The 136369-nt window shown below is 38.1% G+C and overlaps 1 long non-coding RNA gene across 1 annotated transcript; it reads left to right on the forward strand.

Annotated features, from left to right (window-relative positions):
* The first annotated feature begins 15297 nt into the window (after positions 1–15297).
* LOC139674478 (uncharacterized) lies at positions 15298–110943 on the forward strand. Its single transcript, XR_011698300.1, has 6 exons — positions 15298–15373; positions 45939–46043; positions 67646–67716; positions 70630–70748; positions 82912–83010; positions 110650–110943. It is a non-coding gene; the product is annotated as an uncharacterized lncRNA (long non-coding RNA).
* The last annotated feature ends 25426 nt before the right edge of the window (positions 110944–136369 follow it).

Genomic DNA, 136369 nt, shown 5'->3' on the forward strand with positions numbered 1-136369 from the left:
AGTTGCTTCATGGCTGGAGCAGTTACCCAATTTGTCAGGGAACAAGGTAGCTAGGCTCCTGCTGCAATGCTGCACAGTAGCTGAAGTCACTAAGAGGATGTACAAAGGACAAATATACTTCAGAATTGCTGCCAGGGCTCTTAACTACTGTACAGACAGTGCAGGAAGATCTGTAGTGCTAAGTACTGCACACACCACAGGGCCTAGAGCCAACTGTAAGCTCCTAGACCAGACTTGTCTGACTGGTGACTCCCTTTTATGAAATAGCCTTGTGGTTCTAGTACAAGCTTTCTGCCAGGACTTGACTGGCAGCAGGAAGGACTGTATTCAAGTGTGGAGCATTGCAACAAGCACACCACTTGAGCTTCCACCCAGGAACTTGGAATAACAAATCTGAATTGATGTTCAAAATGAGCTGACTTCCCTGCTTGCAAACACAGATCACCTAACATTGTTATTTAAAAAGAAAATTCCAACAAGTTGGTTAAACAGGAGGGTTTATAACACCTAATGCCTAAAGCAAATACAAAGCTATTTTAGAATCTGTTTTCCTCTGATGTGGCAACTGCTGGGTCAATTCTTGTCCACTTTGAAATATCATTTAAGTAGCAGCCTTCAATTGATAAAATCTGTCGGATAACAGGACCCAATTTGAACAGCTACTAAGTTGCTTATCTGCTTTTTGTAGCTTTGCCACACTTCTTTGCTACTGTTCTTTCCAACTTGTCACTGCTCTCTGTTCCTTGCTTTGCCAGCTGCTCTCTTTACTGTGGCACATTGTTAGTGGTTCCGCTACAGCAGCTCAAAGCGCTGGAAATAACGCAGACATCTAATGTACATGTTTATGTGTGGTAGCTTAAATAGCTTTTCTTACTTTGTAGCATAAAGGGAATTTCTGAATAATAGCTCTTCAGCTTTAGAGAAGAGGTTGATTTTATTTTTTTTTTTAGGCCTTGACCATCTATCCCACAGCAGCACTAGCAAGAAGAATACCTGGCTTGGGACTGTACGTTGTCATCATTGTTCCTCCTCTGCCCCCAGCATGCTGGGAGCAGGGAGCTTTCCCCAGTACCAGACTCAAATAATAGTTCAGCTCTCTCTTTGCCAGTCACTTCTGAGTCATATCTTCCCTCCAAGCAATCTTTCTCAACTTTTTGGCCTGTCAGTCTTCATGCAGCCCTGAGTCAATTCCTCTGCCAAGGAGGAATGAGGCTGCTTCCAGCAGGGAGAGGTAGGTAGTAATTTTCTGGCTGAGCTATTCAGCCAGGTATTGCAGCCCATTCATGTTCATTCATCACTCCTCATGTTAGAGGAATAGAACTTGTACATACTTCTTCCACCCATTGCATCTTTGAAACTTTTTATAACTTCCTCGTTGTAAACCAAAATTTGAGAAACACTTCTTTAAAAATTGCATGCAACAAATGATGAAGGAATGTCCTTCCATCCCTCAGGAGCCAGTATCTGACCTTTCATTTGCCACACTATAGTGGTATAATTTCAGATACAATTATCTACTCTCAACTTCTTAAATCATACACAAAATGCTTTTTCTGAGCCACATTAACAACTAGCTGTTCAGCTTGCTGGAATAAGAAACCAGATATGTTGTTTTATTTACAATATAAAATCAGACTGTGGTTTTGGTGTGGATTGCTATAATAAAGAGGAAAGGTCCCTCTGGTGTTCTTTAATTTATGACACACTGTAAAATGTCCAGGCACATTTTGTCTAGTAGCAGAAGGAGAAAATATAGTAACTCTTGGCTGGAGATTAAAAAAGTCTCACCCATCATGAATGTATTTTGAGATCCTACACATTTGGGAGCAAATCAGCATCTTATCTTCTTCTGGGATCATACTCATGTGTAACCACAGCACAGATTCTGTGGCTTCTAAGATTTTTTTTTTGTTAGTCTGCCTAAATAAAGTCATTTACATCAGATGACTGTCAGTACAGTGCCATGAAGATTATGTTAGGGGGATCTTTAGGCTAGCATTTTTGGCCTTGCATGATAAATTGCATCCTGTTCTTATTCTTCTGATTCTTATAGTTTCAAAGCCTGTTTAAAGGGACACTAGAAACTAAAAATAGTCAAGTGCTTTGAATTATAGCTATACTGTGCTCAAACTCTTGTCATCAGTCTTCTGAGTGTTTCCTGGGGAGCTGCATAAACAACCTATGACCTATTTTTTCTATAGCTTGTGATCAGGCTGTTTAAATGCTGTGTATCAGTGAGGAACCTTCAAAATGCTTATTTCACAGCAGAGCCTTTAGTAGAAGTACAGCACCTGATTAACTTTATTCAACTGCATCAGTAAACAGAAACATTACTAGTGAATCAGAATGATGCCAAGACTTCTTACATCATCTCTTTCTCACTGACAGAACAGGATTGTTCGTTGCTGTATAAAAGCTTCATCTGTCTGACTAGGGCAACTGTGGTACCTCCTATTCACTCAAAAGCCCAGTAGGCCTGTATGAGATCTCCCTGGGAGAAAGATTTCTCTTCATTTATCCTGTCTTTTTCTGCTCTTCATTGCTTCCTTCTAGTCTCTTTATGTAGTTATTTCAAGGTACTGCCTTCCAATCAGCCATACAACAAAATATTTATTGACTATTACCCTTAGTCAATTTAAACAATATATATTCAGGGACTGAAATTTCCATACACCATGATATAAAATAATTGGTATAAACAAGGAAAAATACAAGTAAAAAGAAATAGACTGATCCAGCAGAAGTGGCAGGTGACCAGTTACTCTTTGTTTGTTACAGGACAGTTTTTCAATAAAAATCCTCAAGGTTTTTGCGTGTAATACAAGCCTGTTTTTATTACTGTATTTTCAACAGCCTTTTGCTTCATCAAGCTGTTTGTTTTTTTGTTTCTGTTGTTGTTTGGGGGGGGGGGAGGTTTTTTGTTTTGTTTTTTTTTCTGAAAGTCAATGCAGTCCATTATGTCAGTACTGGGAAAGAGGCATTAGCTGAATTGACTGTTCATCATATTAGAGGCATATAAACAGGGGGAAATCTCTTGCCTCCTTCTTTGGGTGAGCAAATTCCTTATGCATGCAAGATTTGTATTGGTTTGGTTTGCATTATGTGGCAAATTCATGTCAAGTGCCTATCCAGTGTCTCCTTCTTCATCACTAAGAATTCCTTGTTTTCTTCATACTCTGAAAGAGGTGACGGTCTGCAAATAATCAAGATAAAAAGGTGAGGGAGAACTGTTCTGACAGAGGAGGAAGCAGCAGGGAGCTGTTAAATAGAACTGTGAGAAAAAGATAAAACACAATAATAAGGAAGCTCAGGGAGTAATAGGACATCCAATGATGGTCCCTTGGGGATTAGTTAGATGCCATTGTGTAGGACACTCAGACCTAGACTGAGCTAGCTTGTACTCTGGGAACAATTTGTATGACTTAATGGGTTTCTCCCATCTTTTATTCATGACTCTGCTTAGTCCATGACTGGGGCCTTCCATTCTGTGGAAAAAAACATGTATGCACAGCCCAAGAGTGGATTCTTGCCTGTGTGTTTTTAAAAGGGTCATAGTTGCCTGCCACATTGCTTTATCTTTTTGATTCCATATGTTTTTGAAGACCATACAAAACATTTGGAAATGACTCACACAAACATTTCAAAATCCATCCAGAAAAATGGATAGGGAAGGTGTTTACTCCCTAGTTGACAGCCTTTGTGTGTCATATCTCAGCCTGCAGCAGGTGTTCTCAGCTATTATCAAGATGCTTTAGAGTATCTGAACATATATCTTCCTTTGCTCCTGATATTACTTTACCTCACTGAATTGGACAAATTGCAGCACAAGTTATCTGAGATTCTTTACAAAAATTACATGTAAATCCTCCATTTGCCAGTTTGAAATATTTCCAAAATTGTCTTGTGGAATCCTTTTGGCCAATAGGAAAAAAACCCAAACAAACAAAAAGATGAGCCTAGATTAACCACTGACTTTCTGTCTTCCCCTTTATCCCTGCTGGTGTCTGTACCCTGACTGTTCTTCCTCACCTGGAGGCCCAGTCACAGTGGATTTAGTTCAGCCTGCAAAGTAAAAAAATTACCTTGTTTAAAGCTGACAGGTGAGTTTAGAAGTGGACTATTTTATTTAGGAACTATATGCCTCAGGGAAGAGATCACTTCTGCCTGCTCATGTAGAAAAATACAGAACATATTTGTGGAAATAACTGTACTGTCCACATACATCTAAAACATTTCTGGCAGTCTCTGGCTCCTAATGTCACCTCTGGGTCTCCTAAGTTTGCTCCCATCCCAGCAGTAATGATTACTGCCTCTGAAGATGGAGTTGATTGTCATTCATGTAAAACAGAGGAAAGTTCTTACAACCATTTAAAAATGAGTATATATATAGCTTGGAAAACACTGACTGTGGTCTTTCTTTAACCTTAATTTTCTGATCTCTGCTACAACTGTTGCAGCATCAAAGAAGGGAAGATAGAAAATAATGACAATAAAGAAAAACTGGGCTCTTTCCACATTTCAGTCCTGCCACTACCTGTGTAAAAGATGATATAGTATTTGAAAAAGTTGAGGCAATAGAATACCTTTCTAAACACCTTTGGAAGATTAGCTTTTCTACAGATGGAGAAATCAGCTTTTGTGTTGTCCCTCCTTTCTGTTTTTTTCCTCAGCAACTCAGTCTCTCTCAGCATCTGTGTAGTTTCAAAGAATGTAATCTCTGCCTTTCACTGAGAAATTGAAGCCTTTGCAATCTTCTGACACAGCAATTAGCAATCTACTGACACAATCATACTGGTATGCATTTTTCTTTCTTGCCCAGCGATAATGTCATCATCCATTTTGCTCTTAACTCTGAGGAATGAAAAGTGACTATTTGAAATACTTCACTGTTGCAAAGAGAAAGGATCTGTAACCAGATGTAATGCCGATGTAACTCTCTTCTGTATTTTACAGAATATCAAGAGCAAGACTAAGGTATAAGATCAAGATCAGCTGTTTAACTACTTAGGGTATACAGTTAGTGGTCACACAAATAAATCTTGAAATTCTGAGCTTGTAAATTCACTCTCCTACACACATAAATGAATGACACACTGGAAGATGTTCAGGGACATAAATAGAGACATCTAGTGCCATTTTAGCTATAGGCTGTCCAGAGTACCTACATAAGCAATTCCACAATCTTTTGCAGCAGTAGCTGGTACGCCAGGAGAGATTGGTGCCTATTTCAGGTATATGAATCACTGCCGTGTTGTGGCATCCCCACATTGTTGAGGAGTACCTAGGAGGAAAAAACTTAATAAATAATTATATCTCTCTTACATTCTGACATGATTAACATGTAGATTTATTTAACATGTCATTAGGCAATCAGTTTGATGTAGGTACCATCTCACAGAATGAAAATCAGGAGGGCAAAACTGAATTTTGTAACGTCTTATGTTTTAAATCCTCCAGGTCACAGTCCTTTTGTGCTCATAACTGGTCTATGTTGTACTGATAAAACTTTTTCAAATTTAAAAAAGATAATTGTATCACCAGAGCATCTGGAATGCAAAAGTAACATATATTTTTATGTGCAAAAACTGACAATCTCATCTCACTGAAGAAAACATAGTCTATATGTCCAAATGTGACCCCCTGATAGCACATCAGTTTGGGCCTCTGGTGCTCACCTTTCAATATAAAACCATTCTATCAATTATCCAACACATTCAGCTAGGCTGCATCCTACTTCTAAGTGTTCTGTGAGCAAAAGACCTTGGGAATCATCCATTTTTTGCTGTCAGTGGCACCTTGCCTGTTCCTCTCTCTGTGACAGGGCATAAAAAAGTTGACCAGAACCTTTTACAGTGAGAGGGTGCAGGCTGTCTGCCAGTACCAGTGGGTGTTGCAGCTATCGGTCCAGGCTGCCTTAGGCAAGAACAAAAGCCAGATACAATGAGCCCAACACTTCAGCTCTGCTGAAACTGTTGGCACTCAGCTTAGTTTTCTATGCTAACTCTTTTTTCTCCAGGTCTGTGGCCTGGTGAGGAGGTACATTTCTGGAAATATATCTTTGAAGCAAAGTTTTTCAAAGCTCATTGTGAGCCCTCAAGCATATGCCTTGCATGTTTCTGGGTAGCATCAGCTAGCTGGAGCAGTGCTGGTTATTTTTCATAGATGGTGCATACACTTCTCCAATAGAAGGTCTGCCATAACTGCTCCCCTCTTATCTCCTATTTCTCATTCTGAAGAGTCTTTCTGTTTGCAGATGAGATAATTGGCTAAAGACAAGCTTGCTGACCAGGCCAAAAATTCTGTGGGCAATTTTTCAGTTTTACAAACTGGCTTATCTGTGACTCAAAACATTCAGAGAACTGTGTGGAAGGACTCACCTGGGACACGTGCACAATGTAAGCTCTCATATTAGCTGTTGCGAGTGATTAAATAATTCAGAATATCCCAGAGAAGATTTTACTCCAAATGCAGTTAAAATATGAGCAGAGAGGTTCTGGGCAGTGTACTGCTGAGAATCTGCATCTTCCCTGTGAAGTGAATAAGACTGAGAACTCATGTCATTCACCAAGGGAATCAGGCAGTTATATATATATAAATTCAAAACAAAACAAAAAGATTGTATTTTACAGAGATCTAATCTTTAAAAAACCCTCCTACCACTTCTGCCAATAAATCTTTCCTTTTATAGATTTCCTCCTGGCCAAATGTCTGTATTGTCAATAAAAGATATTTTATTTTCAAAATACATGCAATTTACTTGATGCTTTAAATAGCCTTTGAGAAAATTTGGCTTCAAAGAAGTGCATAACAATTATCCCACACCCATGAAGTGAATAATAACTTCACTTTCTCTGAAAAGCAGTGGTACAGCATTTTTCTTTGGCTTTATGCCAAATGTAGAGGCATTCATTAAGGTTTTACTGCATTTTTTTTAAAGCACTGTCTGATTTACCTGAAATACCAACATGGTCTTTACCAGAAAGGTCATTTACTTAAGGGTTTTTTTTGAACAACACATTTTGCTTGGGGATGACTGTCCTTTGAAGTCATAGAACCCCTGACCACTTCTGCCAGACTCTGAACATTGCAGATATATTCTGACATCTGGGTCCCAACAGATGCCAGGTAGGGTCAGATCTTCAGGATCTTTTGTGTTTAATGTCAAGATAATAATATTTTTCTTTATCCCCTTGACCCATTTAGTGGTCTTTCGCTATTGCTTTGATTAGTTTTGTGAAAACCTCCTCTCCTATTTGAATCTATGTTTCATCATTATTTCATTATCTTGCTGTATGCTGAGAGCCAATGAATTACATTGAGGAAGAAACGAATATATACAATGCCACATCAGACAAAGTGATTTAGCATCTAGCATGATTTATTGTCCTTTCATAGTCATTTTTTACGCTGCAAGAAAAATAACTAGAACGTATGATTGCTTTCTCTGACTATTGCAGGGAGAGAAGTGTACTTTGTCCACAAACAGGAAAAATGAAGGCTTAGGGTATAACATGATCTTTTATGGGCTCCTTTCAACTTGATATGCTCTATGATTTGATGATCTCCTACATCAAAATAATTTTCAGTCCCAGGCTAAAAATAAAATGCAAATAAATGAAAAAGTAAGTGTAAAGTAGTTTGGGGTCCTATTACCTATATTGCTTTTATTGCTAGACATTTCCTGGTTTTTCTGTCTTCACAAATATGTCAAAATAGGTTCAAAGAAATTTAGCTTATTTGATGTACTCACAGAAGAGCTCCAGTCCTTTCTTTTCTGACAGAGTTAGGTGCAGTCATAGAAGCTGCTAGAGATGCACCTTTTTGGCTTGAACAGAGAGAATGAGTGGACTCCCATGGAAAAGGTTTCTCTTGTTTTTCTTTATTGCCTTTGCAGCAGCAGATTTCATTCCAAAGTGAGCTGTTTGTCTTCTCTCATAAGTATGGCTAGGTCTTGATGGAAATGGGGAATCTGCACTCCTGGTTGCTCACTTGTGAAGCACTGAGTCATGTAGTGGGGCTGACCCAAAGCATGGGAGATTATCCCAACAACAAAATGTAACTACTCTTTAGAACCCCACTTAAACTTGAGGCTTTTTAAATTAATTAAACTTGAGTAAAAGAAATGTTTCCATATTTCATGTATGCAGCCCTCAGCATATGAGACCATTTTGCTGAGCATCTGAAACTTCTTTTGATTCACAGATTCATGGATGAATCAGAACAATCTGTGCCAGCAAGTCTGCAAGGCCATACTTAGTGCTGTCTTGACTCATACAGTTGAAAAGTGCAACAGAAACAATAGAGTGAAAGGGTGGGGAGTCCTCAGTGGCCTAATTTTAGAATGTACATGTGGAGCTTGATGTCAGTACTTCAATTATTATTGTCAATAAAGATCTCGGACCAATAGTCAAGTGAAGTCTGGAAAGTGATTCAGATACTGGAGTCTGGTCTAGGGTAAACAAAAAGGCTCTCCAAAATCAGTTGAGAAGGACTTCTAGATCATCAGAACTAGACCTTCAGTGTTAAATATTATGGTCATACCATCCCATACACAAAGTTACCAAGCATTGTTGAATTTTTCTGATGGCTAGGACAAATTTTCTAATCACTGGCCCAACTATGGTTGATCAATGACTATTTATCCTCCAAAGCAGGGGAATTCAGGTCATGCGGTGATAGAACAACAGGGCCTAAGGGCTTGCTCCTCAAATCATGCAGTCACTTAAGTTCAGCTCACTATGTTTTGCCTACTACTGCAGGTTCAGGCTCCTATATGACAATTTGTTCTGGAAGAATTGCTGCTGTAATACTGTTGCCTTGCACTACATAGAGCAAGCATACTTTCCTCATCAAAGTCATGGAAAACTGTTCTGTTGACTGCATTTGCTTTCACCTCTTTACCTCATCCTTTGAACTTTCTTTGTGCTGGCTGATGACCATAATAACCACATATGTCACTCTATGCTGTAGATAATGTCTGCACAATGATAAGCTCGTGTAACATTATGCTCATCATCACATCTATGTTGCTATTCTGAAAGTTCCACATAGATTCGCTTCTGCATCAAAACAGGTTATTGACTTCTTTTGCAAAATACTTGTATGCACTGTGCTTTGTGTTTGTTTTGGGGTTTTTATTTTTTTTAAGCCAGCTATTTGTATAGCCTAGAAATGGTTTTTGCTTTAATCTATTCTTGAAAATCTGAAGTTCAAATTTCTTCCTTACTGTTTTAAGTAATAACTTTCTTGTAAAAAACCCTGCACTTCTCATGTTGCAGAAGATCAATATCTTTTCTAAATATAATACAGTATCTCTAAAACAGGAACAAAGTGAAAGCTTTGAATCAAATTCTTCAGTGACAGATGAAGATAACTATCAAAATGGACAATAAAATAAATAGGAGATGGCCAAGACCATTCCAAAACATGCTTTCAAAGTGCATTTTTGCAGTTATTTTGTTTGTTTCTCTTTATGTTTTCATACCTTGAAATATTACACTAGTTGTTATATTCTTAAAGAAGTTATTTGAAGAATGGTTCACAGTCCATTTATTGTTAGTCTGCACAGAGATGTGGTGAAATCAATGTACTCTGCACCACAGGCGTAATGGAAAGCAGATGGTTTTTCCTCAAGCAATGAGTACATTAAAATCAAAACTATAATACAATGTATAGAGTGCTTCTAGATTAAAGCTCTTGCACGCCAGATTTGTAGCTTTGATTCGTTCTGATTTTAGCGCTTAGTGGGATTTATCCCAGTGCTTCTGCCCTTGGGCCAAAGTGAATCAGCTTTTATCTAGGATGATCACATATTGGCTAAGCCTTGTAGCTTTTCTTTTAATAAACACGTAACTTTAACCTACCATTACAATTCAAGCTTGCACACAACATTATAGCAAAACCAGAATCCATTAGAGTTCAAAACGCAGTTCATTTGCAGCAAGAACAGTTCTAATGTATGTCCTTTTAATTTCTTTGATTGCCTTCTAGTCAACTTTCTTATAGTCAAACTCATGCTTATCCCAGGTTAGCTTTATTTGTGTGTGCCATAGAAAAGCATGTTCAGGCTCCTGCCTTCAGAGTGAAAAGTCTTCATTGAGCTGCAGTTTTTTGCTAGAAAATGACATTGTAATGTGTGTAAAGTGACAATCTTTCTTATCTTTCTTGGTAGCATGAGCAGCAACTTTGAAGAAATGTTTATGTATTTATTAGGCTTATTTTCTTAAACTTCTTTTTCAAGACTTTCAGGGCTTTTCTCCTACTCCAAAAGATTAAATTTTTTGAATCTGGAGTTACTGTTATTCTTTCCCAACTCTTCAAAAATACATTTTGAACTTTAAAAATAGTCAAGTAGGTCCTCTTGTCCAACATATTCTTTTACTATTGTTCAAGAGCAAAAGCCAAAATCTATCACGAAGGCTTCTGCCTGTGGCACCTGTAAGTTACATACATATCAATTACAGAGTTAGCTTCAGAGGCTCCCCTTTTTTTGGTCATCAGTGTACATGCTGTGATAGGGACATAAAAGCCAGAGGGCAAGTTTCCAGTCTGCTCTAGAACATTTGATTTTCTCAGTACATGGGAAAATCCTGCAGGGTCATATTTCGGCTGAAGCTGGAAGGCAGAGTCACAAACAGTCTTTGCCACCAGTAATGTTTACAGTGATTCTTTGAAAGCATCCTGAGATCTCTGGGAATATGGACTGATTTTGATTGGAAAGTTATTTACAGAATCTGAAACTAGAAGAGAAAAAATTAGTATCAGTCAAGCAGTCCAAAAATGTAACCGATTAGTTCCAGGACAATTAGAAAACAATTCCCTCTCATCCCAAACTGATTTTACATATCTGTCCAGACCTGCTCAAAGAGGCAGGATGAGTCTGACCTGAGCTATCTCTGTGGCATTAACTATATGCTCCTGTTTCACAAATTTAGCTCATTAACTCCGCTGAGTTGCCTGAGCAGTCCCACAGAGAAGCTCTCAGTAGGAGGAATAACATCTAAACAGGGCTGGGCGATTCAAGACCAGGTGAAAAAATCGCTTCAGTCACTCTGCCACCATGTTGAAAGCTCTCTTTTACTCAGGCAGGATGTGTGCTGCTTCTGCCCTCCCATCAGCCATCTCTCTTTTTGTCTCAAGTTTTGTACATATGCTTAGATTCACTACAGGGTGTCATTTCCAAAACAGGAACAACACCTCCTCAACGAGACTACCTCAAGCACTGTGCAAAAGAGAAACACTATCATTCATATAAATAAATTAGAGGGTTTTTCCCTCCTGTCTTTTTCTCCTACATGCAAAGTAGAGGTCGACTCATCATTTCCCATAAGTCTGACAGCTCTGGAGGTGGTATTGACTTGAAGCAAAATCATTTACACTAATTAAGAAAGAAGGCAAGTCTTTTGGTCTAAATTTAATATAGACATTTTCCTGACTGGTTAAAATTCAGAAACAAACAGTACAAAGTTCTCACTGAGTGTTAATATAATTCCTTTACAACAGACCAACCAACAGAAATAGTGCAGAATGTGCAGATAAAGCAGAATCTGCCTATGTTCTGCAGATCATGTACCAGGTGACTTAGAGTACATTTCCCGCAGCCTCTGAAGATGCTTAGTAGATCTGTAGCAGGTCTTAACATGTCAAATAAAAAAGTATAATTATTTGAAATAATTTGTATATTTTACATGTTAATTTAGCATGTGTGACTTTAATACTGTCTGTCCTGCAGACATTCCCACCGCAAGCTCTCCCAACCTGTCATCCAGGGGAATATTCCTAGGGGTGAGATGTAAATGCACAGTCCCGAATGGTGAACTCCTGCCAGTGTGCTGAGGTAGCCTACAAAGCCCCTGACAACAGTGAGAGGTTTACTGGTATGTGTAACTGAAAGTGCTTCTTCATTTCACCAAGAAAACAGACTTCAGAAGGTCTTTATTCAGGACAATAAAAACTTCTGCTTACTACTGACCTGGGCTGCTTCCAGCTAGTTAGATAAAGATGAAAGATGTTGTCTTAGAGTACTTATCCACTGAAAACTTCCAGTCTCTTTTAGCTCTGGACTGAAATATGATCAGTTTTAAGGACCATATTGTTAGAACTTGTTCACCCTGACACAATTAAAGCACTGAGAATACATCTGCACAGCAAATTGTCTGATCATTATTTTATTTTGAATGGGGGATATAAAATTACTGTAGTGAAGAAAATCCCATTTTTTAATTGAAGAACTCATTGTTCTCAGTGAGATTAACTATGACTCTCCCATATTCTGACAGCCAGTTGGAACAGCAGCATTTTCAGTGACTGGTAGGAATTCTATTAATCTACATTGAGCATTTGGCTTTAAAGGAGTAAATGTAGGAAAAATGACTGATATCCGCCCACACTAATAAATCCCACGTTTAATACTCTTTTAGCTCGAAAAGTATAGTCTGTCTAATGTATGGAGTTCACTGCTTCACAGGAAGACTTTTTTTTTATATAATTTTGGAATCTCAGGTGAGATGTGGTATCATCTATTCTGATGTTGTTTGGGTTTGGGGGTTTTTTTTGAGCCATATCCTGTTTGTTTCCAAGTAATTCTGAAATCAGACTTTTGGACAAAATTATCTGTGTAGTTCAAAGCTATATTACAATAAATGATTTTCTACTTTTGAAAATTTCAACAGCTGTTGAAATTAGTTCAGTCATACTTCCCAAAAAAAGAATAACTTAAAAAAATCACAGCAGAGGTAAATACCAAGTACAGCTTTCAATATGAGAAGGGGGAAAAATAATGGTAAAATGCTTGTTATACAGGTTACATTTCAGAATACATTTGCTGAAAAACGTTCATGGAGGTAATTTTCCTTTTATCCCACCACACAGGCAGTGTAATGATTCTGTGTGGTTTCATTTGGAAATATGCTGTGGTTTAGTGCCGAGTTCACTTACTTTTTTCTTAAATTTGCTTTTCATTTTTCCGCTATGTAGTTAAACATGTATTTGAATTACAACACAGTTTAGTTGTGGCTTCTATATTCAGGGAAAAACAAGGATAAATAAAGCTCAAAATAAAATAAAACCATATGCCAAGTATGAATGCTTTGAACCTTTGCAACAACAGAAGTGAAATGTGAATTCTTTCCTGTGAAAACATTTGGGGAAAGTATGAAATCTGGGAACTGGCTGAGTTCTGCACCCTGTTTGTTTACCAGAGCAAACACATAATTGCACCAAGTTACACAATGCACTGTTGTGGGTTACCTGTGGTCTCCTTCACAGAGAAGGATTTCAGAAAGGGAAACAGTAAAACAAAAAAATAATCCAAAACAATCTACAGTTCCCACATAAAGTCAGCCCTTTCATCTGGAAACTAATGCTCACTCCCTGAATAGCAGCTGTTTCGCTGGGGCTGCAAGATCGTGGAGGGATCCTGACTGCAGCCTTAGAGAAAATTGGGAGACATTTGGGGAAATAATTTGAGGCAGACCAGCCACAAGTGTGGTTCCTGGCCAGAGCCAGGAAAGACCCTGGGGAGGAAGACTGGGAGAGAAAGATTAGTTTGTACAAAGTACTGGTAGGGTGGACTGGGACCTGCCAGGGTGGGACCTGGCCTATAAGTCAGGAGAGGAGGTCAACTGTAGGGGCCAGAGAAAGCCATGGAGTCAACAAGAGGTGAAATAAAGGAATAGAAGCAAAGAAGTGAAGACCCATTGCCAGTTAATGCATTCCAAGTGGGGTGGATCCAGGTCCTGAATTTACACTGTGGGTCTCAAGCAGAATTCAGGTGGTGAACTGAGCCCCTGAATACCAGCACACAGCTGCTGCAGAAACCTGCTGGCACTTAAACACCAGAGGCTCTTACCTCTTTCCCCGCATTTCACTGGTGCCAGGGTGCACATCTCAGCACATCACCAGAGCAGGCCCTTTTCTGACAGGGCTAAGCAGCTGGGAACTGGAGAAACAGGCATTCCTCAGCCTAAATCCCTGACCGGCCATGGTCGGAGAGGTATTTGCAAAGCATGCTGAACACACTCGTGACTGCCACGTTCTTTAAACATTGCCCTAGAGGAGGGGCCCCTTGGCAGTGCCCACTTGCTCACTGGCAGGGCTAAAACACTTGCCCAGGCTGCAGAAAAGCACCTCTGTTTCCCCAGCAGCTATCTTCAGGATCTGGGAACCCAGCCTAGACCTACACTTATCTTTCCTAGTTGGGCCAGCAGGGAAAATATGGTCCCTGGAAAAGGTGTTGGAAATAAGTTTGCATCCAGTTCGTAGGAGTATTTGGGTCCCACCTGGGCCAGTATGTAGTACTGGTCTGGGGGAATCATGTGTCTGTACCATGGCGGAGACAGGGAGAAGGACACTCTTGTGAAGGAGGGAGTGGAGCAGCCTGACAACATGGCCTGCAAGCACTGCTGGAAGATCATCTTCTCTGCAGCCTGCCAGCCTTGCTGGCCCCCACCACCAGGTGTCTGCTGGCCCCCACGCACAGTCAGGGACCCCCGGAGCAGATGCCAGAGAGCTGGTAGATAAATAAGCATAAAGAAAGGTGACGCTTAGTAAGTCAGAGCACAGTTGTGTTGGCAGGGGCAGAGCTTGGCAGCAAAGGTAAAGGTGCAGTTGTGTGCCCTACTTGCCATTCTATCCCACACAAGCCAATTTCTACTGCTTTGTATTTTTTGCAGTAAAGGCACAAAATAAATCTGACTGGAACTTTACATGATATTGATTTATAACTTCATTCTCTAAGATTCATTTCCTCTTTTATCTCTTTATTGATTTTACTCCCCTCAGTGGCATGCCATAAATGAGAGCATCCTAATATTTATTACACCCATATATCTTTGTTGTATGTCAATGCATGGTTACAATAACAGAAGGCAATAGCAAAGAAATAGTGTGAGAACAATCACTGTGTGTGGAGTCACTGAGGTTTCTGCTTGATTATGTTATTAAATATGTGCTTAACCACATATAAAATGTAGTCTGTATTCCCCACCTGTTGTGGTCTTTAAAAGCCTGTATCCTCAGGCTGATTACTCGAGCCCTGAATTTCTGTACACATCTCCACTGCCCTTTGACCGGGTTTTTCTTCACGGCCAGGCTCCACTCCATGTACTGTGTGCCTGCAGGTGTGGCCCTAGGCACACCTGGAACCCATAATCTGGGGAGCTTGCCCCAGCATGCTTGGGGTTGAATGCTGCCAGGCACAGACATGGCTGTGGTGGGAGGAGGCTGGCACCCGGACACTGCTTAGCTCCTGCCCACTCTCATGACTATGCTGGAGACAGTATTTTTCCACTAGAAAAATATTTCCCCATTTCCTCTCCACTCGCACATTGAACGATGCAATGGAGCCTATTTTCTTTGACAAGAGCTTTAATAAGTAAGTAATTTATTTCCTTATACTTCTAGCAGTCTTTCTGTCCTGAGATAAAAGTGAACAAACAAAGAACTTTTTTATGCCTTTTAAAAACTGTCAGTTATTTCATGCTCAAGCTACTGTACCACTGACAGTGATAAAAAAGTGGAAGAAAAAATGTATGAAAAAGACACTGAGATGGATTTAAACAGCAGTTTGCTATTTTGTCTGTAAAAGGGAGGAAACACAGAAATCTCTGAAATATTCCCCAAACTAAATTTATGTATCCCAGGTTAGGAATTACTCCTGTGACCATGCTAGGAAAAGAAGAGGTCTGGCCCGTGGAGACCTGACAGCATTTGCATCTCTGTTATAAGCTTTGGGCAGAAACACCCTAATTTTTACCCTAATAATTCTTGAAATCTCAACACACTTTGATTAATTTTGAGCAAATTAGACAGGGAGTCTTCCCATCACTATGCAGCACAGTGAGTGCAAGATAAATCCTGATTTAAAGACACGAGAATAATTACAACACAACTGTAAGACCCGAAAGTACTGATGAGAACAAAGTGTACAATCCATTAGTACTCCAGTGGTAGCCTCAGGCCACCTTCTAGGTCTCCAGGCAAAGTGGAATGCTGGGACAACTCTGAAGGCCCAGTGCCCCTATATGTGAAGCTACTCAACAGCCTTCCCAAACCAAGTAAGGGGTAAGCACCACCTCCATCCTGATACTACCCCTCTGTATATTCAGTGTCCTGAAAAAATAACCTAAGCCATAGATACTGAGATCCTTTATCAGTATTAAACCTGTTTCTGTTGTTGTTGTTGCAATCTTGTTGAATCAGCATCCACAGTAGACCCCTGATGTCATTTCCCTTCAAATTACTTTGCTGTATTCACCTCTCTCACTACTTCTGTATGTCTTGGCATCAGACAGTACACACAATAAAAAAAAAGATTGTTGAATTTCATTCTTTATTATTTATTCAATAAGTCTCAGAAAAGAATATATTTTTATAAGTTGAAAACCTTTCAGAAAAGGTGAGATTTACTTAGCAAGTAAGAAATCAAAACTTTCTACAATAATCCATAAAGTAACTGTGCCTGAGGTGGTATAATACATCATTATTATATTTATTATTGTATAATACATAACTTTTAATATCATAGGAGTGACTCAAATTAAACCAACTGAGAGTCCACCTACATTTTTAAGGGGCTTTAAAAAGGGCCATAAAAGTCTAACTGTATGAGATGTCTGTGATCCATTGACAAAACAAAAATACAGTGAAAGTGTATGCCAGTGAGAAACACTGTACATGCTCTGCAAACAGCTTCCAAACCACAAGCTTTCATTTTCCAAAACAAAAGGCAATAAACTTTATAATGCAATGCTACACTGCCAAAATATTTTTTAAATTATTATGGTTAGATAAGAACAAATACATCCAAAATGGATAAGGCTTAGGACTTTTTCTGCATGTACGTACTTTAGAGCAACCATATTAAATTTTGTCTTATCCAGGAGAAATTGCTAACACTAAAGGACACCACAAGTAGGGTTTACAGCCAAAAACTTAGTCCATTGTATTGCAAATAAACTAGTTCTCTTTTGGCTATTGGGTTCTGGTTTGTGGGGGGTTTTCATCTCCAGAAATGTAATAGGACTAGCCAGTTTCTCATTTGCAGCATGTCAGAGATTTATTACTTGTTTTAAAGTAAATGGGAAGAGAGAGGTGTCAGTTCAATTTGAAACATAATCTGAAGTGAGTGTGTATGTTAACCATTCTGGGTTTTGCCATGAGTGATCTAAATGAATGACTGAAAGACGGGTGATGCCTATTTGTTCTTTCAGTCAGTAACATAGACCAGACCAGATCATAAGATGCTACTGCTAGCAGATCTTTGTCATCTGAACCACAACTCCAAGTTAAAGCTCCGTAATTATTAGTTGCAGCTAAAAAATTCCCTTGTTATGAGATATTGTGGCCTGAATAATCCCATAAATTTACATATGACATCTTATTGAACCTGACCACTAAAATCAATGCAATAAGCAATGCATTGCACAGCTTGTCCACCTCAGAAAATTTTGTACTATACAGCAGTGGGAATTCTCATCATGCACTCCTGCCTCCCATCAGCATAGTTATTCTCCCATGGAAGTAATTTTCTCCCTTTGCTTCAGATCACTATATTTGATTGAAATGTTGCCTGACCTTGAACTTCCCCAAGCAGTTGCTCTGCTTGACTACCCAGGATTCATGGGAACAGTTGAAAGAGTTACTCAGTATTTTTACTCTTATTCATTCCCCTGCACTGGTAGCAGTCACCAAGTTCCAAGCTAACACTTTAGCTGACCTTACAGGTCCCATGGCCCTGGCCAGCACAGGTGAGGAGAATGGTGTTTTAGACCTGTGAATGGTACCACAAACTGGTGTGCAGAATGCTGTTGCAGACAGTAAAACAGTATAATAGAAGACAGAAGCAAAACAGATTGATTTTATAAAACTGTTTAAAATTGACATTAAGAAACTACTTCTTTTTTGCTATATATATATATATCCAAAATACAACATTTTCATCTCGTACTGAGGTTTTGTTGAGGCAGGTTTTGGGGGATGGAAGAAACATCAATAACAAGTTCTAATAGCTGAGATTACAACATTACTGAGGTGGCAGAAGCTGATGTGCACCATTAGCTTCAGTTTTCATCTTTTCTGGTGTCCTTTTTCTGTTAACACCCATGATCTATTCAGAAAGCAAGAAAACAAGGAGCTTTTCCCTGGCACAGGTTACTTCTTCACACTGCCATGCCTGGAATTTTTGTCAATGGGTTGTGGCTGGAAATCCCAGAAAGACGATGCTACATATGGGTCATGTACTTCTCACATTCCTGCCTACAACAGAGCTCTCTGGGAAAAACTTAAATAATAGTCAGCATAACACTTCTGTAAGGAGGTAACTGTAACAGAACATCTTTTAGTCATAATATAAACAGAATTTAGGAGTTTTAGGTGTCTACATTCCACTGGAAGCTGGATCTTTAATTCCACTAAATTCTTCAAAAATCCCAGGCTTTGTGCAATAATGAACATCATCACTGTCCTTCAAAAATTCGCAACTAACTAAGCCACATTAATGCTGGAATAAGCCCTCAATAATGCAAACAAAGAGACTAGGGAACATGATAAAATTTAAATTTGGGCCATGTGATAAGTTCACAAATTAATTTTTATCAAAAGTTTGCTCCTGATTTCTTAGAAATTTAATCCAGTTATTAGTAGCAAGCACTAATTTCCCACAAAAATTATCTGAGCTTAAAAGCCAAAATTTTGGGTTTTAAGAACAAGCAAAACATGGTTCCAATAAATTTTATATTCTTTTAAATTGCTTGATCTCAGACTTGGTATTGCAAGTCCTAGAAATAACTACACATTTGAAGCTCTTTCTTCAAAGATTAAAGTTTGGGAAAATTCAAAGTACACTTATTCATCAGTATTTATTTAATCCTTCTATTTTCTTAAAAACAAGAAATGGTATTTATGGCCCAAAGAAATCAGTACATATTGCATACCTACAGAAAAGTGAACTACATTAACATGTTATGAATTTCTAATATAGATAAAAAAGTGTAAATATTGACATTTAGCAGCTGGACAAGCTGAAACATTGCCTTCCTTTATTTTACAGTAAAAACCTGTAAGCATACACTCACAATGTGGAGTCCAAAGAAGAATTTCAGAAAGTGATAATTGACAGTCTGGCAATCTAGTTCACTTATTCTGAGCAAATCCATAAATTTCTTGGGAAAACACCTGGCAAAATGTCTAAAACTAGTTACCTATTGCATTTAGAATGGAATTCTCAATGCCACATAATAGAAATATTTGTAGCCTTGTACTCACTCAGTCACAGGGTTTTGGTGTGGGACCCCTTTCTTATGGTCTTCCTACCACATGTCAAATCATGAATCAATGGGGAAAAGCTGCCCTTCTATGGATGTGGCAGAATTTCTCATATCTTTGGCAGACTAGGAAAGTTTTCTTATTCTAGAAAAGCTGATGCAAGAGAAAGAATACAATCATAAAGGATGGAGAATTGTTTGCATAAAGGAACTGGGAAGATTAAGAAAAAAAATCCATTGTTTTTACAGGCTTCCACATGATGGCACTTTAAAGACAAGGGGAAAACCTGTTAGTGATCAGGGCAGGTTTAATATTGTTTTTCTGGTCTGGAAGAGAGCAAAGCTGATCTGTTACAGGAGTTTGACTCTCTGAACATGGAAGCAAATTCCAAATTTCTGAATGATTTACCACAGATAGCTTTGACTCTACAGAGACTCCACTGTCTCTGTTGGGTAGCAAACACTACAATATGTACAAATAAAATTGAATAGACATAAAGATCTTGAAAACAATGCAAACAAACACAGACAGTATGTTATTGTTCCTAAGGCTCTCGATGACAAAAACATTGAAACATTTGTTTCAAAAGAATTAAAATTATAATGAATTCTGCTCAAGCATCAACCTGCACCATGTTTCTGTTGTAAGCATAACAGAGTCAGGGAGAGGTCACAGTCACTGCTTATTTATTTACTTGTATATTTTTGGAGGTAAGAAGGAGGATGGGAAAGAGATTGAAAAAAAAAGTAGCAAAGAATGATATACATTCTTTGGAGCAACTTGCCATTAAAGGGAAGAGAGAATGGGTTTAGAGAAAGACTGTAAAGGCAGCATGGGCAAGAGGAATTTTGAAGTTCCTGAAATTTGTGTGATTTCCTCCTTGAGTTCTGCCTCTTCCCATGGACTGCTGGCAGTTTTGTGCAATTAGCTGCAATTTCTTCCTCTTCACATCTGGTACAGTTTCTAAATCCCAACTCAAGAGTGTCAGTTTTTTTAGCCTTTCTGATAGATCATGACTGAATTTCTGCTTCATCCCACATAAATTAATTAGACTTCAGAGAGCCCACAGGCTCTCATGGAGTGCAACTGGGCAAGAAGATAAACAGATGTGCAGCAGATAACAAGGAAGAGTTTGTTACATAGATCAAAGTACTCAGCAGTGGCAGCACTAACTCCAAATTACTATGACCCTTTGTTATGAAAGAGGGAGGCTTTAACAAGGGTTTGAGGCACCATTTTGCAAAGATTTTGTGTGTTTAACTTACAATGATGAAGTCACATTTGAATCAGTAAGATGTAAGTGTAACTCTTGGCATATGCATTGTGCGTTGTGTTGTGAATATTTTGCAAACACTGATGGTTCTGTGCCTGTATAAAGGCTAACAAAGGTGAAAGTATATTCCAGCTATACACAATATAGTTATCCTTGGAAGTTTCTTGTTTGAAATTTGCTTTCATGGACAGAGACATCAAACACATAACCAAGCATAGCTATAAGAACACAAGATAAAACTTTATGCAAATGGAAATGAAACATGATCTCTTATAAATACTGTGCTTTTGGAAAAGATCTCTATACTGTGTGAAAAGTGCCACAGGCTAGTTTTTTATTCCTACACTACAAACTTTTATTTTCTAGAGGCAGTCATTAACTGAAGGTCTATAGAGAAAGGTTTTTTCCATGCTTTCAGATAGGTTAAATATTTTCCTTGTGGAAACTTCTGGGCACTGTAATGTCTCAGAAAAGTCTCTTAAAAATTATTTTCTACTTGGTGTCAAATACATCATGAGATCTCTGTCACCAGCTGACAGTGATCCTGCTGATGCTGAAGAGGAACAGCTGGACGTTGCACAGACGATCTGACCCCAGTTTAAATAAGCATGTTGCAGACAGGCATTCCTGTGCAAAAGAAATACAGACTATCCATACTAGAAGGACTTGAGATGGTGTGGGCATGCCTCAAGCAAAACTCAAGTCCCTACTTCACATCTGCACTACTGATGCATTTCCAATCTCCCCAAGTTCTGTCTACTCCCCATCCCAAGTCCCCCTTCCTGAAACCCTTTCAGTCATACATTAACTGGTCGCTGTTTATACATCTGTGACATAATCTTACTTATCTGTGTCCTACCACAATCTTCAAGCACATTTTGAGATGCAAAACTGTGCAATTACAGGCTCAAAAGTTGTTTTCATGACCAGGTTATGACAGAGGAATTTGTTAGGAGGAGAACGGGATGAGACAGACTAAATAATCCAGGAGCACTCAAACACATGGGACCTAAGCAGCCATTTAAACTGGTTGAGCTTTAGCACAGCTTTGTATCAGCATTTCAGTTTTATCCAGAACAGATGCTTGTTGTATCTTCCATACTCTCTCAATATTGAGCATTTCACAATTAACTCCATCCATTACAAATAAACTCTGACAAAATTCAATGCATGGGAGACAGATGACCAGGTGTATCTGGCTGAATCTCAGCAGCGAGCTGTCTGTCAAACTCTGCCATTAAAACACAAACCCCTCACATCTTCTGAGTGTGTGTGTGTGTGTGTGTGTGTGTGTGTGTGTGTGTGTGTGTGTGTGTGTGTCTGTCTCTGTGTGTGTGTGTGTCTCTGTGTGTGTGTCTGTGTCTGAGTGTGTCTGTGTGCCTCTGTGTGCCTCTGTGTGTCTCTGTGTGTGCGCACTGCAGGCCCGAGATAGAATAGCAATCATGCTCACTGGGGAAGGAGAGAGCCTGCGATGGAGCAGCTGCTGCAACTCAGCACAGCTTCATTTAGCTTTTTCCCCTCCCACAGCAAATGATAAATCTATCCTGCTAAAGAGGGGTTCAAACCATGAAGATATTCTCCACAGAAGAGGATTATAAAACCCTGTGAGGAGCCTAGAATGAAATTAAATATAGCCTGTGAAATGGATGTACTTTCCTTAGTCTGTTCTGGGGGGTTTCATAAAGGAGATTTTGTCTCTCAAAGCAGTAAGTGTAATCTCTCATGGATAGATCCCAAGTTGTCTGCTGTGTGACAAATGTAGATGGCTGTTTCAAAGGAATGTGGTCACCTTCTCTGGGATCTTTTTTTTGTGCTGTTGGGGCAAGGGGAGCATGTGTGTGTATGTGAGTATGTATGTAGGAAAAAGAGGGCTCAGCCAGTTGATCAGATTTCATTGGGTTTCTAACTGCCAGCTTTAGGCTGGTTGGTTTGGAATATTACTTGGGATCATTTCAAGTATTTTCAGCTTTGAATAGCAAGTTATTGTAATTTTTAATTAAAAGAGAGGGAAAAAAGGCCCCTTTGTCAGTTAATAAATAATGGTCATTGATGCTTTAGTTCAAGAAAACAGGAAACTCTGGAGCTTTCCTTTCTCCCATCTCAGTTAAGGGCTCTTGGCAAGAGACAGTGTCCCCAGCAGAGGACCACCTGCAGCTCAGGAGCAGCCAAGTTCTCCAGCTAAGATAGAGGAATCTTTTATATGACCATGATGTCCATTTCCACTCCAGGCCATCTTGAGACCAGATGCATCAAGATACAAAAGTGAAGGGTGCCAGATTTATAGTATGAAACACCTTCTTTTAGCATTACTCAGTCTGTGGGATCCCTGGCTGCTTATTTTATCCCTCATAATATTCAAAAAGCATATGGATCCTGCCAAGTTTGGTAGTTTCATGTAAAGCACTGACAAATAAACTGAGATGGCAAATTCTCTGGGAGCTCTTTTATGTCTGCAAAGTACCATGAACACTCCTGCTGAAGTATACATATGCATATATATATATATAAATATATATATATATATATATATAAATCATCTCAGGAGATAGGGAGAAGATATACTTAACATTTCTGCTTGCCTCATTCATGTCACTTATTCCACCATATTGCAAATCATGCTAGCCATTATCTGATGCCAATAAGAAGGATGTTTTTTCAAGTATATCCAAGCACAGACTCCCTTGCTGTGTGACAACATCATTACTATGGCGATATTTTAGTGTGTCTACCACAATTTTACTCCCAAAAATGTGGCAGCTATGTAAGATCCAAAGGCTCCTGAGGACTATTAAGTCAAGTGAGATAAATTGCCCCACAGATGTTCTCATCTCTTTCTAGTGCCTGCAGAAAAAGCCTAGGCAATCAGCTTATACACTGCCACTATTACTTGCATGCCTAAGTCATATGAGATGAATCCAGCTCCTCACTCTAAGTCACCATGGAAAATTCCTATCCTTGTGTAATAGCATCAAAATTATTTCATGTAGCTATTTTAGTATCTTCAGAAGGTTTTGAAAACTGTAAGACCTTCATATCTACTCCAGAGTTTGAGATCATACATGCTTGACACTGCTCAACTGGAACTACAGATGCAACTCATCCTTAGACTAATCAAAATAGAAAGTTGATAGGACTTGTATCTGTTATGCTTGTGCAATACAATGTCCTAGAAGTCATTATATGTAGGCATCTGGAAGTTTTATGTGTAAAGATCTGCAGTTACTATAGGTGAAATTAAAACCTAGCAGTAAAATTTATCATGGTGTGGTAGTTTAGGTCTTAGTTTTAGTTAGCCCTAGATCTAAGCCTTGATTCTAGTAGGCCCTGATAGTGCTACGTAGATTAGGAGGAACAGGTGTCACCTGACTTAAGCAACCAAAGCAGTATTTCATACCAGGTGACACCAACTGGAATATAAATACAGTGGAGGAGGAGGTTGCTCCTTCTCCTGATGGCTGTTGTGTAGGGGGATGTGCTCTGTGCTGCTCTGCTGGTTTGGCCCAGCACCACCTCACCACTATGTTATCTACAGGAAAGGAAAACTTTTATTCTTAGTCTTCTCTCTGCTTGGGTCTGTCTTGCGGGGGATTGAGTTCTCTTGGGTGATTTGTAGCCAAAATGGTGGGATTTGTGTTCAGTGGGAAGTGGGGAGTTATTGTTTGTTATTTCTAACTTTTTTGGGGGTGTGTTATATTGTAGTCTACATTTAATTTTCCCTTTTTTGTGTAAATATATATCTAGTTAAGTTCAAGTTTAAGTGTTCAGTTTTTTTCCCCTTTTCTGGGAGGGGGGAGGGAGCTTTGTCCTTTGGTTTATACTTGACATTTTGAAAAGGTATTCAAACCAAAACACATGGCTAGAGAACACCACAGTAACTGGGATTTTTGTTGCTCATGTAGGTGTAAGGAGTGTCAGGAACAGCAAAGCTGAACCACATACCCCAATATGAAAGAGGTAGTTTGGTAAAAATTCCTCTGGCCTTTCAGAAATTTTCTTCTCTATTCCATTGCTGTGATAATGATCCAGAAAATTTGAAAGGCTCCCTCCATAGAAGTTTTATATGACATCAGCTTTTACTATCACCAACTCAAAAAAACAACTATAATAGGTATATATGGAAACAATAAAGACCTACTGTTTTTATGGAAGTGTAATGCCATCCAAATAAAATCTACCATCTAAGAAAACCTTCATTAAAAATGTAATTCTGAATGGTTCATTACTAGTAATTCAACAAAAAGAGCCTTTGTTTTCTAATGTAACTGAGAGACCTGTAATATAGGGTTAAGGCAGATACAAAAAAGCTATTCACAAACACATAGAGAGATGTCTGCATGTGGAGGTATTGAAGGGCAGATGTTATTCAGGGTAGATGCTGATCTTAAGATTTTTTGCAATGAAGTCTCAAGAATAGGTGTTTTATGCATCACATGCCACTGTAAAGATATGCATTTTTCTAAACTTTATTTAGTAATATGCCTGTACTTTACAGGGGGCACAGAATTCCTTGGGCAAGAACAAACTCTTCATCATCTGCTGATAATGTGATAAATGGTCCCTTCCCTTTTTGTTGTCTGAATACCTTTCGGTTGCCTGTACCCAATCCTCTGCCAGTCCCAGAGAACATATGTAGGGATTAAGAGAGGGCACAGTAATTCTTTTTAACTCTTTGACAGGGGGGAAAAAGGAAGGTTTCAAGGTGTTCCTGAAGGCAAACGGAAACTCTTTGCACACCACGCCCAGGCTCACCTATGTGAAGAAATACTGACAGAATTTAGTCCTGATTCTAAGGGGTTACAAATGCCAGTGGAAGAGGCTCTGACAACTCCTAGCAGAACTGAAAAGTAATTTTACAAGACCTTTGCACACCTGATGGCTGTCCACTATGGTTAAACAACCCTTTTGTTTCTTAAACACATGGAAAATTGAGCTCAATTTATCAGAATTATCTCAGTGTATGTACAAAAATTTGATTGCTGAATAAGTGGCTGATAGAAATCATGGAAAAGCCTATAAATAATTAGAAGCTGTTTGAGAGATATACTTATTTTTTAAGGTAATGAGTTAATATTTATTCAATAAAGGGCAATAGCACATATGGTAAAGTTCTGTCATGTGTAAGGATTTGGCTATAAAGCAAGAGTAAGTAATCAGTTTTCAACAGGGAAAGTGATTATTAACGTCTATTTTTAATGAGCTGAAAAAAACAGTTCAAAAAAAATTAGATGTTTCAGAGTAATTTAGAATTAAATGTACTTCTCCTAGAACTGTCAGACTGAGGATCAAAGATGGATTGCATTCATTTCAGATGACTAATTTGTTTATTTTTTTTCTGATGTTTTTAATTTTGTTGTTAAAGCAAAGGTTTTTGGTTTAGTTACACTGAATAATAGAATGCCCACTGTGCTTATAAGTGAAGAATTAGTTTGGGTCTCATAAACTATTATTTTGGATGCTTTTCAGTGCCCTGTCTTGGTAAAAACACAGCTGCTATGTATCATCTACAGACATTACTAATTTTTATTTTTTTTTATACTTGTGGAGAACGCTGTGAAAATGTCTTTGAAACATTTAGCAGGAGTTTAGATAACTAAGTTACAGCACATGGCAGTCATGTAAGCACTCATTGCTCACATGGTAAGTACACAGGGTTTGATAGGTAATACTTTGTACCTACTGTAATTGCTTGTTCTTGCAGATCACAGAGTAATCCAGAAAGAATTCTATAGTCACTCTACATTAACAGAAAACAGGAGAGGCTGCAATGTGTACATTCCTTCTCTGATAATGCAGGCATAACAAAAAAAATTAAGTAGGTGTGCCACAGAGCTGTTTATTTCCCACAATACAGACTGGTTGTTTCAAAGCAAAGAAATCAGACATATCAATGTGGAAAGAAGCCCTGGAGTAGCAAGTACAGCAAGTTCAGACAGGTACAGATAATAACTAATTATTACTGCATTTCAGGTGCACCAGCTAAAAGCTGAATGTTGACACTACACAGTCCTTTTCAAGGCTGTTACAGAATAGAGCTGAAATATATTATGGCCTGAAAAAGATATTTCAGTTTTAGTAGTTTGGAGGGGTGGATGTGAGGTATGCGTTTTATCTCTATTTCTTTAACATACGTTCATTTATCAGTTCATTTGTTTAATTTGTGTGTGGCATTCTATCAAACACTAATTTTTTGCATAAATAATTTCTCTTAGTTATTATATAAGCAAAGTCCTTACATTTGCCTATGGAAGAGACACAGTATTTATTTAAAAAGCATGAATAATTGTTAGCTTTATTTACCACTGAACATTTATCAACTTAAAAAGTTCCAAGTTTGATTCTCAGAAAGGTTAAGTGTAGCCCACTATTGATTCTTAATCTATTAATTGGAAAATGTTAATTTCATTTATCCCTAGGCAATAACCTTCCTGTGATATATTTACAGGTCATAAAGCAAACATAGAGCAGGAAGCAAAATATAAAAGTCTGTGTAATATATAAGCACAGATGAAATCCCACAAGCAACTCAGCTGCAAAAAATAAGTCAATTAATTGCATGCTTAAAATATACTCCATCTCAAAATATTCTAATACTTTGAAGGATGACTGACACTTGTATTCAAAGAAAAATCTTTGCCAGCCCTTATTTTGCTTATAGTCACCACAAAAGATGCAAAACACACTACCATAACTGATGTGTCAGTAAAATATTTAGCTGTATTGGTTCAACTGAGCTGCTGGCTTTCTGCCGTACTATGGTGAGGAGATTCCCCGGGGTGAGACACATTCCTCTCACTCTTCAAACAGAGGGAATCAAAAACTTCCTCTCACTCTTCAAACAAATGGAGCAGGGACATAATATTCTGACAGAGTTTACCTGGGGTCAGCTGAAGGTTTGGCTTGGTAAATGGCTTAGAAGATCACAGTTTCTTATGAATATGAAGGGATGGGGGAACAGAAGAGGAAAATGTGAATAAAAGTTTTGAGGAATCCAAACTATTTTCTTTGGATTTATCAAGTGCAATAAGTGTTGGAAGTCTCACTGTATTCTATTTCTTAAAATTGGGCCTTTTAAAATTAAAATACTGCAAGTGTAGCATTCTGATACTGGTTAATCATAGCCTTGCTACCAATTACCTCTTACCTCAAATCTTGGCAGAGGGTTTCTATTTACACAAAAAAAGGCTAGCAGTACCCACAGCCTTTGCTTCAGGCAAAGCCTCTCAGGTTGTTCTCCATATATTTCATCTTTCTAAATGCAGTCTTTTGATGAAGTTCCCTGATTTCATTCTTTCCATATGTTTTCTACTTGGCTTTTGCACAACTGCCTGAATTTTCAGGGCTGTGTTCTGCCCCAGGTGCTGTCAGAGAGAGGGGTGGGCTGTGCCCCACCTGCTGCCACCCCCTGACCTTGGGCTTCCAGTACTTTCTCCCTCCAGGCACTCTACCCCACTAAGGAGGCAGTGCCACCATTTCTGTCCCTCCAGCCTCCAAAGAGGCCTTAGAGCCATCACCCTGCCTCCCATCTGGCCTGAGCACATATGGGGAGCCGAGTCCCAGTTGCACAAATGGGCAATTCTTAACAGCTAAATTAGTGCCAGGCAACTGATAAGAGTACATTTAAATATCTGAAGCCAGGAGCCAGAAGATAGACAGATGCATGGGAGGCAACCTAAGTTGGCCAACAGGGAATTCCCAGACAACAGCAGGATTTGGCTTTTTTTAAAAAGGTAGTTCATCTGTGGATTCTGGAGTAGAGTAACAGAGGATTCTGTTAATGTATACTTCACAGCTACAAATCAAGTCCAGAAGTAGGGTCGTCGCAAAAGTGATATTACAAAAGCCAAAAGAGGGAGGCTGTCATCCTAGCTGAATTCAAAGCAATGAATCCTAATGTTCAAGTCCTCCTTACATCTGATTACAGCAAGGCCTTGAAATAAAATTGCTTTCCCCCAAGAGAGCTCCCTTACACTTAGAATAAGCTGAGCAAAGTCTGTGTTTGTTGAAGGTGATCCACTTTGCGCACACATTAGTAGCTGTATGAGCAGAGATTGTGATCTAAATATCGTAAATTTCATACTCTGTCCAAGATCAATGCATCTTTAAGAATTTTTGCACAGTAGGACAAGAGAGACTGAGGCAATATCAGAACTGAAATCTCTAGATTTGCTTTGCAGTGGTGAGAGGACCTAGGTTTAAATCCTACACACAGATTAGGCAGATGGAAGAGCTGCAGTTTGGTCTCCCACCCTCCTAAGCCCTCCCAACACTGATTTCCTAGTGATGAATTATAGGAGGAGACATGGGTTATAATCAGTGTGTTTTTCTTGAAATTATCAAATAGGGTCCTAAAAGAAGTTGAGAGGGAAGACACACTAAGATATTTCTGCAACATGCTAGGGCTTAGTCGTGAATTACACATATGTTATATGATGTCAGGATTCAGAAAGAAATATGCAGAAAATTAGACCCTAGATTTTGTAAGCATCAAAGGCAAGTCAGAAAGGAGTATTAAGTGAACGAACAGAAGGGTAAGTTTAATCAATCTCTCCAAACTTTCCTGACTTGAATATTTAGCAGAAGAAAGATGCCTTGGTTTAAAGTCATGTGCTCATGTGAGAAATTAACACTGAAACAAAAATCCATTTCATCTATGGAAAGAACTCTTCTGCTTTTCAAGGAAGAAAAAAATTATCAGCAGGTTTGTAGAAAGCGTAATGTACTCATTTGAATTCTTTGACTGCCTTATGTTAACATTATACACATACAGACTATCCAAAAAACCACAATATTAAAAGCCAGAAAATTCAGAAGTTAGGAAATAGTAGGCTTAAGGGCTCTTTGTGAAAATAATTCAGCTGTTTTGTGCATATGCACTGAGGGAGGATGCCAGACCACCCTTGTCTTGTCTTATGCTCACCATGGATGGGGTATCCCTAATAAGTAGGTATATAGCAATTAGTTTTCACTTTGTGTTTAGTGTGTGGCCTCCAGGCATTTTTACTGCAAACTGTTAAATGTTAGTCAAAACACAATTGTTTTTTTCCCTTGTTTTTTTCCTGTGTTCCTCAGGACTGTAGTGCCTATGTGGGATAGCATCTGTATATTTCCCAGCTCAGTGGAAGTGGGAGCACACAGCAGGCTCTGTGCCTCTGAGTCTCAACTGACAGGATATTGGAGGACCTGGACTTCTTCAGCAGTTCTGTTTCATCACCATCCTGTATACTTACCAAGTCAGCAGGTCCTGGAAGCAATTAAATTTGTTAGTTGAGATCCCTATTGCCATATATACATGGAGTGGAGGGGGGTTTAAATTACTCTTTTTCATGATTCATTTGGCAGCTTTAATAACTTCAAAACTCAGTAATTTTCTAGCTTGCTTATTTTTCAGGACAAAACTTTGAGATACAATAACCACATGCAGTGCTACAGGCTGAGGGCAGAGTGACTGGAAAGCAGCCCAGTGGAAAAGGAGCTAAGGGTCCTGCTTGACAGCTGCTGAACACAAGCCAGTGGAGTGCCCAGGTGGCCAAGGAGTCTAGTGGGATCCTGGCCTGTATCAGAAATAGTGTGGCCTGCAGGACCAAGGAACTGATTCTTCCCCTGTACTTGGCACTGGTGAGGCCACACCTTGAGTAGTGTGACCAGTTCTGGGCCCCTCAGTTCAGGAAGGAAATTGAGGTGCTGGAGAGTGTCCAGAGAAGGGCAACGGAGATGGTGAAGGGACTAGAACCCAAGTCTTACGAGGAGCAGAGAGCTGGAGTTCTTCAGGCATGATCTTATCATTCTCTACTACTACGTGAAAGGAGGTTGCAGCCAGGTGAGGGCTGGTCTTTTCTCCCAAACAAGCAGTGAAAGGATGAGAGTACATAGTCTTGAGCTGCACCAGGGGAAGTTTAGGTAGAACATAGGAAGAAATTCTTCACAGAAAGGGTGATTAGACATTGGAATGGGCTGCTTAAGGAGGTGGTGGAGTCACTGTCACTGCAAGTGCTTAAGAAGTGGCTGGATATGGCACTTTGTGCCATGGTCTAGTTGACAAGGTAGGGTTTGGTCATATGTTGGACTTGATGATCTCAGAGGTCTTTTCCAACCTAACTGATTCAGTGATTCTGTGACATAGCAGGTTCAAGACTGTGCCTTCTTTTAGCTATTAGAAGATCCTTTTGGGATTATTTTGGAACAACACCAAGATCCCTCAAAGGGTGTGGTCTCCATATCTTCCCATGGATAATAATGGTTTTACAGTTGGCTCTTCCCAATAGCAATGGGGACAGACTATCTTAGAATCCTACAACGGTTTTGGCTGAAAGGAAACCTTCTAGTTCCAACCCCCTTGCCTTGGACAGGGACACATTCAAACAGACCAAGTTGCTTGGAGCCCTATCTAGCTGGGTCTTGAACACTCCCAGGGATGTGGCATCCATCACTTTCCTGGGCAACCTGTTCCTGTGCCTCACCACCCTCACAGTGAAGATTTTTTTCATAATATCTAATCTAAACCTACTCTCTTTTCATTATTATCTCATAGTCACCACTCATAGTGCTTTCTCTCATCTTCAGCAAAGAAATTGTCATCATTATGTAAAATACACATCAGGCAGCAATTTAAAATCCCAGCAAAATTAATTTTCTTGTCTTTTCGTGCTGCATCAGATCAGCCATGCCCATTTCAGTTATTTGATTCTTGTGAAATATTTTTATGATTCTTGAGCACACAATAAGAATAAATTCTATGGTTTATTTTTTTGTCTAATACATCTTTTCATGTTTGCCCAAAGGACCAGATACATCCTATAAATTTTCCCCAGTACTTTCCTTGACAAATGATGAGTGGACTTCAAAAAGCAAATAGATTTTGCATCTTTAAGCATCAATTCAAAGTGGAGATGCTCTGAAAAGCCCACAGTTTCTTTCTGAAATCTCTCTATGAATACATTTGGGTTTACAAAGTTTTAAAAAAGAACAGCTAAATCAGATTTTGCATCTCATTTAAAAACAGAAGTCTGTTCATTTTTCTTTAGAGTTCTTTCAAAAAAAGCATGTAAAGAGTTGTTTCCTCGGAGTAGCTGAGCTCAGAGTACAGCTGGAGTGGTAGCGTTGGTTTTGGTATCTCCTCTGTTCCTGTTTTTAATACATGGACAAAATTAAGGCAAAGGCACAGTGGATATTCCCTTATAATAACCTTAGCCGGTGGGGTCACAATTTTGTCTGAAAAAGGGATGGCAGCAGAGCCTAACCCGAGATGGCTTCTAATTGTATTTCTATCTGTCTTCTGGCCTGAACTCAGGAATCACAGGGTTGCATATGAGTTATTAGGTTGGTGTTGGAAGGCTTCAGTGTTATTTTCTTCAGGTCAAGGGATTCACCTATAAAATTCAACTTCTCCTCTGGAAAATCTTGTGCCAGTGGTTTGCAAAACAGAGAGTAAGTGAAGGGACAGATTGAAAGAAATAGGTCAACTGTTTGTTATGTACCTATGCTATCCTTTATCACTATAATTAATTCTCTTGTAATGAAAATGATGGTCAGAACTCACATAGGAGAACTTCAGTTCCCTGCTTTTATGTAAAAAGAAAGTAGAGGTTATAAGAACTGTCTGTTGCCTGACTCAAATCTCAGCTCTACACTGGTCGGTTTATTGGTTTCCATTTATTATTCATTCCCTGTTCTGTGTCCTAAATGTAACAGACAGACCAGTCTAAGGTACTGATGATTGCAACCAGGTGGTCTCAGCATCTGACTGAAGTTGTTCTGAGGACTCAGTTCTTCCTTCCATCCCTTTGCTGGAGCCCTGAGCTCTTGGAGGAGGTTCACCACTCTTACAGACACTCTTTCCTGAGAGCTGCCATGAAGGGAAACAACATCTACTGAGGATGTGAACTGTCAAACCTTATTAGTTATTCTCTTTGTACAGCATACATCACATGTAAGTGCTGCAAATTACTAACAATTAAAACTAGAACCCTGTGCAATCGTACATCTTGCTATTAAGATCTAATGAAAAGTGAAGCCCTGTTTTCTTGAAAATGGACAGGGAATGCAAAACTGAGCCAGAGTGTGGGACTGAAACAATTGTGTGTGTTACAACAATTTCAGAAAGCTGGGCTTAATCTGCATTTTTCACCACAGTAATTCAAATTATTTTTCTAGGTGACTTCAGTGACCTTTTTGTGGCAACCCTCATGTTGCTATGGCAAGGTTTATATTAATATTAAAAGGTGCTGTCAAACCACATGCCTCCACTGAGACATACAAACACTTGAGAGTGGGAAATCTGCCAAGATATTCTTTCTACAGTTAGGAAAAGGAATGTATGGTTAATCATTGTTTTACTCAGAAACAAGCAATGTGAGATACATCAGTATGTATGCACACATTCTTCAGGCATCAGAAGAAAGTAAGGCCCAAAACTGCAGTTGTTTGCAAATATTATAAAAACATTTGAAAATGCAATTGGTTTGTCAGGATTTTTTCATAATCATAGGTATTCATGTTTACTCTCAAAACTCAGAAAGATGTATTTTCAGTCTCGGTTGTACCTAAGAAACTTCACTGACTTCACTGGGTTTTCAGAACTTTTGGAAATGTGTCAAAAAGTTATGAAAGCAGAAAAAAAAAAGCCCTCAATTTTGATAATTATTCTGTAATGTTCTTTACAATGTTTGAGGGTCAAATAATGTTTTCTTAAATCTTTGTCTTCCCACATGTGGGAAGAAACAATTTTTAACACTACAGCTCTTTAATCTGAATATTTTCTACACCCTACTTTAAGTTTACATGACCATCAGCCAGTATATGTGGTTGATTTATATATTTCATGTAAGATCCATAAGTAAGAAAGAGTTAAACAAATATCTGGTTCAGTTAATTGTTTTTGAGAGCCACAAAACCTGATTTTGACTTTGGCCTGGAGGCATAACTCTGGGTACTGCCCAGATCAGTGATGTGATAGATGGCAAACACTTCTATGTTTACAGTGGCACAATGCCAAGCCTTTATACTGCCTTCTTCCTCCTCTTCACTGCTCATGAGGTCTTCAGTTATTTTTCAGAATTGCAGCCCTCAAATTATACTGGAATTCCAGGCTATAGCTGAGACATACATGACTCTAGCATACCCTCTTATTTTATGAAAAATGTCAATCTCTACATAATGAGTCCAAATAAGCTCTAATTAGCAGAAAGCCTAGTTATATCCCTAATAACAGAATGGTCAATTGTAAATCAGTGGATGAGGTAATTATTTTCAATCAGACTTTTCTGTCAAATGCCAAAACTTCATAGCTAAGAAAGCAGAGGCCTCTTACAAACCACTAATTCTCATTGATTTCGTAAGTAGCTTAGCAGAGTTCACAAGAACATATGAATCACTCTGTTTATCTTTTTTCATTAATTTATTTTATAGCTGCTCCAAAGAAAACTCTTTTAAAACAACTATTTATAGTGTAATAAACTTTCCAGTATGCTATTATTGTTGCAAAATGAAGATTTTTTTTTCCTTTCGTTCTTACTGTTTTTGAGGAAGTGAATATTTGGATTGTGAATAACTATTTCAGTCCCATTAGCAATAAAGTTAAGAATCCTGTTGGCTAATTCAATGAACAATTCAGCAACTTTATTAACAAGCAATTCAACAACTTTATGCATTTTTGGGCGGCAACAGGGATGCAGATAAAGATAACAAACCTATTTGATGTTTACGTAAAAAAATTTAGTCACTTTTAACACTGAGCAGTGAAGCTTTTTTCTTTAGTTATACACTACTGGATGAGAATGGATTTCCTCAAAAATTCACTCAAAAGCTGTACCATCTAGAGCACACTGAAGACTGAAACCCTTTTCAAAAGCCGAAAAAAAGATGCAACAGAGCCATTGACTGGTGTGATTCAGCTGTAGTTTGCAGACAGCGAAACAGGTACTGCTCTTCCCACACTTACCCTATGCTTGAGATTTTGAAGAGGCAGGCCTACTGGCATCATCTGCTGCATTGATTTCTGTTATGCCTTGCCAGGAATTGAAAGGAGATAATGAAAATAGACATTTTAAAGTTAATGGGAGTCAATATCAATGAAAGAGAACGGAAGGCGAAATCTGTCAGAAGTTTATGCCTGGAGACTGCATGTCTGCACACAAAACAACTCTTCCTGTAACAATGTTGATATCAGAATTTAAGCCACTTATGAAATTTGTAGATAAACAATACCTTTGATTAGCTACAGACTGTGAGAAATGCAAAGACATTTTGTAACTCACAAGCAGATTCAGTATGAGATAAATGCTTCTAATATGGAGTTGGAGGGGCAATTCTGAATCAGGATATTGCTTTGATGGTTAATAAAAGTGCTACTCAATGAAGTTCATGAAAGTGACTTGCTCTCTGGGAAACTCTGCTATAATGACATGAAGTTCACTGTGCATTTCTGCTTCTGTAATGGTGGAGGAAGAAAACTTACAAATTATTTGCTATAAATAAGAACAACAATAAAAGTAATATGCAGCAGCACTTTAAACTTTCACTTAAGAACTATTTTAAAATTATACACAAAACATCTGTTATAGATATTAAAATATGTGGGACTGTCTTCCAGATGTGAAATAGTGTTTATCAAAGGATGGAACAAAAAGCAGTTATCACTGAAGTAGGTCAAGAGGGAGGTCTCCGATTTACACAGATCTACCAGCGCTTCACAATAGGCAAGGGGTTATGAAACAAACATGTGATCATGGTCAATATAACTTTATTTGCCTTATGAATAGGGTACTTAACAGGACACATCACTAACTGAGACAAGCTGGGATTCAGTGAAGTGCACTGTAAATAACCAGCAGCCTTAACCACACAATTTGTGTTGTGAGCACATTGAACTTAAAAAGTATCTGTCACATTAACAGAGAAATTAATTATGGTATTTAGGTGCAGCTCCATCTTGTGTTGCACCTTCCCTGAAGGAGTTTGGAGAGATTAAAATATTTCCCAGGACTCTGGAGCTTGTAGTGTGTACTTGGTGTGTGTACCAGCTACAAGCCTGTTCTTTGTCTCTCTCTATGGGCTGGTCCCTTCTCACTGAGACCATCAACACCTCCTGTGAGCAGAAACCAGTAGACCCCAAGACTGAACGCAGCTCCTACTTTATAGCCATGTTAACAAATGTCACCCTTTCTACAAAGGCTTTTTCCTTATAATTTGGGCTTCCAGCTATGGCTCTAAACTGCTTGTGTATCCTCTCCTCTGGACCTAGCTGTCGCCCTTTGTTTTCTGATTCAGTGATGCATCTATTTTTGCTGTGCTGCTTTTATGAAGTTTAAAGTCACCCAGTATATGTAATTTTTTCATACTGTGTGTGCAGACATTTATTTTATTGCCATTATTATGGAGTTAATTTCTCCCAATAAATGGATGTCAGAATTTTAAGAGGGCCACATCATCAGAGACATTCTAGTATTCTGACATCATTCTGATTTGGTGTTTTCCCGTTCAGAAGATAGTGCAGAGCAGGACTGACAACTGACCCATTGAAGCTCACAAACATTTCATAAGGTACTAGTGGTCCCAAAAGTCACGTGGAGCTGTAAATATGTCATGTTTTCAATGTAAATTTTGCTGATCTTGAAATTAAACATGAAAGCTCAATGAAAATATCAGGACTGATGAGGTGAAGGCTTCTTTCACCAAAGGTAAAGCACTTGTAGCACTGTGAAAGGAAAACTTCTGATCATGCACTGTTTAGCATTGTGGCAAAACAACAAAATATGGCAGAATTTTGCATTCCAAACAAAAAAGCTTTGATCTTTGTTTTCAAGCAGAGGTATTCTGTATCCAGACACATAATGATAAGGAAGTACTAGAATTCCTATCATGCTTCTCCAGAATTTCTCAGTCTGCATTGCAACAATTTAAATGATAGGGTCAGCCTCCTGCAATTGCTCACCATTTCACAGCTTCATATAAAATCAATATTTAAATGTCTCTTCTTTTCAGTAAGATATTTTACAACTGAGTATCTAATTGATATCAATCAGACAAATATGAGAAAAATAGTTATGAACTGTCCTTTTGATAGTTTAATAGATAACACATGCATTTTTCCAATTTGTGATTTCAAGCTCTACCACTTTCCCCTGTGTTGCCACATGATTCTTAATTTCAAGTCTCTGTATTTTCTTACATTCAGCCCATTTCTAAATCAACATGGTCTCTTCAGTCCTACTTTCTGTAGTACTTCAGTAAATCTAATCTATGATTTGGCAGAGCAGGATGACTAGGTATTGCTGGTATATTGCAGCAGCAAATAGAGCTGGTTTTGATGTCTGAACAAGTCTGCTTTGGCAGAAGGCCAGAAAGAAGGGCAGGAAACAAGCTCATGACCTCCAGGCAACTGCTGGCAGCTCTTTCAGGAGGCTGCTGGGTCATACAGTAAAAAAGTCATCACTGTAGGTTGTGGTATCTCATCTCTGAGAAAAAAAAAATATATTTTCAATTTTTTTAAACTGTTTTACTTGTAACAAAGACTCTGTTACACTTCTAAACAGAATTATAAACCAAATTAAAGTCTTGATATATAAAGCAGATATCATCTATATGCCAATGCTTCCCATGCAGTGATCCTGCTATCTGAATACAAATACAGGGTTTGCTTCAGATGAAAATGTGCTGCTTTTTTCTTATACAACTGTTGACCTTTTAAAGATGACTGCTAGACTGTGAAAATACATCCTTGCAGAACAGAATCTGTGTACCTTTGCCTATAATTAAATAAGCCAAAGTTTTGTTTACCCAAGGAGAAAGAAGAAACAGTTCGCAAAAATGCCCTTCCTCCCCAGTTCAAATGAGTCATATGATTTCTACAACATCCTGGTTTTATTCAATGTTCCATCTGTGTTGACTAAGGCACCGAGAGGTCAAGTGACTTCAAGGGTGGCTTTCCCATAAAGGCAGATCCAGCAGCTGTCTAATGGAGAAAATATAAAAGCAGTATAATATTGGTTGACACTAGAGCATTTAAATAACTGTGGGCTGGGAGGAGATGGCATTTTCCCCCTTCCTTAGAGCAGCTAAATCTTCAGAGAAGTTGTTAGTGAGATGGCTACAAGCAGTGGGCTTTTCACTGAGCTGTCAGCAGTAGTTTTGCATTTCCTAGCACAGATGTCTGATATCTATGCAATGCAGTTATGTCCATAAACATTTACCTGCTCTGTACCTATCCTCCTGATGCCAAAAGAACTTTGAAATCCCTTTTAAGAGCAGAGGATAAGCCTGTCATTCATTAGAAAATGTATAAATCACACATAAAATGTAAAAAAATCCCAAGATGGTGTTAAAACCTTTTATTTAGACTTATTTTCTTTTTGATTCTTAAAAATAGGGCTAGAAATAAAAAACCAATTATTTGCTACCACACTTGGTGGCAGAGGCTGGGGTAAAAAGTAATAATTTCAACCTGAACAGAGGCATAATCTCTGTGTGGGTGTTAATATGAAGAAAGTGTTGGATCAGTCCAGTGCTTAACTCATGGTTGGAGGGCAAAGGCTCTTGGTGAGTACAGACAGACACTGGTGATGCTGCTCTATTGCCTTCCCTTAGGGTTTTCTACTTAAACAATGTCCTGCATTGTACAGTGCTTTTGTCAATGTCACTGAGCTACTCACCACCTGAGTGAGAGCTAGGAGACACACTGTTACTCATTTATGTTGGTCTGAATATGCTTTTTTCTTATGACCACCAGTTGTGGGTCACATTCTGCCATGCAGCCAAGATGTGACTGGGAAGCCTAGAAAATCCTGACCAATGCTCTCCTGAGTTATACAACAATTTTGAACAAAGTCAGGAAGGATAAAATCAACTGTTAGTATCTCTTGCAAAGTTGATTGGTACTGTCAAGCAAGATGTTCCTTTCCCCCTCTTGCAGGAGAGGCATCACATCAGAGTTCAGCTCAACTCCTCTCTTCCCTGGCTGAACCAGATGCACTTCTGTCAACTCTGTGAAAACAAAATTTCACTAACAATTTCACTTACAGTGGATTTCTAGAGAGACTGGGAGTTTTTTTGTTGGTTTGTTTTCTTTTTATTTTGGCCTTCAGTGCATTCCATGCCCAGGCCTCTATCCAGCAACAATATCCAAAGTAGCAGTATGAGGTAAGCAAGAATTCAAATACTGGTGAAAGAAATTTCCCTTTGTAAAACAAAGCTAATAATGTAAATTTATTCAATGGCAATAATACTTAGAAATTCCCATTAATTCCTGCAATTACCAACAATATTCACAGGCAGCAGTCCAAGAGTAATACTTTTGATCTGGACAGTTTCAGTCTAAAGGGTCAGGAAGGAAAAAATATTAGGCAGGACAAAGGGGATCTTTGAAGCAATGTGTGAGAAAGAAACTACATTATGTTCCTTGGTGTTTCTATTACTTGTTCCCTGGCTGCTCTGTTCTGAGCCCATTTGTATGATTAAGATAAAGAACAACTTTCTGATAAAACAAATTAATGCCGCTGACTTGTCTGTTGGAAATGTATCTTTATATAGCTGTTATCTTAGGACAAAAGTTTTTTTGGGTCAACAGACTCCTCTAGCAATATGGATTGAATAAAGACAGAGAAAGAGCACTCAAAAACATTGTAGGAATTTTGTATAGTTAAAGAGGGATATGTCTAAGTAGAAAAGGACTTAAATTTTTAAAGGAGTCATGGCTAGAGATTCAGGATCTACACCCAAGATGGCAACATAGAAACTTCCTGATAAACTTACTCTAAGTCCAAGAATCCTTTACTTTGTAATTTTAACATTCTTCAGGTACCCGAAATCCAAGCTTGCTGTCTTTTGAAGAGAGTTTTGTCTAATTTCTCCCAAAACTAATTACAAAAAGACATTTTTCTGTTTAAAGCCCTTTGAGAGGAATAATTTCCCAGCCCTCCTTCACTGTCTGGGCCAGACTTCACAAAAATAGTGGGGATGTTGTCTACTATTAGTTTAGAATATTTCCCTAAGAAATGGAAAGAAAGTCAAATTTTTCCTCAAATTGAGGAATGCTAAATCTGTAACTTCTGCCTCTTACAAAAAGGCTGCCTATCCACTTCAGGAGGGTTTAGGACAATACATTCAGGTAAAGTGGATTCATGGTTTGTTTATATTTACATTAGACTGAAAAGTGACATTTTTAGTAGATATGGTTAAATATTCTAATGAAGGACATTGAAAGAAAATATTCAGTTTTGACTCCAATGTTTATAATATTTGGTCCAAAGATAATCATTTCTGAAACATAATCCTGGAAACAAAGAATGTTTATGCACATATGCACCTTGGAAAATGCAGATGGATGGGACCCAAGCACAAGATTCAGTACAAGATTCAGTACTGTTCTGTTTCCATGAAACAACAATCCTTTCCTGACATTACCAGTGCATACAATAAGAAGACTGGAAAGTTCTGTTACCTAGAATATCCCATATCTGTTTGCAAAGTTGCTTTTCTGATAGGTGGTTTTGAAATCTTTCATCCAGATGAAAGATCTGATTTACTTCAGCTCTTAGTTCCAGTTTGTAGGCTTTAGCTACAGGGTCATTTAACAGGTCATACATACCCATTCACCTCTAAAAGAGTACTTTCCCTGCCATGTTTTTGGTATCTGCATCCTTTATTAGACTGAGTACAACATTTTTAACATGGAAGTCAGCTACTGTTGTTGCAGCTTTCCTTCTACCATTTCTATTACTCACTCTAACAGAATTTTCTTGCTCTGTCTGTTAACAATTCTACTAAAAATAGATCCTTTAGGCTGAGCCAGGCAGATGTTTACAATGTGACATATTGTGAGCAAGAACTATGGGAAAACGGTGATTTTCCTTAAAATGTTCCTGTTTCAATCTTTTCATATCTACCAAATTAATAAAAAATCTGGTAAGCAATATGGAAATATTTAAGTTCACATATAGAAGTATAAGATATTAAGACTAATAAGCATATTAGTCTAAGATAGACACTGGAGTTAAACACCTAAAATGTCCATGAACACATTTTATGCTATCACAGATGTACAGACAGTTTGGGCACTGAGAATAAGTTTTACTAGTTTCCTCCTGCATTCTTTTGCTGTTTGTGTCTTCTCTTGGACACTACAGAGGAAGCTTTCCCTCATTTATAGTTTAATATATATGAGATTGACATACAGTAACCAAGTATTATTTAAACAGAAAAACTTGGGGAGCTGGGGTGGGTTTCTCAATTTACACTTTGCTGGAAATTTTTTTGGTGGTTTTATTTATTCTGGTTTGGTTTTGTAACTAAAATCACTGACTGAGAAATATTCAGTGAGTAAAATTTCATGATTCCATGACCATCCTTCCTTATTCTGAACATATCTGTTTCTCAGAGGGGTTGAAAAGTGAAAGTCTCTTTAATTTTTAGAGATTTTGGGAATGGCTTTCTTCAAAATACTGGTAAGCTCGAAGACTGGTGAATAGAAGTGGTGTTAACAGTTGTGATTGTTACAAGACATGCAGTGTGTCAGTCATCATGGAAAGAGTTAAATGATATTTTAAATCAAAATTTTATTGTTTTCTGGCCTGGTTAAATTACCATAATACCCACATTTGACAGCATCATGAGACAATGAGATCTCAGTATCAGTTGCTGTTTGCGCTTCACCTTCCAGATGATGCAAATACATCCCAGAAAACGTTTTAGAGCAAACTGCATATGGAGTGCCAGAAGTGACATGGGGTTACAATTATAGTAAAATGAACCATATGTCTAATTAAATATGTATGTTTTCTATTGATCTCCCCACTAATTGCTGAAAACAGTTGCACATGTTTCATCTAAACAGCAATTAGCTATGGGTAGCTATAATCTGTGATTCTCCTCCAATTCATCTTTTTCTCACCTGCTGTTCATCTTACCTGTTGTGGAAATATTTTTTTAGGCTATAGGTTTCTTTTAACTTGGAATATGCATGAGGTCTCGTGTTTTTCATATGTCACATATAATTAGCTTTCCTTGAATGAAAAAAGCAAATATTTTGGAAAGTAGTGATATGATATTTCTCCAGTTTTATGGAGGACATCTTAAAGATTTCCTGAGGGTGGTGCTCAGCACATTATGAAAATGACCCCTGCAAGAACTGCCAAATTAGGAATACACAGAAATGGTGCAGATGTTTGAATGGAATTAATTTTCTTGCTTTTCTTGCTGAGGAAGATTTCTATAAAATTATTTCCTTCAAACTGTACAGAAGTAGGAGCAACAAAAGTTTTCAATGTGTTTCCACTTTTAACAAAACATAGATAAAATTATCATCTAAATAAACTGACTTTTTTCAAGCAAAATAAAAATAAAAACAGCAATTCTTTCCATTATACTAACATAAGAAAATTTATATCTCATAGTTAGACACAGCCAATGAAAAAATGAAGAAATTCCTGAAGTAAGGATGCAATTTACAAATTTTTATGCAGTTGAAATGAACACTGAGACCCTCCTGCCCAACTGCAGTCTTAAATGTATTCAGTTTTGTAAACAGAAACTTAACAACTAAATTGCATTCTGAACAGGATAGCATCTTTAGCTACAGAATTCCAACTTGAAGCAAAGATAACTTGTCAAAATTCTTTGCTTTTAAATATGACTACATATTAATGATTTGTCATATAAAATTTTTCCCCATTTTTTAAATTATGCTCTTGAATATGCTTATTCTCCATAAGCATTTGGAAAGATATACAGCATAAATAAGTAAATTATTTTAAAAGTTTTCCATTAAATATTCAGTGAGATCTTCTTATGAGAAAAAAAAAATCATGCCTAGAAACATTCCCCCACTAGAAGATTTTCTTTTGATGGACTATGAGAGAAGTTTGCCGATTCTTAGTGTGTATTTTTCCAAAGGGATTGCTCTGCATTGTTTCTACACTGGGTTACACACAAATGGGCATTTTCATCATCTTCATTGTCTTATTTTAGGTGTACAGCTCAGCTGTGTTTCATCAAACTGGAAAGCTTATCTTTTCCTCATAGTCAGATGGAGAAGGGTGGAAGTCTTCAAAGGATGGGGAGAGGAAAATAGGAAGGAAGAGAAGTGGTACCTAAATGAAAGGGTCTGAAATGGTCTGAAATGGTTTAATCATTGGTGTTCAACATGGCATCAGCTGCAAATACTCCAAGCAGGAAATACTAAAGTTGAAACACAGATTGAGAGCCAGTGTAACTTTATTATGAGAATAGTGTGATCAACAAAAAGCAGTTCATTAAAACCTGCAAATTTGCAGGTGATTTGCTGAGAAGGTTTCTTTCAAAAGAGATCAGAACATCAAGGAATGATTCACAGAGTAATGACTTCACTTGGTGGCTGACCTACATAACCAGGGATTTGTTTGGTTATAACTTTGTATCTCTTTCAAAATTGACAATTTGTTTTCCCTGATGTAGGCAGAGGTGAACCCAACTGGTTTAGCCTTTCTTTGAATGCAATCTTTCATGAAGTTCATCTGCCATTGTGTTTTGGACTTTGCTTTGGTCTGCTTTTTTGGAATTAGCATATTCAAATAATCTCTGTCAGTTATTGCTGCAAAAAACCAAAAGCCCACAAAACATCCCTTCCACCTCACGCAGCCATTCCCCTTTGATTAGGTAATTAGTTGCTGCACTTCAATTCATGGGTTTTTTTCCTGAAAAATTAGTTTCTTGCTTCACATTATGTAATGGTTTAGGGGATGTGTTTCAGAACCATTTAATTCTCTTTTGCCTAACTCTTAAAGAGAAATTTCCAAAATGAAAATAGTTCGGATTATTTTGTTATTGTACTCTGATGAAGACTTCATTTTCCAAAACAATCAACTCCCTTTTGTTCTACTTACATTCATGGGTCATACTGTCATCTGCTGACAGGAATATGGATGAGTTGTAAAATACAAAAGCTAGAGCAGAAGATAAGAAGTACTCACATTAAAAAAGACTAAAGGCCAAAGAGTCTGCCTCTGTCAAAGGTCTGAAGCTATTTAGGAAAAGAATGCATTAAAACTGTAAGAATACATGTCTTAGCTATCTGCAATGTGAAATTCTTATTAGTAGTTAATAGTCCTTAAAGGATTTTTCTTTCCAAATTCTTCTGTAGGATAAAGCTTTTTGATTTAGATAAACCTGGTAGCAATTTAGGATTCAGTACCAAGTGCATCTTAGGTTACTGAGTACCACACATGGGCTTGAAAAGTAATGTCTTTAGCTCTTTTTAGATTTGTTATCTTTTCTTTGAGTGCCCCTGCCCCATCCTTTCTTATGAGAAGCTGTTAATGATTTATTACTCAAACCTACATGAATTTCCGGAACATACATAAAACTTTTCACCAAGTAGAATTTATATTCATACTTGGGAAAATCTCCCAGGTCCTTCTGAATAATAGTAACTGTTAAGACTACAGATTCAGTGCTGATCAAAACTGCCCTTTTGCCTTATGCTAAATGAAAATCCTACTCACCTCTCTGCTTATGGATGAGGCAGCAATAGTGTGAGAAAGATGAGGTAAAAACAAGTTCAGTAAAATGAAAATACTTTTTTCCCAGTCTTTATGAAAATTCATTAGCATAAATACAGAGTTTTTTCAGCAGTGGTTGCCTTATCTCTAACTGGATGTGCAGTCTTGCATAAGTGAAACAGCAGAGTTTTGTTTGATAACATCTGACCTTAAAAGAGTGGTTGGGGCTTTTATTGATTTTTCTGCCTAGACTGCATTTACAGTTGGGATGATTAATTAATGAATTTCTAGCTTCAGAAAGAGATTATTGCTCCTTAAACTGATTAGCTAGCACATAAGTATTTTATGGCTTTCCAGCAATTAATCTTTACAGCTAAACTGATGTAAGAGTACCTTTTTCACTCTAGCATTTCTAGTTTGTACAGAAAACAGTACAGAAACAGTAGCTGACTGTTACTCATATCAACAAAACAAAACTACAGTTATAACAGAAATGCAATGTAGAGAACGTCATGGGACTTTTGTATAGTTTATTAATAGAAGAACATATTAATGGCAGTGTGAGTTACATATGAACCTCTTTGTCGTATCCTGTACAGATACAACTGTGTGCACATTGTTGTGTAGATAGTATGGTCACTTGCTGCCACAATGGACTCATTTAGACAGTGAAAAAGTACTTAACTGAAGTCAAACAGACAATCTCCTAATGGCTGAGAAAAATTCCATGGATTGCTGGTAGCAACAGATAACAAGACTATTTACAAGAAAAATAAGTTCTTTGGGTCCTGAAAAATAAGAGGAAAAAGGAAAATGGGAGAGAGAAATTGACATTGAAATGTTGCCAGGTTTAGTTTGAGTAATCGTGACTTGATGTGGTGCTGTGTTATATATACAGATTAAATGTACATTACACAACATTGTTTGTAGGAACCATGCTATATAGGATAACATCTCTGCATTTAAGAAAGAACAAAAAATTCTAAAAGGCTGTGCCCTTGGGAAACTGCCTCACACTGACCTAATTACTTTATTAAGCTTGGATTGAATAGTTGATCCCAAAGTAGATAAAGCTGGAAGCAGGAAAACAGAAAATTCTCCCTCTCTCCCTCTGTCTCCCTCTGGGAAGAAATGTCATTAGGATGATGCTTTGTATCATAAAAAACCCCCGCCTTGCTGTGTGTCTCTGTTCAGGAAATTGGCCTAGGTAGTAAATGCATTACTGTGAAGAGCTGCTATAATTCATGGAAAAAAAAGAAATAGCCTTAATCTTCACTTTGGAGAAGGGGCTGCAAACAGGACCTTAGATTTAAATTCCACTGGGAAGAAAGTCACACAATCCTGACTTTTTCTGGTTTTCAAATAATTGTAACACTCCTTTCAGTTGATAGGACCTTCCAGAGAAATGTGGAACATTTTAGGGTAAGGGCTTTCTAGAACCTGAACTGAAATTTTACTGGTAGCTGGAGAGTCCACTGAAGTAACAGCTTGTACATAGCCTTGAAGAAAACTCTCAAATGTGTAGAAAAAATGGACAGTAAAAGAAAAAGAGGCTGGGTCAGTGGCTGAATTTTCAACTATAATCCTCAAGTTGGACAAAGCTACCTTGACTGAATTTTCTCCTTAAGCATGATACTTTCAGAATATACAGGAAAAGAAAAAAATAATTAAGTTCCACAGGTGAAGGCTAAGCTTCAGTTTTGCTTCCAAGTAAAATTAACATTTTGAACACAGGCTGTATTTAGAAAAGTCCGTGGGGTTAAAAGTTTAGGATTTTCAAAATACCTTCAAACTATTGCTGTGCTAGCCAACTTTTTACTGTATTTAATATAGCTAATGAGAACACAACTCAAGGTTAAACAAACTTCAAATCACATTACTTAAATCTCAGATAGAAGTAAAGAGGAATAATACTATGCTTTAATCTTTTTATTCAGCAGTTTGCTTAGGGATCTGCTTAAGAATAACCAGTCACCAGACTCCAGCCTGGCTGGGTGTAATATTGTTGCAAAGGGCTGATGGCTGAAAATGCTCCGGAAAATGTGAGTAAACAACCATGTTAATTCAACTTGTATAACTGCATATTCAGGATCCAGATGCTTGGGAGTGAACTATTAATGGCTGACTTGACTTCTATATTCAATTGTATGTTGAATGTTTCATTCTCTGTACTCTGCTATCCATTTGGACTTGCACAAAAAAATGGGGTAGTTATTCTAACATAATAAATGGAGACAATGAATAACAAACATGCTGTGGTCCAGCTTCCCCACTGTTTTCCAAGAATAGAAATCTCAGAGTAGGACACTTTTCCCTAAATTTCTAATCAGCCACATTTGTGGTTAGTTGACCTGTTTCCATTTGCTGCAATTGATTTTTATAACCCTTGTCCCTGCATAAAAGAAGGAGTAAAGTAAGGAATTTAGCTCAACTGACAAATGAAAAGCTTTCCACTGTGACAAGCATTAATATTTCCTTGAAGTATACCCATTCTTTCCAATGCTATTTCACAAGATAAAGGTAGTGCAAATGACACAAGATTTCAAAAGTCAAAGAACCACCTTAAAATCTATTTTTAAAATATGCCTTGCAAGATTTAGCCCCAAAAAGAACATTTATTTGCACTACTTAAGTACAAAAAGACATCAGCCAACAGACTTTCCAGCACTGTGCAGACATGGAAATTGCAACTGTAACATTTGACTTTTGTAGAAGTGAGCAAGCTAAGGATGATCCTTGTGTAATTACTTTTGTATTCTGTAGGTAGAGAACACCAGAAATAAACAGCTGTGGAAAAGTGGTTGGATTCAGGCTGCAATTGAGTAATTTGGAGTGAAAGTCACTGTACAACTGCTTCCTCTAAAACTTAATGTTCATTTTTTCTGTAAAGTTATTTTTGGAATGAGAAGTTGTCATGATTACATGCTTACAGAAGTTCTCATGCCAGAGGTATGCAGTGGTCATTAGGAGCGCTTCTGTGGGTTTGGGAGCCATCCAGCAGGGACCAATAGGTAACTTACAAAGAGAAAACAGATACATTTGCTGAGTCAATTGAGCACTAAGAATAGCTCTCCCTGCTCTAGTGGCTTATCCCTTGCTTTGCACGTATTGCAGGCTAGGCTTGGTAACATGTAAACACAAATGTCATGACGCATGTATAGAATTATAGCATTTGAGAAGATACCACCATATTGAATTTCTAGTCAAGGAGTAGTGTCCAAATTAATTGGGAATTACTGACAAAAAGGTCATAAATAAGTAGATGGTTGACAGTTTGACTGATCGGACCTGATACATCAGATTACCCAGAAGAAAATCACACATACCCACTGTATTTGCATATAAGTCTGATCATGAGCTCTCTGAGGCAGCAAACTTGTTTTAGTTAGCAAGAAAAGGATGCATAACCTGGGGGAGTTTGGGAGGGCAAGACTAACAATGAATTAATAAATTGTCCTCAAAGAACATCAGACGCAATTGATACAACACAAATAGTGCCATCTCACGTTGTAAGACACACAATACTCACCTTGGTATAAAAATAGTGTACTGGCAGGTTACAAGAAAATCTCAAGAGTATAAATGCAGATCTAAAGAACATTTACTATAGCTCTTACATCTTAGGAGTGTGTTGAACTAAGGCAGATGTTGATGGGGAATAGGACTGTAGTGTCTGAGAGACAAATGTTTAACTATATTCAGCTGATTACTGTTATTACATCATTACTGTTTTCTTTCCAGCTACTACTATGCAGACTGTTGTGAAGAGTTTATTAAACAGTTTTCCAAGTCAGTCCAAATGTATTAGTGTAAATGACTTCATTTTCATTCCATTAGCTTTCTTATGGTTCAAAGCAAAACTTTTTGTTCTGAAAAAAGCAACAGTTCTCAGACTGTCAGAACTTCCATCATGGGCATTTTAAATGAACAGTAGTTCTCAATAATGATTTTTTTTTCTTTCTGAAGGCAGAGGGGACATTGTATAAGCTCTTACACTGTTTTATGCCATCCTGCTTTTTAAAAAATATACTACTGGCAAAAGAGATGTCTTTGACACTCCCACAGTGACTTCATGCATAGCAAAGGTATCAGAATACTATCAGGAGTCAAGCTGGCTCTTTAAGAGATCTTCTGTGTAACCCTGTGTACATCATTTCACCCCACTGATTTTTTTTTCTTCTGGTAAGAGTTTTTTCACAAGTGTATTTAGATTGAAGGTACTGACACAGGAATTGTTTAATCATGAGATCCTAATTTCTACTCAAACTCCAGGAATTACTAACACCATATAGAAATGTCTCTGCACTCAGTACAACTTAGCTGACAAAAAAGGACCACTGGGAAGGGAGATAAATTAGATTTTAATATATTTAGCTTCTCATACTGTATATTTAAAGAACTCTATTATATATAGTGTGCATGTTAACTATCGTTCCGCCATTTTCTAAAGACAGGATAAGGAGGTTGGTACATTGTATAGGTATGACTTTTTCTTTACAGATCTTAACCTTGTAACTTCAGACAAGTGCTGAGGTAGCATGAAATTTTGAGCCGTCCACATTTGGTGGAAAACTACAAAATGTTTTCATAGGTAATAAGATCACAAGAAACTCTTTGGATTATCTAAAATGTATGATGAGTCCCCAGATTTTATTCAATAGTTCTTCCCAACATTATATTGCTGTATCTCTGTTGTTTGTATGAAACTGTATTAAATAAAATATTTAGTGTTTGGAGTATGTAAAAATCCTTTAACAGTCATGCAGTTTTGTCTTAAAGAAAGAAAAGTGTGGCTAATTTATCATATTGTAGGGTAAATGAATCCAGAAATGTAATGATGGTCCACAGGAAACAGGAAAGGCATTATTTTAAATTCAGGCTGGTGTTCTGTGTGTTTCCATTCCTACTTGATGGTGGAACAGCTTTCCTAAAGCACCTAAATGACAATGGAAGTATCTGAGGTATTCTTTGTTCTTACCTATATGCATAATTCCTTCTACTGTGCTGTAGCCTAACTGTCTAATGTACAGTTTTTATCATGTACTGGTACTCATTATTTATTTATCTGTGCTTCTTTAATGTGAAATGCTTCAGCAAAACTCAGACTTCTACATCGTAAATGTACTCAGATAGCTGACTAAAATGGAAGTAATTCTTTCTGTAAAAGTTATGAATTTATGGTTTTTTCTACATGAGTTCAAGTGAAATTACAATCTTGTAATGGGCTTATTGACTATGCCAACATTAGGAAATAGCACAGGTCAGTAGAAGTGGATCTGCTGAGTAATTGATCCCTTTGTGTGGTGATAAGGACCTGATGCCTACATTACATGTCTTGGGATCTTTTATTTCAGGCCATCTCTTGCTTGTTTCCATGGACTGAATGCCCAGCAATGGCTGGACTACATCAGCTCTGCTTCTGGGGCATATTATTGTTTAGTTTCATCCAAAAAGGGTCCAGTTTCAGAAGTCCTGGAAACATTGCTAACCAAAGTACAGCAAGAGGGGACAATCAGGAGACTGGCTTTGATACTCTGAATGAAAAATTACTGTGTAGATGCCACAGTTTTCAGGTACTGAAAAAAAATAACAAACCCCAAAGCAAACCACCCTACTTTTTGAAAACCTGTGGTGGTAACAGAAATGCTGAGAGAATTTCCATAAATCAATTCTCAATAGCTAACAAACAAAATAACCTTTTCTCATATCAGAGAAGGGAGACAGCTTTCTATGTTACTTACTTGTTAGCTTTGAAGAAGACACAAACAAAACATTAAAGCAGACTACCAGCTTTCCCAAAAGGTCATACCTGCCAGCAACATTTCTCAGGGGGATGAGTTTCACAGTAGATCATGAGCAAACTTGTGCTGTAAACATCAAGGTCCCTTCAGATGTTAAAACCAAAAATTGTTGTGGATTTTGTGGAATTATGAACGCCTGATAATAAAATGCATTTTCTGCCTGGCAGGTTAACAATGCATTATGCTAGTGAGTCCCAGTAATGTTGTTCTATTTGTTCTCTCTCTAGTCTACCCCTAAAATTCCAAAGATTTTAAGCTAAGCCCACTCCACCCTGGTCTGCAGGCTGCTTACGTAGGCTACTTGAGAATAGCCATACCACCATTCCCCCATGACTGTGATACATTAAGAAGCAGCATCTGGAAAAGCTTCAAGAAAAATGTAAAAATGAATGGATGGTTTGATGCTGGAGGCCCCTGACAGCACTTAACAAACTTGGTTTCATCCTTTTGCTCTGCCACAGGGTTTCGTGTGGATCCTGGATCCAAAACCTTAAAGATTAAACATTTCTTTCGTCTTCACATTAGAGTTTTCCTCTCTTTTTGAAGAAAAGACCTCACCTACTGTCCTAGTTCAGCAGGAGGGACCAGTTAACACTGTGTGTGGGGTGATCAAAGCTGTGTATTCTACCCCCTCTATTCATTCCCTAAGGACAATGGACCATTAGCAGCAGCTGTCCAGGGAGTCATTATCACCTTCACACCCAGCCTGAGGGGGCGGAGCTGCTAATGGGCCATCCACAGTTCAACAATACCCACTGGCTCCCAGAGTTAATCACCCATTGTGTGAGTCCCCGCCCAGGGGGAGGGACTGGGTGCTCCCTGAGGGTACATAAGTGGTGGGTAAGAAGACTGTGGAAACTTCTTGTTGGATCCAGAGGAGCAGCAGGACCTCGACAGGAGGAGATCACCACTCTCTACCAGACCACAGCCCTCACTTGCACCAACAGGTTTTTCATTTCCTTTTGCTCTGGACTTGGGGGAGCCACAGGGGTCTCAGCACAAGGGCAAACAAATCCCCCTTGGGTTTGTGCCCCAAAAACTGCTGGGTTTTTGTGAGTTGAAAGCAATTTCCCTTTTGTGTCAGTGTAGTTATTGTAATATTATTTTTAAATTTTAGCTCTGACTTATGATTTCTCTCGTGGTGAGCTCATTTCCCCTGTTGGTTTGCCTTTAAACCAGCACACCTACATTATCCATCTCTGTTAGAAATAGGAAAGAATAAAAGACACCCTGCAAAATGCATTTTAAAGGACTACTTAGTATCGCCACTGTTTAATTCCTTTGTATCTTTATAACTTATGTTTGATATTGTTCATTTTCAGGGGAGATTTTAAGCTGTCTCTCTAATAGCTCTTCATTTTAGAAATTTTATTAATTTTTTTCAGAGAACCAGAGGTGCAGTTTGCTCATTTGGATTCTCTACAGCTCTGCAGTGCTGCACAAAATGGTGGTTAAGTCATCAGATGACATTTACAGCTCCTTGAGGAAATTCTCTTTCATAGGGCCAGTAAGGGCAACAAGGAGGAAGAATGGAAAAGATATACTGAGTCGTCAAAAATTTTAGAGACATGCAGAATATAAACCCATGAAAGGAAGAGATGTATCAGTTGAACTACCCCTTTCTGAGCTAAGATTGGTGGTTTCACCTTGACCAGCAGATAAATAGTTATTTTATACAAAGACTGTCTTCTTGTTAGGCTCAGAAAATTAGTGTTTTGTTTATTTGTCCATCCAAAATTCTCATAAGATGTTACTTTTTTCAGCTGTATTGGGTTGCTCAAAGACATATGGACAATCAACCTTTTTCTTAGTGTTTCAAGGATATGTGCAGTTTGCTAGGCATTTGGTGAAAGAACCTATGGAAAAATGTTATTATAAAGCTAGAGAAGTGGCTCTTCTAGCCTGAGTGGCTATCAAATATTTGGTTTTCCTGGGATATTTCAAGTAGGATAAAAAATAGTACTAGATTTGAAGAAGTGTTAGCATCTTCTAAGGAGCTTTAGTCAGAATAAAAACAATACTACTAAATTCTAGCAGTGTAAAAGACAAATGCAATAGAAATAAAATGGCCTTCTAATGTGGTTGGAACAGAAGAAAAAGTCCTTGCCTCCCAGCAGGTTCTGAGGCTGACACATACCTCAAAAATGTACAAAATCTTTCTCTCGGAGATACAACGAAACAAACACTTAGCCTTCAGCCAACACCTCTACCTCAAAGCCTACTGTCTCCAAGGCAGGATTTTGCGAGCTTTGGTGAAAGATCCTTTTTTTCTCTACTTCTCTGTTCTCCAACTGAGAAGCTTCTTTTCTGCATACACAGTTTTGTAAAATAACATTAAGCAACATCTTTCCACCTAGATCATCTGAATGGGTATTAAACTTGGGTTTTTACTTGTGGAAGCACAGCCTTAGCTCTCACTTTCAGCTACCTTCAAAAGAAGGATGTAAAAGCAGCATCTCTGGCGAATGATAAACCCAGAATAGCTACATTTTTTTTTATTCCAGTACATCTAAAACAGATCTTGTCAAAATTTAGTTCCTGTTTAAATCACTTTTTTGAGTGTGCTCTGAGCCTTATAGTAGTTCTTCTTTCAGTTACTGAGGAAGGGCCATGTTCAGCACAGCCCTGGAGAGACATCCATAATGTATTGTTATAACCATGACTACAGCTTCTGTAAAATATGCACACTTAAACATATTCTGTCCCTACTATTCACTATTTTATGGCACATTACTAGAAAATAAAGCAGCAATACTTTCAAATTTCAGTGGAGGAAAGGTAAAAAAAGAGATGTCAAATGTCGCATCCTACAAGATCCTTGAATTTCAGATTTTTTTTTCTGGAGGTGTTCTAGAAGGAAAAAGAAGACATTTTTATCATATGCCCAAATGTAAATGCTGGACTATATTTCATATATCATAGGCCTGTTATCTATCTAGGAAAAAGTAGCAAAACACTTAACAGGCAGTGAAAACTCTGTGATTACAACTGTTTCCACTATTTGAGAAAAAAACCTGCAAATCCAGGATCCATACAACCTCACAGCTTTCAGATCTGTGCTTAAATTTAACTGATGTGACAATTTCTGCAGATTTCATTCACTAGTGCCAACACCATTTCCACAGGCTTTGGTATCTGAACAGATAACTGGCAGGCAGTATTTGCAGGTACCTATAGTGTAGCGTGCCCCTTCTCAAAAATACCTTTGCATTTTGACAGCTGCATGTTGCAGTAAAACTTAAAATACCACAATACCAAAGCATATGGGCCTTCCGACCTTAAGCAGGACCATCTTTGGCAACACAAACCAAAGTGTTGTCCATCGTGTACTGGTAGCTCTAGCTAAACCCATAGGCTTCATACACTATAGGTATTTTTCTTTTTTTTTTTTTATAATATTTTTTTATCTAGAAACATCCAAATATTTTGGAGACATTTGAGGAAGATTATCTATTTTTGATACCTCAGGTACAACTGTCTGCTAGTCTTACTGTTTGCTTACAAACTGGTTTTAACTCCTGTTTCCCCCAGAAACCTTGAGATCTTGATGGAATGCTGAATTTGATGGCAGTTGCCAAAGCCGAGAAATCGACTAGCCTCATGCAGTCTGATTAAGCATATCACTTTTTTTAAATTTATGTAGAAAAATCCACTTCATGATATAAATGCTCTGTCAGAGTATCTTGGATACAATTTTGATTGCTGAGATGCTAGGACCAGGGATATGTTTTAGCCAAATACAATCATCATGCTACATCTTCACAGTGCTTAAATGAACACTGTGCAAAAGCAACTTGAAACACAAATCATATCAGGTATATCTAGGAGTACCTGTAGATTAGATTTTGAATTTTCAAGGACATCTAAAGAAAACAGCTGCAAAAGCAAGGACATCTGTGAGGTAGATTAGCTGGCTTAGCATGGGGTGCCTAAACACAAACCTTTCTAACATCCGTACCAGCCATCTGTCACTCAGTCATTCTAGGCCTGCTACTGACTGTCACACATAAAACGGGACGATAGCCAGCTCTGTTTAATTGTGCCTTATATCATAAACCTTCTGGTCCAATCTTTTCCCATCTTTGCTGGTGCTTCATAACACACCACCCCTGTATGTGTGGTGTGAGCATATACCAGTCAGCTCTGCAGAGGAAGTACCTGGCTACCACTGTATATGGATACACCCAGCTCACCCAGAGTGCCTCAGGACATGTCCGTGGAATCTCACTGTTAACAGGGATGGTCTTCATTAGTGCTAACTAACTTGTAAGTTTGTTCAGCAGCAAATATGAACCTTCTGAGTTTAACCTGCCACACATGGTTCTTGGCAAATAAGTCATGCCAGGATTGCTGTAGAACCTACATTCATTCCTATGTGGTCCTCTCTCAATGCTGGTGACTGTGACTACAACAAATTAAGTCTGTCTTGACAAGACACATATTAACCCAAAAAGAAGATAAACATTGCTTGAAATCACCCCAAACCAGCTTCAACCACTCATGGAAAATACAAAATTGAATTTATACAAATGCAGCAACTAGTTTCTATTTTCTTTTTAAAGACTGCTTTTGCTTCCTATACACTGCTGCATGAGTCCAGTTTGAACTTCCTTTGCAATCTGTTTGACTGATGTTGATATCAGTTATACCAGTGCCATTACACTAGTAAAGACTGGCAATAGGAAAGTATTAAGCTGATAAAATAGTTTATATTAATACACCGAAGAAAAGTTAAATTGCAGTGAATATAAATGTAACCCACTGGTTCGTCTAGTTACCTTGTACTGAACACAATCTTTGTTTACTTGTGGCAACTTTGAGTTCTTTTTAGCTGATTGGGATCTCAAAAAAATTGCAATGCAATTGAGCGTGCATGTGTATTATTTAATAAGGATTTAGAACAGTATCACAGAAAGCCATTAGCAATTAGCAAAGCATTAGCAAGAGAGTACAAGACAAATATATTTAGATCTTGTAAGCTTGAAAACAGAGGGGGAAAAGGCCTTCGTCTGTGTACAACCTGAGTTGCCATATGCCTGTTCCTGATTTGAGAGTAAGCCAAGGAACTGCCTATGTAGGACTGACACGAAAGTGCAGTGTGCTTCCCAAAGCCATGGGTTTTGATGACAGCTTAATATAAACTTGCATACCATCTGCACTTAGAGGGAAATAAGATGCAGAAAGATTTTACCAACTTATAAATTTCTGGAAAACCGATCTGTATCTTCAAGGTAAAAGCCTTAATTGAATCTTACAATAATAAGGACTTGGAGTTATTACTTAATTTTTATAAGTCAGTTAAGACAAACCTGTAATCAAAATTAATATGCAGTGTCATATGAACCTTCTTCAATTCAGGGATGTAGAAGCAACATCTCAGGACTATCATCTGTTACAGTATTATTAAATTTTTGGAAAACACCTTGAGAAGCAGAAGTGGAGGTATTTCAGAGAAGGAGAGATGCTTCAGAAGGCTGCAGAAAGAACAGTATTTTCTGCCAATCACTTTTGCAGATCTGCTCAGCCCTGCTGCACACTTCTTTTGCAGGCTGCAGGACAGAATAAGTCATGCAGCCTCCCCTTTGACAATTCCCCCCTCACACACTGCCCTTCCCTCACCCAGAGACACCAGGGATCCCACTTGTAGACAGCTAGTCCTCTCCAGCACTTTAGTGGACAGGAAAAGGAGAGCCTTTCAGTGGGGGAGGCTGTCAGAAGGTGAGATTGGCCCCGAAGTACTGAGCAATGTGAGAGTCCCATTGTTGCTCTGAGTCAGGGGCAGTGGAGGCCGATGCATTGCAGCCTCTTGGGACTAAGATCAGAGCTGTTCTGAAGCACCTGGGTAACATGGAGAGGTAGTATCAGTGAATACCCATGTGAAAAAATTATGGTTGAATTGCAACTTTAATTTTTCCCTTTTTAATATCCCAATGCTGACATACTGTCAAATATAAAGTATTCTTACTTTATTTTGCTCCTCCTCCATTCATTATAGGCAAAAAAAAAAGGATAAATGTTTGTGGGTTTTGTTAAAGACTGAAACACCAGCTGAGCATGACAGGAGACATCAGACTTCACTTCTGTCCTCAGAAACAGAAAAATATCTCTGATGGATGGCACCACAATTCTCCTTAAGAGGTGCCATTATAAGTCTACCCTAAAGCCTCATGGATACAATAAGACTGCTGATTAGACCTTTGAAAGACACTGAAAGAACTTTTATTGCATATGAAGATTAAATAAGATGTTCTTTGTCAATTTTTTTCTATATAAATGGACTGGATGAAAGACAGGAAGTTTCTCTAGTCTTGTATTTTCCCAGAGTACATTAGAGAAGAGTTAGCTCTGAATTTCCACTTTAAATGTCCCTTGGAATGCATAGCTAATTTCCTGCAGACATGATTCTTAGGCTGCAGACATGATGCTTAGTGTTGCAGTAAATCTCTCAAAAATCTGTCCAAATAATTTTCACGCATAGAATTTTTAACTTCCTTTTCAGTTTTTGCATTCTCTTTTTGAATACAGGCATCAAGGTAAATTCAGAGTGAGGAATATTTATAGTTGTTCTACAAGATAATCTCCCATAACTTTTTATACAGACTTTATGGAGAATATTACTCAAAGTAAAATGCAGTGAATAGAATGTAGAAGACTCCCATAGCAGCACTTGGCAGTAATGAATGTATGAGAAAAAGTAGAAGGGCTTACATACTAGACAAATGCTAGATGGCCAGAAGACCAGGATGACTGTGGTCCTAGACATGTCTATTTTCTCCTGTAAAACCAAAATGTAACAGAGATATAGTATGGAAGTCTGATGAGCCATCTACACAGCTTTACAGTGTGAATCCCATGACACTATTCCTGAAAAATATTATGGTCAGTCCAATTGGGGTGAAACTGTAATGAAAGGAGAATCAGACACCATAATGGGGTTACGTTCTCTGATGCACTCTTTTCATTTCTCCCCAGTGTTCAGAATTGTTGCCTTAGTGCATATCTCTTCCTATTTGTCTTTCGGTATCCAAATCCCTTCATAGTTGCTCTGGCTTGTCCTTTTATTGTAAGATTTGGTGAAGAACAGTTCCACATTTTACCTGCTCTCTTCACAATTGTGTAAACTTCTGTCATAACCCACTCCAACCTTACGCTTTGCAGGGTGGAATCCCAGCAGGCCTAGTCCCTCTGCAGAAGGCAGCTGCTTTATCCCTGAAGTGTTTTAAGTTGAAGTCATCACCTTTGACTTCACTGTCCCTGAGTATTGAAGACTAGAGCTGCGCATAATAATCAAAAAAATGTGTGAGCAATTGTGTACAATGGCAAAATTACTTCTCCAGTTCATGTCATTACTCAACATCTAGGTTTTTTTTGACTGCCATTGTAAATGAAACAGAGATTGCTAAAGATTTTAAGCACTTACACACAGAACTTTTTCCAGTAACACCCTCCATGTCTTTCTCACTGAAGCCCTCAGATTTTTAATTGGCTTTTATTTTGGGATAAGTTTGATTTCCTCTTTAATTATGGCACACATTTTACCTGGCCTTGTATAGAAACATATTCCTACTACAAGCAGAGGTCCAACAGAAAAGAAAGAAAGAGAAAGAAAAAGGGAAGGTTGGAAAATATTTAGACTGGTAGCATATTTCTTGCAACACATGCTCTCTTTAAACAGAGTTTATGCAGATGTCGTTGTGAAATATCTAATGGCAACATATTTATTTCTGAGTTCATAGTTCATTACCTAGAAGACAAATACACTTCATATAAAAAGGAGTTAAAAAATTAGCAGTTGATCTTGCAGGAATATTTAACTTCTTTTATTTTCATTTAAGTTAAGTTGTTGTTTACAGTAAATCTGTATTATTTTTTGCACATCAAAACCCATTTCTTTTTATTTTGCTAATGATAACTCTCATAATAAATAGGATTGAAATATGCAAATATGAAAAAATAGGAATTTATTAGAAAAACAAAAGTTACCCCATTGTTTGTAATGATAAACTAGCCTTTTTTAAGCTTTCCAATTCTTTTTTAAGCATTCCAAAGATTCAAGGTATTGTAACATAGAATAAGGCCTCCTTGGTTGTTCTATAAATGTGAATATTTTGATAACACATGTAAGTTTTCTTCCCACACATACATTTGCTTTTTAAACTTTTATTTCACATTATTAACTAGTAGATATGAAGCAGTTTCTTAAAGCTCCTGTGAAAGAAGTTTATTTCAGAATGATGTCTAGTCACATATTCACAGCTCGGAGACTCTCAGTGCTTGACCTTAATGAAAATGGTTAGTGGCACACTCCACGCACCTTTAAAAATATGTCCATGATGTATTGTTATAACCATACTATTCAGAATTTGGTGTTTAATGGACTCTTCATATGACACCCTACTTGCAAAGCTGTTAGTCTTTTGGATGGGTTTAAACTGCTGAAATATAAGGCTCAATATATCTGTTGTTGCTCTGTGGTATGGATGTAGTAAACATCCAACATAGCCAGCTGTTACACCTTTGTTCAACAACTAATAATTGTTTCATTTATGGAAAGCCATATATATATATTATACTTTCATGTAGGCATTTGCTGAACTGGGTCTCACTGGGGTGTGAGTTATCAAAACCAGAAAAAACCCTACTTTTATTAATCATCTCTAGTTGATCAGATCAGAAGGTGAGAAAAGCTTTTCCCATAGATTAAATTAGAAACTGGTAGAGGTTTTAATGGTTGGTTGTGAGTTGTTTTATCATTTATTATTTTTTCCATTCTGACAGTGTCATTTACATGTAATGATGGTGATATGAGAGTGTCAGTGACAAAATTTATTCCAGTTGTATTTGACTTCAGAGGAAAATTTGGGAATCTCCTATATACCATCTCAGCTATTCAAGAGGTCAATTCATTGCTGCTCAGGTAACAAAGTACTTTCTCAACAGCCTCTAGGTACTAAAAAAGTAACTTGAAGTCACAACTGGGTGCTTAAATTCATCAGGAAGTAGCAATTCCGTACAGATAGGACCTGGACTGAAGTGCACAGACATGGAGAGCTTCTACATCTTGCAGAATTTTCCCAGTTCCATTCAAAGCTGCAGCTTATTGCCTGATCCTAAATTTTTCTAATCTTTATTGGAACCATTTTACACTGTTCTGCCTTTCACCTGGGATGCTCCCCAAATGGGCTGTTGCACACCAGATACTTCTGCATGCTGCTTTACAATGTTTTGAGAACTCTGCATTCCCTGTCCAGGCAGGATTACTCTTACAAAACAGCAAATTGCAGTATCAAATGTTAGAGATGAGGCAGTTATGTGAAAACAAAATGTGGTCCTCATGTGGCCTCACATCAATTCTGTAATATTTCCTACTATAAGCTTATGCCTGAAATGATAATAAACTCAACATAGCCATAGGGATGTATGATGCACAAGTGGAACTTGTAAGTACTGAACAGAAAAAATATGCCATTTGATGGCATGTACTCTGTGGAAGCTGATAACAATCTATGTGATGCACTGATAATGTGGTCCCTCTACAAAACATGTGACAAACTTGATAGCCATTTACCTTGCCATATTTTTTTAAATCCCTGCTTTGGCATATACAAACATGAAATATTCTCTATAAAGTAAAAATAATGGGCAAAAGTACTCTTAAGAGCAAAGAGGCAGGAACTTTGCCCTTTATTGGTGACCTTTAAAGACAGGACTGTTAAGTGATTCTGAAAGAGCAGCACTCAGGCATTGTCAGTGATCCTCTCTCTTAAATGTCACTTGATGTAAAAAAATCACAGTATATTTCCAGGTTTATAGCATAAAGCTATCTGTAGTACTATGTTCAGGTTAATATGCTGTTACAGAAATACGACACCATATTACATTTCTTAAGTACACATCTGATTCCAGAAACCTCTATATATGCCAATTCTGAGGCATTACCTTCTATACGCATCCACTTAAAACAAATGCTTCTGTCTTGGATGGTTTAAAGATTACTCATTTTTTTGCTTGAATAAAAATGTTGATTTGATTCTCAGATGGTCATTTTTTAGCAACTGGTTTTAGATTTGATATTAGAGCTATATATTCTTTATGTTAATAGTCTAAATATTCAGCAGGACCTCCCAGGTGAGTGAGAAAGTGCCAGCTGGATTTATGTGCTAACTGCTCTGCTAAAATGACAATGATTTGCTTTCTCACATAAATAAACCCAACAAGTCAGTACTCTGTGTCCCCAAATACTTCAGAAGCAGACCTAGGGTTGTGTGGATTTACTTTTTTCACTTAGGACCTTCCCTGTAAAAATGCATTTCAACCAAAGAATTGCCAATAAGCTCTTTAATATTTATTATTCTCAGGTTGGATATGTGATTAAATCTGCAACTAATGCTTATCCCATTTAGGTTAGATTAGCAATGCACTTATACAATTATTCGTACAGTTTTCCTTTTGTGCTTTGACTCACAGACCAAACAGGGTTCAGAGTGCATGAGCTGAACTGCTTATGATGAGGCTAAATTAGAGTATGATGCAGGTGCACAGGAAGTGCAGTCTGGCTGTAGCATGAGTACTGCACAGGGAGCCACATTTTCATTTCTTTTCACAAATTTCCCAGAAAGTACAGAGCTGTGCCATATTCTGGGCACTTTAGCTTTCTCTGGGATCATCCAAGTCATATGTAAAAGTCACTGTGGAAATATGCCCAATAGTACCCAGTGATGGAGATATAGGATAGATGAAGTGACTTTTTCCCATCTTTGAGTAGCAGGGGAAGAAAATGAAACACCTCTATCCATCTTTGGTTCTGCAAGTGTCAAGACCACAAATCCTTTAGACTTGAAGCTGTAATGACTGAAAAAATTTCAGACTCATTGGTGAAAGGTAGAGAAATCCGTTTTGTTTTGCAGGAATAACAGCAGGGTCCCTGCTTTAGCTAAAGAGAAATCCTTTTCTTTGTAAAAATTTTTGGCTTGCTTTTGTTTTAAGGGAGTAAGTAGCCCCTAGAGTAAAAGATGTGATAGGAGACTAAAATTGGATCCCCAATTGCAGACAGCTGTTAAATAAGTCACAAGTGAAATGACTTTGGCATTGTTAATTCTTGAAAACAGATACAAACTGAACCTTCAACATGCCTGACTTCAGCACCTAATTTTTCACTCCATCTCTGTTTTCTGTGAGTTCTTGAACAGAACAAGTTCAATTCTAAATTTATAGTCTCCTGCCAAAAATTGATTGAAAAAATATGACTTACAAATAATCTCTCTAGGTATATTTTTAACAGTAGAAACTTCTTTAAAGTAGAGTAACTAATATAACGTAAATTACGTTTTAAGATAATTTCTTTGAATAGTTTAGAAAACTAACATCTTCATAATCTGCAGAAATTATTTTCTCCTAAATTACTTGTTGTCTGTCACTCTTATTAGATATATTTTGGTGCATTCTGAGCTGCAAAAATTCAGATTTTAGAACCATACAAGATAAAATACAAGTCCTTGTAAAGAACATTATAATTTAGTCTACATAGATTTTGTTTTTAACTCAGGTATCTTGAATTGCATCTGGAACACAGACTGAGAGCAGACCACTACCACCATTGGCAATGACTTCTTATTTGGGTTTTCATCTTTCCTTTGTCTTCCTCTTTGCTCTTGCTGACCATGAATACTTCAACTGTGTGTGAGGTTGAGTAGCTCCTTTCCTTTCCAAGTCCATCCTGACCAAATCCTTTCAGTGTGCATCTGAGATATCTCTGTTCTACTCATTACTCTAACCCAGGTGCCCACTGGAAAAATTGCTTGTTCCCAGGCTGTGAAATGAGGACAGTAACCCTTCGTGCACATGCAGACAGTAAAGGCATGCAAGAGAGTTGCCTTCTCAAACTTCAATTCCCTTACCCAACACAGTGCTCAGGCTCAGCTGTAGTCACCAGTGGGAGCAGATAATCCACACTGCAGAAGTCAAGATCCAGTGAATCAAGTCTTTGGAAGGCCAAATATATTCCCAAACCACAAAAAGTATGGATTTTACTGTTGTAAAAGAGGTGGGGTTTAGGGCAGTGGCACAAATTCAACCAGTGAAACAGCAGTGCTGTCTTCTGAGGAAGTGCCTTTCAGAACAAGTATTCCTGTGAATAACACCTTTGACAGTGATTTTACAAAAGAAGACAGATGTGGCCAGATGCCTTTTCTGAGTGAAACCCACTGAGGAGCTGGAAGCCTTATCTGCTTCAGTTGTGCCCACATGACTCCTTCTTGTCAATGAATCCTTTTCCCTTATCAAACTTGTTTCGTCTTTCAGGGGATTTGACCTTTCTGAATTATACACAGAGCACTTGTGTAACAGCCCTTATATCAGTGTGTTTACCATCTGTTCTCTCTTTCTGAATGCAGACATGTGTTACTGTTTATCCACTATGTGTCACCAGTTTACTACAACAAATTCAGTCAAGTGGAAATCAGGTCAAGGTGAAATTTATTTCAGGCACTTTTGTTCCATTTCGTTTTACAGTTTGCCACATGCTAATCATTTGAATTCTGAACAAGGATCAAAAAACCAAATCAAATTATGTCCTGGCTTCTGACTGACATTTTCAATGGTTTCATTCACCTTTTGGAAAACCTCATCCTATACTTGGCTTCACTGGAAAATGTCGCTGCTGGAAATTTTAGCAGATTGTTGGAGAATATGGAGGGTGAAAGCTGAACTTTAAATGCAAAGCTAAAAAAAAGAACTATATTCTTTGTCTTTTAATGCTACATAGAGGAGAGAGAAGTTGTACATTTCCCTTCTTTTCTTCATGTGTACTGAGTGCAATAAAGACAATGCAAAATCCTGCAAAAAATGTCTGTACCAACTGTGTAAGAACTTGCCACCATCCTAAACATAATGCAAATTTTCATCTGATTCCCTGAAAATCAGTCTGCTTTTTGCCTTTGTGTTATTGAACAATAAAATGTTATTAAATAGAATTATTATTAATTATAATTCTGTGAGAATGGGGCATAAAGATGGGTTCAGAAGAGAGATGTCTTCAGAGGACATGGAAGAGAGGATGCCCATTACCCCGACTGCTGGCCTCCATGACTGCTACCAGTGGGATGATGTGTGGTGGGTGTACTCAGCCCTTTAGCCCTCAGAGACTATCCCAGGACATATACTTGGATTGTGAAAATTTGCCTTAGCTATGGAAATTTCATGAACTGCTTTCCGCAGAAAAAGCAATTTTGCAGACCTCGAGGTACATACCAGAGCTATTACCACTGTACTTGTGCAAAGAATCCCTTCCTCTTTACATAAACATAAATTACTTGTTTCTGTAGACCCCTGGGAAAATTTAAATCTAGACAAGCTTTGATACATAGAAAACTTAGTCAGTGAACAAAGTTTCTACTTAAAACATGGATTTCTTTCACATGATAATATTTCTCAGTATTAGCTTTTCTGCAGAAGTCCATTCTTATCAAGTTAAAAAAGGACTCTCACAAGACGTTTTATTTGCCCCCACAGGGAGGCATTTTCAGTTCACTTATTACAATTTCAGATGTATTTCATGACAATTCATTAACAATCATCTTCTAGTCAGCAAGTCAAAGATCTTTTAGCAGATAAAAGTAAATGGCACGAACTGAAATAAGAGCAAATAGATTCCTGAGACACCAAAAGAGCTGGACACTCTTCTCTCCTTTTCTTCCTCTATTCTCCATTAACAGACTGATCTATGATAAAACTGAGGAGGATCCATTTGTTTGAGTAAATATATTGTCACAGGTAAGGTCAGTGTAGAAAGCCAACTGTGGATAAACTTAGTGGGACAATAAGTAAATTAATTGGAAATATGGGTTAATAATGTTTATTAATATAGCATAAAGACTCCCAGTTTTGTTGGTTTGCACAAATGTTGAATACTTTCATAGAGCTGTGTCCTGTTGCTTCTAGATATGGTCCATGATACAGATCATAGGTTGCTATGTTATGAGAAACTGATAAAAAAGCACATGTAAATAAACATCACAACAAGCTAGAGTTATTTTACTTGTGACTAAATATTTATATTCCAGTAATCTGGAAAAGAATCAGCTAGCATGGAGTTCTACTGAGCTAAGTAATGTAAAAAAATACAAAGGAACTCTTGGTTCTGACCCATAGGAACATGTGATCTATCTTTATATGATTGTAATCCCACTGAGGGAGTGGAGGGTGAATGCTGCAATGGGGTGTTCATGGTAATTCCATTTCAAAAACTCTGTAGAAGTTTTGAAGTCAGCTGCTAATCTCACAGGATTCACTGTGCTGTCAACGGAGATGAGGTCTCCCATGGGATGATGCAGAACAAGAGCCTATACCTCCTCTCGATTTCAAGGTGAGACCAACTAGATTTCAAGGTACTTGTCTTCCATGTGAACACAGATCTACTGTCAAAGAGCCTCAAAAAGAAATTTAGGTGATGCTCCAGCCAACAGAGTTTTGCTACAAATTCCAAGAATTTCTTCTGCTCCATCCTGCATTTGTATATTCCAGCATGTGATCTGACCTCCAGAGAAATGTCACCTGTCACAGTACTGTTTACTACCTGTAGGTTGAAGATTTAAATATTTATTTCCTATCTCTAGGCTTCATTCAACTTCTACTAGGTGACTTTTCTCTTAGCTGGAGAGAAGTGGGTAGCAAACGCATTGAACATATTTTTAAATAATATGGTGGTTTGATCTGGCTGGACACCTGTTGCCCACCAAGCTGCTCTATCACTTCACTCCTCATTAGGATAGGGTAGGAAGAAAGTAAGATGGAAGAGAACTCATAGGTCAGGCTAAAGGCAGTTTGATAAAAGAAAGACCTCACATTCAAAAGCAAAGAAAACCAGAAGATATATTCTTTATTTCCTACCAGCAGGCAATCTTCAGCCATTCCCTGGGAAGCAGAGCTTCAGTACATGGAGCAATTGCTCTGGAAGATAAATGTCATAATAAAATGCCCCCCCCCCCTTCTCCTTTCTCTTAGCTTCTATTGCTAAGCAGACATCATGTTGGTATGGAACATCCCTTTGATCAGTTTGGGTTAGATGTCCTGGATAAGTTGCCTCCAATGATCGTACCCAACACCTGCCTACTGGTGCAGGGGCAATGTTGGAGGGACAGTGTCGATGCTGTGTGAGCTCTTCTCAACAGCCTGGTATGTTATCAACACCTTTCTAGCCACCAATTCAAAGTACAGCACAGTGAGGGCTGCGATGGGGAAAGCTAACTCCACCTCAGTCAAACCCAATACAATTAATTATTATATTAGTTAAATAATGTTTGATGAAGAGTTGTGTTTTTATAACCAGACATTACCTGATTGTATTTAGGAGTCTCTACAGAGCACTGAAATTCTTGTAGAGTGAAGCAATTCTTCTAGTCAGAATACAAAAATGGCTCTAAGCCACCACCAAGAAGTTCAGAGCAACTGCAACAGCTGGAATTGATTCCTCCTAACTTCCCTGAACACAGTGCACTGCAGTATGGGTGTTTAGCTCACAGTTATGTTAGGTTTTTGAGTCAGGAACATGGCACTCCTCAAGGCTCTAGTTTTATAGTAGAGAAACATAAAACATACATAAATCGGAGGACAGCAAAAGATGTATTTCTGCCTTTATCTTATCTGAGTTGGATTCCTAGACTGCCTTCACACATGGAATAAACCTGTAAAATGAAAGAGGGCTATTAAATGTTTGACCTTGGTATACTGGCACCAGTCTCACAGCTCAGTACAAAGGTTCACTTCCCCCTCCTGCACCCTGCTCTGCATGACTGAGATCAGCCTCCATCAACTCTGATCATGACTACGATAAATCTCAGCCCTGTCCCATTCTCACCAGTCCCACAATTTAGCATCTACCAGGTACCAAACAGAAGTGCTATTTGCAGAGGTGCCTTCCTTTGTAATATTCAAGCCTTATATTTGTGGTACTGTGAGTAACATTCAGTTCCCTCATGAAATCCACTAAGGATTTACAAATTAGTAAATATTTATCTTATGAATATTTGTTAAAAATAACACAAAACATAAACAACTCTCTTAAATTTTCGACATAGCTGCAAAACCTTCTGCATCTCTACCAAATGTCTACTTGATTTTTGCACGATTGGTACAATTAGAACTTAACAAAAGCACTCGTGGCTCAACTCTGGAAAAGCTAATACTGATGCTTTTTGAATATGAAGAAAACTCAGCCACTTTGCACTATAAGCATGATAATTAAAAAAAGTCCCAAAAGAATGATTGTATAAAATTGCATGGTTTCTTCCACAGTAGGAGTCCTTCAGTTGGGCTTATACAAAACAGTCCACTGTATGAAAAATATTTGATTTTTTTAAACAATAAAATGTTAAAATTTTCTATTCCATTGAAAATATTGAAAAATGTCTCTGTTGTTACATCCAGGGCAATGCCAGTAAAGCTAAAAACTAGTAGAGCTCAAGAAACAAATTTCTTATCGTAAGAAAGATAATTAATTATTTGTGCAATATTTTAAAATATGGTATAGAATTATCTTATACAAAACTTGTCATTTATAAGATGGTTTACAGTAGTTCAGTGGCTTTCAGCAAGATTTTCAGCATTGGCTATTTTACTGCATACACTCTGATCTATTAAAATGTTTTTCCATTACTCTTTTTGCAGAAAATTCTTCTCTGTAATATAAACCAAATCAGACTCTGTGAAACACGAGGGAAATACCTAATGGAATTTAATTTGTTTCTGAAAAGTAATCTTATTCTGTAAAATTGTTTCATCACCCTGTTGCCCACTTTTCACCTAACACTGTTGGAATTCTAAGTTTATCATTCCCCATCTTTTCCTTCTTTTACCTTCAATGCCACCTCATATCACATTTCTGCATGACAGAAAAAAATTGCAATTACTAGAGGAAAAAAAATGTTCTACTCTGATGACCTATATACCTCAATCACAGTTGTCTCACCTTCATTCCGAGTTTTTTTCTCCTTTGGTGAGATATCCCATCAAGTGAATCTTTTCCTTTTTCCTTTTCCTTTGTGCAATCAATCCAAAGAATGGGGTTTCATTTTTCCCCTCTTCAAAGTGCGAAGGCATTTGTTGCAAATCCTTAGTTGTGACCCTGGAACAAGAGTAGAACACACCTCATTGAGACCTTCCCATAAGCACAGTTATTGAGTTGGGTCTCTGCACCAGGCTTGAACAAATGTTGGTCAAAGCCAAAAGGTTGCTATCATGTGCTTCTGTGACCATCAGCTCTGGTGGTTTGTAGCTCAGAAGGAATGCAGCAGAGACTATGCTCCTCAATTGGGTCATGTAGTTTACCAGCATGAAACTCGTATCCTCACCCAAATTCAGACTGCCTATCTAAGTCCAGACCAGTGCTTGGAGCAGATAATTCACCTGCAGGATATCACATAACTCTCAGGAGAGATTCTACCTGAGATTCTAGACACTGTACAACTGTCCTGGCACGTAGCACTGGAGCCATTCCCATGGCAGGGCCAGAGCTCTCCTGTTTATACCACCCTTGGAAGTCCCCACACATCTGCACTGCATGCCATGTGCCCCCACAAAAGTGTCCGAGTTTCTGCATCTGCACTAGAAGAGAAGAACATAAAGACTGAAGAACTATCATGCCATGGTAGTGAGAGACCAAAGGATAGGTGAGGTAACATACACACTGTTATACAGTACTGTTTTTGCAAAATAGAGACATGGAAGTGCTCAATAAAATTCCTTATTGAAAAAAACCCCATGAGTGAGTGTAAGTATACTTTATTTCAACAACAGCTCTGCACATTTTTTAATTATTTTAACAGAACATTCTGTTCTGTATATTTCAGAAAAACTTCATCCTACTTAGAAAAGAGAAGAGGAGAAGTAAGAAAAACTGAAAACTTCAAAAAGACCATTGGTAAGTCCATCAAAAAATATAAACATAATAAAAAAGCTGTACATCCATATAGAAAAAGGCTAACATAATGAAAATGTCTGTAACTATGGAGATAATACACTTTGAAGCAACCTGCCTATAAAAAAGTTTCACTTACTGGATTACTGCAAGTATTTAATAACTTGTAGTATTGCCAAAGCTCAGACTAAACTATACATATTTTCCCTGTCAAAAACTATTCTGCTGTACAATGTCAAGCCACCAGAAGTGGGTTTTATTGCATCCGTATGAGAAAACCTAACCACATTTCATTTTTCTAGAGTAACAGTTTTCATTTTGTTAGCATGCTATGAATGTACTCAGAGATCAAAAGTCTGTTATTTCAAACAAAATGTTAGAATGGCTCAAATGAAAAAAAAACATTCATTTGTTTAGCTGTGAAGACAATGAGCAATCTAGTCTTGCAATTGTAGTTAATACAGACTAATGACATAGCAAATGAACTTATAAAATATAGGTGTATTTGTAAAGACTTGGTTGTAATATGTCCGTCAATAATAATCCTTCAACTTTCAGGATGTCCCAAAGTCACTAAAGTATTATGACAAATTGATCACAGAACAATATAATCTGCAAATTTTCTTGCTTAAATGTGATAGCATCATCGGCTTATATAGTCATGTGTTGTGATCTAGGGATGGTATTCCCAAATTCAGTGCCCCCACTGGGACACTCCCAAACCACACGCTGCCCTCTCAGTCCTCACTGCTTCCGGCTGTAGTGGGATGGAGTTAAGAATGGGAAGCACAAAAGGTGAAAACAGGAGCTGAGATAAAAATTATTAATTGGAAATAGCAATGAGATAAAATGAACAGTAACAACAAAATATTAATAACAAAAGTATACAAAAAAGAGGGCAACTCATATGCAAAAGTTCTCACTGTGGACACCAAGACAATGAATAATGGCAGATGGCTTTCCCCAGCCTGACATGTTTTTTTTGACAGAAGCCATACCCTTCTTCTCAGAAGCCAAAAAGCCCCTTCCCCCCTGAGTGGGATAGCATAACCTGTGGGTCCTGGCCACACACCCTCAGCCATGCCCCCTCCCAGCTACTGCAAAAAATTAACCCTGTCCTGGCCAAAACCAGCACATCAGATCACCTGATTTTCAGAAGGCATAAATAGAGTTTGCACGTCCAGAACATGAGCTATGAAGAGCTCCTTTTTGACATTATACCTGACTTTTAGCCTTTTATATAGGAACTTATTAGGATGCCTTTGAAACTGTTTCTCACCTCCTGTTGCATTTGCTAGTATAGTTAAAAATAAAGACTTGTAATAATGCAATCAAGAAAATTAGAAAACCGATGTAATTTAAAACTTTTCTTGAGAGATCCTGATTAAATTCAGAAGAAGCCTTCTGAAAATATGATCTGTTGTTCAGCAAGCTGTTCAAGTTATACAATCCTCTCACTTGCTACTATGGTCCAGTATTACTCTTTTCACTTAAGGACAGTATATACTTGCACCAATGTTAGAAAGAATTAGTTTCCACTTGTGTGTTCATAATTCCACACTGAAAAAACTGTGTGTTGACCTGGGGAGAAAAAGATCTTCAGTCCTGATCTTGACTACTTTTTGTTACTATTCATTTTTTCCACAATTGTTCGACAAATGTCTGCACAGTCTTTGCAGATTTATTTTGCTATTGCGATAGAGGACTCTGAAACTTTAACTACAGAATAAGAATTAGGAGAGAATTGCCAGGTTTTATGTATGTAAGTCTGAAATACTTTCTAAGAAAACTGTGACTGCACAGACACCCAGACAATGCCTTTGTTTTATTGACTTTTATATAACTATTAAACACTTCAGTGCTTTATTGTCAGTCATTGCTTATCTTTTCATTTTGACAGAAATTTCATAGATAGTGGATTAGGTTATAATTAGTACTTTTGTTATACACAATGTCTTGCACAATAAAAAAAACATGGAAAGTGATGTCTACAAAGAAAAAAAAAACACAAAACCCCTGTAGACTGTAGACAGAGGAGTGGAAGGACTTCAGAAATAAGGATAGGTAGAGATATTTGCTACAGAAAGGTAAAAAAGAACAGGAAGTAATCAGTGTGCTGCCACATGGAAGCCATAGGAAGAAGGCATCAGGAAAAAGTTAACAGAAGCATTTACAGGAAAGATAAGGAATATAGGGAAGGCAGCACACAGAAAGAATGCAAAAACAAGTGAAGAAGCTGTAACAGCTGATATCACAGAGGCAGATGGAAACTACCAAAGGAAAAGATGGTACTGCTGTTATTTCTTGGTATAAATGGGCAGCAAAAGACATATCACCACCAGGATTTTAAGTAGAAAATATAGCAAACCTTTTACTACATTCATATGCAATGAAGCTGACAAATAGAATTATGTACACATTCATTATTCAGTAGTTATTCACTGGGTTCTGTTACACTTGTGAAAAATCCTGATACTCCACAGGTATCTGGATTTGCCACAAACCTGTTTCTGCATTAATGCTAGACATCGCCTGCAAAGTTCTCAAGAACTGCATCATGAAATTCTACTGTAACAGAATTCAGGAGAGAAACTCACATCGATTTTAATGTAGGTTGTGGGGTGGGTTTTTTGTTTGTTTGTTTGTTTGTGTTTTTTTGTAATTCAGATATAATAATGTCTCTTTCCAGTTCATCTTCTGGAATACATTTATTTTTAAAATGTGTTTTTCAAGACTAATTTTTTTAAACACATGAGCTGCCTGTTAGCTTTTTTATCATGCTTGGTTATTACCACAAAATTAGCAATAGCAAAACCATCTACTGCATATTCAGTATGCAGTACAGACTTTTGCTGAGCCCTAAGGGAATATAATCCAGTAAGGAAGGAAAAATATTCCTCTCTTCTTTTTCCACAGGGTTGTTTTCATTTCCTCCTGCCTTCCACTGGAAGAGATCAAACCTTCCCAAGAGAGGCCAGCTTCAGAGTCTGAAAGCCAAATGACCTAGAACAGTGAGACCTCTGGCATTATTCATGGTGCTTATATCTATTCTGCATGTAAAAGCTATATAAAGAAATGAAGGAGAAATGCTTGTTAATTATTCCACTTAATCACAGTCAGAAGTTACACTGGGAGTTTGTGTTCATTTTATTGTACATGAAGACTTGTGCAAATGAACCAAAATTAATGCAGGTAGACAGGAAACAAAGGCAACCAGCAGGTCAAAAGTGCAGTAGACTTGCCATGTCTGTTTGCATAGCTTGTCCTTAGCACAGAAGACAGGGAACTGTGCATCTCTGGTAAGAAATGAGAGGAAGCAGCCAGCTCTTGAGTATGACTATAAAATAGTCCATGCAAACGATATAACTAAGTTCTTAGGTGTTTGAGGTAAATGTTCAGAATACTTCTGGTTTTCCTTCCTGATAATTTTGAATTTCTACAGTGCTATGCAACCTTATTTTACTTCTACATCCCTGTCTTGTGAAGGGTCACATTAGTAGTATGGGATTAATTGAATAGTACATTAAATCAGATTATCACAACTCATTTTTACATATGATGTAATTATAACTTCAGAAAGTGGTTGTTTAAGAACATTACCTAAGACAATGCCATGGGCAGGGACAAAAGTGCAAATACTCCATAAGAGCAAGGATTTAAGCTGTGGTGCTCTGGGATCACAATTCCATTAATATTTGCTTCACAGAAAGCAATTCTTACACAGCTTCTGCCTTCAGAACTTGCCATGGAGAAGAGAATTTATCTCACATAGCTTTCACTATTTAAAATTAGCTTTTAGCTAAAGTCATTGTCCTAATTAATGAAGAGTTTCTTACCACCAAAGAATTGATTTTATCTCAGGCTAGAAGCCATAAATTTCTAGTTCCAGGAGCAAAGTCATGTTGCTCTTTTCTCCAGTAACTACAGAGGCAGGACACCTAGACGTGTAGTTTAGGCTATCTAACTTCCAGACACCCAAAGTGAAATGAAACAAATCTCCTTATTTAAGTACATAAGTTCAGTTAAATGGCATGAAAATTCCTCTCTGACTTACTTGATATTAGGCCTCATGTCAGCAGACATTAAATGATGTAATAGGGCAGGTGTCTTCACTGTGCCTACTCATCCTTGCAGCAGATAATGGATTAGTAGTGTTTATAAGGTCTGGGTCTTTGAAAAAGTCTGGGAAAAGGACTATGGATATAATTTTGAAACAAACAGCTAAACTATTCTGAAATCTGGCCACAACAAGGCAATTTTATTTCTAGTGTCTAGCAGAAAGGCTTGCTTGCTGTTTCCCACAGAAGAAACCATCACCTTGAGTGAAAAGTTTCAGACCTTGTCTGTGTACAGCCACAAAGAAGAGTTATATAATTCAGAGACAAGCATCTCCCCTGTGCTTGTGCTTTTTTAAACTATGAAGAGCAAAAGTTGTATAGGAAAAGGCTAAAGGTATTATCTATCCATACAGGACAAGATATGTTTCAATTCCAGAAGTCTTTGACCTTCTTTAAACTAGATATGACTGCTGCTAGTGATCCAGAGGTTTATCTGTAAAGTACTTTAAAGTTTATCTGTTTCTCTAGCCTCATTTTTTGGGGGAAAAACATAGTTAGACTTTAAGATGCATTAGAGTAATTTCTGACAAGTCAAAGCAGCTGATTATAGTTACATTACCACAAGCCAAAATTTCTCATTTTTGTATTCAAAGACTTAAATAGTTTACCCAACACACTGATATTTCTTTAGACTATCAATTGTTACTTGACCAATCTTGATTTCTCTGTATGTGAGGGGGTTTTTAAGTATTTTCAAAATAATTTATAACAAAATCTAGCTTCAGACTTAAATGGGATCTCTTCTTTCTGGGCTTGTTCTACAGAGCTGGTTGCATCAGGGAAGAACCATGCATTTGAAAATTCACTGTTGTGTGTATCATGAAAAAAATCTGGACAAAAGACTTAATAGAACTGAAAAACAGCAACAGCCCTTAGAGCAACAGAACTAGGAAATTGGCAGTGCACCATAAAAACTCAGAGAATTGTTGTTAACATTCACTAAACTTTCAGTCTTCATGGTATTTTTAGTGAACAATTAACAGCCATCAAGCTAGTCATAAACTGCAATTATAAGATATAAATATCCAACAAACCCAAATACACTAATTGCTTGTCTTTATGAAAATATTTCTGAATCCTCTAGTATATCTTGAACTGAAAACAATAAACCTTCTTTTTACAGAGATTTAAATTACAGAATTGATTTTAATTACAGAATTAAAATAACTGGTTTTAAGCGTCTATCAAAATGATTGAAAGAGAAGAAGGCTGCTGAGCAAAATATTAGCATTCATTTTGCCTCCAGTTATGCCAAACCACCCCTTGTGGGCAATTAAACTGGTCTGTATGCCTCTGCAATCAAGGGCTAGTTGGCCCACAAACACAGGAAATTACATTGTGTAAGGCTGAGAAGTTATGAGGGTAAACAATCTATAAGCAACTGTTGCCTACAGCACACTACAAGGCATAAAAATTTTGGCAAGGTGACAAACTATTCAATTTGAGTATTCTTGAAATATTACACAAAAGACACCCAATGTAGGTGCAAGTTCTGCATTCTCTAAATTACAGTATCAAATCTATCAGAAAATTCTCCAGCATGAAGTTCTGTCCCGAAACATTGTCCCAAAATAGATGTGCAATTCAAAATGAAGTATTTCACAAATACAATAATATGTATCTTTATATTATAGTACATAATATATGTATGCAACATTTATCTTTATATTATAGTACATTTTATAAAGACATATATTTTTATATTCTAGATATATATATATTGCACATAAACCTCTCCAAAAATATTGAAAATGTTAATGAATTCCTTTTTCACAAATATTTTGGACTCCATACAGGAATGTGGCTGATGTTCACAACATCAGGGTAAGCCTTAGATAGAGCTATCCCAAAACAACCCCATAGTACAACACAGTCAACATCCCACAGTTTGCCAGGAGGGCAAACAGAGCCTGGAGTTTGTCTGACATGTCTCTATCAAATATATACTAATTAAACAATCCAGAAGAGTATAATTTCCTGTTACTGACCATGGAATCTTGGTCTGGTAGAAACCAAGATCATTACTAGATCCCATGTTTGTAATGTGGACACAAGTTTGATATATATTGCTCTGCTTGAAACTTGATGCAAAGGTGTTTCTTCTGGTCAGAAAGTCTCAGATTTTTCTACATTATGTTGATGGCATTCCTTCACAAAGATTTTTATGTGAGGAAAACACAAAAAGTTAAATAGCTTTTAGTGAGCTGTAGAAGGCCATCGTCAAAGGAGTGCACAGCTGGAAGCATGGAGAGCAAGCACAAAGTCTGTACATTAAGGGAGGTGCAGTGGCTCAGCTGTTCTGCATCAGTCCAACTGAGTTTATAGAAGGATTTCAGTTTGGACCAGCTGAGATCAGAGGTCTAGTATCAAGAAATAAAAAAAGAAAAGAGGGGGAGGGGAGAGGAAATCCCACCTTCAGAAATTAAGATAAGGAATCAGCAAATTTTATTCCTGTAAGTAATGTTTACATAAGCATTTAGCTTTTGGACTTTGATGAGATTACTCACTAATCTTAAAATGAGCAGATCAGAGCTAGTGCCTTTTAGATTAATAATTTCCATGATGGTTCCTAGGGTCAGTCTGCAGCTATACAAGCTTAATTTGTCCAAAGCTACATAAAAGAATGAACTCAGAACATAAAATCTGTTCTTGGGCTAATGTAAATAAGAGAGGTAAAACTACAGATCACATATGGGGACAGAAGCGTAAGGAAACAATTAAAGATTTAAGAAACACTTTAACTATGCAAAACACTAATTCTTCCAGGGCCTGTCTTCCAAGGACAACTCAAAAAAGCAGGATCTATTTTCAAAATAAATGTAAATTCCTTGGCCTGAAGTAAAGAAAAACATTAAAGAAAGAGATAGCTGTTGGAGTATCACACATTTTCAGGGTTACTGGTATTTTCTGCCAGATAAGTAATTGAAATAAATTATTAGTCATGACAAGGATGTAACTTTTAAATGATAAGGCTTAGGACTCCATTTTTGACATTAAAGGATGGGGATTTTTTCTGTTTTCATCAAGAAAAGCAACTTAAACAAGTGCCTTAGCTTTTAGCAGTTTATCTTGGTGGTAATCAGCAATGAATTTACCTAAGCAAGACTAAAAAATACTACTTTGAAAAGCCTCTTTTTTCCTTTTTTGAACCTGGGGCTTAATTAAGTTCCAAATCACATTGATGAACATCTCAAGTTACTGTAAAAAATCCAACCCATGTAAGGGTATAAAGGTCCCAGTGGGAAAAGCCATGGAAGAAATGTTATATGAATAGCACATGCTGATGGCACCAGAGTAAGGAGGTCACCTGGAACTTTTCAGGATACAGAAGAGCAAGTACAGTGCGCAAGTCCTGATAACAAAGGTGGGATGGGATAGGATGGGATGGGACAAGATAGGATGGGATGCGATGGGATAGAGAGGCTCAGAAAGAGCATGGCCTAAAGCAGGAGACGACTGCCAACCCAAGGTCAACATAAGGGATGTAAGGACTCACCAACTGACATTCTTTATGCCAAGTCATCACAAAGAATGATAAACAAAATGCCTGGATATACGTTTCTTGTTGCCTGCACATTGAGTGGACTACTTGTATACACATCTTGGTGTGGAAGTGATAGAGCAAGTAAAAACGGATAAAATCGTTTTTATTTCAGTTTTAATTTTAAATTAAATAATATGCTCCCATCAGGGCTTGCATTGAGCTTTATTTAATTGTTGCTACCATATTAAAACAGTATTTCCTATATCTTGTGACAATATCTCATGTGTTTGCATAGTAGGTCTGCACTCTTGCAGGGAGTGTTAGAGTCATAAATTGAATCCTGATTTACCCTACAGAGATATAGCTGACATTTCAGTCACAGACCTACAGCACCAGTGCCATCATGCTCCTGAAGCACAGGACACATCCCTATGCTTCTGGCAGATGCCTGTACTGCTAGTGTTTTGAAGTCCTGGGCTGCCCAGCACTCAGACACAAAAATAGAGTGTATCTTAAACTGGATTTGATAGTAATAGCCAAAAGTCTGAATCACTCACCCAGGATGCAGTTCTCCCTGCCTGGCCAGACAGGCATACCTTCTGAGCAAGCACTGTAGGATCCTGGATAGAAGTCTTCCTTACACAATTTTCTCAATCCCTTGTACCATCTTGCAGAATTACCTAAATGATTCTTGACAGAGTGAATGAAATATGAATTTTGTGACATTGAGCATGATTTTAGCGGTTGCTTTCATGAGACCACAAATGTTTAATTAAAATAAAATAGCCTCAACAGGAGGGACCTATTCATTTCAGTCATTGTCTGTCCCTTCCACTGCAGTTATACACATTGTAGAAATACCACAAGCTCATTGCATTTGCTTGGAAGATGGTAAAGACTTGAAATTCAACATTAGGATGAAATGAATTTGGCTTTCTCACATTTGCATTAGTGTCCAAATCACTGAATTATTGAATTAAATTTGGGCAGTGCAGTACCACCACAGCCACTAAATAGGAAACAGGTGCAAGAAAAAGGCTATCAAATAGCAACAGCAAAGATTAACAAAGCCAGTCATTTCCCTCACCACATATCTCTCTTCAGGAAAGTTTTCTGCCACCTATAATAGCCAGTTTTCCACTCCAAGTTTACTCTAGATCCCACAGTTCCACTGCTTTAGGTGCTAAATCTACCCTACTTAAGTTTTTCAGACTTTCTCCTATATTTTCCTATAGACTATAGTGTAGATGTTCCTGATGAACAGACAACATATTTCTTAGAAAAGATAGGTTCATGTTTTTACTAAACAGCAGATGGACAAATAGTTATATTGCCAAAGAAAGCAAAGACTGATCCACTACTGTCAGAAAACACAGTCTCATGGCTATTTAGTTCAGACACTGCATCATGTTTATTCAGCTCCATTTCTGCTGGTACCCAAACTGGTCACTAATGACTGAGCAAGGTATGGAATTAAGCCGCAGAAGCATTATCAACTAGTTTGGTGATAGTTTCAGCTTTCTAACATGACATTGAACTATTTCCATCTGGCCATATCCTTGTTGATGTAATCAAATAGCAGAGAATGTGCTACTTGAGGACTCTTTTTATCTATTTCATTATGTTTTAAGCAAGTCCCCAAAGCAAAAGTTTGATCCTGTCACTACAATACTGAACTACATGGCTAAAATATTGCATCTGACTTCTGCATTGTAAGAAATCACCTTCTATCAGCATAAGTGACAGTCTATCCATCATAAGACCACTGTCCTCTCAAATGTGAAACAATTCCACAGGACATAACTGTTTCAGAGAAATGATGAAGACTTAAATTCTCAGTTACAGAAGTCAAAGGGTTCAATTTTTAAGATGTACAGTTCTACTTACGTAGAAACCAGCCTTTAAAACATATACTGCACAGATTTATAGAATGGCATGGACCAATTTTGAAGGTAAAGTTTATCAAGTCCAATCTCTTGTAGTTTGAGAGTTTTTTTTGTTTGGTTTTGGTTTGGGTTTTTTGTTGTTGGTTTGGTTTTTTTTTCAAAAAATGGGTGTTTTTAATAAAGGTAGAGTTAGAATAATCTCAGGAAAATCAGTTGGGTTATTTTTGTAAGGTGATATTAAAATCCAAGAATAAAGCTAAGAAAATTCATAGTTATAGTTCACATAGTTACAGTTTGTGGTTCATAGAAGACCATAATCATGGTTCTCATGTAAGCTTTTTATACTTTTCCTAATTAAAATGGGTCTAGCTTTCTCATAGCTCTCTGCTGGTGGTCTGGTAATGTGACCACAAACTCATTTTATCCTCTTACCTCATTGCTGTGAGTGCCAAGTAAAACTTGTTTGTAGGTCTTCTGGAATGCATATTACATTTACTGTTGGGCTGCATATTCTTTTAGAAATTAAATAGATCTCACAAAGCTTAACAAAACCTGGTTTTGCAGACAGAGGGAAAGTGAGTGGATGGCACATAGCAGAAAATTAGAATGGCATGCAGGAGCCCAAAGAGAACTATATAAATTGGGAATGGGAGTAAAGCTAATGTTAGCTATGAAGAGAATATCCAAATGGCAGCTGGGAGAAGGAGTAATCCTAGAAGGCACAGAGCAGCTGAAGATGATGGAGTAACAAGAGGAATGAGCTCCCATTGCTTTGAACGATGTGTAAGCAGATCAGTCAGTCAGAAACCACCTCCATCTCACTAGGTCTTTAAAAGGTGCAATTTTAAAAGAAGAGATAGCGAGAGATTTCTAAGAAGGACAGAGAAGAGCTGAAGTAATATATTATTGCCAATGTAATAGAAGTTCCCTACTTTGTTTTTTTTTCTTTTTTGGCATAAAAGTTTTGAAAACATACAAAGTTGTAAAAAGGAAAGACAAAAGTAAAATATTAAATATTACTACTATAATAATGATTATTAAGAATATAAAGAGCAATGTTAAATTAACTTTGGGAGCATGAAATGCAAACACACTTCCAGTAAATAAAATTAGTTACTATGACACAGAAGGAATGATTTAAAATATGAAATAAAGGTGTGAAGGTAAAGCTTTAAATTTCTATGCTTTAATAGCTATTTATAGGCAGAAATTTTGAATTTCTCTGGAGTTTATAGTATCAGGTCCAGATATTATAAAAGAGCTCTTTTAGGAGCTCATCACCAAAAAATATTTAGATTCAGTGGATGAGATTCTGGTCAGGTTATTTCTGATAGCAAAGCCAAGAACACTGGGGAGTTGCTCTCCAAGGTTCTCTTTGCATCTATAAAGAGTCTGTATTAAAAATATTAACATGACAGATAAAATGCTGTGATAATGAGAAGAGATTGCAGAAAGATACCTAATTTTTGAAAATACAGTTTATGTCTTGTTAAATTTCACCTCACATTTAGAGCTCTGAAAGTGGTAAGAGTTTTCTCAAAGAAGAAGCAGATGAATGTCAAGATCTGATAATCTCTGGTACTCTTACAATTTCTCAGGTAACATTTTTCAGTAGGCTCTCAACAAAATGTTCTCTGACATACATTTTACCACTTACAACCAATATCAGCATCTCTGTGCCTTAAAAATTTTTAATATTGGAAAGCAAGAAATAGAGATATAATTAGTTGTGTTTGCAGAAAGCTTCAATGACAAAAATACACACAAATATATTTTTAGACTTCTGCTACTATTGAAACAAAACACAGCAGCACAATGTATGGCACTTTATGTGCCTAACTACCTCAAGGGCTGCTTTGCTGTTTCCTGGAGCTGCAGTTCTGGGTGCTCAGCTGCTCTCAAAACCAAATCTGTTTTTCCTGCCTGAAATACAGAGTCCTCCAAATGAAAACCTTGTCTCTGCTCTCTATGACCTGATTTCCTTCATTGCTTTGTGTTGTCACCACTCAAGAAACAGCTTCTTGCTTTTGTGCTTAAAACCACTTAAACCTAATCTGGCCTTCAGAGGAGGTCTCCACTCTGTGCTGACACTCTGGGTTCAGTTGCCTCATGGACATTACAACAAACAAAACCCCACAAATCTTTCACTCTTTAATTTCTAAACACAATCACTCTCAGAGAATCTTTTAAGATTGCAACAGCCTTTGCAATTTGAAGAGGATGCACCTCCCAGCAGCTCCTCTCAAGTCTGAATCCCTTTCTGGCCACACAGGAGCCAACTGGCTGTTCTTGACAGCAAGAGTTGCATCCACTTTCTGTAATATTGTGTTAGATATTTGTCTGAAAGACATCTTGGCATCTGCAAATAAACATCACATTCAGGAAAATCTGTGTGTACACAGTCTTAGTCATTTATAGAGGAGCAGGATGCTTCTGAATAAAATGCTAAATTTAGACTGAAGCTTCTCATTCACCAAAACGCCTCCTATTTGAATTAAACTTTTTTCCTTATAATTTTTGAATCTTTCCTTTTGAGTTTACCAAACCTTTGTTATTTTCTGCTTGAGCATAATAGCAGAGGATTTTTTATACAGAACCAAAAAGAATGTAAGCAGCAAATAGATTATTCAAATATTTTTTTCTCAGCCAAAATTTGTCTTCTAGTAAGTACTATTGAGTACTAGAGTGTCCAGTGTTCTTTGAACTAACTTTGGTGTGACTTTGGTTGAACTTTGGGAACAGATAAATACTTGCTTGTTAAACAGCTCAATCTTAATACCAGACTATAAAAAAGTCATTAAATGTAACAGTAGATATGCATAGCTAACAAAGCAAAAATATTACTATCTTTCAAGTGAGTTTGTGTTTTCATTACTTGCTGAAAAATTGTATTTTTTTTTGCAAAAAGCTTTCTAGTTAATGTAGAACTGTAGCTAGATATTATTTTATTCTGTGCTTATATTATTATAGTGAGATATAATAGAGAATGTAAGCATAAATGAGGACAGATCTCATGAGGAGAAACAGATTTTGGAATGACAGGGAGAGGATGGGACCATGTATGTGGAAAGGACCTCTATATTATTTACAGAGAGGGCAATCTTTGAAAACTGACTGTTCTGTCAGGAACTTTCATGTTTCAAGGCATTGGTTTTAAAATCATGCAAAATGTAAATATATGACATGCCTTTGAAAATGTTAAAGTTTTAGCTTCTATTACGAGGATGCAGTGCCACAGAAAGAATTCCCATAAACAGTTAAAGTACATATAATCTTGAAAAGCAGAAAAGAAAGAGCTTTGTCATGCGTGACACAGAAAACATCAACCCTGAAGCTGTAATGATGGAAGAACTGTGTCCAGCCACTATGACCTGGTTGTGTTAATGCTGCTGTACAATCTTCTCCTCTTCACCTACTTGTTGGACAGATCACATCCTAATTACTAACACAAAGTTCCTTCCTTGGGGTGCCTATACAAGCATGCAAAGCAAAATAACAAAAGAGGTATTTGCTGGACCTATAAACAGAAGGTACTAATCCTGAGAGGTTTCTGAGAGATTTTTTCATCCCATTGAAGGTATCACTGGAAGTATTTTATGTATCATAAAGCAAAATTTTATAAAGACTGATTCCAAGAAATTAAACCATAGTAAAAATTACAAATAATATTACTCTGTCACATGGCTTTTGGAAAAAAATAGTTTGTTCTAAATATATATAATAAGATCTTTCAGTAGCTGATATGACATTTCACTTCTGAACAGTCAATCCATCTGTATATAAATGCCTTAGGCAGCAGCTGCAATTTCATTAGGCAAAAAATAATTCGAGTTTGCTGTCACTGATAGCTGAGAATAATTATAAAGAAAGTAAATGGACAAACTGTCCTTTAATTAATGTATTTTTGTAGTGAAGAGAGTAGAATTAAGCTGACAGATGACATGAAAAATACACTGATTCTTTTTGGCTGGCGCAAAACCTCTAGTACCTTCACTATTCTTAGTTTAAAAGTTCTGAATGTCACAAACAGTGACAGTGCATCTTCTGTAACCACATTCCTTGGAGAAAAACTTGGTGGGTTTTTTGGTAAGTGAATAGGGAGGATGGTGCCCACCTTTGCTTACAAGGTGCAAACATACAGACATTGAGATTGTGCTGTGTCAGAGCAGTGAAAACAGAAGGGAAGAAAGTTTTGCTGTACAACTACACTGTGTTATTGGCTGGTGTGGTTGTGGGCTCTTCAAATTCCCATGCCCTTGACAGCAGAGGAGGAGAGCCAGGACTGCTCTGGGCCTGGCTTTGTGGGGTGATAGGCCATCAAAGAAGAATTCCTTTGCCATTTTAGAAATAATCTAATTTCTTCCAGGTTTTATTCCCTTCCTCATCCTAATCAACCATTATAATAGAGATCTGCCCTTGTGTTCTCAGAGATGATGAACATAAATTTCATCTCACTGAAGAAACCATTCACTTTCCCCATAACTCCTCAAGAGTCTAGATAACTTCTGGTCAAAAATAGTTCAATTTCTTAAATCTGAAATATAAAAATACAAAGAACAATTTTTATGAAGAGAACTGTGCTGAGGCTGGTATGACCTAATTGTATTATTTAACATATTATCGTTTTTAGATTTTTTTTTCTTATTTCTGGTATAGGGGCTTCATTCCAGTCCTTAAAGAAATGCTGCACTGTTTGTAGTTTAGGATGCCAGACTTTTAGGAAAGTCATTGCATCTAGGGTAGCTTACTTTCTGCTTTAGTATCTGTGATAGGAATTTAGCTCTTGAAGCAGAAAGGCTTGCTGTTAAGGCAGGCACTTCAACACAGTAACCATATTCCTGAGAAAAATAAGGATTCCCCCTGTCTGGTTTCACCACCTATATCCTAGTCTGTATATGTATAAAATATACAAGGCTGAAATACCCATGCTCTGCATATTTTGCAGTGGCAGAATGTAACTTTAGGCCTTTATAATATGTTGCTACTCAGAAAGGAGGGATAAATACAATGTTTAATTGCTGGTAAAGCCTATAGTAAATATTTGCAGTGTTCTTTAACTTCCTTCCCACAGCTCTGTGCAACACACAGAACCTTAGCAACCTCAAGTTTCAAACCAGGATACAAGAGCAGCATCACTGTGCTAACTTAAATGTTTTGTGTACCTAACACAGTGTCAGCAGGGTGAAATTCTCTGGTTTAAAGAGAGATGGCAAATTTGCAGCTTTCTCCTCTGCTCCCAGAATCACTATATGCTATCCCAGTGACTTTAAAGGAAGAAGTGTCCAGCTGTCATGACTTGATTCTGTGTTATTTTGAGACCTGGCAGCACTATTATCCTTGAGATTTCACAGAGATGCTACAGACTTTGAAGAAACTACTCAGCACCTCTTAGACAGACACAGACATTGTTTTTGGCAGCTAGATGGAGAAGTAACACGTGTTAGGACCATATGGCCTTGGCTGGTACATTTTTAGCCATTTGTTTTTCTCAGAAATATGAGATTAACCCTGAGCTGGTAAAGCAGTGAGTTCTCTTTCTTTTACATTCTGACAGGCCATGAGATAATCCTGTTGTTTACTGCCTGCTGATAGTTGTAGTTACACCTGGAAGCCCCAAATAACACAGGAGTCTTACTCTAGATTGACATACAGATACATGTTGAAAAGGATATTCATATCACAGTCAAGGCTTGCAATCTCTTGTTCCCAGTCTGACACCGTATAGATGTTGCCATCCTGAACTTGATGAGACAGGCTTACCTAAGTGACGTTATGGACATGCACTGGACATGACTCACCCATCTAACAGGTAAGTAGGTGGGAAAAAAAATGTCCTGTGTAAATAAGCCAAAAGGCTTAAGAGTCAAAGGCTGCAGACCAGCCCATCCTCCAGGCCCTCCTTGCCTTTGAAAAGCTGTCATCAATAATTACAGTGCAGCACATGGAGCTCTGTTTGAACGGGCACAGTCACCAGCATGAAGGGGGAAGGACTGGTACCTGGCAGGGCAAAGCAGGGATGTTGCAACTGTGTCAGTCATCAGGAAAGAATTGGTAAATGGAAAAGAGAAGAGGCAGCATGAAGGCTTTTTATGCTGTGTGTTTTGGATATGTAGATGACTCTTTCAGCATATCTTAAAGTTATGCTCAGATTGGAATGTCATCTTTATAACCTAAAATTCCTTTTAGGCTGAAAATTTCCTGAATGCATTTCACTTAAATTCACCAGTAAATATTAATTTCTTATTGTTTAGTGTCAAGCCTTCCTAAATGCAAGGAATTTGTTTGAAAATGCTCACAAAAAAAAAAGGTTTTAAGTCATATTTCAACAAAAGCTTCATTTGCTCATCAAATATCATATGTTTAACAAAAAATAAAAAAAGCAGACTGTGTAAGATTTTCGAGGGGGACAATTTAAGTGATTGTGAAACAGTCCGGTTATGGATCCTTAACTTTCCTTCAAGTAAAGATACTCAATTTAAAGAGGCCTCTGCATTGATTTGTATACACTGTACAGGAGCAGGACATTCCTGTGCTATTTTGTGCTGAGCAAATTCTAATTTTGTAGGTGTTTCCATGGACACAATGTAGGAAACAAAGCTGTGGTGATTTATTAAATGTTTTCTGGGTATGTAGATCTCTTTTCTCTCCCTTCCTCTCCTTCCTCTGGCAAAGGTCAGGAGGAAAACAGGCATGGAATGGAAGAGAAACAGTGACAGTAGTGGCTGGACCCCAAAACAAGGCAGAAGCATTGCAGCTTGCCTCAAAAGCCCAAAACAAAGCCAAGCCCTCCTCAGATATGCTTCCTCATCATCCTCCATGCTAAGGGGGTGAGGCATGTTGTCTAGTCATAACTTTTTGGGCAGGAAGGGCACTCATTTCACTAAGAAGAAGTTTATTCACTTCCAAGAGGAAAACTGCTAGAAGCAAATGCACCATTTTCCCACTGAGACCAGGAGAGTGTGTCATTCCTACACCCAGGTTGCCCAGGTACTTACTCCTACACACATACACTCATGTCTGTACTGGGATATTACTAAAAGAATGATGAAAAAACCAGACAGCAAGACAAATCCCAGTTGAGCAAAGCAGCAAGTGTTTAGCGCTCAGATGATTAAGCCTTCAAATAAAATAGATGAGAACAGCCTTTAGCAAGGTACAGGCAAAAGGTTTTGGTGAAAACTATTCATTTCAGTTAAACCCCATACACTTGGCTTAAAACCCAACATCAGACAGTGATCCTACATTTGAGATATGGGAAATTAGAAAAAGAAGGAATAAAAAGCCAACCCAACCTGTAGGCAATCTTCCCTTTCGCCTTGTGGCACTTCACCAGGGAGCACAGCATGTTGCTCTCTCACACTAGTGAGCAGTTACGTGAACATTTGCTCTACAGGAAGGTCACACACACTGCCAGACAGGCAGCAGCCTGTGCTGAGATGTGGCAAGCTTTCAGTGATGGATATTTTCTGTACAGCCGCATCACTGACTATGGGGAGCTGAGGTTGATGCATTCTCTTTGATAGGGTACATGACAGCATTCCTGCTCTAACTGATATGTTGCACATACCCATGCATTTGGAAGCTCTCCTGAGCTGTCAGTTTGAAGAAAATTGGAAAGTTCATTAATGGTCCAAAAATGCTTTTTGTGGGCCATTGTTTATGTTGGGCTGTTCACGCCAGGAGTTATTTTGAAATGTGCTTGCACTGGGGTTTGAGGTTTTTCAGAAGAAAAACCCTAGTTTATATTTATATTTAAAATATACTTTTGAGGAAGAGAGGGCAGAGCCCTTTGTTCTGTATATTTATCCAAGATGTACTTATTGTTACATTTTTAGTTCCTTATCCTGCTGTCCTATATCTTTTTGTTTAAGTCTTTGATCTAAAACATATGGCATGGACCACTGAAGAATTTAATTTGTCCTTTTCCCACCTCATCCCCTTCCCACTTCCCCCCCACACCTCGCCAAAAAAAAAAAAAAAAAAAAAAGAGAGAGACAGAGAGACAAAATGGAAGTTTTACTTTCCTGAGTACAGGTCCTAATCTTAAGGAAATGACAGGATAATATGATACAGCCTGAGCCACCTACAGAATTGTTTAGGATCAGAAGACTTTAGAAACTGAGAATCAAAGTAGTGTTCTTAGGTAAAAGAAGCTATGTTAAATACCATGAAAATATTTGTAACATTTAAAATTACAATGCCATTTACTCAAGAGGTTATACATCCCACTTCTCCAGCAGTAAGGAACCTGTTTAACCCATGGGCTGCAGTGGTAATTGTAGTTTTCTTGGTAAGTAGCAAAGGGGTCAGTGGGCTGTGATTCGATACAAACTTGTAGTATTATGTAGCAACAATAAATAAAAGACAGCCATTCTGTAGTGGCTGATGCCCTGTAAAATAATTTTATCCATAAATAACTTCCATTTGCCAATGGAAACAAGATTTCAAGTCTAATATTAATGAGGTAATATATCTAACCACTGTAAGTAGAAACACAAAAACAGATTTCAAACAACCAGAACAATGACAATAGTCTTGAGAATCATTGTTAAGTAATTATAGGAGCCTTATGAAGATATCCCTACTGGAAAAAAATGCTTTACATTTCTACTTTAAAGATTAAACCTTAGAAAATGTGAGGGTTAAATCTGCTACACTACAGTTTCTGTAGTGTTTCTGGTGCTGCAGAGGAACAAAATCCCAGAAGAATAAGAAGGAACACAATATCTCTGTGTTGTCCACTTGGCTGACCCACTAGAGAAGGCCTGGAATGCTCATGCTTATGGTAGATACAAAGTGGGGAGAAGAGATTCCTCTGCTTCAGTGTCTTTTGGAGAAGACACAGAAAAGCAAAATTTTGCAGAACCCTGAATAAGGTTGTTCATACCTATACTACAGGTAAAACCCAGGTAGACTCAGAAGCAGACAAAAATATTCTTTTTTTCTAAACTCTGTTTCACTTTCAGCCAGAGCAGAGTGTCAGGGTCAGTGTACGCTTTTATTCTGACACAAAACACTGTGGCCCATTTAAGCTTAGGGGAAAGTTATTGCGTTCAGATGGATTTTTAGCACAGGCCACAGAGAGGCTATTCTGTACTTTAAATTCACAAGGATATGCATTCCACACTGTGCTCTGAGCGGAATCTGACTCTGGTGGAAACAAGAGGTTTGTGGCTCCCACAGCAAGGACTAATGAAACATTTTAATAAACAATAAGGCTTTGTCTGAAGAGAGAGCCTTGACATCCAGTGTGTAGAACTCAGATATACACACAATAAATTCAAACTGAACCACTGTTGTATTCTGAGAAACCATGGCAGACTAGTGGATGAAATCCTTATTTACACAATTATGCCCTTATTGAAGAGGACTTTCCTGTAGTACTTTCACTGTGGATTTAACTCCATGTCAGTCATATTTTCTCCTGCCTTCTATCCTGATGTGAGCATTTCACCCTTTAGGTAACAAGGAATCTTGTGTGGGAAAATGCTTTTTCATTATACCTTGCCAGGAAAAGTCCCCTCACTCTGAAATATTGTTACCATTAATTGTGTTAATCCCATGTTCTATTTGTACGCTTATTCCAAGGAATACTCTCAAAATTTATTAGCCATGATTTTTCTTTGCTCAGGTTACCAAAAAAATATTTATGAAAACTTTTACAGTATAAAAATCAAGATTGTTTTTCTAGCTCTTTTAATAAAAGAGAAATTAATTTAGGCAAACATAAATTAACAAAATTCTAAGCTTTGAATACCCACATCTCTGGCCATACTTGAGATACATAAGACTCAAAAAGGCTGGATTGTAAAATCAGAGCTCTGGGTACAACAACATGGGCCTTTGCTTAATGGTTCAGATATGAGGACATACTACAACATTGCTCTCTGTCTTAGCACTCCTAGGGAAAAAAAAAAAAAAAGAAGTTAAAAGTTCTGCTTTGTGCACTTAGATGGAGATTGGAGGACATGGAGACTCTCTCTGAGCTAATTCCAGATTTCATGACTCACTAATGGCAACTTTTGCATTTTGTTTTCCAAACTATTTTGTTGTTTACTTCCACCAAAGTTGCAGGCAAATTTCCACTGACTTCAGAGGCAGTCGGATGGCGCCAGTGAGGCTCTTGTAGTTTTACAAAGCTATTGAAATTTGCCACTAACTTCAAGAATCTGGTCTGAAAAGTCCTTTTATATGTAGGTTAATTACTGTGGGAATAAATACAGCCACTGTATGTACCAAGATATTTTAGCTTCTCTTCATACTGCAATTATATGTATTATCTTACATCACTAATTAAGTTCAAATGTTCTTTTCTTAACCCTGTCATTAATAATCTGTAAAAAAACTCTGCAGAACAAAACTAAAGAAAAAATCCACTCTAAAGACCATTTATAAGAGTGTAATCTGGTTGGTTTTTTGGTTTGGTTTTGTTTTGGGGTTTTTTTTGTTTTGTTTTGGTTTTTTTTTTACTTCTGGCTTCCAGATACTGCCTCAGGGACTCCATTTGTGTGGTCAAGTAATTCTGACTGATGAGTAATAAACAAATAATTCTACACCCAATTCTGTTTTATTGCCACTGAGTGGTAGTTCCTTATGCAAGTAGTTCCACTTCAGTATTTAGGCATGTAGTTAATCCCAGCTATTTATATGGTAAGATACCACACCCTGAAACAAGGGATACAGTATTGAGCCATGTGCAAAAAAGTAGAAAATTGCTCAATAAAATGTGAAAAATCCTATATTGAAAAGATAGGCTTTATATTCAGGACTCAGACATCAAACAAGTTACAATTTTTGGTTAAAAATAAAGCTTTTCAACATCATATTGTAATGGGGGTTTTTTGTTTGTTTTTTTTTCCTAAATTTGAAATGGGCATTAATGATATCACATATCTGTTTTTTGAGCAGCAATGATTTTTTAATAGGTGCATTGTATTGCTGTCCAGATCTTTCACATAGTTGGGTACTAAGGTTAACAAGAGCTACTTTGATGCTAAGAATAGTTCACTGAATGTTAAGTGTTGTTTCATATTATCTTTAAGTAGCAGCTGTCAGGCTTTGCAATTTCAAGGAAAGATTTTTTATTTTGAGAAAAAACCCACACAAACAAACAAAGACACCACTGTACCTTCTGGGCACCCATACCAAAACAAAAAATCTAGAAATAATTCCTTTATTAGTGGTTTAACTAAAAAAATAGTTTGGCAGCTAATATTCTAAATATCTAAACCTCATCAATTGCTTTCCTCCTCAGTTGGAGCAAAATGCATTACCATCCTTTGAAGACCAATATTCAGGATGTGAGATACGCATGCATATATTTTCCTAAATATATTCTCTGGCAATCTTTTTTTTTTTTTAGAAAAATGTCACTATAGCTCAAGTTCAAGAAAAAAATTGAGAATTTCAGTCTAGGATTTTTATCTGTTAGTCTTTAGTGAGGAGATTTTGTCACCCTTATTTAAGGTCATGCATCAGAATTAGCAGTGGTGTTTAGTCAGCATTACTGAAAGCTGCAGGAGGCAGCAGAGGCCCCTGGGTCAAAGCACCATGGATAATAGACTGCTTTCCTGGTTTCTTTCCCCCTTTTAACCTGACTGCATTATAACTGCATGCAGAAAACACAGTCAGACTCACTTTACATTAATATTCAAGCATCATAAAAAGTTTGTTTTCAAACACTTCCCTATTTCATAGCACAGGCAGGTACACACTCCTACACAGCTACACACCCATATGGACTGATACACAGCAAGCTCCCTCTATTTGGAACACCTTTGTTATTATTTTTTCAGATTTCAGTTCAGGCAAATCAAAGACAGTTTACTGAAGAAGCAAGAGGTCATTATTGACACTTCTGGCAAATTAGAGAACAGCATCCTAACCTCTGATTTCACAAACAGCATAAAGAATTTTGGTTCAAGCCATTGCCTGTCTTGCTGAACTTCAGAGACTACATTCTCCTCTGCCTATTCTAAAGTCCTTTAAAAATTAATCTTGGAAAAGCTTACACAGCTGTGGCTGGCATACTTTTGGCTATGCTTTGTGAGGCTGAGTGCTACTGTCTTGTCTTGGTTGCTTCAAATCAAAAAATTGAACTGCCAGCAAGTTCACTTTAAAAGCAAAATTCAACAATATGAAAGGAAATTAAGTATGTTTTACTATGCCTAAATATAACATTCTGTTAGTAAATTTTTTAATGCTCCTCTATGTTTTATGTTGGCAGTAACTTTGAAAAATATATAATTTATCATAATTCTTAACTCTAATAATACAAATATTAGGAATGAAGATTAGACAATACAATTTTATGTCAAACAGGATAAGGATCATTCCCAGGATATATATGCATTTGAGGACAATTGTAGCATTTGGCACCTCTGCATTACCTCTAGAGATGCTGTACTTTGCCACAGAAAACACACATTCAAGAAATAATGAAGAACCTGTTCAATATTGCCATAATAAAGGAAGATAAAGTAAACTGGTGCCTCTCCACCGCTTCTGGACAGGAACTGACTTTCCACAGCAAAATTCTCCAGAAAGATACCTTCTTTGTCATCTGACAAACTACCTCCATAGAACTTGGGGGAACACAGCTACCAACATTTAACACCTGCAAGATACATTCCTTGGATTGGGATCTAGCCAACAAAATGCTTAACTCTTGTCCTGAGCCTTTGCTAGTTTCGCTTGTGCAGTGTGATTTTTACTCTGTATTTAGTTGAATGTGAGTTATCTCTTGGGGTTTTTTTTGCTCCCAGCTCTGAAATGGGGATGGGTGTGGGAAAAATCTTTCCATCTCTAGTGCTCTGTTTTCTCACTGAATTTACTGGAAACAGCAGAAGATCAGAAACAGTGACAACAAGCCTCTGTTACTTATGCCACTTAAATAGTTGCAACTCTGAATCTTGTCAAAGTGCATTAACTCAAATTAGCATAATAAATTGTATGGTTTTGGGTTTGGCTCTAAAGGGCCTTTAAAATCTATTTTGCCTATGGATTTCTTAGATGTTAACCATTACAGTTTGTTTCCCTGCAAAGTACTCTGTTAATAGAACAGGAATGAAGAGTGTTTGACAAGAAACAGAAGTATATAATACAAAATACTAAAATGCTCACTTTCTCTTTCACCTCCACTAAGAGTTTCTTCCTTTTTTCCCCCCAACAAAAGAAAGTAGTAATCTAGAGCCAGCACCCTCATCCCTTTATAAGTCTGTCTGTAAGTGTAGCTCTTGTTTCATTTAGGACAGAGAACAGAAAGACTTCTTTTCATCCACATATAACTGTAAATCTCAGTAGAAGGCATCAGTTCCAGCTCACTGTGCCACAAGGCTGGTTTTTGCATTTCATTAGTTTCTTTGAAGTCATCTGAGCAGATGAGGGAAGTGATTTGGACATAGCTGTGCCCTGTGATGAAAACCATGGGTATTTTACAGCTCTGAAGGCGTCCTTTCAGAGCATGTGAACTAGTGACACCAGAACCAACCATGGTTCATTTTAGATGGTGCTACTTCTTTTAAAGATGCTACATCTTCTCCATCTATTATTTTTCCTAAAGAAAAGCGTGCAAGGCATGAAATTATCTGAATTTTGATGTCCACACCAGTGCTGCTGTCATATCTAATGGGAGTAGACCTGATTTAAAAAAGACAGTCAACTCAGCTTTACAATCTAGGTACAGGAACACAAAGGCATGGCTGTTCTAAAGAAATAATGAGTACAGACAAACCAAATCAACATAGTTTAAGGACAGGTACCATGCAGCAGTTTCATTTCTTGGAAAATTACTTGAAAATTCCTATGGAAACTGAAACATTACTTGATGTGGGTACTAATGGAACAGAACAAATGAGATGAGGAGAGATGCACAGACCCTTGAACAACCAGAGTAAAATCCATAATTAGGCACCCAGCAAGCCAGATGTTATGTCTTAATGTGCTTCTTTAATAAATAGCAAAACAACAAGATGCAGCATGTTATTAAGTACAATCCTGCTATATTCTCTGTCCTGGGAAGTGTACAATGTTAAAAGATCTATTTAACTACAAGCACAGCTTTTTACACAGGATGTTATCCTTACATAGAGATGTCCAAAAATAAAGATGAAGCAAACATTAGTTCAGCCGCTCAGATTACCTCTATACTTCATAAGGAAGAAAGCTTTGCCATCCTTCACATAAATAAATAAACATCATGATCCACTACCTAAAATTCTGTCAAAATTATAAATATTTTATCCAAAAATGTTTCAAAGTAGGTGGTGTTACAGCTAAAAATAGAGAAAACATGTGATTTTATTTCAAGAAGACACAGAAACATAATTGAAGACATTAAAATTAAATGTAGAAAATAATTCAGGAAATCTGGTTCAATTAGAACAACATCAAAAAGCCCATTACTGTATCTTGAGTTAAGTAAGCATGTTGTCACTCCAACAAACTGGTTTTAATTTGTTCAAAACACTCTGTTTGGATGATTTATATTCCACTATTTCTGGGAAACACATTTAGGAGACTTAACTATCTTTTCTGAAAGGCACAACAGGTTTTTCTTACTCAACTGAGATGCAGAGTATCAACACATACATTCAATAATTTTGAACAGGCTGTTTGAATTTAATATTCTAATTAAGCACCTTGAATCCAAATCAGAATTTTCCACTTTCAGTTTAATAAAGGCGTTACAGCCTTCTTTTTTTATGATCTTTTTAGTTCTGGAGGCAATTTATGGGATGAAATTTATGGGGTGAACTGAGAAGCATAGTGACCTCAAAGCAACAAATACTCTGCAGTAGTTCACTGACCCTTTAGCTACATCAACACAACCCTTTACAAGAAGGGAGTTTTTGCTTTATGTTTTTCGTGGGATTTTTTTTTTGTTGGTTGGTTTGGTTTGGTTTTATTATAAACGTACATAATTTCAGTAATTCAGCTCACTGAGTAGCCCCACATGCTGCTATTCTTTTGCAATGAGGTTGAAGTTTCTCAACAGCTTAAACCAATCTAAACCAATATTGCCACCATCCTGCCTGTCTCTCTTGTGATCTCCACCCCTCTGCTGCTGGCACTGATGGTTCCCAGTGGTTCAGGGCTGGTTCAAAGGGATTAACAGCACTTTCTGTAGCTTGGCACTCTCAGTGCCCTAAGTAGTACAAGAGAAGTGGGGGAGAGCCAGAGCAAAGTATTTAGAGGAGACCATGACTGTGCTGACTCAGCTTGGTTTAATTTGTCACAAAAGTGCAACCTGAGGGTATGGTAAACACCAGCACAGAGAATACAGGGCACCAGGACAGAGGGAGTGACAGAAAACTTTTAAAGCCAGCCTTTCCAGCAATGCCAATGTCTTGAGTAATTTCAGCCCATGCTCACAGCATGTCCTTCCACAACTGGGCCTCCTGCAGTCCTCGTGCTGCCAATTGCTGTAGGGGAGGGAATGGTGGGAAACAGAGACTTGACAGATTTGACACAGCTAGGAGATTGTTCTCTGAAGGAAACATCTACAGGCCATGTTCAGAGAACTTTTAGATTCTTACTCTCTCTTAAGTAAAACAGTTATTAAATACACTGCCTGTTATATTACAGGTTGGGTTGCTGCTTGTCTTTCTACTCTTCCCCTCATTGAATCTTCAGTGTATTAACAAGCATTAATAGCTAACAAGTACTGGCAAACACTAATAGCCAAACCTATTGCTTGGATAGTTTCTTTGGGTGATTGGATCATTTTAGTGCCTTTTGTGAGCAGAACTGTAGACCAGAGCAAACACTGGTAACCCACACTCCCCAGTAAAGAGTATACATGCTAAAGAAAACACAATCAAGGCTGCAAGGATATTGCATGTCTGGTCAGTGAAGGGGGCCCATGCATCCCCCTTGCAGACATAACCCACTTAGAACTGATTCACAATGAGGTATCTAAATCCTCTTTTAAGCACCACACGTAAAAACAGAGATTGCCCCATACACTGAATTTATGCTTTCAAAGGATAATGATTTGAGAAGAATTTTAGGATTGGAAGGGATTCTTGGAAATTTCCTACACAACTCATTATGGAGAAAATCAACAGTATCGCTGAGGAATTCAATTATGTTCCACATAAATTAAGTTCAAAATATAGGGAAGAGGAAAAAAAAAGAAAATAAAACAAATATGACACTTACAAGTTGTTTTGGCAAGCACCCTTCTCTATGCAACTCCATAGAAGCTGTCAAAGAGTTTGTGGAAGGTTCAACATTTCTTTTTCAATCCTTTTGGCACATGTCAGAGGACAGTGACCTGTGGGAAGCATTATGCATGCTTACTAAGAAAAATGTCTGAAATACCACTGGAAGCTTCAGCTGTACAAATGAGAAGGAAGAATGATTTAACTGCTGGCCATGACCAAACTTAGATGACAACAGTTAATGTGGGATTCCCATCTCAGTAGAAATTTACTTCAGCATCTGCAACATTCAACAATAGAAGGAAATAGCAGCAACCAATAGCAGGATTTCCTTTGAAAATTTACTTTTATTCTTTCTTCCCTTAAATCCCATTATTCTTGCCTAGTAAAAATTGTATACATCAGTAGCAGCTGAAGGGAATACAGCTTGAGGCCCAAAAACACTTTAATCCATCAGCAAAAAGGTGTGGCAGCTGGCTGGTCTGCTGTCCTGCAGGAAGGAAGCCACAGCCTTTTCTTTGAATCATGAGAAGCAGCCAAGGAGGGAAACATCCATGCTTAGATGCTGGACATGGTAGGGTCAACCTCTGGAGGAAAGTTGTCCATAAAAGATATTACCACACTAAGCTGCTCAGTCGTTAGTTTACAGCAAATGCCAATGTTCACAAGAAACTGAAATCCTGCCTGTGTTTGCCTTAGCAAGTGGTGGACTGTAATAAGAGCATATCTTTAGAGAGGCAATGTTTTTCCTGAGGACCCAGCTTCTCCACTTTGCAAACTAAAGAGGATTTTACAGCAGATTAGTTCTAGTCTGACCCAATGGGTTAGAAGTGGTGTAAGCACATGAAGAGCCAGCTGGATCTCTTCTAGTTGAAAGCTCTCCAGCTTGGTCCACAGTGTAATGTAGTCTTGGAGTGAACAAACTGCAAAAAGTGGACTTATTTCAGAAACAGTCTAACAGCAGCTGGTTTTCCTCTGCTTCACTAGTGAATAGGTTGTGAGATCAACATCCTGATAACAGTCAGAAAGGAGATGCGCTGACCTTGGAAACTCTTTAGTAGCAATGATTCTTGGAAGGACAGATCCTATCCCTCCCTCAGGGGTCACATCAGAGGGATGAATTCTGGTCAAGAGTTGTGAGATCACAGTAAATGTACTGCTGAGAATACTCAAGCAGGTACAACATGACATAAGCTCTCTATTACAACCAAAACCACCTGTGTGAGAGGGTATATAGTTTAACTCCACGATAAATCTCCAATGCAAGTCTTTCCTACCCATCACTTTTACAAGGTTTTTGAAGTTTCTTAAGAATGAAGGCTGAAAAAATTTTAGAGAGACAAGACTATCATATTCAGAGCTGGTGAGCTCTCTTTCTGTTCCTTTTCTTTTCCAGAGCTTCTTGTGGTGTAATGTAGTAGTATAAGTAAAACAAACAGCACTTGGTTGCACAAGGATACTGAATCAGCTCTTGGTTGGCTGCCTGGCTTCCTCTGAGTTAGCAACAGGCTCCTAAGAAAACACTTTGAAGAGTTCAGAAGGACTACTATGAAGAAAAGGATCATATGCAGTAGTGTCTTATACACACTGTCACACAGTAATAAGCCCAAACCTTCAGACAACTACAGGAGAAGGAATGCTTTTTTTGGAGGAAACACAAAGAAACAACTTAGTAAACTCATATTGTGCCCATTCTGCTGTCACATGCCATACATGAAGCAAAAAGGAAGAAAGGCTTATCTTATATTCTGACCTGGCTGTTTGACTACATGCTGTAAAAAACATAGTCAAACACATAGAAGTGTTACAAAAACAATGTTAGTATTCTAGCTTACAAATATACAGGTAGAAGAAATCAAGAATTATGGCTGAAACTCCAGCATCAGCACATACAGTGATACTCAAAGATTTCTTTGAAAACGCTTGGGATGTTCATATATTTAGGAATATGTGGACTTAGTTCATTATAAGAAATCTGTGCGAATTTGTATTTTCATTATTTAACAAATTCCTACAATTAAGGGTGTTTTTATTTAATTTCTGAATAATTATTCTTCCACTCCAATTATCACCTGACTAAAAAACATCAGGGGATTTTCTACAGTCATTATTTCATCAGTGAATGCATATGAAGATGCAAATTTAAGCTTATCATGTGTCATATATTGGGGGGAAGCAAAGGGAAAGGAAAAAAACAAAGGAGGGTCAACTGAATTTACTATGAAATTGCATTGATTTACTGAAGCTGAGATTTTCCAATGGTCCCACAGCAGACCAGGGAATGAGAGCAGATCATTCTTTTAGGATTTTATTTCTATCTTGCTATGCCAATACCTTTTTATTTGACTCTGCTTTTATTTTCTAATATGCTTCAACTAGCAAGAGATTCATCATAATAAAAATTTTTAAGAGTACCTATTTATTACTATTGTAATTATTACTTTAGCAAAAATCTATTTTGCAATGTTTGTGAAATTGTATCATTGTTCCCTGGCCCCTCAGAGCTGAATGTTCCAAAGGCAATCCTTGAATGACCATTTTTATTCATTTTAAACAAGATATCTTTCTCTGTAATGTCATAGCTCTTGCTTTTGATCATTTCCACAACAGATGACTTCTGATGATTTCCAAAGTAGAATTAAGTAACAAAACCAGTGAACTCTACTGAAAGAAACTTCTTTATGCCTTAACAACTTCAATCTTTAGAACAGTACATGGTGTTCTTGGGTTGAGAGGAAAAGAGCAGGGAAACAGCACACTGCACTGAAGCAGGGGTATGAACGTAAGCACACACATCACTATTAAGTCATCCTCTGCATTCTAAATTTGATTAGTGAAAGATGTTTTGTGCTATAAATGATCAAAGCTTCCATTAAACTAAATGGCTCATGTAAAATTGGATGAAATCACAATCCACAACCCCAAAGGAAACCTCCAAAGGAGCATGTACGCACACACACTGACTTGTATCACCACCTTTGAAAGTATTTCTAGCTCGCTGATCTCAGAGCGTACCTGTGGATATCTCAAATCTGATATGATTGTACCACAATTGGTCATTTCACAGAGAGACTTAGAATGAGCAAATGGGAACATGTGGCCCAACTCTCCTCTCACTCTCATATCAGTACAAATTAAGATTAACACGATTTTTTTTTTTACAAGCTGCAGAAGTTGTGTGAAAAAATCTACTTTCTGAAAAACCAGAGGCTTTTGCAAATTTGTGTTTAGCCTGACACCTTTCCAATGGGAAAATATTTTTGGCATTTTGATCAGAAAATATTTTAATTCTTAAATTAATTTTTATCACAAAAAGTGTTAAATTAAATCAAAAGTAAACTTAAAACTTATAGATAATTTCTTTGTACTTTCTGTAAATGGAAAAAATGTTACATGAAATTGTCAGTTCCATTTCTATGGTGAAAAAAAAAAAGGTAAGCAGGTAGTTAAGTGTAATGCACAACTCAATTCAACACGTGACAGTACAAAAAGTAATAATGAACTTTCCTTACATGGAACAATTTTCATAGAATCATAGAATCATAAAATCGATTGGGTTGGAAAAGACCTCCAAGATCATTGAGTCCAACCCTTGGTCCAACTCTAGTCCATTTACTAGATCATGGCACTCAGCGCCATGCTGAAAACCATAACATCAATTAATATTTTCAGACTTTCATTACAGATCAGAACTGGCCTGCAACAAATTTGATCAACTTCCTAAATATTTCTTGCATTCAAACAGAGAAAATTAGAAGGAACTTTACAGAAAATTCATGCTCCTAGGTCCTTATAAAAGACAACAGATTCCCACTTGCAGTGAGCACTCTTTTCACTGTTTGGACAGCACAAAGTAGCAATGTGAGATATACTCAGTTCATTCTAATTTATCTTCACTTTAATTTTCTATATACCCCCAGGAAAGGTTCAAAAGGTTCTTTACATAAACTGCAAACCTAAGTTACACTGTCATTTGTGCTTGCAACACCTCTCAATAATATGGTAATAGATATATTAAAGCAAATAGAGTACAGAGCATTCAGCCAGACTCTATTGGCTCCAGCTCTGACACTACCTAATGTTTCACATCTGGCCAAAAGGGAGTTAAAACGGCAATCCTTTAGCTAACTCCTTGTGAGTTGAAATGACAATGCCTATTCTCTCCTCAAGAACAGAAGCAGATGCCTCTACTGAAAACTGCACTAGCTATGGGAGCAGGTTTTGCAGTAGGTCCAGATCCAAAACTACCTTACTAGTGCAAACTAAGTTTCTTTATTTAGTGTTGACAACTTTCAGAGCTTTTCAGTCACCTGATTTGAATTGCTAGCAAAAAAGTAAACTGCTGGGTACGCCATTTTTTTCCAACTGAGATTTTTAAAATCTTCACAAGACTTTTACACAAGCACGTCCAGTTTACCTTGACCACTTGTACAATCTTCAACTCTATTATGACTATTTATGTGTATCACTTGACAGCCAAGACTGACATGATGTGGCCAGAGAGCTGATCCAGTGTCTTCTAAAGTCAACAGAAATCTTCTCACTCTTTGAAGGCTTCCTTCTTGATTTCTTTTTGTCTTTGTAAATTATTAGGGACTTTATTTTCTGTGCTTAATCTTTGTTGAAAGACAGACTTTTAAAGAGTTAAATAGCCCCATGAACTATAACATGGACTATACCTGGGATGTTTTAAAAGCTACTATAGTTTAAAAGCACCTTCATTTTCTTAGTTATCTATCAATCATCTGTCTATAAATCTATCAATCATTCTATCTATCTAGGTTAGATTGATAGATAGGTATTCATATTAGACAAGAAGGGAGAGAGTAAAACTATCAGTTCTAGATGGCCAGGGTGGATTGATGGCATCATTACTCACTGCTTGGTTTGGGCACAGGAAAAGCACTTCAAAATGCTCTCTGTCTTTGATGGAATAGTTAAAAAATGACCATGGCTTCAAGATCCTGCTTAGCTCTTACCAGGAAAAATGCCTTTTGAGTATTACTGTCACACAGATAAGTCACTGAAAAAATGCAAGAGTGAAGTCATAAGGATGAGTTATGTCGTGCGAACTCTCGTAAGGAGAGAAAGGATATTGCCAGGCCACCACCATTAAAAAGCTCTCAGACCTTTCCCGCACCCTGTGAAGGACTAGATCATTGTGTTGGGACTGCAGAGCATTTCCTTCCCAAACCTGAGGCAGGAAACAGGAGTGCAAGGAAACAAAAGAAGAAAGAGAAGTCCAGAGATAGTTCCATTATAACCACATGTGACACAGCAAAATATTTCCTTTCCTTTCCTCCACTGAAAAAAAATTAAACTAAGCTATGAACCTGGTTGAGAAGTGGTCTTCAGTGCACCTCGGAGTTGCCTTCTTTTACTCCACGTTCAAGTTTTGTCATATGATTGATGTTGCTTATTCTTTCCTTTCCTGCCCAGTAAAAACCTTGAAGTGCCCAACTAGTCAGCCAGGAAAAAGACACAGAGAGATTGTTAAGTTATCAGAAAACCCTCCTGATTAGCTCCCTCGCATTTTAAAAGGGTTTCAATGGATTTCTTGTTTAATTATTTTTTCTTTTAAATTGTTTTTCTTTTCCTCTGTTCCCCTGAGCAAAATGTTAGTGCTCGTTTTTTCCTGGAAAGATATTTACCCTATCCAGCAACTGAAGATTAATAAGACACTGTTATTGCTAAACCAAAGGCACTGGAGGAATGCTTGCACTCCAACCCTTCATTGACTCCAGACTTTGTACTGGGATCTCTAGGGGTAATATAACATGAGACTAAACCGTTTTTCCAGTAATCACTTTACTCATTCTTCCTAGTGCAATAAGATATACCAAGGATCATTCCATATTAACCAAGAACATTTTGGGATTTCCAAATATGTTTTTTGGAGTTAAGTGCATAGATAAACAGCTTGAGGATACAGTTTAACAGTTCCCTTCAGTACTAACCATCAAAACACAAACACAACAATGTTATTCACACTTTTACAGAAATAGTTAAATGCTGAAATTTAAAAATGATCTTTCCATAACTGGATTGGGAGTATTACCACTGGGCTAATGCACACACTAAAGGAAATTAAAAGAGTCTGCAAAGCAAAAGTAAAAGTAGAGCTGGCTCTTACTGAAGTCAATGACAAAATTCCTTTAAACTGCAGTAAGACAAGGCCAAGTCCCAGCAGTCTGGATTGACTACAAAGGCTAGGGAGATTTTAAAACGTGACTAATAATAAGAAGAAGAAACAGCACACAATTATTAAGAAGTTAGAAATCATACCTTCTAATATTTAAAACATTTCTAATACACAATTTAACTTGTTTTTAGGATTAGTACAATGTTAATACAAAGCAAGGATCTACTTTCTCAGCCTAATTATGTCGGGTTTTCCTGCACAGTATACATGCAGTGTAAATGCATTCATATTTGCATATATCTTTACCATGTGTGCCTGCAGAGAGAGAATGACCACGGCTACATGGGCAGGAGACAAAAAATGTTCCCTTCTCCAAGCTTATCCTTGCCTTCAAATCATTACAATGCCAGATTTTATCAGGAATGCTGCTTTAAAAAAATTAAAGAGAATTTCAGTTCCAGATGGAGTCTACAGTGATGTTTCAAAGATAATATAAGAAACAGAAAGTGGAAACAGATGTGTCATTCTTACAGAAATGGATTACATTAGCCTAAAACTCTCCAAATGTTCTGTGAGTTGTTACATCTGCAGCAGTATTTTCAAACCTGAGTAGTTCTCTCCCCTTTCCCCTTTGGGTTTCCTGGTTTGGAGGGTCATTTCTTCCTTTGCAGCTTCATAGATTGTAAGGGACCATCCAGCTGGAGCCACTCACAGGCTGCAGTACTTTCCACAATTAATTCACAAAACAAACTTGCCTTAAATGACAGCAGTAGATGAACTATAAGTATACTTCTAGCTACACTAATGAATTTTTTGTTGCTAGACAGAAAGATGAAACCAAATATACAAGGAAAGCCATCCTCTGAGTCTGCTCACGGGTTTGTCACCACTTTTGCACAGATATTAGATCCTCTGTTGCATTGCTGTAATGTTTCATTCATTGATGAATAGCCTCCCCAAACAAAAAATAGATTATTCTCTCTTTCTTTCTGTATCTGCACTCTGAAACCTTATTTTGTTTTGTTTTGTTTTGTTTTCATGGTTCTCTTCATTCTCATTCTCAGGGTCCTCTAAAAACTCTACCAGAAATAATTTTCGTATTTTCTTTTATATCAGTAATAAAAATGTTACCAATGTAAAGGCTGAAAACCACCTCTTCTCTTAGTGACAGCTCCCTAAGACGCTTAAAATTTGAGCCATCATGATGGGGTTTTAGTCTATCTTATATTATCGATTGTCCATTTCATGTCTTGGACAGAATGACTAATGGTAAAACGCTTCAGAGCCATTGTCTTTCTCAACTAAACTTATCTCCATTTTTTAAAAACCAGACAGTAAAAGCTGTTTTCTGAAAGCCTATGTCAATTGATCCAGATACTGGGACCTTCCTTTTATTTTTCATGTCCTTTAGCATTTTCCCACATATTCTCCAGCTACTGGGATCATGCTCTTATTTTTTTAAAATATTGGTATGTGATTAATTTTCCCAGATAGAGATTAGAATAGATGATTACATGGAGGATTATCAAGCTAACTTATTTTAAAATATTGAATGGTATGTGTTTGATGTTCTTCTTAAATACTGTATGACATGATTACTTAAAGAGCAGTTCTGCCTCTTTGTGTCATTATAGACACTTTTAGCAATGGAACAATATACTTGCAAGATTTCCTAGCATATTTTAAAACTTCTCTGTTTGTTTATTTGCTTGTTTTTAATCAACAAGTGTTGAATGATTCTTACTTTCTTTAATGTCCCTTCCAACCCAAACCATTCCATGATTCTATGGTTTTGACTCATACCACTGTCAAATTCTCCTTTCATTCATTTTAATATAAATTTTTATTTTTCCTGTTTGGTTGATTGGTTTATTTGTTTGTTTGTTTGATATCTGTTTCCACTTTCCCTTTGAATCAGGGTTTCATTTTATTTTATTTTGTTTTGTTTTGTTTGGGTGGTATTTTTTTTAAACCAAAATGCTCTTCTCTCTCAATTGTGGCTTTTGGAGCATTTAGTAAAATATTCCTAAGCAGCTCCCAATTATCATTCACATTTTTCTGTTTAAAAGCTTTCTCCCAAATGATTTAGCCCCTAATTTTTTTCAGCTTTATGAAACTGTTCTTTCAAAGCACTAAGAGAGAGGGTATGTGAGACTGTTTTTTATATTTTTTGGTAGTTAAACACTTTTTTGCTTTCATATGCCTAATACAATATTTCAGAAGACATATGGCTAAGCATTAACTACAGATCTAACACTGGGTTTGAAATGCCCTTTTACTCAACAAGGTAAGTGAAGTTCTAGAAACATTTTCAGCTATAAGAAATGGGTAAAAAGAAAATCCGACAACTTTCATAATGTTGAAAATAGGTATTTCAAGCACCAGTCATATGGTCTGCGCTGCTATTTGATGCTGTAATATTCTTATGAGAAGAGCAAAGTTAAAAACATGGTTTGGTTTGTCATTTGTTACTACATAAGTAGATAAATGTTCTTCCTGCAAGACTGGTTAGATCTTCTCAAGAGACATGCTGACCACTGCACTTCAAATTTCCACCACCCCTTTGAAATTTTCCTGAAGTGTCTTGACTTTTGCTGGATTCTTGGTGAAGTGGCAGGCAGGTTTTTCAGTAAAACAACAAATCTCTTTAGGGAACAGGGTGGGGAATGGGGTTTAAGACAGAAACATATAGTCAGGGTTTATATTCAAAAGCAATAAAGTTTATATATTCAAAAGAAAAACAAAATAAAACTGAGAGTTTTCAAATGCACTAATACCTGGACTACATCTACCAGGAGGTGAATATTCACACTGTCATAAAGTTGAGTTGACAGATGCTTCCTTTTGCTCAGAAGAATTACAAGAGGATGACAATATATTTTTTAGAATCAATCCAATCCCAAATTTTTAAATTAATTCAGTACTGACATGAGTAAAAGTAAGAACCAGTGACAAAGAATAACATTGCTTTTCATGCTTGTAGTCAAAGTTAAATGCATTTGAAACTGATATTTATTGCTGACACACTGGAGTAATAACATTTTTTTTCTGCAGTGTTATACAATTCAGTTATGGGTTTTGTTTAATGATTCAGAGCACAATTTAGATAATTTTTCCAATGAGCTCTTTAACAAAACAATCACTATTCTCTTCTTAACAGGATTAAAAGATATGTAGTAACTCACATGAATTACCAGAGAATTAGTGGCAGTAGTCATTTGAGAGACCCAGTGTGGAATAGGCAGAAGTAATTTGAATGCCAAGATCAATTTCCTTATTATTGTAAAGGAGCTTATGCTTCCAATACTAATGAATTGAAAGACTGTCAAGGTTGTACTGCCAAATATTTTTAATTAATTCGTTGAAAGGGTTGAGGGATGGTTGTTTATGGAGAAATCTCAAAATGAATAGCCTTCATGTTCAGTAACATGCCAAAAGTGTTTCCAGACAACTTTTAGCTGTGTGGTTTCGATTCTCCTTTTGACATAATCAACTACAGCTCTCAGTGCTGATGTGCTTTGTCAGTGTCTGGTCAGTAAGCAAGATCATGAGGAGACCTCAGTAGTTGGGAGAGGGCTGGGGGGGGGGGATAGAGAGGTGGGGCGGAGGGGCAGTGTAGGCACAGACATGTTTATTCTTCAGGGGCAAACACATTCACACATCAAACACTGTGTGGAATGTTCCCAGCCGAGGACTATTTCAAAAATAAGAGCAGACTTAGTCTGGTCAGCCACCTCTATTTTGTGTACAAGAAGAAAGGCATAGAATTTTTCAAAGCAAAGTCTTCATTTCACTTATGTCAAATAAGTGAATGATTTAAAAATGTAACCAGAAAAGTATGATAACTGATTCAAAGGAAACAAAACAATGCAGAGTGATTAGAAATAAAAATACTGATTTGGCTGAAAGAAAAAAAAAAGAGGGGTTTTAAATGAAAGTGTCATAGACTGAAAGAAAATTTTGATTTAGATAGAGAGTACATCGTTCAAAGTGTCTGTAGTAAGAGTCTGGAGAAACATAATACTAGATTTAAAAATGATTAAGGCTTTCTCTCCATACCCTAAAAAAAAAATGCTCACAGCTATAGGAACTTTGCTTCCATTTATTAAGGAGTTTCACATTTCCTTCATCTAGTTCCTTAATAAATGTCTGAATAAACAAGTTGTAGACTGGTATTGTAAAGGTTACCCTCAATCTCTCATTGCTTTTTTCTCACTTCATATTAAAACACAAGACAATAATTGGAAATAATCACATATCTGAAATCTACTTTCTCATCTCCCAAGGCAATGGACCTAATTATTGGGCTGGAAAGTAATCTTTTTCTGTGCTTCAAAAAATATTCAGATAACTGTATAAAGCTAAATCCCACTGCTAAAATAAGGCAGACTGTATCTAGATACTCAGAAAAGATCACTGGAGTACTCTTCCAAGCGCACATTATTAATTTCATCTGTACAACACTGTTGAAAAAGTTCAGAGTTGAAAAGTGCTTAGGATCTAAATCTTCCACTTTCTGAAAAAGCTCTCTGATCTCTGGCTATTTTTCAAGAGACTGCTCAATGCATACACACCAACATGCAAAGATGAATCCTGCATGATCACTGTGCATTAGGAACACTAGAAATCACATGCCTAGACACAAAATTTTCAAAGAACTAAGGCACAAGGAAGTCTAATTTCTTGACCCCAAACCTCATTAAGCGTCAGGCAGGCTACTGACTGGAGTTTAGTCAAACCATATGAGCTTCTGGTGCACACTCCAATCATCATCTTCAGAGATTGAGAATGTCTTTTGCCAGTAATTTCTGTTGCATCAGAGTTCTAGTTCTCCATCGTCTGCATGTGTACCAAAACTGAAGCTTAACTACTACTGTAAATCTTGCCCCCCATGCATTTATCTAAAGCTGTGCAGGTATCAAAGCAAATTGCCACTTCTGCATGCACAGATGTGTTCAGAAAGACTCAGTGAAAGCATTCAACACTCCCCAAGGCTTCTGCTGGACTTTCGCATGCCAGCAGTCCACTGGAGTTCAACCTTATGCTGAGCCTCTCCACAAGGGAGGCCAAGTACAATGCTTGATGATCTTTTCCTCCAACACTTACATTATTAACACCAGCTCAGGAATCGTGCTTTACTGTCCATTTCCATTGTGGAGGTATTACTGTCAGGTCCCAGCTGCCTGGTGAATTACCTGCCTTCCTTAGCAGCTGCATGGTAGACAGAGGAGCTAAGAAACTCAGTTTTTCAAATGAGAGGAGTAAAACCATGATCTTAAACATATTTTGAGGTTCCAGTCACTTCCACAGTAACAGAGCAGAAGCATGATTATGAACAAAAGAGATGGGAGAGCCAGGAAGGGAATGGAGACTTCAAATAGTGGAGAGATACTAAAAGCAAAAAGGAAAAAAACATATCCATATATAGAGATATAACAGATATACATAAGCAAATAAAAATGGACACTAATTAGAAGACAAAACAGATGCAATATAGAAGGAAGATTCAAAGAAATTGTGGTACGAAAGAGAAAAAAAGTAAAAAATATAAAAAACCATTCAATCAACTACATTTTTTAACAGTCAGGCTGAAATTAAAAGTGAAAAAAATCCCAATAATTTCAGTTTAAAAGTTCTGTTTAGGAAATATTTTTCTTGGGGAAAAAAGTGCATCATGAAACTTTATTTTTATTGCCCTTAAAAGCTATGTGCTTTTTTCTTTTCTTTTTTTTTCCTTTCTAAATAAAAAAAAAAAACACATTATCAATGGGTATTGCAGGTTTTCTGCTGATGCAAGATCGTAGCTCTACTGAAGTGAATGGCAAAATTGCATATGATCATTTCAGTACAGAAATGTCATGCATGCTTTTACAAAAGATACAAGTGGAACATGTCCAAGCTGATCAGGCCACAAAAATTAGAAAAATTACAACAAAAAGGAAAAAAGAATACAACTGCTTGAAAGAGTTTAATTAGGAGGTCCTGCTGGATTGTGTCAGCTTTCCTTCTATTCAAAATTTAATCTGCTGTAAATCTGAAGCTGACATGGATAGAGTAATAATGATTTGGGGAAAATATGAAGCAAAATCCCTTCTCATTTAAGTCTCACTTATGTATTGTTATATGACTCGGTTGGCTCTTGAACTGGGCAGGGGTAGAGACTTAAGAGAAGTAGCAACTCATCTGAATGCCAGCAATTTTCCAGAAGAAAGAGGAAAACACATTTTCTTTACAAAAACTTGGCTGCTTCAACATGGCAGAATATGTCTGCAAGAAAAAAAACATCTATGGTGATTATAGTTAAGAGACTGAAGGTTTGCAATTGAAAAAGGCTCCCTTCTAAATGAATAAGACATATACAAAATCTGTTTCTTCTGCTGGTAATGGGCACAGACAGCGATGCAGTGTCACAGCTGCCCCCCTCTCCCCATGCCACTGACAGCAGGGCTGCTGCTGACGAAAATGATATTTCCCTGGGTGTACATAGTGTCTAAAGACCAAATAGGAAGGGACAGTGTCAATGAGTTTTTTATTAGTCATAGGAACACTGAGGAGACTGTCAGGGAAATGAAGGTTGTGGGGATACAGACTCCACTGAAGACTGAAGGTAATGTTTGAAATTCTGGAGTCAAGGGCTAAACTTTTGGCATCTGCAGAACCAGGAGCTCACTCTCTGCATGTCAAACAGTTAATGCAAAACTTACTAAAGGGAACAAATAATTTTCACATCAGAAAGAATTCTGCCAGGGAATCCCCCCACCCAGACCCCTCTACTACACTGTCCCCCCAGTAAATATACTACAGTGATTTAAAAGCAAATCTTTACATTTCCTACTAACAGTGATGTAAATTAAGCTTAAAATGACCATGAGAAAGAAAATTCTGAAATCACTGAATTCTTGATATGGCAGCATGTTAACTTGTGACAAGACACAAGACCTCCCATGGCTGAATAATTAGGAACAAACTTCAGAGCACAACTGAGGTATGTCAGTTCTGGCATGTCAAAGAACATACCGTGGAAAACCTCCACACACACCCATGGTCCAATATGGCCTTCCTAAGATCTAACACAATTGAGTAACATATCAGTAGCCAGACTTGGTCATAACACACTTACTAATCAACTTTTTTTACCTGGTAGGAGAAATGTTACCACTGAAAAAAAACTTTACGAACACCACAACCCAGAGTCTGGATGAGAAACTTACATCCCGGTTTCCAAAAGCCAAAATCTACTCCAGCTTCTTCCCTCTCCACTCATTTTACTCTGCTGAAAAGTGACAGTGATTGATGTCTTCCCCCACTCAAAGTATGCTGCAGTTATTGCTCCTTATGGTTAGAATTAAGCTAACAGCCCAACTCAAACACTCACCCATTTAGATGAAGTATTTATTAGCCATGAATCCTTCTGTTCTTACACCACCTCAAAGTCCTTGTGTACGTCACTGAGGAACACAAAGGGAAGGACTCTGGCATTGTTGGAGGCTCCAGCATCAAACCCTCTAACAAGCCGAGCAGGCATATAACGGCTCTGAAAGCCCAGATGTTTAAACTATATGAAGCTGCAAAAGAAAATAAGGAGCAGCTGAATTACAAAGAAGGGAAGGGTACAATGTTTGTCTATGGTTAAACTACTGTAAACTTTGAAATCTCTATTATGGAATCCATTAAGAAACTCATAACTTTGATTTAAAAGTAATAGTTGTAAGATTCTTACTTCACCATTATTTATGGTATAATGAGAAGGTACATTACTAGAATCCCATGAACTAAGTAGATGGATTTCATTAAAACTGTCCTGATGAAGAGTAAAATCTAAGGAAAAAGGAAATAACAACTTTTATTTGATGCCAATTTATTTTCATAGGGCGCTTTCCACAGTAAAACTTAGGAAGATGAAAAGACAGGGAAAACTTTTCCCTCTCTTCTATAGCAGAGAGAATTTTTTAATGGTGTTTGAAGGGTAGAAATGACCTACTTCCAGTTGCCTCTATATTAAGAATCTGACTATGTATCCAAGAGTTACCTGCAGAATCAAAGCAGTGTACAAATTCAAATCAGGATTTATTTGTCAGCACATTGGTTAAATAGAAAATTTGTTGCTAAAGAATGCTCTGTAAAAATGAGTGCTTGAAACTCTACCCTGGTAGGGTCCTTCAGGGACATAACTCCAGCATTTGTCTTACCTCCCCCATACTCCCTCCTGCTATTCCTTCCCCTCTCTTCTCCCATGATTGTCCTGGAGAAGAAATCGCCGACTTCAAAGGGCCCACAAACCAAGCCTGTACAAAGGGAAACCAGGACTGTCATGGTCACTGTTAGTTGTTTTTTAGAGGCATCCCCTGCCCACTGAAGTCAGTGAAGCCTCAGGAACTCACCCATCCACCTCTGCTCGAAAACTGCTTCTACCACAGTGTATTTTCACATGAAAGAGCTCCTCCAGGAAAACTACCATGACCAAAGCAAAATGACTCTTCTATTTTATGGGGTCCATTTCAAAATAAGCAACAAATAAATGAGATTGGCAGAAGCCTGGAGGCCTCATCTCCTCGCTGCTAAACTATCACCACACCAATGTCTGCACAGAGTGTGCAGCAGAAAGGCTGCTCTCCTCTGCCTTCTCCCCAAGAATACTCAATGGCGGTTTATGCTTGGGACATCATGAGACAGATCATAGGTCATGTAGGACCTTTTCAGGGGCTTCACCTACCCCTGTGGGCATATTATTATCTCATGGAGAAACAGGAAGGCCACAGGCCCCTTCAGAACTGTTAACTCCAGTTTTGGGTTATAACTAAAAACATCATATAGCCTACAGTTAATTTTACAATAAACAGAGAAGGTTTCGTCACAAACTCTACTTTGCTTTCCAGCTCAAATGTCCACTGTCCACCAGCTAGACTGTGCTGCCACTTTCCTGCACCCTAGAAAGTGTTTCTGGCATGCTACAGTAGACTCCCTAAGCATGCTAGTGTTTTCCCACTTCCAGCCCTACTCACCACTTCCCAAGGCAAAGGACTGCAGCTGGGTCAAGTCTTCCAGGTGAGTGCTCAGTCAGCCTCAGGTCAGAGACGCTAAACCTATTCCACTTTCACTGAAAACTCCTTGATTCCAATGATGCCTAAAATGGAAGAAAGAACTTTCCAGATAATATTAGTATAGATAAAATAGACAGCAGGTCCTTTAATTAAAAGCACTTTTAGGTGCAATATACATAAGTGCACACCACAGTATAAGGTTCTTACAAATTTATAATGCTAATTAATTATCATATTTAATGAGTACATCCAACCTGAGAATTGTACACCCCTAGAACCTCCCTCAGGTCTGCCCCTTGGCACGCCTCCCCAGAACTGAGTCGAAGGTCTCAAGACCTCTTACTTCTTCACCATCATCATCCTCACATCCCATACCTTCTTGGAGCTTCTCCAAGGTTTCTGGGCCTTCTGCCTGGACTACAATGATATCTTTTTGTGTTCTTCTATGCATATGTCCCACACTAGGCGTTCTTGCAAAAATCTTTCTTCCTTGAAAATAGTATTGAACAAAATCTCAAGAATTTTGAGAATTTGATGCAAACTATGAGAAAGGGGTTTAGTAACTGTTAACTGGTGTTCTCAAGTGTTAGAAACTATAGAGCTGTAGGGAAACAAATGTCATACAAAAAATGGGAACAGTGTTGCTGGCAATGGATGGAGGAGGACAGTGAAGAAGCAGAATCAATGGGAATTGGATTGAAGTTTAAACGTTGAAAGATTTTGTACAGTTTCGCCCTGCACAATGCCTGCACCTCCCCACGTTTCTTCCCCTCCCCCATGTGTCCCCCTGCGGTTTCTCCTAACGAACCTTGACACCTGGAGGCACTGGTGCCATCTCTCCTGGGCTGGATCAGTCCCACCTGGGCACATCCCCTGCTGCGGGGCCGCCCGAATCCCGCTGCCACCATGATAGGCTGTTGCCACTGCCATCTCCCAGCAACAGCACCATAGCACCCCTGCCGCTGACAGGGAACATCACTGTGCCTGCACTGTGTGGCATGGGCAAGGGCCGTGAGTGCTGCGCCGCTGCTGCAGCATCCAGGACTGGCCAGCAGGTCCAGATGAGGGCAGCCCCTCCCGGGGACGCCTCCCCTGCCCCACATGACCAGTGGTCCACCAGAAATGGCACCTGTCACTTGACTGGTGTTTCCCCACTGGTTAATTGGGTTGCCAGTTATCCAGTTCACCCTTCCCCTTGATCTATCGTGACCAAGTTCCAGAGCCCTTCCCTCAGATCTCCTCTCATTGGATGTGTAATGCCCCTTTCACCCAATCCCTTCTAAGGTTCTACCCCGTTCCAAGCCTCTCCCTGAACCGACCACTTAAAAGTTAGTTTCTCAATTAATAAACACTTTTTGATTTCACCCCCATGTTGTGTGTGGTGTGTTCTCTGAGAAGTCATTCCCCCGAGGTTGGTTTCCGTTATACAGCTATAATATTAAAATAATTATTAATATTATTATTACAAATCTTTAAGGATCTCAAGGCATCACCAGCCCATACTTACTTGTCATGACAGATTATATCAGTAGCTTATTAGACACCACCATAACTTGAGCTTTCTTCTTGTCTCTTCACTTGTTGCCTATGGACGTGCCTCTGGCTTGTTTTTCCTGGGTCTGAGCGTTTGTATTCGATCTTGATATGTATATCCTGTTTGGATGTCTGGAACCCCCATGCTCATCCACTCTCACAGTGCTACACTCCAGTCAGAGGAGTACCTGAGTACCTGGAAAATAAGATATTTTTGTTTTCAGCTTTTTCTTATGAAGTTGCATTCTCTGGTGTGCACACGTGCTTCTCAGACAAACCCTTGTGTGCACATAATGAGAATTAAAAGAGCAGGCTTTAAAACTGTGCAGTCATTTTGGTAATTTTGCACTCTCAGCTATTGAACTAATGGCCTGAGCAGCTGAATTTTATTTGGATGACATGTTCTCAGACAGACTGTTATTCAAACTACAGAGAAACACTGATACTCCCCATTCTTGTTCCTATTCTAATGTTTTAAACTGTTGCTGTTGATTTATTAGGAGTTAAATAATCATTGCAAGAAAATAAGAACCATTATTTCCTTTTCACTTGTTTTTTAAACCCTACAGACTCTTGCCCATCACTGCATTACAGTGACACCTTCTGGAAAATCTGGGAGGAGCTGGAAAATCTGGAAAAGCTGGTCTGTAGAGGAAGAGAGTGTTTGTAGGACGGATATGAATCAACACAGATCAGCTTTGGACCTCTCATTCTTGACAGACTTCAGATGTTCAAATATATGCACTGTGCTGTTACAACCACCCTACAGCTTCAGCTCTTTAATAAAACAAATCTAGTCTGGTCATATTTTTTTCTTCCATAAAAGAATACTCAAGTGTAGGTGGTCATAATATCACATTTTTCTCAACATCTTGCAAAGATAAAAGCAAATAAAAACAGAAGAAAATATTTTTGCTGGATTGAAGTGTATTCTGTTGGAAATACTGACTAAAAGTAATACTGCATGCTGAGAGAGACACTTGTGTTAATAATAGAAGTCTTTAAAGGAGAAGAGTACCTGAAGCACACAGGCTTCAGCTGGTTAGAAAACTTGCTTGGACTGGCAAGCAAAACAGGTTAAAAACCCTCAAAATCCATTAGGGGAGAATAGCAGAAAATGTGAAAATATGGTTTCCATTTCTAGAGAACAGTACAGCTGCTGACAATCTACTGTCATGGCACAGCTCCCAGTTTCATCTGAGGCTCCCTCAGTGTTTCACACACAAAGGAGTTATGCCAGCATCAACAGTAGTTTCTGAGACCACTTGCAAGATATTGTCATGAGAGTGGCTCTGTTGTGTCTCACTAGACTTACCAAAAAAAAAAAAAAAAAGCATTGAGGTTGGTTGCCATTTAAGCAAATACAATTTTTAGAAGGAAGGTCTGGGATCCGGGGGTGGCTATTTTCAGTTTCCTAGCAGTGCTATTCTGATGAACAGCTTATCCAGGTAGGGTGTAGGAGTACAGACAGTTTACTCTAAAAGGCAGAAATCTAACCAAAAGCAGAGCCGTTAGGCCCCCACAAAGAGTATGGCAGGGGGATTTTCCAAATTCGCAACTACTGATGTCAGAAGAACCAACTCCAAAATGTCTCAACATCCTTACTCACATTGTCACTGATGATCCCTATGCCATGAGTCTCCATTTACTTGTATAACTGTGGTAGCTGTAAATTTCCAGCTCATTAGTTAGTATACATAAGCATGAAATCAGCATAGCCATAATGATTTAAACCAGATGAGGGTTTGACCTTTAATTTGGACACGGGATCATGTGGGAGAGGAAATTGAATCACATGGGAAAGAGTCATTACAACTGACAAAATAAAGTATTAGTCAGGTGAGCTTGGCTGTACTCGTAGGAGACCGAACCTTGTGCCCAAACACACCAGGGTGGCTGGCACTGACTCAGCCCAGAGCAAAATGCGCACTGGGTGCTGCTGTTGCCAAGCCCTCAACCCTGTGAGATGGGGCAGGATGGCCATGCAGCTGAACAGACCCTGGCCTGACCTGCCACCATGCCAATAGGCTGTACCCAGTGTGCCTGACATAGGGACATTCCAGATTTCCCATCTCCAAAGCAATTCGGGCAGCACAGTTGGTCTGTCCAGTCCCAACATGGAACCAGCATATGGCTAACACCTGCATTCAGTCTCAAGGAACAAAGTTGTCCCAGTGCTGCCAGCAAGAGAGGACTTCAGTTTTCAAGAGTCTGATGAATTTACAACAGATCTTCTCAGATTTGCCCAATCTTTAGCTTATCTCCAAAAGTTTCCATTGATCTTTTGGTGCTGTTATGCAGATAGTTTCCAGAAGAAAACAGGAGAAAAATCCATGGTGGAATAAAGAAAGATCTCATATAATCAGGACCGATCAAAGATTTGGTTTAAAACCCATGACGTTTCCAGATTTGTGATTTCCATCTAGTAGAACTGATTTAGTTAGCTTCTCCAGCATCACCCAGAAGGCAAACCTTATGTAGGCAAACCTGCAGCAGCTCAGGGTTTGAAAGTACCAGGTACTGTAGGATTTGCAATAAAGCAAAGAGTGAATCCTGATTTTATTTCTATATATAACTGATCTTGTTATGTCTACATTTTTATTCAAAAGGCTGTTCACTTTTGTAGCAACTGACTTCAAAGCAGGTCCCAAAGTTGTACACAACAGGTGTATTATGAAGAGTGCAAGATGGAACAAAATATAACATATACTCTCTAGAGCTCACAGAAGCAGAAAGGGAAAGAAGGATAAGCAGTAAGTATGATCTGAGACTAGTGAGGAGAGACCAGTACAGTAATATAAGTGAAAGGGATTTATTGCTGGAATGCAAACTGATGGCTATCTTAAAATATTTTTTTAATAAAGGGGAGTCAGATTTTTCACAATAAGCTGAGACCATTTTTTGAAGACTTGCAATAGCTTCCCTCCCTGATGCTCTAGAAACACCACTGCCATAGAAGCATTGAGAAACTGGAAGAAGAAAAGGATTTTCCAAGGAATAGCTTAAGACAGTGACTATGAGGTTTTTCTTTTTCCTCAAGATCTGTGAATGTTAAGCAAAAAATTATTCAAGATACAAGCGATGCATGCATCTTTCACTGATGACTATGTGAGTCACATAGCTATAACAGGAAATTTATTTCAGCCTAGATGTATACCACTGGTCTTGAAACCACAAAATTAAAGAGAGAAAGAGAGGGGGAGACAGAGACACAGAAAAAGAGAATGTGTATATTTGCAAAAGAACGCTATATACTTGCTCATATTGCTTGGTGAAGGACAGGGAGCTTTTTGTACTATAATTACTATAAACTATCTCTGAAAAAGTATTTATATGTAAGTTTCTTTTCAATTTAAGAAGCAACCTTCAAAAAAACCCTTTTACTGTAATAGTAATCCATATTAATTTAATACATCAATAGCAGAAGTCAATGTGCCAGCTGGTGTTTTGCTTTTACTATAAAGTTCGGAACGGAAAATGTGGCCTTGATGAAAACTCTAAAATTCCAGTAAATGGGATTAGTCATCCTTTTGTGTGCCCCAGTTCCACATATCAAATAACAAGCAGTGACACCCTCAGCTACCAAGTGGAAGTAAATATACTTCAAAAAGGGGGGAAAAAAGCCACAGAGAACATGAGTAACACTTGACATTTTAATGTCTGGAATTTCTGTAAATTTCTCTCTCCCAGAGGAAAAATATCTTCCAAAATATTTAGCTCATTGTGGTATTTCTCTTTGATGGAGGACTATGAAATCCAGAGAGGGGAAATCCTTAATTAAAACATCTTAATATTTAATTAACTCTTTGTACCCTGGGATCATTTAATGCGTTTTCAATCAAGACTGGTATAGCAGAAGGCAAAGGGGAATGGATTTCAATCTTAAAGATTGCCGTAGATTGTGGAAAATGTCACTGCCTGATCTCTCCCTATCCAATAGTGCCTTGAGCCTTTTTATTTCATCCTCAAGAGAAGAATTCCATTGAACAAACTGCCATTCCATTGCAAAGTAGCTTTTGATAATGCAAATAGTATATACCTAATCACTTTGCTTGTGATGGAATATGAATAGGATTAATATTTCCATCCCAGGGTTCATTGTTCCCAGCAGAAACCCCATGTATCCACTTTCTGCACATCTTGGGTACAGAGTATAAATATACTTTGACTAAATAGTCAAAGCCTGCACACTGCTGCTTATTCAAGAAAGGCAACTGCATTGGAAAGGTTGCATATATAAGTTTCTGGGTTAATTGTCTGTTGCTATTGAGTAAAGCACCTAACTGTTATAAGATTTCAGCAGACTGAATAGATCCTCAACAGATTTCCAGTGCCAACATGGTATAATAGGGTTTTATTCTTCTGATCTATTGTCAAATTACAGGTCAATAGAAACACGTTTAAAAACTGTAGATACAAATTTCAGTAATTGACATAAAATTAAATCAACTGTAACAAACCCAAATCCTTGCAAATGTTACTGCTTTGATTAGCCAAACTTCATGTCATGGATCAGAAATAAAAATCCCAACATAATACCTCACAAGCATCACTTAAATCCTCACAATTACTGGTACTCCATAGCATTGAAAACACCCTAAACCTTTTCTCTCCATCTTGCAAGAAAGCCATGCTCTGCAACAATCCCACCCTTCAGGCTGACAAAAAAGGGTCTACCTTCAGAAACTTAGTCCTGGAAGTCTTCCCTTGGCAATGTTACTATTAAAATCAGAATGGGGTAGCTCCAACATGCAGGTTATCCATGGTCTGTCTCTAAGTGGACAAATGACATTCAGAGAGTGCTATTTCTTCTGCAATGGCAGGATGTTATAACAAAGGGCCACATCCCATTCTTGCCACCCTGATAAACTGGCCTGCTAGGGCAGTGTACAGGTGAAGAACTCACTGAAGTTGCCATAAGCCAAGAAAGCTGGCTTTTCTTGGACATGCACAGCAGTAGACTTAAATCTCAAAATGCTTTGTTTTAAATAATAGTCCCAAAACAGAAAGAATCTTGTATTGCTTTTACATACATTAATTGCTCCAAATTCCTATTAGAAAGGATAAAAATTGACCTTTTCTTTGGAGAAGAAAAGGGTAATCCATAGTGGATAACTGGGCAATTCTTAGCACGATGTATACAAGCATTTTGTCCATTCAGGTTGGAATCCACTGAATTTCAATGTTTAGTTTTCAAAAGTTAATGTCTCACATTGGATAACAGCCCTTTACAAAGGAGTAATAAGTTGAATGAAGAAAAACAAGTCACCCTTCACTGCATTCACTGACAGGCCATGCTAGGCTATGCCTCTGGATGAAAGGACAGCTGTCACAGGCTGGCCAAGGTAGTTTATATAACAGTACGAAAAGGTTGTATTCTCCAGGGTCACAGTAATTACAGCAGTAAGGACACAGGGAGCACGTACATGTTGCACAAAAGCTTGCAAACTCAAGTGGGGCCAGCAGAAAATCACAAAAGCCCTCAAAATTCTCCTCTTAAGCCACAGCTGCAGTTTTCAGAAACTGCAGAAAAAAGAAGGAGGAATGGGAAACTCTACAATTTAACAGCATATAGCTTTGGTACAGATAATTTCAAGAAGAAATTCAGGATGAAAGAAAACACATTAAACACACCTTGCCCCACCCCATTTTAAAAGGAAGGACTACAGGACAATGACATGGCCATTTACAGACAACAAATTTCTGCACCAGCTGAAAGACCAGCGATAACAGAACAGCACAGATTATACCCTTAACTAGATGAGAAAAAGACTGGAATTTAACTGCCCTGCAAATAGCCAAAGGAGACTCTTCTCAGTGTACAAAATACAAATTCACAAATCCCAGAAATTTTGACATTTAAAGAAACAATGGGAGATGAAGAGATGACTCAGAACACCTGAATCAGATGGTCACTAAAGACCCACCAGTGCACTGCTCTAGGATCATCACATCCGCTGATGAGATGATGTATCACTCAATAAGCTAAATTAAGACTCACAAAGGAAGAGTGGCTTCTGGGAAAGCATTTCCAGTAAAGCCACACTGGCATGAGTAGTACAGACCACCGGAGACCCAACACAGAATAAAAATTAGTATCAGAGCTACATGGTTCCCCAGGCTGTCTGCTAGACAAGACCAGGCGAGAAAATTTGGAGGAGCATATTGCTGCTTTTCTAAACATATTGATACGAGAAATTTAAACTCATATGCTAATTATTTTTTCATTAGAGGAGTGCTATTGCACTATTTGGAGACTAAGTTACTACTAAGCTGTGCACTTTGTCCCTCATCTGTCCCTTAATAGGAACGTATTGATATACATTCCCTCAGATGGAATACATTACACTTTAAACATAAAAGTTGTATTTGTTTTCATGTAACTTCACACACAGAGAAAATAATATCCCACAGACTATATATTAATCACATTTACTGATCTCTGCAGAGTATTAGTACACTTTGAAGTCAGCCTACTGTGCCAAGCCTCTGTCAGTTGAAGCCATAAATTTTCTTCTTTGCTCCTTGAGTAACTTTTCCTTTCTCTCGCCACACCAGCCCTTGATGATGCAAGACTAGATTGGAAGTAGATTAATTATTAGCCTGCAAGAGCTTATGAGGTGTGGGAATGGATGACTTCACTTTGAAGGTACATGTTCTAGTACCCAAGTCATCTTTTCCAGCCAGTAAACACCTCAAACAGGCATCCTTTCTGAATCTTTCTGCAACAGAATGAAAGCTTTACAAAGGTACAACTCTGCCTACTAGCACATCATTAGATAGCCAAGTTTCAAGCTGAGGCTGCAAATTACCTTTAGAAAGTAGTGATTATAAATAAAACACCTGAGATACAGTTTCCCCCATATTAAGAAGCACAAAATTAACACATCTTTAACTGAATAGATATATTGCATAATAATTTAAAAACATGTTCCAGCTGGAAAAATAAAACAAATAAACAACAACGATTTTTTATTCTTCATAGAATATGAAAGAATATGTTAATAGAACAGAGTCTTGCAGAATTTTGTACCCCAAGGTACAATGACATCTAGCAGTGGAAAAGGAGTTACCTTTCAGCCTGCAGCTGTTGCAGGCATGTGCAGGCATCTCATCAGCAGGAAAAGAGCATCTGCCAGCCAGATAGTGGCCCAAGTTCCCAGCATCTCTCTGCAAATCCTGTTACAGTAGGAATATCTCTTTAGAGTCTCTCAGCAAGAGTCACTGAGAATTATTATGAAAGCCATGTATGAAAGTATTTACCGGATGTCAAAGCATAATCATTGCTTGATAAGAGCAGCTCAGGAAAGTCAGGTTAAACTATAAATGCTTCCACCATTGGCACCAGCTTCAGCAGGACAAACAAGTCAATAAAGTACTACAAAAACATAATACTGTTCCTTCATTCAGAATGGAAACACACTGCACATAAACAAAAAAAGGCACACAGAAATCTTAGAATCAAAGAATCGATTGGGTTGGAAAAGACCTCCAAGATCATCGAGTCCAACCCTTGGTCCAACTCTAGTCCATTTACTAGATCATGGCACTCAGCGCCACGTCCAATCTGCGTTTAAAAATCTCCAGGGATGGTTAATCCACCACCTCTCTGGGCAGCCCATTCCAATGCCTGATTACTCTCTCTGGAAAGAATTTTTTTCTGATATTCAACTTAAATTTCCCCTGGCAGAACTTAAGCCTGTGCCCCCTTGTCCTATTGCTGAGTGCCCGGCTGAAGAGACCAGCCCCCACCTGGCTAGAACTTCCCTTCAGGTAGTTATAGCAGTGATGAGGTCACCTCTGAGTCTCCTCTTCTCCAGGCTAAACAGTCCCAGCTCCCTCACCCTCTGCCCATAGGGCTTGTGCTCCAGTCCCTTCACCAGCCTTGTTGCTCTTCTCTGGACTTGCTCCAGCACCTCAATATCCTTTCTGAACTGAGGGGCCCAGAACTGAACACAGTACTCAAGGTGTGGTCTCACCAATGCAGAGTACAGGGGAAGGATCACTTCCCTGGTCCTGCTGGCCATGCTATTTTTGATACAGGACAGGATCCCATTGGCCTTCTTGGCCACCTGGGCACACTGTTGGCTCATGTTGAGCTTCCTGTCAATTAGTACTCCAAGGTCCCTTTCTGCCTGGCTGCTCTCCAGCCACTCTGTGCCCAGCCTGTAGCGCTGCAGGGCGTTGTTGTGGCCAAAGTGCAGGACCCGGCACTTGGCCTTATTGAACTTCATCCCATTGGAATCAGCCCATCTCTCAAGTCTATCCAGATCCCTCTGCAGAGCCCTCCTGCCTTGGCTCTAGCTGGCATATAAGTCAAAGCTAAGGAAGCAAGATGAATTTTCCTTGGAGTCACATCAGCACAAGTGATTGTCTGGGGCTATGCACAGTTGATATCTATACCCATCTGCACTGCATTTAAAAATCTAGGCTTCTCATTTTGACCCTCTGAAAAGTACTGAAGCAAGCTGCCTACAGTAGCCTACAGAAATCAGCGATGACCATACATGACACTTAGCATATTTTTCATAGCAAAGAATGACTTCAGTCCCTAGTTGCCATCTGACTACAACCATTTAAGACTAAAGATAGCTATCTCAGCTGGAAAGGACAAAAATTAAATGGCCTTCAAAGCTTATTGACTGTCTTTTTCCTCTGTCTTTCAAAAGGACAGCCCACACACAGCTAACCAAACAGAAGCTGAAAGAGAGAGTACACAGAAAGCTACAGTGCCTCTGGAGCTACTGATAGCACCAAAAATAGCGAAACTGGCAAAACACAGTAGATCTCTTCAAACATATTAATTAACTTTATTGATTTATTTATTTACATTGGAGTAAACTGGACTTTTTGCAGAGCCAGTATTAAAAGCTAACCTTCAGTTCCAGTGAGAGAACCTGTTTCTTCAGGATGGTCCTAGACTAGCAAGAAGAGGAAGAAAAAAAGTGCCACTAGTATGGTAGTATGAAGACAAACTACTCAAACACTACTCTTCTAGTTAGGAATGGGGCATACAAAGGACATTTAAGACAGGGATGCAACACGAGATTCTCTCTCGAGCTCTGGGAAATTGTCATTGACTCAATAACACCCAGATATCTGTTGGTTTGACTCAACAAAGCTGTGTGATCCCTTGCCTGTGCTGTCTGTCAGTAAGAAGAGATGAGAAAGGTATCTATACCCATCCCACTGGAGCTTCCCATTCCATGCTGTGCCTATAAACATTGGGTGCCAGCCTGGTATTCTCACCATTTTATGCTTTGGATTTTTTTGTGTTTTATGGAGACAAGAACCTCACATTTTAGTAAAGTATTTATGCTGGTTTCAGCTGGGGTAGAATTAATTGTCTTCATAGTAGCTGGTATGGGGTTATGTTTTGGATTTGTGCTGAACACAGGGTTGATAGTATAGAGATGTTTTCATTATTGCTGAGCAGGGCTTACACAGAGCCAAAGCCTTTTCTGTTTTTTGCACTGCCACACTGGTGAGGAGGCTGGGGGTACTTGGGAACCTGGGTGGAGGCACAGCCAGAACAGATGACGCAAACTGACCAAAGGGATGTTTCAGACCATAAGACATCATACTCAGTATATTAAGCTAGGGGTGAAGAAGGATGAAGAGTGGTTTGGAGTGATAGTGCTTGTCTTCCCAAGTCATCATTACACATGATGGGGCCCAGCTCTTCTGGAGATGGCTGAACACCTGCCTTCTCATAGGAAGCAGTGAATTAATTCTTAGTTTTGATTTGCTTGTGTAAAGAGCTTTTGCTTTCCCTGTTAGACTGTCTTTATCTCAAACCATGCATTTTCTAGCTTTTCCCTTTCAATTCTCTCCCCGGCCCTGCTGGTGGCAGAGTGACCAAGAGGCTGTGTGGGGATTGGATAAATCTTAAGACTTTGATCCCACTGTTTACCCATTACACTCTAAATATACACACATTGAAGAGGAAAAGTTACATCATGAGCATAAAATATATTAGTTGGTGAGACTAGTCAGTGTTACATGATTATATCATGTATCTTGAAAGATTCCGATATCAAAACAAATGCACATTATTCACAAGGGAGTTATTACTAAGGTAACAACAAGCCACCTAAACTCTAAATTCCCACTTTTTAGTTTTATATCTGAAATTGAACTTCATATGAGTAAGATTCAGTGCATTAAGCAGAATGGCCTCCTTGGAAGAAAAAATACCTGCCAGCACACTTATGGCATTCCTATTCATAGCATGCCCAAAGTGCACACACTCTTACCCACAGCATAAAGATAAAAGATTAGAGACCCTTTTGAATGCTTTTGAATTTGTTTCTTCTTTGAAAGGATTAGTTATCAAGGCTGTGATACATTTCAGAGGCATTTTTCTGATGAATCTGAATGGCCACTATTCTGGGCTGGGAAACAATGTTACTGCAAGGGCTCCATTAGTCACCAAAGCATTTTTCTCTTAAATGTTCCAGCTTTTAACCTTGGAGGTCAGCAATAGACTATACATCCGTTGTTGGTTGGTTTTCCTGAAGATTCATATCTAAGTGCTCGGGCTGATGTTTCCATAATTGCATTTCCTTTCTACAACAGTTTGCTGTGGCCCCACTCAAAAAGAGGTTCATCCAACCTGGAAGTGCTTTTGAGGCACTTGGGATAGAGTGTGCTCCATTATTTCTGACTGAAAAAGAACTGCTAAGCAGAGCAATGACAAACCTTCATATTCCACTGAAACTAACTAAAGGGATCAATTCAGAGTAGGGAAGGGGGAAAAATCCAATAATAATATACAACTAAATAAGAGCTATCCCACAACAGGGTCCAGTCAGCATGTGCAGGGTCATAAGGGAGCTTTTACTCACACTCAACTACAGGCTGATAGCTCCTAGCACATGGACACTGACATAGAAGAAAATTAACAGAATTTAATACCAAAATTAACCAAAACTACAAGAAAGAAATAAAGACAAATTTTCCTAAATAATTCAAACAGATTAAAACTATAATTTTTTTTTCTTTTAGTGTCTCTTTTCTTGCAAAAGACAAATACTTCAAAGCAGGAAGCACACACTGTGAAAGATCAAGGTTATTGATGGCAAATGATCTTGTTTCCAGTAACTATTTCAATCTCAAATACGTGCTTCAGGTGGCTTAAATAGAAGAAAAAAATACAAAAACCCGCTTTACCAAGTACATAACAGCAACATTTTCTCTTGTTTTTCCTTCCATGTTATTTGAATAACTACTTTTTTTTCTGTGCACATCTTTAAGTCAATACCTTCAAAAACCTGTTTGCATTTAGCCATGTTGTGATAAGAAAAGCAAAACACTGAGTATCCTGTATATATCCTCTGTGTGCATAAGACTAACATTTACAGCACATAGCTCTGTGTAAAGTTATACTATCAGGCAGAAACCAGTCCCCCAGGTCACTATGGAGATGATAGATACAAAGTATTGCTTAATATCACAAATAAAATCTGAGATCTGAGAATTCCATCTTATTAAAAGAAAAAAAAAACAAAAATCCAAAACAAAACACAAACAAAACCATACACAAAAAAATCCAACTAAATAAACAGAACCACAGGCCACCTGATCATGATTTCCTGCTGTCATATACTTAAACTCCACCAGTGAAAATATCACTCAGGAATACTGTTAAAAGCAAATGCTACCTCTGTGATCAGGATTGAGTGTAAAACAATTTATAAAGACATAGAAAAGGAAAATTTTCAAAGAGGTCACAAAAAAATAACCTGCATGGGCTTTATGGGAAATTACATATCTGAAAAAAAACTGAAAAAGAAGTCCATGATGTGATAAAATCACCTTTTGGCAATACTTTGCCAAATAGACAAACCTTACCACAGTAACCTAAATAAAGTCTGTTATTTAATGTCTAAGCATTCCAAGCTTGAAATCTAAGGAAAATATATTTAATCCTTAAGTTGCTCTTTCACACTTTCTGATATAATTGTAAGAACCTAAATTCATCTAGTAGGATTGTATAGAGTGGCTAATTCTTCCTTATTCACTAGGTGGCACTACAAGTCCATCGGTCTACATTAATTAATTTAAAGCTCATCAGTATTTTCTCCCATAGTTGTTGCAGCCGTTTGTCTGAAAAGCACAGTTATGTGCCTTGTTTAAGAGCTTTTCTCAGTTTAACTTAGCAGGTTTTGTCACGTTAAACAGGAAAGCAATTTTTAAAAGAGAAATTAAAGCCTCGAAATGCAGCACGTAAAGATATTACTTTATAGTGTACAGAATGGCAATATAACCACATAAACTGAAAGACCCAGCATGGGGGGAGAAAGAAACAACTAACTTGTATCTGAAGCTTGACTTTTCTAAATGTTCAGTTAGGGAGCCTGGGGAGTAGTAGTAGTAGTAGTAATAATAATACCAACAACTTATTTTGTTTGTATCGATTTAGTTATTGATTACTAAAACTTAAACTAGTAGCCCATGTAGTAGGTTTGCTGCTTTTTATTGAGAAAACAATGTGAAAATGAGGGGAATTGATGTTAGAACCTGACTTTTCTTAATCTGAAGAGCTAATAACATGGGACACCATGCTCAAAACTTTTTGGTGAGGACTATACACTAACAGAGATGGCAGATGTGCCAGACCAAGAGTTTCTCACAAAACCACTCAGTAAGACCAAAGGAGCAGCAAAATGCTCCAAAACCTGGGCTTATCTCTAACATTGATTTGGTCAGTAAGTCAATGAGTAGCAAGGCTGATTACAAAGAGAAAGGTGGAAAGTAAAAGTTGATTTTACTTTGATACCAAAGGAAAGCAGCAGCCCCTGCTGTTTGACTGTGCTGTATCTTCAGCACTCTTGGTGGATTACTCTTCCTGGAGACCCCCACAGCTTGTCTGTTTACAGGCTGTGGACACAGTAGGTGCAGCTGGGAGCTGGCATGGTCTGTATCCAGCACTAGTCCATGCAGAGGAAAAGCTAAGCAAAACCAAGTTAAGTAATAGCTGCAGCACTGCTCCATCAGAGTGAAGAGCAATGGTTGCCCATGGAAGGCCAGTGCCCACTCCCCTTAGAAGTCTTTTGCATAAAGGTCATGGACAGGTTCTGCTATAAGGCTTCTTTCCAGTTGCACAGGAGAAAGGGTCTACCTGTACAAGCAAAGGTTTTTAAGTGGTCTGTGGTCTAGTTGTAAATGAGAGCTTATGGCAGATGCTGCTGTAGATAAGACCTGAAAAGGAGAGGCCAGGATGCCTGGGTGGGTCTAGTAGGTACCCAGGTGAGAGGTGCACAAGCTCTTGCACAGGCTTATGAAGGCCACAATTTCATATCTAAGTGCAGCTTCACAGAAATGAAAGGTCCATTCACATGTGGAGTTACAGACTTCCCACAGGACAAACTCCAACCTTTCTTAAAAAGTAAATCATGCACTGTGTTTGCAAATGACCAAGAGCCTCTAGAATTATGTTTTCAAATGACTACTTCTGAAAATCTGGATCTCAGGTGGTGAAGTAGGAGATGGAATAAATCTAACTCTTAGAAGGTGTCAGAATCATAAATATGAGGGATGAAAATCCCTGCTAAAAGAACTCTTCCGTATTAAGCATATTTCCACTGTTTCCATGCAGGACATTTTTTTTCAAATCACGTATTAGTATTCACAGGAATGTGTGTTCTATGTAATTTCTGAGGTCCTTTAAAAGTATTAATTTGAACGTTTTTCTTCTTCCACTTTGTCACTTGCTCACATACAAGAAGTTCAGGAAAGGCACAGAGCACTACTGTGCTCACAGTCAGCTCCTTCAATAGTCGCTGAGCAGCTGTAACTCAGCAGGAAAGCAAAGCTGCTGGGATGTGTTAATTAGCTGGCAGCTCTCCTCAAATTTTCAGCAGAAATGCTTCATGCTATAGGTCTGTCTCCAGGCATACACTTTCGTTTTGCTGTTTCAACAAGCAAATCCTGAAAAAGGAAGAACAAGTGCTGAATGTAATAGGAGTTAATGCATTACTTTGCAAGTGCTTCATGCCTTGGAGACCGAAGTCTTCCTCTCAGCAATGTGACTGAAACAGCTGCAAAGAGCTAGTAATGACCTCTGCTAAGTGAGTCAGTCAGTTCAGCCCAATTCCCAGCAGATAAATAACAGCAGATATACGTACCCTTCAGCTCTTTACCCAGGCTGGGGAAGGAAACAGCATGTGTGAGACTCGTCCTGCCGTAGCAGCACACAACCAGCTGTACCCCAGTAAATGTGAGATTAACCCTGCAACTACAACCTTGCAGCCACAGCCCGATTGGATGTCACTGTCATACAAATGACCAAAGAGCACTAACAGTCTCCAACATGCAGCAGTTTAAACACATTTTAGAGTATTATGCTCCATATCCTCAATTCTGAGGGTACTTTGAGACATTACCTGGGATCTTCCACATTATGTGCACTGCAGGAGACTATTTCAGTTTTCAGAAACAATGTTGGATAAAGCCAGAGTCACCTTTGAGCACTGGAAGGGTTTAGTTTTCAAAAGCTTGGAATTTTATTTTCTATCTCTTCAATAACCATTAATAAATAATATGTAATTAGCATCCTCAGTATCATTTCTAACTGCATTTTCTGGACTCCATTAACAAAATACACATGGAAAAAATTTCTTTCATGAGTAGGCTTTCTTCTGTACCTTTTCCTTATTGCCAGGTAACAATGTAAGAGAATTTCAGGAGGCTGTATGTAGCAGACACAAGCCCGATTCACTTGAGAAGAGGTATTGTAACCTATAGCCATATATAATTATTTGCATTTGTGCAAACTAAATGAATGAGGTAAAAATTATATACAATGTACTAACCCATTCAGGGGCCAGTAAATGGAGTTTACCTAATTTTGTTTAGATGATACAGCATTTAACCACTTCTCATACACTCTGGAGAAGTGTATTTATCCTTAGTTTGGATGTACATCTGTAGAACTTCCATACAATCTGTCTGTCCTTGCCTTACAGCTGAAAAAAGGTCAGGGAAGTAATTTCAACCTTCATAAATAGTTTTCAATTATGATGGTATAGCAAAAGTGTCACTTCAGGTTGCATTTGGATGGCAGAAAAGAGCTGACAGTGAGTGAGGCTGTTCAAGACAAGAGGGAAAGAAGACTAAATTATGTTTTAATGCAAACTGTGCAGAGAGACAAACATGTTGCTTGTTTCTGTTATTAGTGCCCTGAGGGAGAGATTAGTCAGCGAGACCCAGTAGCCAAGAAACAGCACAAGCATAATTTGGCAGCTGGGAAGAGGACTGACCACTGTCACCCATGCACATGACCAAGGCAAAGGTAGCTGCCAAGATAGGGGATCTTCAGCAGGGCTCTCCACCCACAGTTGTCCCAGTCAGGAAGTTTTGAAAAATACTCCTTTTAAAATTAGGAATACAGTTTTATTATAAAACACTGTCATAAGGTCTGTAGTACCTCTTTCTTCAGACTGACATAGGACAACTGTTAAAAATATGTCTTTAAAACCAGTATCTGCAGTAGGAAGGTAAATGTAACATTTTGTGATCCACTGGTGCAGTGGTTCAGTTCTGATATTGCAGTTCCTACTTTTCAAGGAGGTAGCCCTTGGTTTGGAGCTGAACAGGCTGCAAGTGGTTACCCATATAACCATACATTGAATACAGAGATATTATCACAGCGCTTAAACCAACATTTGCCAGCTTATTTACAGGCTTAGATTGGGGAATTGCATGAAATTCCAAAAATATCAATGCATCCGATTTAGCTGTTTCCAACCAGGAGGTGGCAATCTTGTTTCATTTGTGCTGTTTCCAGCCAGACTCTGGCTGCAGGACTGTGACCTGTGTGCCTTCAGAACAAATAATGAATAACTAACTCAGTTTTAAACTGACAGCTTATGCTTATTATGGGAAAACATCAAAAGAAAAGGAAACAAATCTCCATCTCTAGAAATAAATATATTCTAAAGTTGAGCATTTCAACTGAAAATAATATAATTTTTAAAAGTTGTTTTTGGTAAGTAGAATTATTTTGTATCTGTTCTTTTATTTATAATTACATTTAGGGCTGCAAAACTGATCATGGGCCTATGTTATAGACAGAACTTTTAAAGTGGAGGTAGGTGGAATGGAAAACTTCTTTACTGGAGGTGTGATTTGCCTTCCTCACAAAATGAGCACAGAAGAACTCGGTATAGGAATGATGCCGAAATTTTGCTTCCTGGAAGAACACAGAGTAATAAAAAGTTAATAGGTGTCTGACACACACACACACAAAGGTTATTTGAATAGGTATTCAGAAAAAAATGCATACACAGCAAAGTAATTCAGACCTGATTTGCAGAGAAGACTAAAATAATTTGCCCCAAATAAAGGGGGAAGGAGTTACTTCTTACACAGGGCCTACTCCCACCTGAAACACCTTACTCAGTAAAGGAAATAAGAGATACACCACAGCAAAATCTGTGATCACTGTTGAACTGGAGGAAACACAAGGCTGGGCTGTTTTTCACTCCTCAGCTCTATTCTTTGCCCACAGCGTTTCTGTGCATTTAGGGAAAGTTTGGCCATTTTGCCTTTCCATGGTCCTGCATGCAGACAGAGACATGCTGAGAGACAGAGGTGTCTCACAGAGAACACTTTTACTGGAAGCTTTGAGAGGCGTCACAGGTGTGCTTCTGCTCTGTAAAGGGATTAGGGTAACACAAGCAATACTTGTGACATAATTTGGTATTTTCCATCCTAGAAATGTTTCAAGAAATCCTTGGTTTGGAGAAAAGAACTCCCTCTTGCAAGCTGTGTGTAAAACCCAGAGATCAATCTCTACAGAAGTCTAGTCAGGTAGCAATAAACCACTTCTTTTCAGATGTTACAGATTTCTAAGCATTTAATGCTGAAGAAAGAACTCATCCACAAAAAGCACCAGGAGCTGAGGCTTCTCAGCAGTGTCCCAAAATATGCTCAGTGTCAGGATTTCCCAGCACTGTACTTTGGACACATGTCAAGTCAAGCTTTTGGTGCATCAATGCATGGCTGCACCTACCAAGACAGCAGCAGAAATGGGCTGTTTTCTCTGAGGCTCAGCTGTGCCTTGCAGTAGATGCTTTTCCATAATCATGTAAATTTTTTCAAAGAACCTTCCAGATACTTTAAGCAGTCCTATTTTAAAAGAAATAAGAGCACACAATAGTAAAATAAACGTATTTTTGGTTCTCTGAAGCATCATCCATTCAAGCCCTGCTGTGGCTGCTGAGGTGCAGAGACCCTCATCCTCTGCCTCTGAAAGTACTTGATTAATAGTTACTTGCAGAGGGTGAACTTGTGCCTGTAGGAGAATCAGTCTCTCCATCCTCTCCAGGTGGCTGTGTTCTGGGCATCAGCACAGCATAGTGACTTTAAAGGATAGAAAACAAGAATTAGGCCAATGAATTTTATATTTCAAAGCACAACAATCATTATGTTGTGCACAGACATATCCAGTTCACTTAATGAAGTGAGAGTGAAGGCACAAAACCAAAGGGTGTGGAAACCTTCAATCTGCAGACATGTACTAACTGCATAACAACTCAACATAAGACTAAAATAAATCACTAAGATAAGAGAATATTCCTCTAGGAGACTGAAAAACACTGGAACATCTGGAAAGCAAAAAAAAAATATTTAGTTGAATGTTTGTTTTGGATGCTTCATAGGGAAAATATCTGCAAGAGACTGTCTTGTCTTTAAGCACTGAACATTGAGACCCAGGATGTTTCCTGGGGATTAATAACTACCTAGGAGAGTTAATGACCCAGAGAAAAGCTGCAGGTCATTAAAACCAGTCAGTCATCAGCTCATTGGGAAATACCCTTTGCTCAAGTTTGACACGGTTGCTGCTAGCACCCCTCCTTGGTAAACATAAGAAAATAAAAAAGCAGCAGCATACTTCTTTCTGCACAGCCAGAAAGCTCTTCAGCCAACCCTCTGTGAAGGAAAATGTTGGGGGGCACCACTATTGTGCTAAGTTTTGCAAAATAGACAATAAACTTTCTTCCCTTGAATATGGACTTTGTCACACAGACACTTAATAAAATAGCATGACAGAAGCTGTCCTTTGTCTCACTGATAGAAGAGTATCACAGGCTACAGCGATGGGGTGGAGAAAAATTTCTGCCAAGTTTTCCATGACTGCCCAGAAGTAAACACAGAACAATTCATATTTACAGAAGAGTTGGAAATGGATCACAAAAACATTTCTGGGCATGAGAACACTTTTCCTCTCACTAACTTTTGCTCAGAGAGCTGCTGCCCCACTCCTAGTTCAAAGTGCTCCCTATGCAGAGCTCTGCTGTCTGTCAGTCCATGCATGGGGGTGCCAAAGGGACACCCCAGAGCCCAGGGAACCCCTGGCAGTTCCACCTCACCCTGAGACTATTGCACCTGTGTGAAATGGGAGAGCTGTCAAGGCAGAGAGGGTACAGCACAGGCAGGGACACTGGTGGCAATGCGCCCAAAGCCCAGCACAGCCTTAGAAAAAACAGTGAGAAGGAAGAGAAAAAGGATGATCTAGAATATATGGTGACAGTGTACATTTCTTCAAAAATTTTGTATAACCATCACTTTCTTCTCAATTCCCTTAACTCTATGGAGTTTGGAGGTAAAAGAGATTGAAAACATCAAATTAGACAGCCAGGCAAATCTTTTGCAAAATCAAGTATTTCTTTGATAAAATGAGTTAGGTATGATTTCTAAGGCAATTACTAGCTTACAGTTTGGGATACACATAGTATCTGCACATTTCAAACATGAAAAGTAGTATTGTTATATTTCAGTCCCCTTAGATTAGGTATACTTGCATGTGGAAAGCCTTGGTCACCTTTCAGTAAATGCTAGATATCCATCAGTTTAAGTATTATTTGAGAAGTTCTTTATAAAAATTACTAACTTTTAAAATAAATGCAGTTTTTAAAAAAGATAAATACACCCTAATATAACCTGTTACTTGAACTCTGATTTTGCAGTGAATATTGCCAAATGTTCTTTTCTGAACATTTTATTTGTCTGAGAGCTTGTCAGTAACAAGTGCAAAAATGAAACAGGCAACTACAATAGTTATGTATTTCCTACCTTAGTTATACACTGTGATACTGTTACAGGAGTTAGTAGTCAAAAGCAAAATCACAATTCCTCTGAAAAATATGTTCTTTCAGGAAAACCTGTGTCTGTGTTTAAGTTAAGGTAGTCAGCCATAAAAACCTGAGGCAGCAAATTTTCCTTTAATGAGTAGATTTGACAAAGAAGCATGTCTAACCTAAAAATCCATATTATAAAATCTTAACAGTAAGAAACAGAGAGGTGTGTTTAACAAAGATAGCTTGATAAAACATCACCTATTAATTATTAAGTGCTGTCATCAAAAGACCTTAAACACTAATTTTAATTCTCAGCCATGCAAAAAGATCCAAGTGGATATAGTTGGTTGAAGCAGTGAAATAGTGCAGTGCTACATGACTGGAGTCCTTCATACTGTCCTTCAGGCAGAGAGTAGGACAAGAATAACCAGGGAGTGCCCAGGTCATCTTCCAGCAGCAGTGGCTTCATATAATCTTCAGAGTATCATAGAATAATTGAGGCTAAAAAAGACCTTTAAGATCATTGAGTCTGACCAGTTCACTAAGTCCACCACTAAATCAAGTCCTTAAGTGCCACATCTCACCATCACCATCATCATGGCTAGGCTTTGCAAATGAAGATTTGGGCAAGGCTCTCCCCACATGGGTGTGTCCTTCGAGCCTGCGCAGTGGATTTTTTAGGTGAGGCACAGCGTGTGCAGAACTGGCCCCACCCTTTAACTCCTAAGGTTCATCTGCCACAGCCAAGAGAGCTTGGGTGGTGACATCTACATGTCTTCTAAATAACTCACTACTTCTCTGGGCAGCCTGTTCCAGTGCTTGACATCAGTTTTGGTTAATAAATTTGTCCTAATATACAATCTGAACCTCCCCAGGAGCAACTTGAGGCCACTTCCTCTTGTCCTGTCTCTTGCTATCTGGGAGAATCTCCACCTCACTAACCATCCTTTCAGTCAGTTGTAGAGAGAAATAAGGTCTCCTCTGACTCTTCTCCAGGCTGCTCTTCATAAGACTTATGCTGCAGAGCCTCCATCAGCTTTGTTGCTCTTGTTCTGCTGCATGGTGTAAGGTCTACTGCCTTCTTCCTGTACCATGCTGGGGTGGGAAGTGGAGCTGTGTACGAGCAATTTAACAGACACAGGGCAAGAGTTCCAGTCTGACAGGAAAAAAACGGTATAGACACTACAGTACCCATGCACCAGGAACCTTCTAAAACAGAAAGGTAATAATTTTACAAGTCTCATTTTGTAGATTTGACTCAATTATTCAGAGCTGGTAAATAAATCTCTCTATTTTCTTCTCTAGAGAATCTTGCTGCACTTTCAACTGGGAGACCTCCTTGCTTCTTTTGACTGAACATACAGCTTCTCTCAATAGAAGCCTCTTCCTCCCCATGCCTTGCAGAGAAAGGATGCACCACCTCTCCTTACAAACTTTGTTTGGATGTTATTCCCCATGACTTTCCAAGATGTGCTGGGGCTGAAATAGTCAAATAGCAACTTTTACTGCAGGAAAAGGAGAAGACTTCTTCTGGTCCTACTTTAGAGCCAAGTACCTTAGTCTTCGTTTTTGGTTAGGGAATTTCTCTGTGCTTATCAGAATAAAAGTTCACCAGGATACACAAGGATCTTAGGCAGTTCAATCCAGTCTGCTCTCACAAGGGCTAATTAGGCAAATATATTTTCCCAGTGTTTACATCTCTTCCAAGTTTTACTTTTATTTTCTCTGTCCCAGTGTGACAATCTTAGGCAGAAACATCTTTCATTAGAAAGAATGGAAGAGAAATTCAGCAGCTTCTACAGATCAAACTGTACATGCTGAAGTTTTACCTGACATTTCTGTCATCAGCAATAGGCACACAAGTAAAATTATTTGCCATATCATACCTATGATACCTTTTAAAAGGGCAGGGTTTAATGTAAGGGTTAAAATAAACAAGCAAAAGTGAAGCAAGAGAGAGGAAAGACTCCTAGCAAATCAGAACTATCTTTCAACATTTTATACAAATCTTATACTTTTCTGAGTTTAGCTAGAAAACTGTGAAAATCAGGAGCTACTGTCTGCACATTTTTGACTTGAAGTAGTGGCAATCAGCACAGAACGTAAGTAAATATCGACAAATAAACAAAAAAATAGTCAACCTAATAATTCTTTTATGGCAAACCTGCAAGACTGGGATAGATGAAGAACGTATGGAAATTCAAAACATAGAGAAGCTTCCGATTTTTTTGCCAAATGTCAGGCACTATATGGAGAACAAACATCAGAAAAAAATGAAGAAAAAAATAACATTTATCACTAGGTAGATGTATCTCTCTCATGCATCACACCAGGGTGATTAGGAATGCGACTCCAAGAGCAGACCCAGGTCTCCTACCAGCTGCTGCAGCAGCCACTGGACTGCACCTGGGCACCAGACTCCCTGCTTCACATTTGCCTGAAGTGCATTTGCTGTACACAGAAAGTAGGTCTAAGAGAACTATAAAGTAGTACAGCTGGGACAGTTTCATGAAGAATAAAAGAGAAAAAAAAAGTCTATTGCAAATAAAAATGAGCGTGCAGTGCCTTTTTTAAAATATTGTTTGCCAAAAACTGCCAAAGAGGACTTTTCTGACTTTGTTATGGGATCTTTCTGCAGCTTAATTTTTCCTGTTAGTGCTTCTACAGGTTCTGGGGGACTAAAAAGACCATGGACTCTGAAAACAACTACAGCAGGAAAAGCAGAAAATGATAATAGCCCAAGTTAAAAATATGGTCTTTGTGGCAGCAGTCTGGAGAAGTAAGGTTGCACTTGCCAAGGCTGGGGGGAAAAGCAAGCTGCAATAACCTGTATGATAATAGCCTTGACACATGTTAAGTTTCAAGCTTCAAGCAGTCACCAGCTGTGACAAGAGTGACTTTTCTAAAAATTCCTCTTTAGTCATCATATGCAAGCAGAGACCTGAAGACTGAAAGATTGTTTCTTCTCAAATATCCATCCCACATCCATGAAATACATGCAGAACGGGGGTAACATTTCAATAGATGTCAGATCCTTTGCCCACCAGGAACTTTTATAAATTCACAGAGGCAAGAAAGTAATAGAGAAGGGCAAGAAAGAATGATCTGCTGAAAATAAGTATGATACTGGACCATCTTTAAAGCAAACAATGCAATTGTTTGGGGGTTGGGGAAAATTAGAAAGAGTTTGTAGAGCTTCTTTACACAGTCCCTGTGAGCTAGCCAGGCTGACTGCCATTCCATCCAGATCTTTGGCCTTTCCACCTACATGATCATGCTCTGCCAAAACCATCTGCAACCACAGCCTGTGCTGACCAAAACTCTGTTAAATGAAATGTCTGGTGGTTTTTTTTTGTCATGCAGTCACAAATACCTCCTTTCAAAAAACAAAACCCCAAAAGACCCCACCCACCCAAAAAACCAAACCAAACAAGAAAAAAAAACCAACAACATCCCCCCCCCCCCCCCCCCCCCACAGACCAAAACTAAAACAAACAACAATAAAATGAAACAAATATTAAATCAAAATCCCAAACAAAACAAATCAAACAACCCTCATGCAGCTTCTCAGTTTAGGACCTATTTTCAGAAATATGTTTTCAGTCTAACTACTTATTCAAGGACAAGTACTAATATATTCACTATTTGGAACAACTCTTTTGGAGAGGAAAAGTAGCAGTATCATTTAACATAGAGAATGCACTACTACACAGGTGCTACTTTAAAGCCCTTTGTTTAGTGCTATACAGGACTGTTTTACACTCTGCAGGACTTTTCCCAAATTAAAACAGGACAACTTGGTAACAGCAGTCATAGTAATTGTGACAGTAAGTTTCAGTGGTAGTCAGAGTCTGTAAGAGACTAGCTTCTGTAGAGCAATTTAACAGCCTATTTAATAATATACACCATGACATACACACAATTTTTAGAAATTCATGGAGCTGACAGAAGACAAGAAACATTTGCTCAAGGAGAAAAGGGCTGGGCAATTGTCCTTCTTCTTGACCTAGAACACCTAAGAGAAGCTCTGGAGATAACACTGGCTTCTGTATCTTAAAAATTCATCATCTTTCAATCTGTCTGTCAATTTTGCCAGACAGCCAAGCATTTTATTTTTGAACATAGCTGTTCTGGAAAGGAAGGATTAAGCTACCATAGCCAGGGGTCAAAGAAATAAAATTTGCTACTTCTCTGAATGTCACTCTGGGACTGTCTTAAACTTTTCTGGGGCACGGAGTGGGATGCTGGATTTCTCCAGCCCTGCTGCCTTTCCTGTGCTTTCACACGGGAGGGAAGGAGAATGCAGCTCTTACACGTGACACACTCACAGTACATCTGACAGGCAGCCTACCCTTCTGCAAATAGCATTAGGAATCTTTTTGTTCAAAAAAACAAACTTAAATCCACATTTGCACTGTAATTATTGCTAAGCTGATGAATGGGCCACTCTGTTAGCTAAAGTCCATTTTAATCCCAAAACAACATAGTTAGGATGGGAAAGATTTTCTAAAGGTATTTGAAATATGTATACCCCATTTCAGGTCCAGGGAATCAAGTTACCAGCCTGTAAGTGAGATAAGGCAGCAAGACAGCACCCAGATCCCGGGTGGCTGTGGGACTTGGGTAATTTGTTCAGCTCAGTCCTTGGGCTGAGCAAAGCCCTTGGTAACACCAGCTGGAAGGTGTGCCCTGCAGCCCTGGACAGCTGGGAGGAGAAAAGGCCAGTCACAAATTAAATTAAGAAGTGTAATATGGTGTGAGAAGAAAAACAAATTGAGATTGTGAAAACAGGTGCCAACTGACATTTACTCGACACTCAGTCACACTTTCCTTTCTCTCTGTGTGATTAGCAGCTAAGCTGAATTAGGATAGATTTCATGCTTCTGTGACCTTCTAGCACACCCCTATGGAAAAAGAAAAACACCTGTAGCAAGAAGGCTTTTTTTTCCAAGAGGGTGAAAGTGCCAACTACTGTGAAGTTGGATTGGCCAGACTGATACACCAAGGCAAAAATATGTATGTGTATATGCTGGGTGACTGCAACTGGATTTAATTTTGTTTTTTAAGCAAGTAGCACTAAACACAGGGCTTTAAAGTAGCAACAGGCTGACGAAGTAATGGATTTATTTATCTGCATAATTCAAGGCTGTCTTACTAGTTATTGTTCTGAGAATATGCTGAAACTTATGAGGACCATCCTAAAGGCTTCTGTGAGCTCAGCACCAAGCCTGGCCCCACTCTCACATGGAGGACTCACCAGAGGTTTCTCAAGGCTTCTGCTCAGTGCAGGCTTCACACAACTTGCTCCTACTCTGAGCTTCTCTCCTAGCAGGAAAACTACAGCAGATTTTCAGCAAATTGACCTGCAAACAAAGTGGTCATCTCTCTCTTGATCTGATTCAGTTGCCAAGGACATCTCGGACTCAAAAACAACCTTCTGGTAGGATAATATTAAGCAGAAGATACACCAGATCTAACTGTTAAATCCAGTACAACATCCTTGTACAGCCCTGGTATTTCAGAAAATTCTCCTCTGACACAAAAGGTCTGTGGGATCAGAGAACTTCAGTAGAGTCTGTGGACACAGTGCAACTTTCAAATTAGACCTTTCCCTCTTCCCCAAACCACCAGAATTATCAGAACAAACACCTTTGGTGGAGCTTACCTCAATCTGTGCAAGGATATGCCCATCCTGCATCATGCCTGGCTGCTGCAAATATTCAGCCCTACCTTGTGGGCTCAGAAACAGACACACTCATTCCTGCCCGCCACAAACTGAACTGCAGAACATGATCCACCCACAAACAGTCCTAAACATGCTACAATGCACAAAGACTGAATGCTTTGGGAGAAAATACTTTAAGTAAGACTTTCCAGTAATTTTTAAACTTACAGACTTTGATGTAATAACATGAAGTTTTGGGATTCTGTCAAAGAACGCAGCACTGAATTAACTTTTTTTTTTTCCAAAACCCTCCAAAGCTGAACAGATGATGGCAAGTGTCTACTGTAAGACCACTTTATGAAAATGTCAGGGGTCTTAGAAATAGTTGACATTCTCTGGCCTTCAGTTTCATGATCTTTATCATCGTAAAATGTTTTTGCTTATTTCTTGCGCACCTGCTGTGTGTCAGTTTTCCCTCACTGCAGTGCTCCTACCACATGAACTGATCATACACAATCACTTTATAACAAGCAGATCTCAGCCACTATTGGCCCATCACACACTGATAAAAACCACAGCACATAAAACGCGTTGTGAAGAGAGAGGAATGTAGACTGGGAATATGATTCAGGGCTAAAATAAATGAGAACAGAGGTCTGGAACTTGCTGCCATGAAGTTTTGGATGAAAATTCATAAATATTTCTAAAGTACTTATTTTCATCTCATACGACCAATTATTCTTATGAAATGTCTGCAGCAAATCAAGCCAGGAGACAAGCTCCTTGAATTGTGAAGCCATAAAGCATAACCAAAACACTCTGCAGGGAGCAGGAAGGATGGACAAGAGGAAGGGGTGTAGATCCAAGAACTTCACTGCTTGACCTCTTTTTAACCTCTACAATTCAAGGGAGTTTCAGCTCCTCTACTCTATTTCTTCCTAACTGCATTCAATAACTTCACTGCCTGTTCATAAGTACCTTGTCACATGCATCACTCAACTCTACATGTGCACTGTACAATCTCCTTCAAAATAAATTTGCTTTTAGAAACACACTATTCCCTGCTTGTGCTTGTAACAAAACAATGTGAGAAACAAATAAAATTTGTTAAATCTTGACCATACAATTGAAAAAGAGCACATTTTAAAAAGTGTTTTATCTGGTTTAAATGTAGTTAGAAATATTTTACTTTCTTTTATAAGTTCAATTTAGTTTAACAAAAACCAGTCTTTCATATATATTCCTAAACTGAGTAGACAGTTGCTGCTGCAGTTGTTCTACTGAGCACAAACAATACTAGAATTGTCTGGTTTACTTCAAAGATAATTTTTAAAAAAGAAAAGAAAAAAATCCCAAGCGTAGGGTTTTTTTAACTTGAGGTGTTACACTAGGCAAATATGGAAAATCTCAGGTAGTTATCCTTGCAATATTGTCTTCTTAGGGCCAGTGAATTGAAATTGCCTAAAAGATGCAGCAGGCTATTAGAATTGAATTTAACTTACATATGGAATTGTTAATAGAAAAGATTCATTTAAATGA

This window comes from Pithys albifrons, chromosome 7 (genome assembly GCF_047495875.1).
Source record: "Pithys albifrons albifrons isolate INPA30051 chromosome 7, PitAlb_v1, whole genome shotgun sequence".
NCBI classification, from domain to species: domain Eukaryota; kingdom Metazoa; phylum Chordata; class Aves; order Passeriformes; family Thamnophilidae; genus Pithys; species Pithys albifrons.